The sequence below is a fragment of the Anas platyrhynchos genome, chromosome 1, assembly GCF_047663525.1.
Source record: "Anas platyrhynchos isolate ZD024472 breed Pekin duck chromosome 1, IASCAAS_PekinDuck_T2T, whole genome shotgun sequence".
Classification (NCBI taxonomy): domain Eukaryota; kingdom Metazoa; phylum Chordata; class Aves; order Anseriformes; family Anatidae; genus Anas; species Anas platyrhynchos.
The window spans coordinates 195,877,166-195,983,137 of record NC_092587.1 but is presented as its reverse complement, the minus strand read 5'-3'; the positions used below and the strand labels follow the sequence as shown (position 1 = coordinate 195,983,137).

Sequence of the window (105,972 nt, the reverse complement as noted above, 5' to 3'; positions counted from 1 at the left end):
TCATGCTGAGATAACACAATTACTGCACTGCTGTGCTGTACTGCGCTGCTTCTTAATATCTGCTACACGTGCTGGTGTAGCAGTTTTAAGGCTGCCACAAAAACAGAGGCAAATAAACAAGGGAATCAAACAGATTTCATCAGTTCAGATGAAACAGCTCCTTTATTGTAAAGCTTTAACCTGAGAATGAAGAAGACGATTGTAAATCAGTTATCTAAAATTGCACAAATATCTGGCAGCTTTAGTACCTGCTACGTGGTTATCCCAGTGATTGCAGCGTTGCTTCCCGCTGGAAGCTTAAATCTGAGCCTTGCAGCTCCAAGACGTAGCTGCTGAGAGCCCATCTGCTAAGGCAGGGCTCACTTGGCAGAACACAAGTGAGGGGGGCAACAAATTTCCTAACTACCCTGTGACTGCCCCTTTCTTTAGACATGTGGAGGCTGGATGGCAAGTCCATCTCCAGCAAGGTGGAGTTCATTGCCTTCAGTGCTTGCAGGCTTGTTTTTCTGCTCTCCAAGAGAAGCCACAAACCCTAACTAATGTTTATTTATCTATAGGTTGTAATGTGTCATATGGATGCATATATTGATTCCCTGTGGCTTACCTGCTGGCTTTAATTTGAAGTTTGCTACGGAAGAGCAGCACGTGTATCATTGCTACATATTATGAATGGGCAATTTTGCTGCAAGATGCTTCAGCATCAGCAGTCAAAGCAGACTGATACACCATCCAGACTTGGACCACTAAGTTTCACTTTATATTGAAATTAAGGCTAATTGGCACATCTGTAGGAACCTGTATTTGTTTCAAGAAGTCAGCGTGCAGAAACTGGCTTTTACTGGCACACCAGCTTTCCCCATTTGAGCTGAAAAAGTGCCTGTGTAAGGCCCCTGGTGGATTAGTGCTGTAGTGGGGGCAAGCGGGAGGGGCACTGAATTAGGGGGGACACCAAACAGTGGGGAATGTGATGGGGCAGGCAGCATTTGGGAGGTGTGAGCTGGGTCAGGCATGGGGCTGGCACCTGCTCTGAGGGCCTCTGAAGCTCTGCTGCCTTCACCAAGGTATTCGCAGGGAGAACGAAGTCCTCCGCTGCATTTGCAGTCTAGGTATACCTCGGCACATGGAAATGATAAAGAAATATGGCCTGGATGATTGACAGGTCAGTAATAGCACAAGGAGTGTCTGAGTGGTTGTCAGGAGCCTGAATCTGGCCCCAAACCTAATTGCAGGGGGACGGTGGCTTTGTTCTCACCGAGGGGTCTGAGGCATTGTCCCTCCTGGACTCATCTCATTTCTCCTGGTGCTCTCAGTATATTAAAGCCTTCTGTATCGATCTCTCTAAAATGCGACAGCTGGATGAAAGTAAAAGCACGCATTAGTCTCAGCAGCATCTCACCCGCCTGGTTTAACTGGAGCGGGATAAAAAACGCCAGCGAGGCAATCGGCTCTGCCGTGGGGATATTGAATTTCCAGGGCTGTCACTCAGCCGATTTCACAGGTACTGCTCCTCTCTGCTGAGAGAAAATAAGTTCAGTTATATCTCAGGTTACTCGGCGTTTTAGCTTTAAGCTAAAGGAATTTATGGCTTCAGTGAAAATGTCACAGCAACTTCTCTCGGCTCCAGCCTCCACGAGGTCGGCACAAAACACGAGAAGGATGTCTGAGGAGGTTCAATGTCCGTGTCCAGCCTCGGCATCTCTCCCAGCGGACAGAGCCATTGCACTTCAATGCTTAGGGCCCTATTGTAGGCATTTGATCTTCTCCTCAAGCAGCAACTTATGCTTGTTTTTGGCAGTAAGAGGAATTCAGTCTCTGAGCCAGGAGGGTATGTGGCCAGGCTGTCCACACGCAGCCGGTGCGGTGTCGGAAGGGGACAGCAGCTTCTGGAATCAATTTCATTTGCTCCTTGGGTTTATTCCAGCTGGTGGAGTGGAAGCAGCTTATCTGTGTCCCCTGCCTTTCTGATAAATGTCTCAAAGTACTCTCTGCAATTCATATAGGCAGTTTTTTTTTGTCCCTTTTTCCTGGAACTAGGGCTTTGTCCAAGTGTCCCCATGTTCTGGGACACAAATCTACCACCCCTTGTATGAGAAATGCCTCATCATCATCCAGTTACTGAGATATCATTCTTCTCCCAGGCCAGACTGAGACATTGTGAGATATTTCTCCATTAATAGAGTTCTGTAGGATCTACAAAGAAAAATCTACTGTGGTAGTGCAAAGTAACTGATGCTGGAGACGACGTGAGTGTGTGGCAGCCCGAAGAAAGCAGAAGGAAAAAAGAAAGCTGCTGTACTAACACTGCTGGGGACCATGGGCTCTGCTGGGACCAGCCATGGGCATCTTTGCTGAGCTAATGCCCTCACAGGAGTTCTCATTTCTCCCTGGCAGCACAGCTGAAACCCCTGGGCTTTGTCCTCCTGAGGATCTTTGCAGCACAGTGATGCTGATCTCAGCCTCTGCTGGAGACGGGGATTTCTCCTTTGTGCCAGCACTCCCGGTCAGTTTGACCTGGGGCGTCAAAGCCATCTCACAAAAACACACGGAAAACCCCTGCAGAGAAAGGTTGGGGTGTCACCTGAAGGCTAGGTGACACGGCCACAGCAGAAATGATCTCGGGACAGGGCGCTGCTGCAGCGCCAACCCTCGCTGACGTGGTGTTTGCTCCGAAAGCAGCAGAAGGCGAAATAAGGTCAGACTGTTCCTGCCACGAGCAGTGTTTACATTGCTTTAATTTAGGAATAGGTGTACATATTGCCGGTGCTTTACATCCCTTTGTTCCTTGTAATCACGCAAATTGCAGCACAAACAGAGCAGGGGCTGCAGGAAACAACGCTCCGTTGTGTTCCTGTGTTTGCAGTGAGCATAACCTCACGGATTTCATTTCTCCTGGACCTAAATGCATGAACCTTGGCTGTGTCAAGAATAGAAATACTGGGGAATAAAAATACCAAGCTCACTAGCTCTGCTTTGCCCCTGTTTTCAGGTGGAGTTTCCTATAAAGTGCATGTGATGTGGTATTTCTGACCAGTTTTGAATCAGATGGCAAGTTTAGTCCAAGTATGTAACACCACAAAGCGTGCGGTGGAGTTCTGGGCCTGACATGAGCTTTGTCCTGGCTTTGAACAGCAGCCCTGCTGCAATGCCTTGAGCTGACTCTTAGCAGGAGCAATATACATCAGCACAGGCTTTTAGCAAAAAATTTAGGATGTTTTCTCTCAAGCTAATGAAGCAAAGAAGCTCAGAGCTTCAGAGAAGCCCACGGCCCCAAGGCAGAACACAAGGAGGTGGCAATGGGGACTGTGCTTGTGCCTGCATGCAGCAAAGCACATCCCGTGGCAGGGATGTGGACAGGAGCAGAACGGGGGCTGCAGCCCCTAGAGCAGGCAGGGAGGCATTGAGCTGCTCAGTGCTGGTGCCAGCCATCACCACCTGTCCTTGGCCAAGCTACTACCTAGGTTTTGGGTAAAAAGAAGTGATTTTTTTCATTATTTTTTTTTCTTTCTCTCTGAAGATGGTGCCCTTTATTCTCTTTGAAGCTTAATAGGGCATTAATTTGCTCTCTCATGCGTGGGTGTCCGGAGTAAAACCTCACAATAATGGGCTGAAGCAAAGAGAACACTTGACCTGCACAGCAAAGAACAACTTGCCCTAATCCTCCACCCAGCTTTTATATGCCACGGAGAGAAAAACCTCCTGAAGAGCAACACGTGTAGTAGCTAATGAAAGTCCTTCTGAATAGGAAGGGCAGGCTTCTAGCTCAGAGGTTGTTATCGATTTTAAATAAGACAGCACGTAACAAGAGTCACACGGGCTCTTTGGTTGCACATCACACACGTGGCAGCCGAGTCAGGCACAGGGGTGTAATTGTCACCCCTCCTTCTTGGTCCTTTCCAAAAATTAGGTCCTTTATCTCAGGACTTTCCGCACTGCATCACTGCCAGAGGGCTGACATCCAAGGCCAGGGCTCATCTGAATGGCAAACCCTTTGTTCCGTGCCCTTCCTCAGGTCAGGTGAGATGCGATAATCACATCTCTGCTCAGTTTTCCTTAGCAGGTATTACAGAATGTGCCCACAGAGACTGAGATCAAAAGCTCTGATGACTGCTTTTTTGCCAAATCTTCATCTAGCCTCCAATATTTCTGGTGTAATTAAAGTGCTGAGCTTCTGTTTGGGACAACCATGAGCACAGGTAACTGCATTAGCATTTCACTTCATACAGAAAGTATGCCCATGAACACACAGAAATACTGATTATACTGATTTTCTCTGTTTGGAGAACATTTAATTTTGTTTGTGGACTAGCAGGGGAATTGCCTGTCCTCTCGTTGTCACATCACGTGCAACAGCTGGAACGGGCATGCTCTTGAAAGCTGAATGGTTCCCATTAAAAGCCAAAAAATTTGGCTCATTTTCTCTATGGGTATTTACTCACCTTCCAGTTCTCCAACAATATAGCTGATATCTTGTGTTCTGCTGTCCTTTATGTTTTTGTATTGTGCGCTAAGAATTATAAAATTAACAAAGGGCTTGTCCAGGGTTGCCTGTGTCCCACCTCTGTTAGTGACATGGTGGTTGAAGGTACCAAAAAGAAGCTATTCATACTTCCTGAAACCTAAAATAAGAAAGAAAATGTCGTATTAACAGCAGCCTTCCAGCACCGAGCTCAGCTTGTTCCCTGCTCCTTCAGATCCCAAGAGCAGAGATGAGCACGGTAGCAGACGATGGATGTTATTAGGTCTGAGTCATTTCTGTTTCAGGAGGTGAGGAACTGACTTTTAGCATAAATTGAGCATAAAATCGACCCTGGCAGCCCAGCCAGAGCTGCTGTGGAAGCACCATCCCTGCAGTAACTGTATCAAGATGGCTCAGAAATCTCAGATTTCAGGGATTTAGGATTCAGCAGAAAACAACCCATAGTCAGCGCTGTCCAACGCACCATTAGCAGGAGTCCAGGATCAGGGGGGTTGTGCAGGGTTGATGATGCTACACATTCCCATGGTCCAGCCCCATGGCTTGTGTGCTTGTCCTGTCCCTGCACCCCTGCCACAGAGTCCCTCCCCAGCTGTCCTGCAGCCCCCTTTAGGTACTGGCAGGCTGCTGTAAGGTCTCCCCGGAGCCTTCTCCTCCCCAGGCTGAAGAAAGGCAGGGAAGAGGTTAAAGCTTCTACCCTCTGTTGGTTTTCTCTCTGTAAGCTTGCTGTTTTAGCTGAAGCGTTACGTATTGAATATCTGTTCTGTCACTTCTTTCATGTCACTGCTTCTACACTGTGTTGGCTTTAGGGCATTAAAGCTTTTAGTGAAGAGTAAGGTAGAGACGTGCTCTGGTGCTCTTGTGCATCATTTCTTTAATGTTTTCAGTCTGTTGACGGACTATGCAAGTCTGGACGGGAGGACCAGGCTGATGCTGATGTATATTGGCAGGTGGTAAGAGCAGAGCCAGCCCCAGCTCCCTGCTTGTGCAGTCCCTGCTACAGTGGAAGCCAGACCCAGACAAATAAATATGGTTAATGACAGTGATAAGACATGAAAATGGCAGTCCTGAATCACTGTCTTGTATTAGTCACGGGCCCTGTGAAAAGGTCCACTCCACATTCCTCCAACTGAAAAAAAAAAAAAAAAGAAAATAGCTCTGTTAATTTGGGGGTGAGTTGTTTTTCTTGTAACTCTTGAAAGATATTACTGTACTGAATGCACAATGGCTGCTGTGTTTTATCTGTGCTGCACAAAAATACAAGAGGAATGGATATTTATCAGCCTTCAGCATAATTTACCCATGCCTCTCCAAACAGCTCTTTTTAGGAAAAATTGAATTATATCCGATATCTTCCCAGAGGCTAGAGAAGGAGCCTAAAGTCACCATCTCCGAGGCAGGTGTCTTTTGTAACCTTTTTGTAAGAAAAAAAATAAAAATAAAATAAAAATAAAAATAAAATAAAAATAAAAATAAAATAAAAATAAAACACCACTTTTGTTGTCTGTTTATAAAATAATTTATCATTGACATTATCGGAAAAGGGAATTAATAGATTATACTAGTCATTAAGCCGACTGGGACAAGTTTAGTAAGATTAATTTTGCCTCCTGATCCTGTGTGCTCTGCTGGCCAGATGAAAAGCAGTGAACTGCAGTGAACCTCCAGATTTGCTATTCATTTTGCAAACCCAGGGAAACCAGAAGACGGTAACACCAGCTGCGTCTAAACTTCACCGGTCCCATGGGACCCAGTAAAAATGACCAATTTTATGCTTTTCTCTGTATTTCCATCCCCCCCCCACACACCTTTTTCCACACTGCAGGAGAGGATGCAGCAATGCAAAGCCACGTTTTTGTTCACGGGATGCTGTTGTGTGTCAGCTGTCCCCTTATGCCTGGGGATAACTGGAAAATGAGTGCAGGGTGGGCTGTGTGGCAATAAGCATTTTACAGGCACCTGCCTCCAGTGACAGCGATTGTCAGGGCTCTTTGCATGTGCTTTCAGCACAGTTGTGGAGGGGGTCCCCAAGCTTTTGGCTCTGAGTCTTGTTTTATAGCCCTTCATAAAACCCCAAAAAGGTTAGCTTAATGCCCGTTTTCCCATGTCTACTTGTTGCTTTACAATTAGCTTTTTCTATTCCACCACTTAATTTTGCTGTCAACTTCATAATGTGTATTCCCATAAGGTAACAGATGTTGATGGCAGAAAATCCAGAAAATCACTTTTTTTTTTTCTTTTTTTTTTTTTTTTTTCCCACTTGAGGCTGCTTACATCTTCTTATGCTTCACCAAAGAAGACGGCAACAGCACACATTAATAGAAATTAAGATATTAGCATTAAAAATGTTCCCCTCTTTTTTTTTTTTTTTTTCCATTTAAAACAGACTCCTGTAGGTACCAGTGGAATTGCAGGAACATGGACACGAGACTCAGTAGCTGAGGCTTGCTGAATCTTCCCTCCTTATCAGTGCCATGCCATGCCTGACTCCAAGTCGGATTCAAGGTGCCTGCTGCTTGCTTCGCTTTACAGCCTTGAGGGTTTGCATGGCAAGGCTGAAGCATTTGATGGAGCAACCCCGCAGTTGCAAAAGCCAGAAAACCACATGAAACTTAACACCGCCAAGGCAGATAAATTGGCGTGCAGTTTTGCATGCTTGGTTTGCATGAAAAAGTAACAAATGAAGCCTTAATTTTGTTTAACTACTCTGTGCAGCTTTCGGAGCTGAGCTACACACTGATGCTTAATGCATTGCCATCAGCCTGGCCAGTGGTTTTGCCATTTCCAATACCTTTTGATGCGATATGTGGTAAATCTTCTCCTGTGGGGTATGTGGTAAGGTTGTAAAAAACCTCTCCTAATTGGAGAGAAGTTCTAAAGTCCTTCGAAGCTGGTGGCAAATCTGGGTCTGTTTCCTTTTTTAAAAAAATATTATTTTATTTTCCCTCTCTAGATCTTGTTGTCCTGGAATTGGATAATTAAAAAAAAAAAAAAAACAAACTTGAGAGTTTTAAAAGACTTTTCTATTTATTTATTTATTTATTTATTTTACTGCAAATCATTTTTATTTCAGCATTTTGTTTGTAAGCAGAACTCCTACCACCCCACCAAACCCAGCATTGTTACGGTGCTTCGGATACTCCAGATTCCTGACAGAAATTCTTGCTCCCATGAGCAGTACCTCTAACGGGAGGGAAAGAAACGTAAGGAAGAAAAAGGTAGCGCCGATGTTTTACGGGTAAGAAACAGGACATTTGAATTTTGCTTATATGCTGTTTTCTGGATATCACAACGTAAAAACCACCATGTTTTTGACATAGATTTGTCTCACTTTTTTCCTAAAGTCCCCTAAGTAAGGGTGGTTTCACTGACACTCCACTCAACCCACCTTACTTTTGGAAAGTTCTCCTCAGGGCAGGATGCAGCTCGGAGTTAGGGTGCTTAAATGAAGTGCTTAAATGTGAGATGGGAGTCCAGGAACCTGTGGTGGTTTTACCCAGCTGGGCCACCAATCTCCACCACAGCTGGTCTCTCACTCCCCCTCCCCAAAGGGAAAGGGGGAGAAAATACGATGGAAAGGGCTCAAGGGTTGAGATAAGGATGGGGATATTGCTCAACAATTATTGTCACGGGCGAAACAGACTCAGCATAGGGAGATTAATGTAATTTATTACCTATTACTAACAGGCTAGAGCAGTGAGAAACTAAAAGCAAACTACAAACACCTTCCCTCCATCCACCCTCTTCTACCTCCTCTCCTGAGCAGCGCAGGGGAACAGGGAATGGGGACTCTATGGTTTATGATTTATTTGGGTTTGATGAATTTTTAGTTTTGTTGAGGAGATGGTGAACAGAGCTTTTGCTTCTGTCACATGAACAAATCACCTGCAAATACAGGGGAAGCATGGACCAGCGTCCTGTAACACACTGGTGGAGAAGACAGCTCACAGTCCCAGTGCCTGGAAATGAGCTGATTCCCATCCTCTGCAGCTAGGAATTGTTAACAGGAATTGTTAAGTAACTGTTGCAAATCACTGGCGTTTTCCAAGGAAGCCCAACCTTGTTTTTAATGAAGCCGTGTGATATATAGAAAAGAGAAATGTATTATTTGCTAACTTTGGCTTGCTTTTGACAGCTGCTGGATGGTGGCTGCCAACAGCGACAACGCCTGCCAAGCCTGCAGAAATTGTGGCTGATAACAACACGGGAAACCCCATGGCTGGCACACGGCGAAATGGCATCGCGCTGCTTTTGACAGGCAGGAGTTAATTTTTATTTAACCTGAACCTTCAGGCAGCACCTGTGTCGATGCTGTCCTGGCTCTGTGCTCGTGGGGAAACAGAAGGTGGCACTCCATGGCTGTACATGTGCACACAGCGCGTTTCCAAAACAAGCACGCTCGTTGCCATAAGCCACCACAAACATAAGGCAGGGAACCCTGTGAGCATCTGGATCTGTTTGGGCTTATCCCCCTGAGTGCTAAGAGGTTTATGTGTTTCTACAAACATATAAAAAGTGTCGGAAAAAGAAGTAGCCATGGCTGTAGATTACATGGCAGTGTCCTCCTGAGGGTGCGAGTGCTTTGGCCTAAGCCAAGGCGTTGGAGCCAGAGCATGAAATGATTGCTTTGTGTTATTCAAGCAGTCTAAAGAGAGGTCTCTTCTGGCTTAAAATCTATAAAAAGGGTGGACTTCAGCCTGCAGTCGCTATGAAATGGTGCCTTCCTCTCCATGCCGTCCGATGTGGCCGTGCAAGGGGACGCATGTAGGGCAGGGCACCCCCAAAACAAGGCCCCAGTTCCATCAGAACAAGACCATCGGGAACCCAAAGGGTGATGGTCTTACCCCAGTGACCCACTGCGGAGAGGGAAAGGGCTGTCCCCCTTCCCCAACACCCTACATCCCCCTTACAGGTGGGCATGGGGCAGCGCTGGGGTCTGTTACCCCATGGCAAGGCCACTTCTGTGGGGCTGTCCCCATGCCACCGCTGGAGCTTGCCTGGTCCCTGGCTGTGTGAGGACAACAAAACCTGGGATACTCATGGGCAGAACCCCTTTAGGTGACTCCAGGTGCTTTCTGAAAAAAATGGAGTCTTCCCTTTTACAATATCTCATGCGAGAGGGAGACGTGGTGCTGGGTGAGGCCAGGCTGGAGCTGCTGGCAGTGCTGTGACATGGGTGATGTCCAGGGGCAGCGGGGTCTAAACACCGAGTGAGACTTGCCACATTACCTCTCTGCACCAATTTATTCTTTGGCTTGGATAAGTGTGACGGAACCCATGTTTTTGTGCTTAAAACACTGAGTTTTAAGCACAAAAACATGTTTTCTGAGATACTCAGATTAAGATGCTGTCAGATACTCTGATTTAGATATTCTGCCTCATGGCAGAGTAGAATCGTGTCCTTCCTGTCAAACAAAAATGTGTGTTTAGGATGTGGATGTCCTTCCTTTCAAATAAACAAGTATTTAAGCTAGAAAGTGTATGAGATTATATATATATATTTCCTAAACAGCCACCTCACTGCTTTTTGTTGTTTCGGCATTTATGGCCACAACGTCAGGCACCCACAGGTGCACCCAAGCGAAGCTACCTTCAGTTGCTATTTCCTGCTGTAAATCACAAAGAATTCAGCTGAAGCCAACGCCATCATGCCAGAGAGAGATCAAAGCCACGCCGTGATAGCTAAAAAATGCAAATTTCTGCGTGGGTACCGAATAGCTGTATAAATGAAAATGTTTTTCCGTTTGATGTGTTTCTGGAGTCATTTTCTCTCGGCTGAAATTCAAAGGGTGCTCGGTGCAGGGCAGGTGGGCCCTGCTGTTTGCTCAGCTTCCCTGCTGCCACACAGTCCCTCAAACCTCAATGACCAGGGGCAGCCGTGGTTTATGCTAGTGAGCGGTGGGCTCTTATCTTAGGGATTCAGAAAGCACAAATTACTTCTTAAACTCTCCTTGCAGGAAATGGAATGGAGCTGTTACCTGCTGTCTATATAAAAACTATCTTTTTTTTTTTTTTTTCTTTTTAACTTAGAGGTGGCACTGAAAAGTCTGAAATTAGACAGGCAAGCAGCTTTGCTAATGTGTTGTGCTTAGGAGGCAGTGGTTGTATATACTCAGCCTTTCACCCTTCTTTTACTTTCCAAAGTGTCTTTATTTTCCCAAATGTCTTTTTTTCCTCTGTTGTGAAAGGCACTGGCCTCACTGTTTTTGTCTCTCTGCCAGCTCCAGGGAAGGAGCAATCAGCAGGGCAGACATGATACCTACCAGACTCACAGAAGATAGAATTAGGGATCATAAAATCGTCTAGGTTACAAAAGCTCTTCAAGATCATCATGTTCGGCCAGCAACCCACCCTACCAAGTCCTACCACTAAACCAAGTCTCTTTGTGCCATGTCCACACATCTCTTTAATACCTCCGGGGATGAGGACCCCACCATTTCCCTTGGCAGCCTGACCACTGGCCAAAGGTTGGCAGCACCGTACAGCTCACGTCGAGCTTCTCATCCACCACCACCCCCAGGTCCTTCTCCTCAGGGCTGCTCTTGATCCATTCTCTGCCCAGCCTGTGTTTGTGCTTGGGATTGCCCTGACCCAGGTGCAGGACCTTGCACTTGGCCTTGTTGAGCCTCAAGAGGTTCGCACAGGCCCACCTCTCAAAAAACTGGCAGTTTCTGGCCAGGGAAGGATGGGGCTCCTGCTTCCCGGGTGAGCTGAGGAGCTTCCTCTCCCACAGTGTAGGCATTAAGGAAGAGCTCACCAGGAAAAAAGTAACAAAAGCCAAAGGAATTTCTGTTTTGACCAGTCTGTGGGAAATTGTACAAGAGTTCCCTGCTGTTACATTCTCTGTGAATCTGCAATATAATGTCTTTTTTTGTCTGTTCCTTGAGAAGGACCTAAAAAGAAGGACATCGTGGTGGAGCTGGGGCTCTGCAGTAGCTCTGGGCTCATCAGTCTCGTTATTTGGAAAGTGCTGGCTCCTACCAGCTTCCTAATTGAGACCTCAGCAGTGCCCCAGCAGTCACATCACAGCCCAACGAGTGCTGACATGTTCATGTCACTGAAGGATGACAATAAATGACATGAGCATTTTTTTCAGAAACAGTGAGATTCAGAGTGCCTGTGCATCATACGGACAGAGGATTTGCTCTGTCTGCAAAGCACTCAGGAAGGTTTGCAATGGAAGGAACTGATGGGCGATGCTCTCTGCTCCTCCGTGCTAAGCCTGATGTGAACAGAAGGAGTCGAGCATTCATTTTCCAAAGCCAGGCTTCATTTTATTTCTTCATGTTGTAGAAAATGATTCTGTGTTCATGGGTTTACAAGCTCTTTAAAATCATCTTTGTTCCAATTGTATTTAACCAGCCTAATCCCTCTTAAAGTGCTTGATCTTGTGTAGCACATCCTCAGGTCTAAATATAATCAGTACTTACTGCTGGCAACAGGCAGGGAAAATGACTACTAGAGTAGCAACATACGTGCTAAAATGGGATGAAAGCTGAAAAAAAGGGCGAGAGAGAGGTAGTGCAGGTAAAAATAGGAGAGTTTAAGAGCTGTGTGACAAATCATCAGTACGGAAAAGGCAGGGAAAGTGGGCACCTGGGGCTCGGAGCAATGTAATTTTCTATAAAAAGCAGTGCCCTTCTCACCCAGCACTGGTCTCCCACATCCCTCTCGGGAGGTGACCGAGTCCCCTCGGAGGTGTTACAGCACCACGAGGCTCAGCACCTGCTGGTGCTTCTTCTGCACACGCAGGGGACCAGCAGACAGCACAGGCAAACCATAACGATGTCTTGTCTTGCAACCCAGTCTAGTCTGCTGGTATTTTTTTTTCTTGCATTATAAAGGTGGAAATGAAATGCAACCTTTGGAAACTCAGGTTTGCTCATTTGAGAGCTGTTTCTTTTAGGATTTTGTTGGTGTACTTAAATTCTCGTCTTTTATATCAAATAAAACGCTCTGCAGAAACAAAGAAGCTCATTTATATCGGGGATCTGGCCATGCAGCTCGTCTGCCAGATTTCCTTGACTGAACAAACTCTCCCGGCTGAGCAATCTTAATGGAAGAGCAGAGGGTGAGCTTACAAACCTAATTTTCATCTTAAATTGCATATTTCTGTGTCTGTCCACATGCTATGACTTCCTGCTAGCTGTTCTTTGAGGCAACTCAAAGGCCAGCGATGTCCTTACTTACACGACCAAAGGAAATAAGCTCCCGAGCCCTTGACATCTCTGAGAAGCCTGGGTACCTGTCAGCCCCTCACTCCTCTCTCCAGGCACGCAGGCAGGGTGATCCAGATGTGCAGGGGGTGCTTTTCAAGGACAGGCAGTGAAAGGGGCTCACGGGGATGTGGCTGCAGCCAGCCCCAGGAGGCACAGCTGCAGATGCTCTGGCTGCACAGCCCTGCTTCTCCTGCCTGGGCAGGTGTGGGTCTGTGAGAAATACCAGGATTTCCCAGTTTGGGGATTTTGGATCAAATATCCCAAACCGTGAGGTTCCTCAGAGGTGCCTGGGTTGCCTTAGCATTTTTTTTCTTCTTTTTCCATTTTCAGTGCCTTATTGCAGTGAAGGGCAATAGTAAGCACTCACATTCCTGTGCCCATTTCATCCAGCAGCATGTAGAGACCTTTCACATGCTTTTAAAATCCAAAAAGGCCACAGTGAATGGCACAAGAATGTAGTAGCATCTCTCAGCCTGCATACCTCTCAAGTGCTGTGTTGGCTCTCAGAGTGTTCCCCCTCTGAGAGAGAAGCAGTCCCAGTCCAAACTGGTGATAAAAAAGGGACAGTCTTCTCCACATCCTGTCTCAGAAGATGCTTCAGAGCTGGGAGAGGAGATGGAGCACGTCCTGGCAGCGAGATCCAAGCCTGCTGGGCTGGACACGGGGCTTGGTGTTTGCACAGGTCCTACACCAGCATTTCTCTGCTTTGCTGAGCATCTTTCTTAGGTTCAGCTAGAGCTAGTCTTATGCTGGGTGGTTAATTGCTTTTGACTGTGTTTGAAGAAGGTGTGTGTGCCTGCACAGATTCAGTTTCCAGGGCCAGAGTGGCCAAAGAAGAGACTGCTGCCTCAGCAGCTGCCATGAACAGATATTACTGCAGCTTGCTTTACATACTCACTCTGGAAACAAGTTATTCCTTTTAAGAACTGGTTACCCCAAAAGACAAGGTTTTAACAAAATAAACCCACTAACCTGGGAGGGTTTAGAGCATGCATGCACTGCATGGATGTTTGTTCGGGCTGCAGGTGCAGGTGGTGTTCCCCGGGGCAGTGCAGCAGCGGGGAGTTCAGACCCACGGCCAGGCTGTTCTGCCTTTCATTCACATGGGCACCGGTTTGTGCAACTTTTGGAAAAAATGCAGCCTGACTTCTGGCCCTCAGGGAGGGGAGATGGAGAAGGAATAAAGCCTGCCTTTATGACAGCTCAGAGGCTGGAAACCTTAAAGCAGAAAAGCTGCCTACTGGTACCAGCATCACTGCAGGGGGACTGAGTTGTGCCCTGCAGCTCTGAAATTTGTGCTCTTGGGGCAAGGCTGTGATCAGAACTGGGACCATCTGGTTAAAGCTATATGAGGTATTTTTTTTGTGCAAGGTGCAGTCATTTTTTATTTTTTAGGGTAGGCACGAAGAGGATGTGGAGGCACTGGGGCCGCAGAGAGCACTGGGTCCCACTGAACACATCTCCTATAGAAACGTTTGCTTTTCTTCCCCAGAATGGGACTCAATTAGGTGTTCTGCATTTGCTCCCCCTGCCTGGCAGTGTTACCATCACAGAGGGCTCACCCTCCAGTGCTTCAGCTCCTTTCCTCCCAGCAGGATTTGGCCCAAAACTGAGTCACTGACTTGTTCATCACAGGGCATGTAGGCAGAGACCTTCAGCCCTGTTATCATTCTCCAGCTTCTCCATCAGGTATGGAGAAGTAAGTCTATAAGGACACGTGGAAATGCGAACGTTTCTCATTAACAGAACAAGAAATTAAAGGCTTCAGTGAAATTCAGATGTGAAGCTTTATGTCTCACAAGGACATGCACATGAATTCTGGTGCCTGCTTTGGTACTTTTATTCATTTCTGTCACTGATATTGAAGGCATCTGAAGCTACCAGTGCCGAGGGGAACACATTTTAGGAATACATGGGTGCCTGGGGGTAAAGCAAAAAGCAGGGAGCATCCCCCAGGCTTAGCAGAAAGCTCTGCAGGGACATTGCTCTTCTCAAGGAGACAGGCTGAGAACCAAACAGGGAAAACCTCTTCCTCTGCAAATGAGCACTGGCAACATGTCAGCTTTTCCTTCACATAGGTTCTGGAGGCCTGGTGGCCTGCCAAGTGATGTCGGAGGTTTTGTCAGGCAGACTTGAACCCGGCACAGCACCGTAAGCACGGTGTTAGCTGCCCATCCTTGGCTAGGCTCGCCTTGCTGCAAAGCTAAGCTTTATAAGCAAGACAAACCTGCCGAAGTTACTCAGTATTTCCTCTTTGCTCTATCTGGGCTGGAAACTAAACTAATAACCTGTGCCTTACAAAAGTGCAATGAGCCTCAGACCTCAGCAAGCACTGATGTAGGGTTTAATGATGGTGTTGCCTTTGAAATGCTTGGCCACTTGGGAGTGGATCACCCATACAGTGAAATATTGCTCAGTCTTCAAAAATGAGCAGGTGCTTAGTTACTTGGATAATGTACATTTTCTCAATGTAATAGTAATAGGAAAAGTTTGTCTCTATGTTATTGATGCACCAACACTAAGTCTAGATTTCTTTACTGTTTTTTTTTTTTTTTTTTTCCATCTTTTTTACTAAAAAAAAGGTTCATCAGCAACTGTGCAAGTTCAAACAGTGTAACTGAGCCACACCACTTGGTTTGACATGACCCATCACATTATTGAAATCTACCCCTTAGTTTGACTTCTGTGCCCAGCTCCATCGTGGGCCAGGTGTAAAAATAAGCCTTGTCTTCAACCCTCCAACAGCCCACGGGCATTGTGCGGGGTGCAAGAAGCACCACCAAGCACAATAAAATAACATATAAAAGGTTTATAGTTCACCTGATATTCATCTTTCCATGTCCTCATTAGTGTTTGTTTCTGATGAACCACCAAAATCCAAGAGACAATGGGCTCTAACTGCTCCAAGCTGGTTGTAAACAGTTTTGTAGCCCTCTGTTTTCATCGTGTTTGTGCAAAGTGTCTGCCTTGACCTTGCCTTCCGTAACAAACACACACAACATTGAATATCTAAAATATATTTATACATTTTGGGCAGTTTTTTATGTGGGTAAAGAGGGAATAAAGAAAGAACTAAGAACAAAACATGGTGGGAAATCGCTGCTGGGCTGCAAGGCACTGTCTGCTGGTGGGCTGGTGGCGTGGCCTAGCAGGAGGGCCAAGCCCAGCAGAAGGCCAGGGCCTGGCAGAGTTTCCACACCAAGCCTAGGGTGGTGCTTTAGCAGATGTCAGAAGCAGTTTATCACTAAATCTTTCTGGATTTAAATTCCTTATTCCACGTCTCACATCGCTCACGGTGGTTGGTGTACAGACCCCCTCAGTGCAGAAGGCTCGTCAGCGGGGCTGGTGGCCCACCCTAATTCCTACGGGGTGAGGTAAGGCTTGTCTAACACTGACACTGTTATTGCTGTGCCTGCCCGCCTTGTTAGGGCAGGCTGAGGTTTCCTTCCCACCCTGACCGCCTCAGATGAATCAGACCATCGCTGGGCTGGAAAACCTGCAAAATCTACAAAAACTACAGTATCTGCAAAATCATAAATGATGAGACTTGTATCTGACCCAAATGTTAAGACATGGAGGAGGGAGGACAGGGCTGCAGGTGCAGAATTGCCCCCATCACCTCCATCCATAACCAGATGCTTGCAGGAGGTGGTGATGAGGACAGGACAGGACAGGACAAGGGGCAATGGTCGCAAAATGGAGCCCAGAAAGTTCCGCACCAACATGAGAAAGAATTTCTTCACGGTGAGGGTGACGGAGCACTGAGACAGGCTGCCTAGGGAGGCTGTGGGGTCTCCTTCTCTGGAGGTATTCAAGGCCCATCTGGATGCCTACCTGGCCAGCCTGCTCTAGGGAACCTGCTTTGGCAGGGGGGGTGGACCCAATGGTCTCTGGAGGCCCCTTCCAACCCCTACAGTTCTGCGATTCTGTGTGATGTATCTGATGAGCCTGGTTTGTGGGGCTTCTCTCCTGGGAGCACTGCCCTGAAGTGTGTCACTGCAAGGGGGCCATGGTGTCCCCAGGGGGGATGCCACCTCGGGGGTGTGAGGGAGGTCCAGGTCTCTATTTGGCCCCCCAGTTGAAAAGAGGCCTGGACGTACTGGGGAGATCCCAATACAGGGCCACCAGGACGATGAATCCCTGTAGCTGTTTGAGTAACAAATTTGGTGATGGATTTTCTGGTGTATTGGAAAAAGTTTCAGCGAACCCCAGTGGCTGAAAGTCAAAGCTAGATAGATTCAGGAGAGATGTAATTATTAATTTTTTGATTTTTGGAAAAAAAGTTACCATGGGCCATGATCAGTCATCCACTATGAGCCCTATTTTTCATGTGGGAGAACGTGACCCAGAGCTGCCCTCATCCTCTGGGCTGGGAACACCCAGTGAAGGCACACAAAGCTGCCTGGCATTAACTTTGTTTCTGATTTTCTGTGTAATTACTCAGACAGAGATTCAGTAAAACACTCCATTTTGCTGTGAGAGTGTCAACACTCCCGTCATATAGAAACAGACTGAATTACACATAGTTCCCTTGACCTGGTCAATTGGATGGTCAGCTCTTGGTGCTTCTCTTTCTACAGCTGTCAGATACAGACAGTGACTCACCAAAATGCAGTGCTTCATTACACAGCTCTGTAAAACAAAATCCAAAGCACTTTTGGTGAAAACCACATATGAACATTACCGTGTTGCAACCCATGGGCGGTCAAAGGTTTGATCTATATTTCAAATAATGCCAACTTAATGCATACTCTTGTATGTACAAACTTTGTCCTTTGCATATTCTTTGCCCTTTGTCTTTTTTTTTTTTTTTTTTTTTTTTTTGTCCTTTGAATATAACCTTTATGGCTTTGTTTGTTTGTTTTCTAGCAAAATAGATATACAAAAGCTTTAAAGTTTTAATATTTCTGATTTCCATAAGGAAGCTGGATTCAGAGAGGCACTGCCCAGTTTCATAGCACGGGATGCCTTTCACCTCCTAACAAAGCCTAACAAACTGCTTTGGCATGGAGGCTGTGTTCAAGGTGAATGGTGGCAGCGTCACACACCGAGCTCCTCTGCCTCTGCTGCTGGGTCAGTGCTCGCCTTGCCTGTCTCCAGACACACAGCTCAGGTACCACAGGAGCTGCCGTGGGCTCCACTGACACACGGAGAAGATGACCGGGCAGCTGCAGGAAGGAAACAAGATGACACAAGGACTGAGCCCATCTTTAGTTCACAGGGCTCACACATAAGGCCGGATCCTAGGACTGAGATGTTTCAGGTGCATCCTTAGGTGAGATGAATCTGAGCTTAAATTTTCTTATATTTAGGAAATATAACGTATGTAAGTACCTGGATATGTGTACTACTTCTTCTCCATTGTTTCAAAACCCAAAGCATCTTGGCAAAGAGGAAATCATCCCTGGCAAGGGGAAATTTGCATCGGGCTGAGCAAGTATCTGACATCTGTGTAGGACCCAGTAAAGAGGTAAGTAGTGTTGCCCACTGGGTATCTGCTCAGTGTTTTATGAGAGCATTTAATTCATATACCTGAAACGAACGAAGAAGGGTATGACTATTTCTTCAGCTAATAAAATCTGCCTCATCTCACTATTTTACAGAAATTCTCATATTTTTAAAATTACAAGTGTATATTAAAATTGCAGCACAGGACTTCCTGACAGAGTCATTAGTTGCATTGCAACGGGTGCATAACAATCCATGTTAACTTTTTATTGCTCTAGGATGATCATAGTTCATTAAAAATAAAAGACATGGCATCTAGACCAATTTCACCAGCGTAGCCTTAGATTTAAAAGATAATTCCTAATATGTGTCCCTCAGGGAGGAGAGAATTACAAGTGTAAGATTTCTCTGAAAGCAATTCACATCAGTCTCATCCCCCAGTTTCTTATAACAGTTCTGAGTTGCTGCCAATGTAATTTTAGAGCCATTACACTGGAGTGAAATATAGTAATAACCTTACTGGCCAAGAAACAATATTAAATATTAATCTCAACAGATAATATATATCCTTAAGAATTTATATGGAAGAAGTCTGCATTTGGATATTGTTTCATAATGTTTGAAAGCAGAATTGAGGATGCACTGGGTAGGAAAGGCTTTCCTAGACTATAAACAAGTGGGTTTGATGCTGACGTGCACAAAAAGCTCTTGCACCTCCTGGAGTGTGGTTGCAGCAGGTGCAAGGATCGATGCCTGCACAGAAGCTGCTTTTTGGTGCCCAACGGGATCACGGAGCCATGGAAGAGCTGAGCCTTGGGACCTGCAGCAGCTCATAACTCTAGCGTAGCTTGTCCCAAAGCAGACTTACAAATACTTCAATGAGCTTTGGGATGGGATTGTCCTTAGAGTGCAGCCCCCTTGGAAGACGGGATTCCTGCTGAATGGAAGGGCTCACCAGGGGGTGGGACAGGCAGCTGGAGCCCAGATCACACCTTGCCACCTGTATTAGGGACCAGACTAGACTTGTGCATGGGCTGGGTGCTTGGGGTCAGCCTCTGAACTGCTCTTTATACAGCAGTAAGGAGTCAGGGGACATGTGGTGCCAACTCGTGACTGCAGTCCCTGTATTTCAGGTTATGTAGTAAAATCTTAGAGATCCCAGTAGATATCCTCATTTTCTACTGGTGCAGTGCCAAATGTACCCTTCTGTCTCAAACAGCTACACAGCTACAGCACCTTTATACTGACAGCAGAGCATGGCTCCCTGCGGTGTGGAGATAAATATGTGCATTACTAAAATACACATTGCTTTAAGATCTGATTAGATGGAAGTTCTTGGTTATCCAAAATGAAATAGTGCAGTAGCTATTGACTGAGAACCATATTCAGAGGCATCAGAGAAAGTGGCCAGTAGAAATATTGAAGTTTTTAGAGGAAATTTTCAAGTAGAATCATGAAGAAATGTCTCAATAACTATTACCAGAGATGTTTCTAAGTTCTAAGGTGAAGACTAAGGTGTGGAAGGCTGTAAGGCAGAAGAAGAGAGGGCTAAGAAGGCAAGCTGACAAATCTAACAGGGAAGTTTGAGTTCACATGGTCTGTGCACTGCAGGGAGCAATCTCTCCCTTCTTGATGCTCCTAGCACGGTTTGTCCTACCTCTGGGCTGTGTCCTGTCACTGGACAGTGTGGGTGACCTGACTGGCACCAGGGTGTTCTGAGTGGGGTGAGAAAGGGCTCAAGGCGGAGGAGCAGCAGCCTCCGACAGCCTCCAATTGTTGTGATGGTGGGAGGAGGTATCCTGACAGCATTGTGCCTTCTCGTTAGCTGAGTTATAAGGAATTTTCTGCAGTTTAGTCCAAAAATGGGAAAAATGTCTTTTCTTCCACCAAGCATAGATATCACAACCCCAGAAATACAGGTTCATAGTGGAAGGGAGCCTCTGGCCAAACATGCAGAGCACAACCTTGGGCAGCCCATGCCCACTGGTGATGGGAAGAGCAATCTTATGACAATGCTGTGTACAGAAATGGCAGAAATGACCATTAAAATTTCCAACAAATATTTTTTCTTTCAGGTCTGGCCAACTTGTGAACATCCTATCCCTGTCCCCACAGATGTCCCCAGATGGAGCAGCCACGGGGGGCCAAGCCGGGGGCTGCCAACCAGCCTCTGGGTCTGGTGAAGGGAATAACTTCACTCCATAAATATGATTTTCAGAAATCTTGCTGGATTCTCACAACTGCCAATACAGTTCTGCTACAAATGTTCCTTACAGTAGAGAGGGGAAAATATTTGGTTTTGTATTTAAAATGATGAATAATCTGTTCTCTGCATTAGGCCATGCCTGGTGCAGCACAGCACCAGGAATTTTGCTGTTTAAATTCACATCTCTTGAGTCCAGGAGAAAAATTCTCTCTAACACTGTGAGATGTGGGGCATACAATTTGCCCACAAAGATTTTACCTACATAAATAGACCCCATTTTGCTCAGCAGGCACCCAGTTGCCATTTATCTTTTACATTCCTTTTCGGGGTCTCTTTTCTAGTTACTCTATTTTGATTGTCCATTTGCAAGAGATTTCAAATATGTTTTAAGAATTAAAGGACTATTTTTAACATATAACATGAATGTTGAATTACTAAGAATATATTATACGAGATTTTTTTTTTTCTGAGCTTATTATGTTTTTAGTCTTGATACCGAGGTGATATTGATGAAAAGGAAACAGTCGCTGGCTAGGATGGTTTGGAAAATGAGTGCTAACAGTGTCACAGTGCAGGGACAGAAGGATCCATGAAAACACATGGGCTGGAGCATTGCTCCTGTGGCAGTGCTCCAGGATGAGCTCTGTATAATATGCAATATAAAAATATATTATATGTATTAAAATATTATATGTATAATATGCAATAAAACAAACAAAAAAACAACAACCAACCAAACCCCACCATATCAATAGGACATGCCTTAATATCCAAAATTATTTGAATTCTTAGCATGTTGTCATACCCAGTGAGATCAGAAGTTCTTCATATCACTGTGATGGGGCTATTAAACAGATGTACTTGATGAAAAGGTAAGTAATTAACTTAAAATTAAAGTAACTTAATTGCAGCTGGATGCTTGCTTTTCAGATGCTTTTCAAAGTAGTTCATTTCAAAGATAGTAAATTCTTTTCAAAATAAATATGAGTGGGAGTTTTAATGGGAAATCACTGGGTTTGACTTGATGTTTTCACTCCCTGATAACACGTCAGTACGGTAATTTGTGGCTGAAGGAAAGGGGTGGGATCTTCAAGCATCAGTAAGTAACTTTACGTTTTTTGTTCAAAGAAACTATTTTACAGCAAGCAGAGGTGGTAAGGGCCTGGGGATGAACGTCACCATCAATATCTTACTTTGTGTTTATTTTAGCTGCAGCCTGAGCCCGTGGCCCTGCACTCTGCCCTGGCAGCTCCATCAGAAACCTGGATCGAGCATCAGCCCGGTACCCAGATCCTGCTCTGAGCAATACATCTATTAAAGCTGCGTGTGTGTCTTTCTCCACACAGGCTCTGCAGCAGCTCTGCTGTTGACAGCAGGTTTGCCCATGCAGCAAATTGCTTAATAACAGAAAATCTTCAAAGACTTTTTTTTTTTTTTTAACCGCACAGAATAAATAAAGCCAAAAACTAAATTTGAAGATGGTTTTACACAGGACAGCTTTGAATCCAGCATGCAATTTAGCCAACATACTTTGAATTATATAGAGAGTTAACATTTACTCTTCCAGAAAATTAAGGTTTCTTAAAAGGTCACGTTTCATTTTGTATTAGAGCATGCCATGTTGGCTTTCTGCTCAGGGATTTTTTTGCACGTACGAGCGCTTAAGGTAAAATGTTTTCTAGTTCCAAAAGCAGCAAGTTTCTAGACATTTAATACAAAAATGCTTCCTTCATGCCCATTTCTGGTCAGCAGGAATCTAAAACCTCTCTTTAAAGCAGCAGGGTAGAGGAATTCATTTTTTTTTCTTTTCTTTTTCTTTTTTTTTTTTTTTTTTTTTCCTTCTGAGGTTCTCCAGAGAGCAACAAATATCACAAAAATACAAAATTATCTTAACATGCATGCCCGAATCATTTGCCTGTCTAACCCATCAGGCTGATCTCAGCTGCCCACTTTGTTTTTATGAGTTCTGGGAAGTCAAAACACAAAACTATTTTGCTTTGGCAGTTGTGACTTCAACCAGATGAGAAGCGATGTGCTTGCAGGTCCTTGTGCCTTCTCCACCAGGTTCAGATGTTTGAGTAGTAGCACCTGCCTCCTACCTACCGGAGCAAGCCAGAACCGAGTGAGGCCAGTGATATTTGCTCTAAATTTTAGGAGTGGTCTGGTTTTGACTGTTAAATCCAGCACGGTTCCAGCTATCAAATGTTCTGATTTAAACTGAAAGATACCTGCCTGAACGTGCAGCATTGCACAGGTTTAATTAAACTGGCACAACCCTGGGCAGGCATGCTTCTGACAAGAGAGCCTGCCATGTAATTCGAGGGTCCATGCAGATTTTCAGTTCATTGGGATGTAAGTGGGTCAAATAGTTGAGCTTTGCAAACCTGAGGGGTTTTGGTTCACGTGGGCTGAGGGACGTCAGTGTGCAGGTCCCAGGCAGCAGCTGTGGGTGGCTGCTGCCCCTGTGTTTGAAGCATCCCTTAATGAAGCTCCAAAAGAAAGGCAAGAAAAAACAGTACAAACCCTGCAGCCCCAAAGAAAAAGTCAACTCTGAAGCTGAGGAACTGTGAAGCATTTCTGAACTGAAACCAAAATAATGGTGGAGAGATTTACACTGTAATGCCATGAAAATAATTGGGGAAGGAGGGCAAAATACATATGTGTGTGTGTGTAAGAGAGCAAAAAAGATGTGCTATAGAAGGAAATGTTGTCTCCCAGCTGTGGCTAACCTGAATTGGTCACCTCATTGCTGGTGTTGGTGAGCTGGTGTTGTCAGAGAGGAGCTGCTGAGGCTCATTTTGTGCCCCAGCATTCAGGTTAAAAGAGCAAAAATTCTCAGGACAGCTGCTCAGAAAATAATTTTCTCTACAGACATTGGTGGGAGGAGAAGCTGTGGTGCTGGGCCATGGGTATTTCATGTTTCCGGTTATTCCAGGCTGTGCGAATGCTTGTGCTCTCAAGGAATTTGTGTTGGTAAATAAATAAATAAAAAAGCAGTTTTACCTAAAGTAGTTATTTCTGTATTGAAAGTTTGTTAGCATGAGGCAATTTAGCTGCGTGTCCAGGTACTGTGCAGGTGAAGGTGCTTGGTTGCAGAATCACTTAATAAATAAATTGGTGTTAGCTGCATGCTAACCCGTGTGTAGTTAAAAATGGTGTATGCTCTACTTTTATGGACAATGTGGTGCTTACCTGGCTGACGTTTTCTTTGCTTTTTATTACTAAACTGAATGCAAAATTCATATACAGCAAGCAGAGGCAATAGGGAGCTGCAGGCCAAGTGATAAAGAACCGTCACTATTAAAGCTGTACGACCTTTGCTGCCCTCAGAGCCCATCCAGACGCCTGTGTTGATGGACAGACAGACAGACACATGGGCTGGTAAAGTGAGCAGGGCTGCGAGCTGAGCCCACACAGCTGGGGGGGCTGCCTGGTGGCCCCACGAGGCACATCCTTACCCCGTGCCAAGGGGATGCTCAGCCGAGAGAGGAGCTGGGGGCAGGGTTTGGGGCTGGGTTTTCTGTTACTCTTAATGCAAAGCAATTGTGGTAGCTCTACAGCTTTAGAACTGCTTGTAATGGTTTTTAACTCAAAGTAATTGTACTTATTTCTCGTAGAGCTCTTGAATTTCCTAACGAAAGAAGGCAAATTAAAGGAGATTTGTTTCTATTGACAGAAAATACCTATTATAATCCTTTTGAAAAGCAGCACAGCCTTTTAGATGCAGACAAGGCATAGATGCAGCTAATTGCACAGCAAATTTCCCTGCAAAGTTATGCTTCATTTATTTCTGAGTAGTCCCAGTAATTTTAATAGTCCTACATGTTAAAATAAAATTAAGCAGAGGAATTTTTGCATGTCAGAGCCTTAGGGGGCCAGTATACAGCAGCTGAAATGTCTAATACAGCTCAGTGCTGTATAAATGGGTTATGGCTGCTCTTTTAAAAATAGATTCCTGGGCTAGAAAATGGAGATGGGATTAAGCTATTTAAATTAAAGAGAACATAGGCTTAAGAAAAAATGAATGTAAACTGCCTGAGATTGTGTTTAGACTGGAAGAAAGCCTGTGACCATCAGAAGAGTGAGCTTTCAGAGCATCTTTCTGATAGGAAAAATGGAGATAGAGGCTGACACCAGCTGTGAGATACGCCTTGGTCAGCTTGGCACCATCTCGTGATGTGATTCCCCGTGGCAGGCAGCGATGGAGTGCGATGACCTGGGAGCTCTCTGCTCTTCTTCTGGTCCCAGTATGATGCAGTGAGGGCTCTTCACATAGGTAATCTCCATGGGCTTGTTCTTCACAACAAGTTCTTGGATCAGCTCTGATCACCCGCGGGCTCGTTACGTTCAAGCACTTCAGTATGAAAAATGAATCAGGCCCTCTTCTGCGGAGGTAATTGGGCTGGAGGAAATGATTGATGACCTTCAGTGATTGCAGCAGAGGTGGGAAGATGAAGGCACTTGAAATGTGTCCCCGAGCATGAGAGGCATTAATCAAGCAGGAACAAAAAGGGCAGGAGAACAACTGATGGGAGAACAACACTGCACCTTGGTCATACTGCACCTTGGTCATTAGCTGCAGAACCAAATTGCAACAAAGGTCCTTGGTGGTCACGGGCTGGGAAAACCTGGAGACTGATGCACAGTGAAAAGTGCAGCAGCTGAAGCTATGGGGACTATTTTCCCAGAGACAGAGAAATTTGGAAACGCCAACAGCAGACCTTCAACATATCCAATAAATTAAGATGTGAAGGAAAATTATGTATACTGAGACCTCGAAGAGCTTGACAACTGCCACATTAATGTACTCTTGGTCACCAGCAGCGTCAGAAACAAGAAGCAGGACATGGGGACCACCAACCTGCTTGGCTCTACCACCTTTTGGGTTTTGGGAACAAGTTCTAAGGAAGCAATTAGTGGTTATCTTGTTTCTCACCAGCTGGCTTGCAAATAGCTGCTTCCCATGGCTGCTGTGTCGCCGGCTGTGTGGTGGCTGCAGAGCTGAGCCTACAGGAATGAAGAGGGCTCTTTCTTCACACCCTGAATGCTCTGGTCTTCGTTATGCAGTGCCATTTGACTGCAGCAAAATACAGCAGTTACTTGAGCAAGGTGTACTCAGAAACAGAGGGCTGCTGCTGCTGGTTGTGCCAAAGGTGGAACCCTTTGGTGTCCGTAATGAAGATACATGAAAATTTGAGGGTATTGCCTCAGTGGTGCCTTGGGATGTTGTTCACATGATGAACAGAGAGGAATTTCCAGGAATCATCAAGGAATCAAGGAGAAATAAGTGTCCAAGAACGGAGACCATACACTGTACAAGCCATCTTCAGGGCTTCATCTGGGGATGCGATGGATTCAGGAGGCCAGGGGCTGGAAGCTGCTCCTCCTGAAGGTGAGAGCAGTGTAGCAATGCAGCTGATACAGGCACACTTGTCTTGTGTATCAGGTTGGAGGTGGTGGCAGGGAGCTGCGTCTCTCCTGCCAGCTTCCCTCTGGACCATTTTAGGACTGTGTTAATCCTAAATTTAACTGCTGATGTCAAAGGCTCGTGTTAGCTCCCTGCACTGAGCTCTGCCCCCACACACCCCGCCGGGAGCCAGGAATAACTCCCTGGACACGGAGGGCTGAATCCCAACCCAGGCCATGCCTCCTGGTGCCCATTCCCATAATACAACCCGGGGCAAACTCGCAGCAGGAGAGCTGGAGGCGGCCAGTGGGACAAGGAGGGACCTCTCGAGGTAGGCTGGGGGGCAGCACTGTTATTTATTGCTCCAGCAGTGCCTGGATGCGAGGGCAGCTGTGTTTGCTTTGGCTTCCGAACTGACACATTGGCAGGGGGAAGAAAACCCACTTTGGTCTGGATTTAAATGTATATTGATTTTTTTTTTTTTTTTTTTTTTTGGGGGGGGGGGGTTGTCATTAAAACTACACAGGGAAGAAGAGAAACGCTCCATTCAGAAGAAAACATTGGATGGGGATGGAGATGGCTTTTCACTTTGGGTGCCTGTAAGGAGAACAAGGGAAACAAATGGCTCATCTCACAAAAAGTATTTTAAAGAGTCCAGCCACCTCGGTCAGCCTCCCACCTGCTCCCTCCTTCCTTTCCTGCCCCCGGGAGGCAGCATACGGGATGGTTGAGGCATGGAGGACACGCTCCCACCAAACTCCGTGAGTTGCCACATGAGCTGTCACCCAGAAAGGTTTTTCTAGGAAAAAGGGTCTGGTTTGGGAATTTACTGACCCTAGTGGCATGTCTCCTCTCATCAGCTCTCTGTCCATTCATCCTGCTCTTTTGAGGGAGCTTGCAGCTGGACAGATGTTTACCAGAAGACAGACCCCGGTGTAAAGGGCTTTCCCCATCAGTTCAGAGGAAGTGGGAACCACAACAAGCTGTGAGGGATGGGAGTTTTGACTTGAAGGTATTTGGAAGAGATTTGCCATTTGTGGGAATGGATTTTTTTGGTGCTATCAGGGAAAGGTCGGTCACAGCCACATGTGGCATTTTACTGCATGGGGATGCATGAAGGCAGGACGGGATGTGGGTGGGCAGAAGGCTTGAGCCAAGGCAGCACAGGACAAACATCACCTCTGCATTTTGGTTTGGCTTCGGGTTGTTAAATTCCTGCTGTAGCTTGTAGCCCTTCACGTCTCCTGGAGCGCAGTCACGGTGTGGATGGTGGGATCTCAGCTTGGGGCATGCAGAGATCATGGGAAAAACATGGAGACCATTGCCTGGAAAGCAAACAGCCTGAGCTGTGGCTGGGGAGAAATGTTTCTTCGGTCTTATTTATTTATTTTTTTTCCTACTTTGCAGGAGGACTAAGCCTCATCTTTATATTTTCTGATTTATTGATATTGTTGGAACAAGACACAGAGCCCAAGATAATAACCAAGGGGTTAATGATGTGGGAAGCTTGGATCGGGGATGTTTATTTGAAACAGGCCATCTGAGGTCCGCTAGCTGCTGGCAGCTCCCAGGTGGCTTTTCCACACATCGACTAAAAATTCCAGCCTGAGAAACTTTTCCTGGCAGGGGTTTTGTTGAAAGTGGTATGTTCCCAAAAAGACGGTGAAAAAAAGAAGGATGAATCCATATTTTCCAGGGGAAAATATGCTTTATCAAGGCATTTCTGTCTGCTGTGGGCAATGGGTGCTGCAGGAGCTGCTGCTGACCTGCTTGTGTGCATACATCAGGTGGGCACGGCTCTTCCAAGGAAAGGGAGCAGCCCTGGGGCTTCCATGTGTCCTGACCGCTCCTGGCCCCTTGGAAATGTGAGGTGGTCTGTGTGTCTGGAAAAAATAAAAATAAAACAGAGTGGAAACTCCAGTGATGCAGCCCAAGCCACAGATGGTCAAGAATGGTCTGTAAGAGTTTGCTCATGGAGGTAGATGTCTCCTTCAGTTCATGCAGGGCGTGTATGTAATGATGTGTCCTTCTGGAAAAAAATCCCAGAGAAAAGCCTAACTGGCTTTTAGGATAACCCGAGATGCACATCCAGTAGGGTTCACTGTCCCCAGAATAGAGCAGAAGGTGGGTGTGCAGGGACCCTGCCTGCTCGGTGAGGAGAGACAGGACTGAGATGTGGGGAACCAAGGAGCACCAGCAGGTTTCTTCCAGCTGTAGTGATGGGGAGCTTGGGCTAAGCGGTTACTGGAAGGAGAGAAAGGGAAAGGCAGCCTCTGTTGCACCATCGTTTTGGGAAGAGTCATCAGATTGCTCCATGCCCTAGAAGGTGCCTCCAATTTGCTCAGATGTGCTTCCAGTGCGGGGGTCACAGCAAGAACAGAAACAGGCTTGAAAGAGAGAACTACAGGGACCAAAGTGGGTAGGACTGACTGCTGCAGTGAGCAGCCTGGTAAAGCCACAGGAAAATTGTTTAGATTATTGGCTTTTTTTTTTCCAGCCTTTCTAGTGTTAAAGCAGGTGTCTTTTTAGCTATTATGAAGTGCAGGTGAATTGCTGTGTATCATAGAGTAAAAAGATAAAGCTAAGCCCCATACACTCACTTTGTTGTGCCTGGGGTCTGGTCAAGTCATTGACCTGGAGCTGCTCCATCCCTGCCCTACACCTGGAGCAGTTTCCATTAGAGGAGTTGTTACCCACTGATGTTGGATTACTGTTAATTTTTTCCGTAATGCACACAAGTAATAATCAGCTGCGTATTACCTCATGGAACGATTAAATCACCCAGCTCCTCAGTTTCAACGATACATCTGGACACGTCCTGCTAGACACTGCCCTCCCTTAATGAACCTGAGTAGACTTTATGGTCATTCCTCACCGATAGCTCATAGCGGTTACACAGCATCGCCGTGCTTGTCGGTCTCCTGTGAATCACCAGACCATGGGAGGGATAATTGTTACTTTGGTTCCCTGCTGAGGGTTTAAATAACGTGCTCAAATCAACAGCCCCTGATTGCCATGAAGTGCAAGTCTAAAGGGCAGTCAACCCTTTGAAATGAGAAAGGAGAAATGGAGCTGGTATGCTTCGCATTTTAGCTGGAAAAAATATCAGTGCCATGCAGATGCTTTTCTGGTGAAGATAGCTTTGTTTTCTTAAGCAGCAAGTGGAGCTGGCTGGAAAATGGCATTTCTCTTTTATGAGGTATTTAGAAACTTCAGTGTTTGGTTTTGTTCTGATGTGAACCAAAGCCAAGGCATCCACTTCTTGAGAACCGAAGAGAGTGAGGCCTGGGCTCAGTGACAGGGGCTCACCCCCACCAGGCCGCATCTGAGACACGTGGCCAGCCCCTTGTCAGTAGTGGTGGGGCTCTCAGGTGTGCCCTCCTCATCTCCAAAGAGTGCCAAGCCAGACCATTTGCCCTGTATCATAAAATTATAGGTTGGAAAAGCCCTCCAAGATCATCTGGTCCAACCTTCACCCTACCACCAGTGTCACCCAGTGAACCGTGTCCCCAAGCACCACGTCCAAACTCTCCTTGAACACCCCCAGGGACGGTGACTCCACCACCTTCCTGGGCAACCCGTCCCAATGCCTGACTGCTCTTTCTGAGCAGAAATGTCTCCTCATTTCCAACCTGAACCTCCCCTGGCACAACTTGAGGCCATTCCCTCTGGTCCTATCACTGGTTACCTGTGAGAAGAGGCCGACCCCCAGCTCCCCACGGCTTCCTTTCAGACAGTTGCAGACAGCAATGAGGTCTGCCCTGAGCCTCCTCTTCCCCAGACCAAACCCCACCAGTTCCCTCAGCTCCTCACAGGCCTTGTGCTCCAGGCCCTTCACCAGCTTCGTAGCCCTGGACATGCTCTGGACACACTCCAGGGCCTCGATGTCCTTGTGCACGAATACATGATGCCTGTGGAAGGGTTGGAGGACAAATATGACAGCCTTTCCCCACACAATACCCACACAGACCTTCTTGTGTAGCCTCTGCCCAGGTCCTTGCTCCCTGAGCCCGGCTGCTCAAATACCCCAGGCATGGCACGAGGTCTTCTTTTGGGCCTTCAGGTGGAACCATGAAAGTCCTTTTGTGCTGGGACACTGGTGATGGTGCCAGGCTGAATGAAGTTGTGGCTGAAATGAAGACTGCTCCCCAGGAGTGGCTGGTGGCTGCGTTTCTTTGGCCCCAACAGCAAGACATGAAGTCGCTGTGCCACAATGGACTGTTTCTGTTTTTCCTTCTCTCCTCGCAGGGGGCAGAGATCATACCCACATGCATCAGCAACATGCATTTCTCTTAGCGAAAAGAGAAGGGAGCTTTGTCTCTCTTCTCCACATCATCACAGCGGGGGCTTTCACACTCCCTTTTGCACGGTGGACACGAGCAAGCCTGCCTTTCACTGCCGTGATGAGGTCCCACTCGCTCTGCCCTTCAAATACCCGTGGGGTTAAATACCTAAACCCACGCGTGACCCATGCGAGACCATCAACCAGCAGTCACTTGTGCCTCTGTCAGACATTTCTCCAGGCAGGGGCTCGCACCGTGTGCAGGGTGAGGAGAGCCCCCAGCACCGGCACCTCTCAGGCACCAGCACCATGCGGAGGAGCCTGGGGAGCGGCGCGGTGCTGGGCGTGTTTGGCAGAAGGAGCTGGGGCTCTGGGAGGCCCCGGGGAGAGGCACGGCGGCTGCAAGCACTGGCGTGTCCTGGGCTGGTGAAACGTGGCACCGGGGAAGGTCAGAGCTGCGCAGGAGGAGCCGGAGGGAGCTGGGTGAACCTTGAATATAGGAGGATGGATTAGGAGCCAGACCAGGTGCAGGGTCACACACCCTGTGTATGCAGCCAGGTGAGGGTGGAAGGACAAGCACCCTTCACATGGACCAGCAAGCAGGGGTCTGTTTTTGACACAATTCCTCCCAGAGTCACCAAAGCATCACCGCTTTAATAACCCATTTCTGGCTCCTTTCAGATCCCAGAGAAACCACTCAGAGTCATGCTGTTTGGATTCCCTTTTTATTTCTCCATGCAGAGCTCTGGATTTTTTTATAGTATTTTATTATTTTTATTTTTAGCACAGTGACATCCCCCAAAGAAGCTTCCTCTGGAGGCAGCGCTGTTACAGGTTTACTTCTAACTCAGTTCTCTGAAAAACAATGCAACTTAAACAAAAAGCTCTAGCACTTCCCATCTGACAGCAGAGACCCCGCCTGAGACACACTGCAGTTACGTCGAAGGGTTCACTTTAGGTTTTGGGGTAGAGGAGCTTCCTCAGTCTGCTCTTGTGCTTCACCAGGGAGTTATTTGTGATTAAGAGGCAGAAGTCTTGAGAAGGAGACCTCATTAATTAATACACAAAGGGTACCTCACACACCTCTGTCTGTGCAGGGAATACTTACAGACCGAGGGCAGGCGGAGGCATGAGGTGGGGACCTCAGCATTGTTGATGCCGAATGGATTAACTCAGCCAAGGCTCAGGAGAAGAGGCTGGAGAAGGAGCATAAAGGCTGGTGACACCCAGAGTGAATCCGTTCTCCAACATGGGCTGGGAGGAGGGCAGAGCCGCTCCTTCGTGGGCAATCCCAGCTCTGCAGGCACAATGCCGTGCAGGGACAGCTCCTCAACACCTCTCCCCTTCCCACCAGGAAGAGCTGGATTTGGGCTGCGGGTGCTTGCTTCGTTTGCCTGCAAGGCAGATTGGTGCAGCCTGCTGTAAACCTACAGGAGAACTAGTGACTCACTGTGCCTCTGTAATTACAAGTCTGCTATGTAGGATTTCAATTCTTTTTTTTTCTTTTTTTTTTTTTTTTAAAAAAAAAAAACAAAAACAAAAAACAAAAAACAAAAAACAAGCATAATCCAAAACTTCTGCTGTGAATACTGAGCTTCTGATGGCTCGCTTGTGCCCAAGCAGTGAGGTTTCTCCCAGTGTCTCCCAGTACAGAGTCAGCACATTGGGGCTTCCCCATCCTCAGCGCAGGTTCTGGGTCACCAGCACCCTGGGGATCAGTGGGGGAGCTTCAGCACTGTATGGGTGAGCCTGGACATCCTCAGGATATCCCAGCACCAGGGCTCTTGACTCACAAAGGCTCAGAGCCTGTGCAGCACATTTCTCTATGTCTTCACCCCACATGGGTGCTTGGAGCACCGTAGGAGAGGGAGCTGTTGGCTTCCCAAGTCTGAGATTTTCTGTTTAACCTGGTGGCTGGAAGTGCCTCATGGCTGAGTTCATAACTTTGAAATCACCTCCATACACTGCCAAAGAAAATGATGGATGGGCTTGGTCTTCTGGGAGATGGACCAAAACCTAAGATCTATCCACAACTGTCTCAGGTACGTGGGCTTGCTCAAGAGAGCTGGCTGTTTTCCTGAGTGAATTGGAGTGATCTGGAGCTTCACTGCTGAGATGTCTTCATTACTAAACATCTGGGAAAAATTGCAGATTTGCTTCATTGTTGCCATGTGTCAGCATCTGCTGGAGCTATGTGCTCCATGGTAAGCCCATATTCTTCCCTGCAAAAAGATGGTGTAATCAAGGACCCCTTCACTCTTTGCTCACCATTTTCTCATGCTTGGCACAAGGGCCTTTTCTGGGAAGCTCACCTCTGTGGTACCTTGTTCTCTCATGGTATCTATTCCTCTTCTGGGACTGCCTGAGGTGGCATTTGATCATAGCACAAATTCCTTTGCTGCTGTCACCTTTCCCCAGGTGCTTTTGACTCAACAGAAAATGCAGGAAGCCACCCACCACCCATATCAAGATGGAACTAGCCCAGACACCGATGTCTCAGATCATTTTTTCAGTTCATATCACTGATGACTCAGTCTCCATTCCCCATCAGTCATCCGGGAATCATCCCACTACATTTCCCCTTGGCCAGAGGCCATGCTGTAACCTGTGCAATCCACCAAGCTTCACGCCAGCTCCCCTAGCACCCTGTCTGCTTTCAAGAAGGTGCTGCTGCTTCTCCTTGGCACCTCTAGTATGGGGAAAGGCAGGCGTGGAAGCAAACAGCCCCACACCTCTGTTAGATCCATGTTTGTTGCATAGGAATGAGCAAAGTCTCCTTCATGCCATTGTCACCTTTTGGAGGTGATCTTCTTGCTGGGTCGCTGCTGACCTTCGAGGAATTCAAGTGGCCAGTCCGTGTTTTTCCCCTCCGTTGCACTTCCGTGGCTTTACTTTCCCCAAGATAATTACATGACTCAGGAAGACAAATGCATACTTCACATAGTTGCGGGAACCATAATGCCGATAGGTGGGTTAGAGTATTTTGAAGCTCTTTGAACACACAAGAGCAGCTGAATTCCCGTGACTTACCCACACAACCCGAAGCAAGTCCAGGCAATGGCTGCATAGTTTTTGTGGAGCCCTTTCCTAACGAAGGACAAACACCTCCCTGAGAAAGAAAGCTTAGTCTTGCAGCACCGAGGCACGGGCTCTTTTTGTTGCTGGAGAAATCACGGACATTTTGCGAGGTAAGATTTACCATTTGCATTTTACTGTTTCTTGAGAGATCGTGCACAAACTGAGACTGGAGCAGGTAGGTGAAATCTGGATGCAAAAAAAACAAACAGCATGGAGAAATTATCATCTCTTAACTAGATAAGTGATTGTTACAGGTAAAACAACCTGGCAGCTAATCCCCGGTGAAGATAAGTGGCAAAAAATAAGGTGTGGTGGTGCTTGGTAGCATTGTTTTAGCACAGGCAGGTCTGTGGAAGACACAAAAGGAGACACTGTCTTTGAGTTAAGTGGTTTAACATCTGAATCACTGCACTACAGTTTAATCTGCTGAATTTGGAAGAAAACAGAAAAGTAAAAGAAATGTTATTATTCCCTGCAGTAACTCGGAGGACCTTAAAACCACCCAAAACCTGGGTTGACCAGAACCCCAGATGGGTTTTACTGAAGGGGCAGTCAGTGCTGGGAGAGGCTGCGGGCATCCCCATGGGTTCTTTGGGGCCATTCCTGGGGGGTCCTTGCTCAGGAGGGGGAGTAAGAGCTTGGCTGACCTTAAAGACAAGATCTTTAAAGCTTTGCAAGCTATTGTTACCGAATATCTATGTAGATGCGTGTACCCAGATAGGGATGGGCTATTCCATTGAAATCATGGCATGTAAATAGCCGTGTAGTTACTGATTTGTTTTCCACATTTACTCCATACCCAAAGGGACATAGCAGATCTTTGAGCTTCTGTCCCCATCAGTGCAGGTGACTTGAGACCTGTGAATACCTCCTCTGATACCAACCTGGGCCAGGTCCTCCAAGAGCATCATGCACCAGAGACAACCCAATGTCCCCTTGTGATGCTGGGAGCCCACCTGCTTGCTTCCATGGTGGTTGCTCTTTTGGGAAAGGATTCTTTTGGAGGAGATGTGTTTCATGGCTTCTGGTGGTTTTGTTTTCGTCTTCTTCTTCTTTTTTTTTTTTTTTTTTCCTTTTCATTTCTTTCTTTTGTTGAGGCAAGGGGAGCGATACAACTTGTGGAGGAGCTTGTCCTGACGTGTCTGCTGTATGTAAACCCTCAGCTTTAATGAAAAGGGCTTCTGTCCTGGGGACTGGGGAGCCTGCAAGTGCTTCTTGGCTCTGGGGTTCTCCTGTAGCTGTCGTAAGATCAGATTAATGATGTATTAGTTTGAGATAACTACCATGAGGTCATGTAATTAACTTGCGATCACGCTCTGTGCCAGTTGGCTGAAACACACCACTTTAAAAAAAAAACTCATTAAGACCAGCTACAAATAGAGCTTTTTGAATGATGGCATTAACAAACAGCTCATTAGTCACCTTTTGGACTACTTAAAGGAGAGTGTTCAGGGCAGTAAGGTGGTGCAGTGGGAGGTGAAATGCAGCAACCTGCCCAAGCTCTCTCCCTCTTCTCCAGCCAGACCGAGTGCCTTTCTTCAGCCCCTGCTGCTCGCCTCAGTCCTGCCTTGGCTGCCCACCTCATCCCCTTGCCATGGCCAATGTCCATCCCAAATCCTACATACTGCAAGGCTAGGATTGGTGCTCTTTCTTGCTGGAAAAGTGCACTAGAAATGTCCAGCCCCTGCTGGGGGGGTTGCAACATGAGCAGAAATTGAGATTTCTCTCCCATGTTCCACTCTCCCAAGTTGCTTTGGCTTGGCCCTTGCCATGGTCCATGAAGATGATGAAGGGCCTGGAGCACCTCTGCTTTGAGGAGAGGCTGAGAGAGCTGGGGCTGCTCAGGATGGAGAAGAGGAGGCTCAGGGGGATCTCAGCAGTGTCTGTAAACACCTGAAGGGAGGGAACACAGAGGATGGGGCCAGGCTCTTGTCAGTGGTGCCCAGTGCCAGGACAGGAGGCCATGGGCACAAACTGGAGCACAGGAGGCTCCCTCTGACCACTGGGCACCACTTCTGTACTGGGTGGGTGATGGAGCCCTGGCACAGACTGCCCAGAGAGGTTGTGGAGTCTCCTCCTTGGGATCTTCAAATCCACCTGGACATGGTGCTGGGCAGCCTGCTCTGGCTGTCCCTGCTTGAGCAGATGGACCCAGAGGTCTTTTCTAACCTCAACCATTCTGGGATTCTGTGATACGGCCCCCCATAGGGGCCAAGGCAGTATCAGCTTGATACTCCTTGTGGAAGAAAGAAGGACCAGAAATACTTAGCTTGACCATGGAAACCACCTCCAGTCTGTGGCTCCTGGAAGATGTCACTGTTTTTTCCCCTCCTATCAAGTAGGTGGTTGCAGCTGCAGCCTGTTCAACAGCTCTGGAGTTGAACTGTGAGCAAGGAGATAGAGTAGCTCTGAGAAACGGGAGATCCTTCATGCAACAGCTCATGTCCAGTCAGTACATGCTGTTTTGATGAGCTGTGAGGATGAAGCACGTTTCACGGGCAGTGCTTGGGTGAGAGCTGCCAGCTTCGTCTTGTCGTCCATCTTCAGCCCTGCTTGCTGGAGTGTTTAGGGTTTGACACTGTAATCAGTTGTCTATCTGGGTTAGTCTCAAGTCATTAACTTTTATATTCCTCCTGGTCTGGCAATGTGAACTCTGCTGTTCATGATACTGAAAAAAAATTTCCCAGCGCAGCTGCTGGGTGCCCAGAGGTGCTGTGTGGCAGATTGTTTTAAACCAGAAATGTTCCCAATGAGGAGCCTGAACAAGGCTTGTCCTCTGCCAGCCATTTCTTACAGATCAGAGAGGTGGTAAAATATTGCTGAAATCAGTATTCCAGTGTTATGCTATTTTATTCTGCAGTGTGGAAGAGCTTTATAGGTCAAGATGAAAAGGGAGAGTGCTTTGTGATCTGTGTGGGTGTTAGCTGAAGCATAATGAAGGCTGTGAAGTAAATGGGGTCTTAACTTACCCTGCCTTCCATTATTTTTTATATTGTATTAAGGTATCATGTATCATAGCAGGAATGCCGTGTCTTTGCTCATCTTGTGTTTTTAGAGGACTGGTGGAAGCTGTGGGTGTGTAACATGAGCTTCTCCTGGTCTAAACGGAGACCGAGCACAGGAGTGGAGGCACTCTGGAAATCTGACATTTGATTGTCTTTTTCTTAAAAGATGGAGGTAATACGTGCTGGCTATTGACTGCAATAAGCCCAAACACTTTGAGCAGCCAGAGTGTAAATCACAAGTCAGCAGGCAGAGCAGCGATGCCTCTTTCTTTTCCTTTGTATTTTAGCAAGTCCTCTGCACAAACATTGCTTACAGCTGGTGGGCTCTGCTCCGTGTCCGTCCCTTTCCATGCCAACCTACTTTTCCTTTCTCCTGTACTGACTAGATTTTATGCATCAGTAAAGTCAGAAGTTGTAAATTTGCAATTAATTTTCTCTTTGATGGAACTCAGGGCTTGTGTCTGAATTGTTTCATGTCCATGTGACTCTGAACAGAGATGGACAGCAGGCAAAGGGCTGGGGTCTGGAAGCTGGCTTTTTTCTTCTGTTAAAGAAACAAGTGAATATGGAAAAGCCATTTTATCTTCTCTGCAGTGTTGATAAATTGCCCTTTAGTTCTTTCTCTCTCATACTTTTACTGAACTTGCAAGCAAGCCTGTCCCTTGGCAGGTGGAAAGAATAAATTGCCAGCAGTATGCGTTTACGAGATGCCTTTCAGTAGTGGATCTGTGCAAATAATAGGTTTTTCATTTCAGTTGCTGAACTGAAAAATAGAAAATACTTTTTGTTTTGGGTCACCCCCTAAAGGAGAATGTTTCTTTTCTTCTCTTGCATTTTTTTATTCCTTTCATTGCATGAGATGTTCTGGTTAGGATTATTCAGTGCTTTTCATATCTTAAAAAAAGAAAAAAAAAAAGAAAAGAAAATGCAAACTAGGTCAATCTCAGACAGAAAACATCATTTGAAAGAACAACAAAAAATATTTCATTATTAAAATGTCAAAATGGAGTCTTGCAGCTTCTCTCTGAATGTTTTCTCTTCTCTTTCAGCTAAAACTAATTACATATTCAACCCAAACTCTCTGAGAGTTTCAGTACCTCGTAATTGTGCTTCGGGTGAATTTGCAACATCAAAAAAACCCATCACACTGCACGCAGCAGTGACCTGTTCTGTGTGCTGCTCAGCAAAGACACCCGCACAAGGATTTAATTCCACTTAATGAAGGTGTTGGGCAAGGGAGCGGGTGCAGTGACCTCCCACAGGCCTGTCCAGCCAGGGAAGCACTGGTGCAGCCATGATTCACCCCAACAGGGACATGGCTGGCTTGTTGGGCTGACATGGCATTGTAGGGCTGCCACATCTTCCCATGGCATCTCCTTGTGGTGGGGTGGTGGCCGGGATTCACTCATGTACAGGAGATGTGGTGGTGGGGCTGGGCCATGGAGACAGGGCCTGTACATGTGGTGCTAGGCCATGGAGATGGAGCCCATGCATGTAGTGGGGCTGGGCCACGGAGACAGGGCCCATATATGTGGTGCTAGGCTATGGAGACAGGGCCCATCCTTCTCTTTCTGTGCCTGGTTTCCCAAAGAAATGGTGCTGTTGTGATGCTGTCCCTCCATCGTTACCTGCTCCTCCCGTGAGCACCCTGAATTCAGGCCCATGATGGAATCAAATTCCAACACATTCCTATAAATTGTGATGGTAAAAGGGGCTTATAAGAAAGACAGACTTTTTAATAGGGTCTCTAACAACAGGGGAAGGGGTAATAGTTTTATACTCCAATAGCATAGATTTAGATCGGATATAAGGAGGGTGGTGAGGCCCTGGCCCAGGCTGCCCAGAGAAGCTGTGGCTGCCCCATCCCTGGAGGTGCTCAAGGCCAGGCTGGATGGGGCTTTGGGCAACCTGGTCTGGTGGGAGGTGTCCCTGCCCATGGCAGGGGGGTGGAAATAGATGGGCTTTAAAGTCGTTTCCAAGCCAAACCATTCTATAATTCTATAACCCTGCTTTAGGGAAAGGAAGATGGATGAAATGTCCCCAGTGCACGGGTGCACAGGTCCAAGGGGTCTGGGAGGGAAAATGTGAGCTGCTGTCTTCTTGTGCTGTGAACCCCAGCCATGACTAATGCCCTCGCAGTACATCATCCTGTTCAGAAATAAAACTCCATCCCCAGAAATATTGCGAGGGCTGAGGAACTTCTTGGCTTTAACAGAAATTGGAGAAGGTCCAAGTATCACTGGCCTTTTGACCCAGCCAACAAACTTGTCAATATGATAAGTTGAGGCTTGGCAGAAACCCCGTGGTCCGATAATTCCCCCTTGAATCGTGAAATTTTTAATCTTTTCCTTTCTGCCTGAAACATTGACAAGACATTTTCCTCTGCTGAGAGAAGCTCCTCAGCAGGTGCCAGTGTTAACACTCAGTGTTATCTTCTGGTTATTCCCCAGAGAGAGCTGCAGGAGGCATCACAAGCAGAGCTTTGATGCTGCACATCAGAGATGGACCTTGGTGAAAACTGGAAGCTGGATGAAACCAACTGGTTGTCTCGTGCTGGGATCCATCCCTTTGCCAGTGTGAAAGGAGGTAGGACATCACTGCAGCTTTTAATCTGCCTGGTGACCATGCTGGGAGCCTTCCCGATGTGCTGCTGCCCATCACTGTGCTATGTGGCTATATCCAGCCCAAGTAGTGCTCAGTGTAAAGGTGGGAAAGGTCTGATCCAAACTGCAGACACTGGCAGATTGACCAACACGCTTGATCTGTTGCTTGATTTCATTCCTTCGAATAGCCCTTTGCCAAATAAATAAAAATAAAAATAAAAAAATAAGTTTTGGTAAGTTAGGACACCTCTTATGGTAAGTGTCACCACCCTAACTGTCCACAGTGACCATGGTTAAGGAGTGAGGAAGAGAGCTGGTAAAAGATTTTATTCTCTCTTCAATCATATTTGTGTGGAAACATTTAGGATGGGTCCCCAGGGACACTTTCCTAGCAGTGACAGGAGGGATTAGTGCTGAATTTTGGAAACCTAAGGTTTCATCCCAAATCAGCATGTCACCAGACCTCCCAGCCCAAGTGCATGACTCTCCAGAAATTGCCAGGAAAGTACTTGGGGAAGATGCAATGGGAAATAGCCAACAGACCAATTTCCTGCATCAATTAATCTCTACTTAATTTCCAGCCAGCTGCTGGGATTTGCTTTTTATTTCCCATTCAAACATTCAGCGGATGCAACCCCGTGTGCTCATGTCCAGCCCCATCACCCCACGCCAGCACCAGCTGTCCCTTGCTGAGGACAGCATCACCTCCTCCATCACCCCTAGCAGCAGTCCACAGTTTCCAGACTAAAAGGTTTTTTTTATTATTATTATTATTTTTTATTTAGTCTGGAACAGATATTGAGCAAGTGTTTTAAACCTGAAATAGAATATAATAATAATAATAATAATAATAATAATAATAATAATAATAATAATAATAATAATAATAATAATAATAAACACTCTGCATTTTTTTTTCTTTTTGAAAATTGCATTGAGTTTCTGGACTTCAGCAGCACTGTGTTACTGAATGAAATGTTGGAAAATAAATAAACCTCCACCATTTCCAAAGCAGTCATCTCTCAGTCCTGCCCGTATTGAGCTGTGCAGCTCACATCCCCTGTCCTCGCTGCAGTGCCATAGGCTTGTAGGGTGATGGAGGGGACCTGGGGGGTCTGACCTGGCTGCTCAGGGCCATATCCTGTTGGTCTCAACAACCTGCAAGGTCAGAGATAGCACAGCCCCTGGGCAGCCCGTGCCATCACCTGTCTGTCCCCAAGGGGGACGTCATGTGCAGGGTGAGCTTAAAGCAGGCATTTTCACCCAAGCTCTCTGCACCTACCTCTTGAGCTGACCTTTCTGAGCATTTCTTCTTCTTCTCTCAGACAATGACATTTCTGAAGGTGCACCAGCCCTGTTTGCTCGGGATCAGCTGGGTAAGTCCATATACAACACGTTTTCCTCTTTTTTTTTTTTTCCCTCTGTACCCAGCTGAGTGATTAGGAGATGACTGAGTTAAACCCAGGGCAGATGCTGAATGTTTCCCACTGCTTAAATTCATCACTACCAGTGCTTTTTTTCTGTGTGTTGTTTTTGAATGCTGCCCACCAGAGGGATGGATGCTGGAGGCATTTAGCACCTTTCTGTGTGAAATTTGTGCAGAATTTCTTCCCTGGGAGCTGAGCTGCCACCTTCCCAGTGCTTGGGTGCTGCTGGGTTGGAAGTCCAACCCGTGGCTGGCACTTCTGTGACTTTCTGAAGCCTTGCAACAGGATGAGTTTTTGTTTGCTTGTTTGGCTTTGGGTTTTGTTGTTTCGTTTTCAGTCCTGGAAGACAAAAGTAGGGGTGTGGAAAGCCACTCCCCTTAATCCCATGGTAGTAATCAAGAAAGATGCATTTCTCAGGATGAATTAGAGGAAAGGGTGAGGAGATGAGGTGCAGGGTGGGGAGCTTCTGCAGGAGGTTCCCCAGCCTCTGGCCCTGCAGGTCTGGCACTCAGGGGGGCACCAGCCCCTCCTGAGGACGTGGGGGAGGGCTAGAGATGGAGCAGATGATGGTGGCTGGGGATGGTGCTAGGCCAGCCCCATTCCATGGGACCATGGTTCCCATCACCAAATGGCAGAGCACCAGCCCTTCTTCCTCATGGGAAGGAGCCCTCCTCTTCCCTTGACAGGTGATCGTTTCCCCACTGCTCTTGAAACCCTCCTCGTCCCCAGTAAAGATGCTCGGTGTGCATGTGTTGGGCTGCTCAATACATGAGAAGCTGGTAGAAACTCGGGGTAAGATGGTAAAAGTGCAGGAGTCCCAGATGGTGATTTTTATCATCTGCATCCACCTCTTCTGTAAACCACTGCTGTTAAGACCCAGGATCTTGAAAAAAAATCCTATAAACCCAGAGATGCCCATGAGCTGCATGATGCCTCGCTGGCTCTAGAAGGGCTGGCTGGGCCAGCAGCTGTCCTCACTGGCAGTCTGATACATTTGATTGTGTTTTAAAGGAGTTCTTGTGAGCTCTCTCCACTTGGTGTCAGGATAGAGACTGCTTTGACACGCGCTTGGCCAGACGGGTGTCTAACAGGGATGGGAATAAAGCCAGCAACCTCCCCCAGGCTGCCTCAGTCACTGCCCAGCTGATTTAAACCGAATGAAGTTACTTTAAAACACATTTTCTTTGACACAGCTTCCTCCAGCTCCTTTTCTTCTCGATCTTCTGCATCTCTTCAGTTTTCCCCTGACTGGTGCCTTCCTACAGGGACATGTGCCTGTTTCCCTGAGCCTTGGCCAAACCTCCAAGTCTGAGCAAACAGTGACAAAAACAAGCTCCATCTCTGACATAACGAGACTTGGTTGGTTTTAGTTTAGAAGCAGATCTTTAAGATGTGCAAAATTAGGTTTCTTGATGACTTCCCCTGGTTTCTTGATGACTTCGGTCAAAGGGCAGGACTCTGGATGGGGCAAGGATCAGGGATGGAGCACGGGGAAGCCTGGTTCCTGGCATCTCCCCCGTGTTATCAGAGCAGTGTGTGGCATCCAGAGCGAGCTGCTTCCTACTGGGGCACTTTGCTGTGCTGCTCAGCATCTCCCAGGGCCTCTGCTCAACCCTGCTCCCAGCTGAGGGGCAGCAGAAGCTCCTCGGCCACCACTTCCCTCTGCCCGGAGCTATCAGACATCGCTCAGTCTGGAAAAGATGATTGAAAGCAGTGCTCGTCTCACCTTACGTTTCCACTCCGCCTTCCAAGCACAGCACAAGACGTGATTGCTCCATCTGAGGTAGACGCAGCAGACAAAAGCGTGTGAGATAGCAGGAGGAGGAATGGAAAACCGAGCCCTCTCCTTGCCTCCCTCCTGGCTGGTGGATTTTCAGCTGGATCAGCCTCCCGACCTGAGTCATGCACAGCTGCACGAGCTCCTCTGCCAGGCCAGCGGGGTGGTAAGAGCAGCCATGGGGTGCAGGGGGAGCGGAGGAGAGCATCCCTCAGACGTTTGCTGCTGGTGGAACAAGAGCTTGGCAGCATCAGGTCGGTGCTTGTGAAAAGAGCCGCCTGGTAGAGGAGCAAAGAAGAAAGCAGCATGGCAATAATAACATCCTGAGACAAAATGTCAGTGCGGTAACAAAGCTTCAGTATCCCCAAAGTCACAGGAAGGCAGGTCTGAGCGGGACTTCAGGAGGTCAGCTATGCCTCCCTTCTGCCCGAGGGCAAGGCTCACAGACAAAACCACCGAGGCGTGGTGGAGCAACCTGTCTCGGGAACTTCCAGCAGCCTTCCCAGGGAGCCTGCTCCAGCACCACGCTGCCTCAAACGCTGCAGGTTTTCTTGATATCTAATTAAATGTCTGTAATTTAAGCCAGTGACGCGTTGTGCCGCCAAAATCAAGCACAAAGAGTTTACTCGTTTTCTCTTTACGTTGCTTTGTGCATTCTGTGCTTGAAGGTTGTTCTTCCTTTAATACAGCCTTCCACTGGCAGCATTAAATAACCCAGATCCCTTCTCCCACAGGATGTTTTTCTAGACCTGTAGTGGTTTCCCCTGCTCTCCTTTGTCTCTAAATGGTTCTCATCTTTCCCGAGCTGGAAGAGGCCCTCTGGCTGAGGCTGACAGAGGCCAGGAGGACTGGAGCAAGCCCCTCTGTGGGCCAGGGCAGTGCCAACCCCTCTTTGCAAGGCCTGCCTTTCTCACAAGAGCATGCTCCTGGCTCTTGCTTGGCAAAGGATCTGCAGGTCACACACAACTGCCACTTCAGCTGATGTTTCTCCTCTTCCGGGCACTACCCAGCTGCAGATCACCGTCCCGCATCCTTTTTTCCCTGCTTGTCAAGCCTGCCTTGAACTCCAGTCCTGTGTCCAGCTTGCTGGCAGTCCGTCCCAGCCTGATGTCAACTGCAACCATAAAAAGCTGTGCTTGGGTTCTGAGTCATTCCTGGAAATGCTGATCAGTACCAGATTTAGGAGAGGTTTTTGTGTAGCCTCATGGCATTAGTAACTAAGAGCTGAGAAGGGTTTTGACCAGTCATGGTGCCATGTATTAATTCTTCATGTATTAATTCTAGCCCAGGTTCCTCTCTTTCTCTTGCTTAGGGTGATACCATATGATGCAGCACTAAAATCCTTACATATATGCCCATATAAATGATATCTGCAGTTCCCCCCTCATTCTACAAGGTTTATCACCTCATCACAGAAGATGAAATTAGTCTGACCAGCTCTGTTCTTGCTGAGTCTGCGCTGGCTGTTACTCACATCCTCCTTTCCTGCACATTTGCAAAGCCCTTGATCATTCCGATGTTTCCAAGAATGGAATGAACAATGGCTGGAAAATCCCTTCCTAACACTTCTTTCTCTCTGCCTCTTAAGGACTGGGGCTCTGCTTGCCATGCCCAACCTTTGGAAACCCCTCCCTGCTCCGCTGTTGAGTAACCAGGGCATGGCTCAACAGTACCTTGAGCTGCAAGCCCATTTCTGGGCTTCTCTGGAGAAGAGAAGGCTCCGGGGAGACCTTACAGAAGCCTGCCACTACCTAAAGGGGGCTACAGGAAAGCTGGGGAGGGACTCCTTGTGAGGGGGTGCAGTGACAGGACAAGGGAGAATGGTTTTAAAGTAAAAGAGGGGAGGTTTAGGTTGGATGTTAGGAGGAAATTCTTCACTTAGAGGGCGGTGAGGCCCTGTCCCAGGCTGCCCAGAGAAGCTGTGGATGCCCCATCCCTGGAGGTGCTCAAGGCCATGCTGGATGGGGCTTTGGGCAACCTGGGCTGGTGGGAGGTGTCCCTGCCCATGGCAGAGGATGGAATTAGATGGGCTTTAAGGTCCCTTCCAACCCAAACCATTCTGTGATTTTGTGGTTCCAAGCAGAGGGAAAGGGAGGCAACGGTGACCAAGGGACAGGGCAGCTTCCATGAAAGCAGACACTGGGTGAACCACAGCTCGCCGAGGTGGAAAGAGGTGCTTGAAGGAAGATACAGTAGACACATGGGAGTTATGAATGCCCTGGGAGTAAATAAGGAAAGCCCTTGCACAACCCAGAGGAAGTTTGTCTTCACACAGCACACAATCACATTGTGCGACTCATTGCCACAGGATGTCCAGCTTGCCAAAAGCATGAATGGGCTCAAAAAGTGATGAGAAAACATCATGGAAGAAAGGGCCGCGAAGGGCTCTCAAACCCCGCAGTGTGGCTGCAGCCCCCGGCTCAGGAAGTTCCCAGAGATCAGGAACTGCAGCAGAATGGGTCCGTGTGCTGGAGGAAACTGCGGCCTGTTTGTCCTCTGCCTCGTATTTTCCCCACAGTCGCCCCCTTTGTGGCCATGTCAGAGAGAAGGCCCCAGGTTAGCACAAACCAAGGTGGTCCTTCGTGTGCCTGCGGTGCTTAACCATGAGTAACAACCCCCAGCAGCCCTCGGCTCCTCTCCTTTTCCTTTCTGTGCCTCTCCTCTCCCGCGGCCTGGCTGCTGGGCTGCAGCAGATATGAATCAGGCCGTGGCTCTTGCGTCCCTTTTGTTCTGCAAACGAGGAAACCAGAACATTTCACACCCGCGCCGCGGCCCTGCATTGTCTCCTTGGCAAGGCCTGAGCTGGAATTTCTGGCCTTGGAGAAAGTGAGGTCAGGGAGGGAGAAGCTTTCCCCGCGGAGGAACACGTGCAGATGGCTGCTCTGTCTCTCCCCCTTGCTTGCTCCCTTCTCTCCTCCCTCCTCTTCCATTCCCTCATCCCTCCCTTCTTTTCCATGTCCTCCCTTCTCCTCTGGAAATGTTTCTGCTCGCTGTTTTTAGATTTTCCCTGAATGGCAGGGAAAAAAAAAAAAGAAAAAAAATGTGATTGAAAAGGGAAATTTGGAAATTTTTCCATTTGGAAATGGAATTTCCAAATTCCAAAAAAATTTTCCAGTTGGAAAAATAGAGCGGGAGGGCAAGGTGCGAAAGCCACCCAGGGAAATCAGGATCAAACTGCTCGTGTGGACGAGTGGCAAGCCCGAGGAGCCGCGCTGGATGAGCAGCACAGCAGTGGCTGTCCCCATGTGCTCCGTGCACCTGCAGCACGGCCTGCAGCAGGAGGCTCCCCCAGGGCCAGGAACGAAATCCCACTGGGTAAACCAAAAGGGAAGGAAGGGAAAAAAAGTCTCCAGGCCCTGCTGTGTTTGTTCCCGGTGCCGAGCAGCCACCCAGCTGTTTCTTTTTCCTTGCTGCCCTGACCTCATCCCATGCTGGAGGGAGTCCAGGGAGCAGCGCTGCGCCTGCCAGGAGCCAGCCAGGTCAGGCTCGTGGGGGAAAATGAAGGGATCTTTGGCAGAACGGGAAAAACAGATGTGCGGAGCGCTTTCTGCTGCCTCCAGATACAGCACTTACCCGAAGGGACCTGATAAATAGGAAAGTTGGGGCTGTTTCCATCCGGCGGGGCAGGCGGTAGGATGATTTGTTTGCTCGTGGCATTGGGAATCTGAGTGCTTTGCACACGTGGGGGGGTGGAAATGGTACGAGCACCCACTCCTGGGGCACTTGGGGTTTGGGATGTCCTGCCCCAGGTCTGGGGGGGACAGCAGCACAAATATCTCCAGCTCTGGGTTTATTGAATCAAAATGGAATTGAAAAAGTCACTTAGAAACATGCTCCAGAAAACTGGGGTACTAAAGACCCGTGCATCCATTGATCAGGGTGCCTAATTACCTATTGTCAGGGTTTCCCTTGATTTCACAGAGGATTTAGTCATCAAAAAGCTTGAATTTGGACCTAAATTACCTGCTGTGGGGTACTCAGGGCATGCGCAGCAGGTGAGGGATCTGAGCATCCCTCTCTCATCCAAGCCTGCTCCCCAAAGTCTGTTTATTTTTCCCCGAGGAAGGTAAACGTGCAGCAAGGCTGCGATGCTTTTCCTGCCTCCCCCTTGGCCAGCAGAAGGGATTTGCAGTTCCCTGCTCTGCTCAAGCACAGACCCAAGCTGTACCAGCTGCCACGGAGCTGGCCCCATAAATTCTGGGGTCGGCGTGAAGCACCCTGCATGCGTGAATCTGGGCGATGCAGCTGGTGAGCAGCAAGGGGAAGGGGCTGAGTTTGTGGCACCCTGCTCGGGGCTTCGAGGTGAAGCTGGAGGATGCCCTGGGGGTGGGGAGGATGTTTTAGAAGACGGGGGGGGGGGGGGGGGGGGGGGGGGGGGGGGATGTCTCAGGGGATGGGGCTCTAGGGGATGGGGAGATGGGGAGGATGTCTTAGGGGATGAGGAAGATGTCTTATGGATGGGGAGGATGCCTTAGTGCCTTAAGTGATGGAGGGGTGTCCTAGGGGATGGGGAGGATGCCCTAGGGATGGGGAGAATGTCTTAGGGGTTGGGGCTCTAGGGGATGGGGCTCTAAGGGATGGGGAGGATGCCCCTAGGGGATGGGGATGATATCCTATGGATGGGGAGGATATCGTAGGAGATGGAGAGGATGCCCTAGGGGATGAGGCCCTATGGGATGGGGAGGATGTCCTAGGGGATGAAGGGGTGTTCTAGGGGATGGGGACAATGCCCTAGAAGTGGGAAGAATGTCTTAGGGGATGGGGTGGATGTCTTAGGGGGTGGGGCCCTAGGAGATGGGGAGGATGCCCTAGGGGATGGGAAGGATGTCCTGAGGAGATGTGGGGGATGCCCTAGGGATGGGGAGGATATTTTAGGGGATGGGGATGATACCCTATGAACGGGGAGGATGTCTTAGGGGATGGGGCTGTAGGGGATGTGGAGGATGCCCTAGGGGATGGGGACTCAGGAGCTGGGCATGATGATAGGGGATGTGCAGGGTGCCTTAGGACGTGGCCAGGCTGCCCTAGGGCCTAAGGGACGCTGCCTCGTCCCAACACGCACCCCACAGACCCCAGGGGGGAGCTCCCAGCCCCGACCCCTCCCCCCGCAGCCTCCCAGGCCCCGCCCCCTGCCCTTAGCCCCGCCCCCAGCCCCATAACCCCGCCCACTCGCACAAGCCACGCCCACCACCCACCCCCGCCCACTACTCCCGGCACCACCCAGAGGCTTAAGCCCCGCCCACCGGGCTAAGCCACGCCCACTGGGTTAGGCCACGCCCCCCGCGTTAAGCCCCGCCCCCTGGTTAAGCCCCGCCCCGCCCCGCGGCCCCGCGCTGCTGGCGGCGGGGAGCGGCGGGGCGCGGATGGCCGCGGGGCTGCCGGGGGCGGCGGGGCGCGGAGCCGGAGGTGAGAGCCAAGGGGGGGGGGCTCCGGCCGTGTGTCCGCGTCCGTCTGTCTGTCTGTCTGTGGGTCCGACCCTAGCCGTGTGTCCGTCCCCCAGCAGCGGGGGGGGCTGCCCGCGGCCACGTGTGCGCCCGGGGATGTTCCCGGGGGGAGCCCGGGGAAGCCGCCGTGACCGTGGGGACCCCCCCCCGGTGGTCACAGGAATCCCTTCGGTGGTCGTGGGACCCCCCCCGTGACCGTGGGGACGCCCTCGTGACTATGGGACCCCCCCTTCGGTGATCGTGGGAACCCCCCCGGTGACCGTGGGGACCCCCTCGGTGGTCGCGGGGACCCCCCCGTGATCATGGGGACCCCACCCGTGATCCTGGGAACCTCTTAATGACTATGGGACCCCCCCCTTGGTGGTCGTGGAAACCCACCCGTGACCGTGGGGACCACACCCGGTGGTCGCGGAGACCCCCCCGTTACTGTGGGGACCCCTCCGTGATCGTGGGGACCCCACCCGCGATCGTGGGACCCCCCCCGTGACCGTGGGAACCTCCTCATAACTATGGGACCCCCCCTCGGTGATCGTGGGGACCCCACCCGCGATCGTGGGGACCCGCTGGTGGCCGTGGGGATGCCCCCCGTGACCGTAGGGACCCCTCCGGTGGGTTTGGGGCCGTGTCCCCCCCGCACCTTCCCCGGGCACCCCGGGGGAGTTTTCCCCACTCGGCACCGAAAACCGGGAGAGGAGCAGGGAGAGGGAACAGGGGCGGCCCCAAAAAGTGATGTTTTGGGGGAATTTGGTGGGATTTGGGGCTTTGCTGCAGATGGGACCTGGGGCCTGCCACTGCTTCTTCTAGTGGTGCGGGGGGGGGTGAGCTTTCACCCCGCTACCCCTGCAGGGAGAGCAAAGAGAAACTCATGTCCGAGCCCAAAATGCATCGAAAGAGGAGTTCAACCCCCTAAAAAACCCCAAACCCCACTCCAAGTCCCCCCCCGCATCGCAGTCCTCCTGGCAGGTTTTGTGCTCCGTGGTTTTTCATCCAGGAAGGTCGCCGCTCGCTCCTTTTCCTCTGCCCATGGAAAAAAAAAAAAAGTGGTGTGCGGTGTTTTTTTGTGTGTTTTTCATTTTTTTTTTCCTTTTCCCGGTGCCGTGTGGGGCTGCCACGCGCCTGCGGGGACCCAGAGCTGCTCTTGGGGTATCTGTGGGGTCTCGGGCTGCGTGCAGCCAGCTCCGGGCTTTCTGCTTTGGTATTTGTGTAGGGATCTGTGTGTTTTTCCCCTTCCAAAATAAGCTCAAGTGGCTTTCTGAGAGGCTCTGAAGTCGGGGTGTCCCCTTGTTTTTCCAGGGTGCCCTTCCCATAGGTGTATGGCCGTGGGTGTGTGTGCGTACCTCTCGTTAGGAAATGACTCCAAATGAGTTTTTGGTCTAAAATCTCTGAAAGGGATCCAGCCCTCGGGGCTGGCAAGGGGGTGTTTCGGACAAAAAGAGCATCCTGTCCCCATCCTGCCGGGGAGCGAGGCTGTGAAGGGGAGAAAGGGCAGAAGGAGGTGATGTCGGGGTGATGCTGGTCATTGGGGTGGCAAATAACGAGGGAGGGATGCGCCCCGGGCTTGGCTTTCCCCTGGGGAAGCGCTGAGAGAGGGCAGCTTCAGCTGGCAGGATTTGGGGTGGCTCTCACTTATTCCTCCTTTATACCCACAAATAACCACCGAGGTGCTGTGGAGGAGCTCGGGGCCGTGCCCTGCCTCTCCACCAGGTCCGTGGCAGCTGGAGCAAAGCGGTGTGAAACCGGATCGAAGCACAGGTTTCCTTTGCAGAAGCTTTGGCTGCTTTGCTCCATCCCCGTGCTTCCAAATTTGCTCGTTTCAAACCATTTCTTCCCTCGCTGCCGGTCAGACAAATCCAACCCAATTTCGGGAAGCTGCGGGGATTCGGCCTCACCGGGGAGGGCTCTGGTGATCCGATCGCCCAGGAGGAGCCGTGGGCACTTAGGGACGATGCTGAAGGTGTTTCCAGCGGCTGGCTGGCTTTAGGGGCAGCGTTCCTTGGGGTGAGGAGGGGCAGCGTGCCTTTCGTGGCCCCCCAGGACCTGAAACCACGAAGAGGAGGGCTGAGCGCTCCTCACCCCGCGGCTGGCCGAGGGGTCCCAGTGGAAACTGTGGTGCTGGGGAATATTGGGTGGGTTTGGGAAAACCCCGGGAGGATTTGTGCTTTCCTACAGCAGTTTCTTTTTTGGCAGCTTTGGGGTGGATGTCATCTGGTTCCCATTTATGCCCCGAGTTTTAAAATAGAACGGCCTTCATTCATCAGGAGTAGAAATACAAAATAATGCTAATAACGGGAACATCATCACCTTTTTCTATAAAAAAAAATCATTAGGGAAACTGTTTCTATTGAAACTTCAGGCGTTTAGAAAGCATATCTCTTTTTGGGGTGTTTTATGGGGCTTTTTCAGTGGGTGGGCTCCAGCACTGAATTTTTGGGGCATAAAGCTGCGGCGTAAAGCAGCACGAAGTCCCTCCGGAGGCATCCTGGAGCAGCAGCAGTGGGAGGCTGCCTTTCAGGAAAGCAGAGCCTGGGATTAAACAACGGAGCAGTTCTCGGGACTAGAATTTCTAGATGTAAATGTGTTTCGGTTTGGTTTATTTAGGGGAAATCCCTGCTGGATCTGGGGACCCCACTGGGGCTCCACGAGGTGGCTGAAGGCACCGGGGCGCACTGCTCGGGGTGGGCAGCGGGTCCTGGGGCCAAGCAGGGCATTTGGGTGTCCCGTAGTGGGTTCGTGTTCCCCTGCCTGCATCACCTGTCAATTTGGGGCCGTTTCTGAACCTTTTTGGAGCCGCAGGCTGCTCGCTGTGGGCCGTTGGAGCGATTTTCCCCGCTGCAAATCTGAGCTCAGCTGTTCGGGAGCCGGAGCGGGAGGCAATTACCTCGTTAGCGCTTCTGCCTCTCGAAAGCGGCCGCATATAAATTGCGTGTAATGATTTAATAACGGGAGGCTCATCGTTTCAATATACATTCGGGCGGGAGGCAGGCTTGGTGTCTTTTTTTCCCCCGAGACGTGCCGTTTGAGGTCGGCAGAGCCCTTGCGTTGCGCTCGGGGCCGGGTTACCGCGAGCGGCTCTCACCGTGGCTCAAACGAGGTGGCTGGAGTGGGGCGCGCTGGCTGCGTTTAAAAAAGGAAAAGCTCGAGAAATATGAAGATGCTTCAGATAGAGCTCAATGGCTGCGTTTTCCGCTCAAGAGCACTGTACGGGCTTTGTACTATTTTTGTTCTGCCCGGCTCCCAGGCTCCTTTGTACGCTCGCAAGTTTGTGGGAATGACTCAGGGAGAAAGCTATTTAACCTAAAGGACGGCGCTGGCGCAAAAATCCGTGGGTAGAGAGCCATGGCGGGGAAACGAGAAGGGTTTCTGTGTGTGTCAGAGGAACAGGACCCTAAACAGCCTCCAAAGGGGAGGAACGGGGCAAAAACTAAAAATTTCTGCTTTTTAAGGTGCCGTTGAAGCAGAGCGCGAGGGGAGTTTATAACGCGGTTGCTTGAAGTACGGAGGAACCAGACCTAATGACCCGCAGTGTCTGTGCCCTCCTAGGTCCCGTTTCACTCCTGTTTAATTAATGGAAGGGCTTAAATATCCCGTGAAAGCGGGCCAGGGCCTGTCTGCAGCGCCGTCGTGTCTTTAAGTACAGCACAGCTGACCCTGGCTTCAACTCGGGCTCTGCTGATGCTCTGTCGATGCGTTGTGGCTGGCCGAAGCCTGATTATATTATTTCCTGCTTAAAAAAAAGGCGTTTTCATTCCCTAAGAATTTGCATGATGACTCCTCTGGCGGATGAAAGGCTTTCTTCATGCCTTGGGAAGGGGAATTGACAGGGCGGTGAAATGCCTCCGGTCCGGGCGCTGCTCCGATGCCCCAGCCTTTGTGCTCCGCTCCTCGACGCCGTGCAATTCCTGCTTTGCTTCCCCGGGCCCTCGTTACAAACCCAGGCGGTTTTGCAGATCGCTGCCGTAGCCTTAGAGGCGAATTCGCAGCTCGTAATAAATGGAGGCAATTATTTTCCTGCAAACCTGTGCCCAGGCCACATGAAAGCGCGTCTCCTCGCCCCGCCTGGCGGTGCAGGTGCGATAACATCCCGCTGCTGGTAACCCCCCCCCGTGCATCCCGCTCCTCCACAGCAGGCGAGCCTGGGAAGATGGGGAAGAGGAGAAAAAAAAACAACAAAAAAACAACCCGTGAGTGATTAAAATTTCATACAACTCCTATCGCTGCGAGATGAAAGCTCTGCCGCCGCCCGTGTGCCCCTGCACGCCCATGCACCTGATCTGTGGGCATCCAGGCGGGGAGGCTTGGCCCCGCTCTTCCCGCATCCATCTGATCCCCTGCCAGCTCCGGGAGCTGCTTTCCAAGGTTGGCTGCTCTGCTCCATGCCGAGCTCGGCAGTGGGTTGCTTTGTTTTTTTTTTGTTTTTTTTTTGTTTTTTTCTGAATGGAAACGTGCTTGGGAATCGGCGCATCGGGTTGAAGCGAAACAGACAGCGTTCCGCCTTAGCTGCCCTTAAATTTGGGTATTTTCGCCCGATTCCTCAGCAGCGATGGGGTTTGGACACCCCCATCTCCTTTTGTTAGGCTTTGTGGTTCAGTGCTTGCTTGTTTGATGCAGTTTTTGGAGATGGAAATGATGGTACCCATGCTGGAGGGGCTCATAGAGCTCTTTTGGGGCTGGAGAGCCTTTGAGTGATCCTCTTCCTTTCTCGCTGACCTGGGAAACTTCCACGGAGGAAGCATTTTGAAGGTGGAATGAGGCATTTCTACTCCCTGCTGGCTCGGCTGCGAGGCAGGAGGACAGATGTGGGCTCTAAAACGCTGCCAGTTCTGGGCTGAAGATGTAGAGGTGGGCTGGAGGACCACCACCCGCTCCAGATACGGTGTGAGGAGGACACGTGCTGCTGGGAGATGCTGGCGTTGCCCTACAGACGTGGCTTTCCCGTAACGTCGCGGCCCCGTGTTTCCTTTGGGGTTTTGGTTCAGCTCCCACTCAAACCCAGACCGAAACCACATCATACACGGGAAGTATTCAAGCATCGCTCCTCCATCTGCGGGTCCTCGCCGAGTCCCTGGCGTTAATCTGAGCGAGTGATTCACTGAAATAGTCGGGAATCTTCGAATGGATTGCACGGCTGCTGGAAGGGTGATGTCTGTGCATCCTCCGGGCTAAAACCCTTCCCTGGGGATGTGAACTGGGAGGGGTGGTGGTCCCTTGGTGCTCGGTGATGTGGCAGCGTGTGCCATGGACTTGCAGCTGTGTTTTTTACTTTTTTCCTAAAGTTTTACACTTGTGGATGGTGAGCGTTCAGGTTTTTGGGGAGCGGAGCTGCTTTGTGGGAAGGTTTTGACTGGCTGAATGAATGGGTTTCCATAAAACTGCGCCTTTCAGTGATGCAACGCGGCTCCCTCGGTTTTATCTTTGATTTATGGTGTCATTTTACAACATTTTAGGTGAACCTGATGGCAGTGCAATTGGCCGGGCTGAGGTCTCGTGGGGAGGAGAGGCTCGGAGCAGTGCCTCAGAGCAGCATGAGCTGTGCTGGGAAGGAATTTGGTCCAAAACATGCAATTTTTGGGCAGTGCCTGACACCAGGGTCTTAGCTGGGGAGCTTCTCCTCCCTGTTTGGAGGGCTCAGACCTGCCCTGAGGATGAAGCTCTCTCTTATGACTGAAGGAGCCTGTGCAAGGTGTCCCAGCAAGCGTCTGGTGTTGCTCAGTCTCTCAATCCTCCACCTGAGTCCTTTGCCACGGGTACAACCCCCAAAGGCAAGCGGCCAGGTGAGGATTTCTGCTGCCACGTCAGAAAACCAGGTCTTTATTCGCTTTTATTGCACATAGAAAAACTTCAAGACGCAACCCGAGGGTGTCTGCTGGCTCAAAATGCAGGAGGCAAATGAAAGGAAGCAAAATTTTGGTAGCAGTTTTTCTTTTAGGCTTTGCTTGGTGAGTGGTGAAGCCTGGCTGGTGGTTTAGGCTGCCTGTAATGCTCGGGACCGTTTTTCTTCCTTGTATGTGCAGGTTTTGTTTTATCCCAGTCCAGCTTTTATTCGTAAACCAAGCCCGGACCCGTAACTCCTCTGTTTCGGGCAGAGCCCCCACTTCCAGGGCAGGGCCGTGTGTGCAGGAGCAGAGCAGGGTGGCTGTGGGGATGGTCTGTGCCAGATCATGGGGGTAGTGTTGGAAACTGGGTCCTGAGATTTTTATCAGCGTCAGCATTTGTGCCGGAGCTGTCTCCCGTGCTAATTTTGACGCACAGATTTGCCTCGTATCTGCTCAAGTGAGCACTCTTCCCTCCTTGCTCCCTAAATATAGCAAACCGCCACGCGGATCCGTGCATAATGTGGATGGTGAAGTGCTGGATTCATCAACATCTCACAGAAATGCCTGGTTCCTCTCCTCAGCACTCGGAGGAAAATAATTTCTGTGCCTTGGTGGCTGTAAATACCCATGGGCTAGATCCTGCCTCCTCCTGCTGCCCTGCTCCGGGCAGGGGTGTGGGATCAGCCATGATTTGGATGTAAAAATGTGTGAGCTGCTTCTGCAAGCTGGTCCCCGTGCTTGTGGGCTCCCTACCCTGCCAGGAGGGACAGATGCCCTGCTGGTGCCACCACAAAGCCTTTGCCTCCTGCCCGAGCACGTCCCTCGGCAGTGCTGGAGGCTGATGGCCGTCTCTTGGCCCCAAATGTTTGGGAACATTGTGGAGAGGGATTTGGCTGTGTCCCTGCTGAGGGATGAGATGCTCAGCTCCAAGGTTTGGCCTCAACGAGCCTCCTCTTTGGGAAGACGAGGCAGCACCAGAGAAAGGGGTTGGGAGGGGAAGATGCCAACCCCACCTCCCCTGTCTGATGACTTGCTGGCTGCCACTCATTCCTCAGAGCTGATGTGGTGGTGAGGACAGCAGAGATGGTGACCCCAGCAGGGCTTCTCAAGCACCTAACAAGGCTCAACATTACTTTTTTTGGTCTTCTGTCGTTAATCGTGGCTTTATATTTTGTCATGCGCGTGGTTTATTTCCTGACAACCCATCTTTCTTCCTCGCAGGCTCCACAGCTGTTTGCTACAAGCCTACCACCCCGGGCCAGCTCCTGGAAGACGCCGGCTTTCTTTACCAGGACCACCAGCTGTTTGCGGGCAGGCATGAAGTTCCTCCACTAACAGCTGAAGCCGTCAGCACTAAAGAAAAAGCTGGTAAGTGGCTGGCCACTCCTCCACAGGAACCCATCGCAGGCTTTTCCCTGAGCATAAACCAAACAGCTTGGATCCTTTCCAAGCAGTATTTACAGAGCTGAAGGCCAGCTCCTCATCCTCACACAGCCAAAGGAGAGCTGCCTTTGACATGAGTGTCACAACCCACCATCGTTTGTCACCTGTGCTTGTGGAGGATGCAACATTTCCTCTCGTCCTTCTGGTCGTGGCTGCTCTTCTCTGAACAGCTGGACCAAGGTCCGTAGCTTTTTTGCCACCAAGTCCTTCTGGACCTGAAAAATAGGCTCCTAAAGTGCATCTTCCAAGGATGCCAACGGGTGACTAGCACAGGAGAGAAAATCCTTGTGGTGTGTGATAAAGAGCTCTCTGGAGTGCGTGGCATTGGCTTTATCCACTTCCCTCACTCCTAGCCTAATAACCAGACTGCGAGCTTTCTCGCACGTAAGGGAGGTTTTTATTGCAAGTCTGCAAAAACGTCCATTACGGCAAGACTTCTGTGCGCTGTGATAATGCAAATACAGCAGGAGGAGTTTGCTGTAGCTGCGGACACATAAAATGTAGGTGGATGCTTGGCTGGTGTGCAGACAGGTGGCTGTGCACCTACCTGCTTCTTGTTGGCTCCAGCACTAGCCTGGGGAGCTGGCAGACCCTCAGAAACCTGGTGGCCAGGCTGCCACCCCAGCCAGGCTGACAGATAATACTGTCCCAGGGAAAGCAGAGAAATCTATTTTGCAGAGCAGGCGTGGAGTGGAACAGCCTGGGAATCTTCTCTCTCTCTCAAGCCCTACAATCATGTTTAAGCTTTTGCCACAAAAAAAAAAAAATGTTAGTGGAAATGACCTATTCTCACAGTTCAGAGTCAAAGGCTTCTCTTCCCCTCTGGCATCCGGATTGTATAGAAGTTATCCCACAGCATGTGCAATAACTGATGAAACCTCAGGGAAATACCAGACCTCAGGAGAAAGTTTTGCTTTTTAACTACTTTCGAATGCCAAAAAAACAAATGCAAGCACTGCTGCAGAACTCCTTTGAGAATTGGAAACAGCAGGATAGAGAAAAAGAGTTGCCAAGAATGACCTCAAAAACTGAACTCACAACAGCACCTCCTTCTTGCCTAGGAAATCGGGAGGACCATGAGCAGAGCTGAGGGCTTATTTTTGCTTTTACCTACATGAGAGTCTTTCAGGAGCACCCCTCTGGGTGCAGGCAGCCCTCCTGCAGGTCTTTACTCCTCCTTGTGCTCCTGGAAGGAAGGGTTATGCCATTAGATGCTTTGCTCCAGGCAAACTTCACTGCACATTTCACTTTCTGTGGCTTGTGATGCCCGTGCTGCTACACACAACAAGCAGGGGTGAGCTGGAAAAGGGAGCTGGAGCCTGCTCCGGTATTTGCCACCAACTCCCCAGCTGTGCAGCTTTGGTACAGCATCGGTAACACCTTACCCCATGCAAATGCAGCTTGGGAGAAAAAATCACACCATTGCCTCTGCTTTACTTCAGTAGTCTCTGCTGTGGTGGTTTGATCTGTGATGTTTAAAACGCTGATATCACAGCCGTGACCTTAACGTCGTCGTCGTACTCCCCCAGCAAAATTACAAAAGCTGGTATTGACTCACATAGGAATAGCGTTGTTGGCCAGAGGGGAAGTTGCAGTTTTAAGACAAGATGCCAGAGCACAGATTCCTTTTTAATTACACTCTCTGAGCCCTTTTCTTTTCAGCATAATTTTAGAGTTTTTATGTGACGCGTTCTGTGTTAGATTGTATTGTGGCGAGCAGTGCACTTGTGAGGGGATTCGTCTCATCAAACCTCAGCTGTCAAAAATGCATCATCTGATTTGGCATTGCCACGGAGACCGCCTCTAATCTGTGCAAGGCATCTCCAGGGAGGGATTTACCCAATTCATGTCCTAGAAAAGATCACGTTTCCCTGTCCCTCCGTTGACTGGGGTCAGCGTGGGGCACAGGGAGGGTGTTGAGGGGACGAGTGTGTGTTTCTTGGGGGTCACTGCGCACAGAATGAGGGATGAGCTGGGGTGGGGGATGAGGATGACAACCATGGGACTTCGGAGGGGCAGAGGGGTGCCAGGCCTCCCTGTGAAGAGCATGGTGCTGGTTCCAGGCACCTCGATCTTTGAGCAAAGCCCCGGGTTGGTGAGCACTAACCGCTGCCTCTCTCTCCCCACCTAGCCGAGGAAGCCCTCTGCACCTTGCACCCTCCAAACTTCCTCCGGAGCTCAGAGGTGGAGATGCGAGGCTCGGAGGAGGTGGCAGCCGGCACGGTCCTGCAGCGCCTGATCCAGGAGCAGCTGAGGTATGGCAACCCCAGCGAGAACATGAACCTGCTGGCCATACAGCACCAAGCCACGGGCAGCGCCGGCCCCTCCAACAGCACTGCCAGCACTCTCTCTTCCACAGAAAACCTCGCGCCAGAGGACCCACAAATGGTCCAGCCGTCGGCGCGGCAGGAACCGCAGGGGCAGGAGCACCAGGGGGACGGTGCTGCGATGGAGAAGCAGCCCCGGGCCGCGCAGCCCCCGCACAGCAGCGAAGAGCTCCCCACCTACGAGGAAGCCAAAGCCCAGTCCCAATTTTTCCGGGGCCAGCCGCCGACGGGGCCGGGGTTTTATGTCGCCGGCGCCTCCGGCCAGAAATCCAGGACGGAGGGGAGGCCGACGGTGAGCCGGGCCGGCAGCGGGCAGGCGCATAAGGACGAGGCGCTGAAGGAGCTGAAGCAGGGCCACGTGCGCTCGCTGAGCGAGAGGATCATGCAGCTCTCGCTGGAGAGGAACGGGGCCAAGCAGCACCCACCGGCCCCAGCGGGCAGCAAGGGGCTGAAGGCGACCCCGGCGCCCAGCAAGGGCATGGACCCGCGGGGCCCGCCGCCTGAATACCCCTACAAAGCCAAGGCGGCGGCGGTGGCGGCATCCCCCGGCAGCAAGGTGCCCGAGCACGGGCTCTTCTACGGTGAGCAGCACCCAGCGGGAGCGCAGGACGTCCTCAAGGCTTCCTATGTGGCCCCCCAGCCCGCCCGGACAGAGGTGGCTGTTGTCCGATACCAGCCGCCCCCCGAGTATGGGGTGACCAGGTAGGGGCTTGGGGGCACTGCGCCGCCTTGTTTGGGATGTGACAGGCAGTGGGAGCGGGGCTCTGGCTTGTGGCTGTGGGTGTTTTGGGCCAAGTTGCCTTGGGGGCTTCCCTGTTCATGGCCTGCTTGTTGTTCTTCTTCACCCAAAAAGCTGTGAGAGCCCACCTGGAGCGCTGTGTTCAGCTCTGGGGCCCCAGCATGAGGACGTGGAGCTGTTGGAGCCACAGGGCTGATTAAGGGGCTGGAGCACCTCTCCTACAAAAACAGGCTGAGGGAGCTGGGGTTGTTCAGCCTGGAGGAGAGAAGGCTCCGGGGAGACCTTACAGCAGCCTGCCAGTACCTAAAGGGGGCTACAGGAAAGCTGGGGAGGGGGAATGGCAAGGTGGAATGGTTTTAAACTAAAAGAGGGGAGGTTTAGGTTGGATGTTAGGAGGAAATTCTTCACTCAGAGGGTGGTGAGGCCCTGGCACAGGCTGCCCAGAGAAACTGTGGGTGCCCCATCCCTGGAGGTGCTCAAGGCCAGGCCGGATGGGGCTTTGGGCAACTGGGCTGGTGGGAGGTGTCCCTGCCCATGGCAGGAGGTGGAATTAGATGGGCTTTAAGAGTCTTGCCCTGCCCAAACCATTCTTTGACTCCGTGATAAAAAAAATCAGCTCTATCCAGCTGATGTGGTGTCTGGCTCTTGCTGTAACACTCAATTTTAGTGAGGAAATGCAAGGCCATGTTGTACCTCGGCAGCAGTTGGGGTTTTGTGCTTTGTGATTCACGTGGAAGAGCAGAAGGTTGGAGATGAGGTTTGGCCTGTATTTGAGTGCAAGTGAAAAAGACTTGCTTTCTAAAAATGTGAGCCCAGTATCCCTGAGATCTTTGAAACCCCAAATTGAAAAATCTGTGGAAAAATCAGCATAAGGCTGATTTCTGAGACAGAGGCCTCTCTGTTTCAGACCTTTCTCATCACTCGATGATGCTTCCACCAGCGGGGTGAAATTCTTCCCCTTACGAAGAGGGCCAGATAAAGTGTATACATCACTTATGCCCTACTTAAATCCTCCAAACAAAGCTTACATGAGACTTTTATGGTCCTTGGCCCCTCGTGCTGGGCCTCTGCGTGAGGGTGGTTTTATTCCAAGCGCATTAAAAATAATCCCGAGTGTTTATTTCCTGTGAGCTGATTGCTGAGAGCCGCGCGGCTCCTGCCAGCACCGCACCGCCCGGGTGCTTTCACTTGCCCGGGGCTGCAAACAGAGGGCAGGCCCGTGGGGTTATATGGCTTCTGCCTGGTTATATGGCTTCTTCTGTCCCCGGCACCGCCACGTTAACCTGCTTTTCTCGCTCTCCCTAAATGCAGATGTCCCTCTGTGCCACCCCACCCGCTCTTTGACCTGTTGGGCAGCGTTTTGCCGGCCACACTGGATTTGGACAGCTGGAGGTGTCTCGTGTGAACGTGGTTTTCATTCAGGGAGTTGCTTAATTAGGTCTTCATTGACCCCAAAATGCCCCCAGGTTTTGACTGGGTGTGTAACTTGGTGCGTGCACTTGTTTAGCTGTGGGAAAATGATGGTGCAGCTCCCCCTCTGCTCCCTTTATGAAGATCTTAGGGCATAAAACCAGGGAGAGGATGCTCAAACTGGCAGCGTTTGGAGAAGTTTTCCTTTTGCTTCAGAACAGGGATGAATTCGGAGCGTGGCTTTGGTAAATGCTGCAAGTTGTGACAAGGACAGGGCCCTCGCTGTCCCTCCGAGCAGAGAGTGCTGCTGGCCTAGCCCCAGTGAGATGTGTTTTGCTTCCCAGCCTTCCCTGTGCGGAGTCCCTGTAATTTTTCAGAGCAAAATGATATTTTAAAGAGCTAAGCGAAAATCTCTGTTTATGCAAAGAAACAGCTACATGAACTCGAGCGCAGCGGGGTCAAGTTGAGGCTGTGCTCTCAGGAAGCCCGAGCAGGGCTCCAGCAGCTGTTGGTTGTGCTAACAAACATCTCCAGCACCGCCTTCACCCACACATGAAAGGAGCTGGTCGGAGTTTATCGCTTGTGGGAGATGCTGATTCAGTCCCCAGTCCTGCTGAGTTCCCGGTAAGGCAGCACAGTTTGACCCCCAAATCACCCCACAGAGGGGATTCTGCCACCCCTGTGTGCTCCGTTTCACCTCCAGCACATGGTCGGTCTCTTTGGGGTTGCTCCGTGTCCTGGTACGCACCCAAGGTCTTTGCACCTCTCCTAATTTTGGAGTTTTTGGTTTGGTTTCTTGTCTCCCCTGCTGTATACCAGCTCCTATCTGCCCCCCTGGGCTGCGGGGTCTCCTTACAGCCCTGGTCTCAGGAATGTTTGGGTGACAAAAGGGGTAGGGTCTGGAGATGCTGGTTTTTCTGTTAGGGGAACTGAGGTGAGAAATTCCAGCTTTCATCTCTGTGGGAGGGCCTGGGAAGGAACCTAATGGAAATGGAGCTTTGCCTGTGGGAATCTCACTGTGCCCAGCATCTCATCTCTGTCCTGGCCGGTGCCTGTTCCCCTGCCCATCCATCCTGGCACCCTCTGGGGAGGAGGGACTGCGCAAAAGGCTTCTGCATTCCAGAAAAGAGAGGATTGAAGCACAAAGCTGCATCGGTCTGGAGGGAATACCCACAGATATCAGGGGTGCAAAAGGCCTGTAGGGTTACTGCTTCCTCTTTCCCTCCTCCAGTCCTTGTGCAATGAGGGAACTGCGACTGGAAACCCACAGATGTTGGCAGGTAGCTGTTGAAGGAGATGGAATAACTGCAGCTGCTGCTGAACTTTTTTTTTTTTTCTTTCCAATGTGGCTGGTTTTAAAAAGGAAGACTGCCTTTGATAATCATGGTTGTAAAATCTCACATCCTTCCTGTAAATACCAGTTCAGGTAGGATTTGATACTACAAATAACAGTGGTGCAGTTGGACTAGATGATCTTTGAATATCCATTCCAAATGAACTATCCTGTATCAAAATATTTGGTATTATCCTGGACACCTCTTACAGTTATATGATACTGCACTAATCAGTGTATTTACATAAATTAGGCTCAGTGATCTCTACCTCATGGACATCACGATTGTAGAGCAGAGCTTGAAACCTGAAGCTTAAAAATCCAAAAAGACAGAAGGCAAATAAAAATGAAGCAATTTTTATTCTTGTTGTAAAATGTGCGTATTTTTCAGTCAGCTGCGTGGTGCCTCGGGCCCTGACTCACAACTCGTGAATGCTTGAAGCTGGCCAGGTGTAATAATCTTTAAAAAAAAACAAAATAAAACAACTTTTCCTTTCCTAGATGCTAGCTTCTAGAGCGCAGCTATTCCTTAACGATGCCTGCTAACATTCCTGAGGTGCATGTTCAGAGACCCGGAGCCTGTCAGATAAAAGGGCTTTGAAATAACCTGGTTTGGTGGCAGGACACTGAATTAACTGCAGTTTGCACAACATTCAGTCCTGATGGTTCAGTCTCCAGCTGGAGAATCCATCACAGCCTTTACAGGCTTGTTCCACTCGCTCGCTGCCATCTCTGGCACAGATTTGCATCTCGCTTTCAGCCTGTTTTTTCTAGTTACCAGTTTGGATTTTGCAATATCTCCCTCAGATACAGCGAGCAGCCCCATGCTGTCAGTTCTTTAATGCATTAAACAGACGGAGCTGGGAGCCCTTTCATTATTTCACTGTTGAGAGGGGGAAGAAAAAAGAACTTTTTTCCTTGTGGAAAGCTGAACTAAACGCAAGGCGGATCAGATGTAACATCACCTCTGCAATGCAACTGCGTGGTCCTTGTTTATGGACCTCATAAACACTTTCCATGTCAGACATCGGCACCCTGGGAGCTTGCCTTCCACCTCGTTACCTGTTCACATGTGTGAGGGTAGTCCCAGGACAGGGATTCCCACCTCTTGCTGTAGCCTGCTGTATTTATTCCTTGGGGGAAGGACTGTTCGAGCTGCTCAAGTACATACTGTTTCTCTGTGCCCTGTTTAAGCAGCGATCCAGATCAAAGTGAGCAGTGACTCCTTCCCGTTGCTCACTGTGTCCCTGGTCAGATCCTGCTGTCCTTTATCCAGAATGATTAATTAATAAATATTTATTAAATAAATAAGTAATGTAATAAATGTATAATTTAATAATAAAAAATGTGCATGATGTGAAGGAGGCCTTGAGCTGCAAACACCACTGCTTGGCGAGGGGCGACGTGCAGAAGTCTTCCGTGTGGCCACCTTTTAATTCTGATTTAATCCGTGTGGTTAAAAGATGGCACGAAACCACAGGGTGGATTTAGGCTGTTTTAAAGCCAGGCCAGTTTTTTATGTGCCTCAGAAAATTCCCCCCAGCCTGGATCTGCAAGCCTATATTTAACTGCTAGCACAGTCTGTGGCTTCTCTGGTTATTTGTGCCTTAACCCCCCCACGCCGCTGCTGTTTTCAGACAACCTGTCTGTATTTACTCATTCAACCACACGTCTGCAGCCACCTGGGGGGCTACAAGGAGGTCCTTTTTCTCCTGGAGACACCCCAGGAAGGCTGATGGATGTCCCTGGGGTGGGCATCGTTGTCAGGCACCCATGCTGACGTGTGCTGATGCTTCTCGGCCAGGTAGTGCCGCCAGCTGACGTGGATGCTGGAGGCTGTAAGGAAGGCTGGAGCATTGCATCACGTCCCCGAGGCCGATGGAGGTTGTGGCACCAGCCACTGCAGAAGGAGTTTGTATCATCTCCCGGCCCGGTCTGGCTTTCATTAAAATGAACAAAAGAAAAATGAAGCTGTTCCGGCAGCGTCAGTGGTGCCAGTGTCACTTCTCCTTCTGTATTATTGTCCCAGGTGGTTCTTCTAGGACACCTTTTCCTCTGCTGAATATCAGCTGGCCTTATAAAGAATATTCTCTGTGTGGCTTCCTGGGAAGGAATGTGTCCCCTCCCTTTCTTAACTATGGAGATACGTTGAATACAGTGTGTCTTCTCAGATAATTTCCCCCTGCAAATCGCAATGTAATCACCCACAAAGTAGTTGGACCAAGTCTGGCCAGCATTAATAAACATCACTAACAAAATGGTGAATTCTGGAGGGCTGAGTCCAGGTGTGCAAAAATGGGTTTGAAATGCACCTTTGTGTCTGCAAGGTGCTTAGGCTGTTGCTCTTCCCATAAAACAGGGAATACTGCAAGGGCTATGTCTTGGCTACTGAAAGGCTTCTCCCATTTCTGGCTGTATCGGCATTTAATAATGGGCATATAACTGTGTTTCCTTGCACCATGACCAGCAGACTGGGCTTACAGACCTCTCTGTAATCCTGCCCTTTTCCCACGTGTTAGGATCACAGATGCTTCCGTGTTACCCACAGATACAAAGAACCGCATTTAAAGGCTGCTTCATGCTGCAGAAATCATGCTGGAACTCAGGGGGACGCCTGGCTCTGAAATTAGCATCCAGGCTCGAGGTTCTCAGTCGCTGGGCAGAAACAAGCAGCTCTCTTGCACTTTCTACTCTCATCATAAGGCAGAAACTTCAGGCAGTTGCAAAGACCTTCACCCCAGTGATGCCGGTTTCTCTTCGCTGACTCAGGTACAGCATCCCCAGCAGACACGTGAAGCTGAGATGAAGTCCTCTGGGAGATAAAACAGGCCAAGGTGCCCCGGAGGCAGAGGAAGGCAAAGCATTCAGAGAAAGATAAGCTAAAGAGATTAGAGGAGGGCATTTTAATTATGAATGTAAATGTCGTGGTATGTTGCAACCAAAGTCCTTACTCAGCTGCCTGCTCTGTCCCTGCACAGAGAGCCGAGATGTTCCTGCACCAGTGCACAGGTGGACTTCCCAGAATATTTACAGGGATTTTAGTTTCATTGCTTCTTAATGCTGTCCTGCTTCATCGAGCAGGAGCTCTTCTGTAGTTACAATTTCCTGGTAGTCAATGGCAAGTGGGCTTCATCATTAATTGGTTTCTTACCCCTACATACAGCTGCAAATTGCCCTCAATATTCCTCAGTGTTGATCATTCTTTCTCCCAGGGGCTCCAGTCCAATAGGTGTATTGAGACCGTGCCTGAATTTAGGGTCGTGGATGGCCGTGCTGAATTCTGTGGGATTTCTTACAAAAGTGAGATCCATGGCCAAGTATTCTGCTGAAGACAGGGTATTGCAAGCTATCCGTGGCAAGTTGTATATACTGCAATCCATATATCACTTAGAGTGCAGAATAGTGAGCCTAGCGTGATAGCCCTTGAAAAGCTCTCTCTATATCTGTGTTTCTCTCTATTTCCTGCATTTTTTCATTTCTAGTATTGCGTTGCAGAAGTCTAGGGGAGCCCTATTTCTAGAATCATGTCAACAAAAATACACGTTTTTAGTACAAATGCTGCAGTAGTGTTGCAGAAATATTCAGAACTCACAATGTTCCACAGTTGCATGCTTTTAAGGACAATTTCTGATGAAAATATGGTGGGCTGGAAGGTTACCATATTTTCATCAGAAATGAAAATATGAAAAATTAACCTGCTCTAATGCAGAATAAGATCAATGTTTAAAATATGGTAGAAACATTTGGAGAATGTCATTCTTTACTGAGTCCAAAGGAGCTCAGGATAATCCTGATTGCTTTGTTCCTTTGGAGTTTTTCCACGAGAGCTCGGATGTGAACAAAGCCGATGTTTTAATTCTCCTGTTCCTACAGATGTTGATCTGTTAACGTGACTCGCTGTGTTGATTTGATGGGATATATACAGCCAGAGATTTTACAGTTGGCTAAGTCATAATTAAATTGGGACAGATTAAATGATTATTTTATCTCCATCCCCATGATAAGAAGGCGGGCAGGGAGGGCAGACAACCAGGCTGAGCAAGGACCTGCTGGTCAAACTGAGACACAAGAAGGAAATGCACAGGCAGTGGAAGCAGGGATATGTGGCCTGGGAAGAGCACAGGGACGCTGTTCAGGTGTGCAGGGATGGGATCAGGAAAGTCAAGGCATGGACGGAACAGAGCTTGGCAAGGGATAAGGAATAACAGGAAGGGATTCTGTGGGTACATTGGCCAGAAAAGAAAGGCTGAGGAGAGCGTGCCCCTTCTGATGGATGAGAAGGGAGAACTGGTAATGACAGACGTGGAGAAGGCTGAGGTACTCAGCGACTTCTTTGCCTCCATATTCACTGATAGTCAGGCTTCCCACACCTCTCAAATCTCTGAACCTGTAGATTAGGGCTGGGGGAGCAAAATCCTTCCCACTGATAAAACTGAACAGGTCCAGGTCTGTGAGGCCTGATGCCGTGCATCCCAGAGCCCTGAGGGAACTGGCTGATGGAGGTGCCAAGAGTCTTCATCATGTTTAAAAAGTCCTGGCAGTCAGGTGAAGTCCCTGGTGACTGGAAAAAAGGAAACATCCTGGTTTTAAAAAGATTAGAAGGATTTGGGGGTTCTGGTGGATGGAAAGCTTGGCATGAGCCAGGGAGATGTAGATTAAATATAAGGAGGAAATTCTTCAGTCAGAGGGCGGTGAGGCCCTGTCCCAGGCTGCCCAGAGAAGCTGTGGATGCCCCATCCCTGGAGGTGCTCAAGGCCAGGCTGGATGGGGCTTTGGGCAACCTGGGCTGGTGGGAGGTGTCCCTGCCCATGGCAGGGGGCTGGAGTTGGATGGGCTTTAAGGTCCCTTCCAACCCAAACCATGCTGTGGTCCTGTGAATGTCAGAAACAGTTAATGCCCACTGAACTGCTGTGCATCAAAAGGAGCAGTGGCATTTGTGCTGGAGTTGGAAATGCTTTGGAGAATCTCTCCTGTGGCCCCAGCTATAAGGATGCTGGTGCTCGGCTGCTGCTACAGTGTGTAAGTCTTTAATAGCTCGATGGACAATTCACAATTCAAAAAAAGGAGACCCTGGGCACCTCTCCTCCCTCTTTAGTATAACGCAAAACAGACTGAAACGTGAAAAGGTCAAACTGATGGGAGGATGAGATTTCCCAAAAGTACAGTGTCAAGAGTTCCTGCAAGCATTCGAAGGGTATATCTACAACAGGAGACTGCACTGCTTTATGTTGAAAATGAGAAAGTGCTTCATCTCCCCTGGTTTAGTTTCAGAGATCAGTTTAGAAATGTGTTATGTTGCTCAAAACTGTTCCCAGAAAGAAGTGAGAAAACCCGTACCTGTAGGAAATGCGTGTCTTTGGAGCAGCATAACTGTGTCCAGACAGCAGGGCTTTTACCTGCATAAAATATACCCGTGTCTTTTGTTTTATATTTATTTTAGGACGTTTAGCTGAGCTATTTGTGGTGGTACAACAGGTAAGTGCAGACTGGCTGCCAGCTGCACCGAGGAGATGCAGTGTGCTTGGCTGCCTCTGCACACATGTGGAGCACCTCTTGCATCACAAGTGACATCCACTGCAAGGGATTTTGCATTTTCAAGCAAAACAATATCCCGGTCCCTCGAGGAGTGCGGGATCCCCTGTGGGGTTTTAGGCACCAGAAAGAGAAAGGCACTCGGAGGGTGGTTTGACAGCTGTGCCTGCAGCAGGCTGTCATTTTTTATTTGCAGAGCAGCTCAGCACGGGGCTCTGGGAAGTGGTGCTGCCAGGGTTTGAACCTCTCTGACTTCTCGTAGGACATTTTCGCAATGGGGAGATGAATGCTTTGAGCTTCCCAGTTGCAAACCTGTGAATACAAAGGGGAGTGGAGCCAAGCAGTGGCACTGACACGGTCCTCATGGCTCCTGTGCTGGGCTGCGTCTTCCTGGTGGCCTCAGCGCTGTCTCAGCCTCCCGTGCTCTGAGCAGTCTGAGTTTGTGGGGAAAATGGATTAAAATGCTCCCAGCAATCGGCACCCGAATCAGATGCTGATCTGTTGCCCATCTGCGGGTCTGTTTCCACACGGGTACTTTGGCCACAAGCAATTGTTCTTCTGTCGATGCAGCTCCTTTGGAGGAGAAGTCTCTGCCTGTCTCTGGCAGGCCCTATCCCTGCGTTATGGTCCCCAGCAGCGATGACAGCACCAAAATCTGTGCCTTAGGGTGCCAGCACGTGCTGGGGACCACCCAGCTCTGCAGAAAAGGACCTGGGGAGCCTGGTAGACACCGAGCTGAACGTGAGCCATCAATGTGTCCTTGGCACTGAGAAGGCTGGTGGTCTTCTGGGCTGGGTTATGTGGTCCAAAGCATTGCCAGCAAGGTACAAAAAGGATGGAGTCAAAGGTGGGCGAGCAGGGACCAATATCTTAACCTAGCGCCAGTGCCCAGGAGCTCTGCAGCTGCCTCGGACCCCTCGCTTTGAGGACATTTCAGGGGAAGTTGGGGCTTGCTTCCTTTTGCAGCCGGGGCTTTGCCGAGCGCTGTCGGAAGGCCGCTGCATGCAGCTGCAGCAGCCAGGAAATCAGCGTGGGAAGGGCTCCGCACACTCCTTTCCTTTCTGGCACTGGGGCCGGTGACAAATGCAAGCACACAAGCCCACACGGTGCGCTCCCCCTGCCGTGTCCCCTCCAGGCTCAGGCAGCATCAAGCACGGCTGCAAAGCTCTGCAGTGGGTGCAGGGAAAAGAGCTGCTGGGGCGTCCTCTCCAATCGCTATGAGCTCGGCCCAGGTTTTCCCAATCTTTTAGGGCAGGTTTTTCAAAAGCCTGTTGGCTTTTCCTCTTGTTCTGCCACGACGGCAGGCAGTGACAGGTTGTTATTGTCGGCAGTAGAATTAGGCCAGCGCTGAGAGCCTTTGAAAACCCCACTTTGAGGAGCCGTGTAGACAAGCCATCATGTTTATTATGTATTTATTTAGCACAAAATTGTCTGCCTGAAAAACGGCATTCATGGATCTGCGAGGCCAAACGGCGTAAATGCATCCATTTGTCAGATCCCCTGCCTTGTGCGGGGGCTGCAGCAAGCCTGATGGCTGGCCGTTAAGCTAAAACGTACTTTTTGGAAAATGCTTGGTTGATGGACATCAGGTGGGGCCGAATTTGGCCGCTCAGCCCCTCGGCTCGGGTTTGGAAGGGTGAGTAACGTGTCCCTTGTGCTGCTGTCCCATCCATCAGTTTAAGCCGCTCGGCGGTGGGGTTTGCGGTGAGCTGGGGGCAGGGAGAGGCTGCCCGAGCTGAAATATTAGCTGTGCACCTAGGCCAAAATGCCGCTTTGCACTCAATGCTGCCTTTATCCCGCCGTGCCAGATGTATACATCACTGTCAGGAGCCGGCGGCGAGACAATTTCCCCATATTTAGGAGTGACCGAGGGCTGGAATCACACCCGTATGGCCACAACCTGCTGAATAAACCACGCAGAGGCCCCCGCGTGTGTTTTGAGGCCATGCAGCTCTGACACCTCCCCTGCCTGTGCTTCCCCGCAGCCGGCAATGCCAGCCGCCCTTCCCAGCGCCGCCGGCCCAGCAGCACAGCCCCATGTCCTCGCAGGCCTCCTCTGCCACCGGCCCCCTGCTCCCGGGCTCCTTGGGAGCTCCTGGCCAGCCGCCGGCGCCGCCGGGCCCGCAGCTGACGCCCGACGCCTTCGCCATCGTGGAGCGGGCGCAGCAGATGGTGGAGATGCTCTCTGAGGAGAACCACGTGCTGCGGCAGGAGCTGGAGGGGTACTACGAGAAGGCCGACAAGCTGCAGAAGGTACGTGGAGGGGTGGGGATGGGGTCTGGGCTCCGTGCTCCCCGGTGCATTCAGGTCCCTTGAGATGTTCGCAGTCATGTCTGCAATGACCATCGCCTCTCCGTGGTGGTCTCCCAAAAGTGTAATCCCGTGCCCCAAGGTCCCTCCACCTTTAATGGGGCAGCCCATCGAGTGTCCTTCAAATGGAAACTTTCCCCATCCACCCATCAGTGCCAGCTTCTCGTGAACATGCCCCAGAAGCCCTGTGCAGGCAGGGTCTGCTCCCAGGGCAGCCAAATCCTGCACAGACAGCAGGGCTGCATGTGAGGAGCAGCTGAAGAGCTTGGCCACTTCTGTCCTGAGCTGTCTTACTCAACACAATCCTCTGTCATGTCTCTGTGGAACCATAAAGGCTGGCAATAGGGTTGACGTGATTTGAACAACGGGGTTGAACAACCAAAATGATGAGGTTTGGACAACACGGTTGTCACAGAGGTCTTCAGTGACTGCTCTGAGTTTCTAAAAGGGGATCTTAGACACATATGTTTGGACATCTTGGTTCAAAAAGCACTGCCCCCATAGCCGAATGAACTATGTGGTAAAGATTTTACTCAAAAACATGTTTGCAGAGAGATCCTGCACCCCTTTTTCTGTATGCACACTGCATATTTTCACTGGAGAAGCATGATGCCTCATTCATGGCCTGGATTGACAAGGAAAGAGAAGGGGAAATTAAACAAGGGAGATGCTGGGAGCTCACTGAAGTCAGTGCAGATGTTCCCCAGGTCTGCAGGCTTTGAGTCCCAAGGGCCCAGGCTGTGTGAGTTATTTATATAAACTGGAAATACAACACGTAAGCTACTGCAAGAAGTCTGGGGAAGTCCTAGAGCACGTTGAAGGTAATTTCTGTCACAACTTAGTGAGCCAACGAGGAAAGGTGCCCTCCTGGACATGCTGGTTGGGAATAGAGAAGACCCTGTGGGAGATGTGACAGCAGGTGGCTGTTTTGCCACAGCAATCACAAAATAGTTGAGTCCAAAATGTTTGATGTAATTAGAAAAAAGGTCAGTGAAGTTAGCACCCTGGATTTTAGGAGAGCAAACTTCAAGCTTCTCAGGGAGCTAGTGAGCAGTGTCCCCTGGGAATCTGCTGTAGAAGGTTTAGGGGTCCATGCCTGGAAAGCTTTTCAGAAGTTCCTGGTCGCTTTTTGAGAGCCACCTTTTAAAAGCCCAGGAGCAGGCGATCCCTCTCTGCCTCAAGTCAAGCAAGAGGGGCAGAAGGCTGGCTTGGCTGAACAGGGAACTTCTCCTGGACCTTGGTAAGTGAAAGAAAGTATATGAACTCTGGAAGCAAGGTCAGGCTTCACACAGAGAGTACAGAGCTGCAGTTCACATTTGTAGGGAGATAACATAAAAGCCAAAGCTCAGGTTGAGTTGACACTGGCCACTGTGGTGTCCGACAACAAAAAGGCTTTTTCAAGTATGTCAACAGCAAGAAGAGGCCTAAGGAGAACATTGGACAGATACTTGATGAAGATGGTCACCTAAGAAGTAAGGGTGAGGAAAAGGTGGAGAAATTTCTTTTTTTTGCCTCAGTTTTTAATATTGATGATAGATCTTGGGTTGCCTTGCTCTCTGAGTTGGAGGATCGTGACTGGAGGAGCAGAGTCTACCCATGTGTGGTCACCAAAATAATCAGTTGTATCAGCTGAATGTTCATGAGTCCATGGGGCCGGATGGGATTCACCCCAGCCTACTGAAGGAGTTAGCAGACGTTGTAGCTGGACCTTTACCAAAGGTCTTGGGAGCCCAGGCAGGTCCCTGCTGACTGGAAGCTGGCCAATGTTGTAGGCATCTACAAAAGAGGTATAAGAGAAGACCCAGGAGACTACAGACCTGTTAGCTTAACCTCAGTGTGGAGAAGTTATGGAAACAGTTATCCTGGGTGCTGGTGGAAGGCAGTCAAAGAGCAAAGCAGTTATCAGGCATGGCAATATGGTCCTGCCTCATGGCCAGTCACTAGGGGTGTCCCCATGGCTCAATTCTCAGGCCAGTCCCCTTAATCAGTGATCTGGATGCAGGAGTGGAAGGCATCCTCAGCAAGTCATTTTATGACTTCCCACCGAAGTGGGCCTAGGCTTCAGGTCTTTTCTCTCTGAATTTAGGAGTCTCAAGAGCAGCTCAGTTTTCCTGTGCTGTGTTTTGTCAGGGTGTTGTTGGAGCCACCTTTCACAGGAGGAGAGGCAGCTCTGAGAGACCATGTCCCAGCCTCGGCTTTGGGAAAGTCTGTGAACAGAAGGTTCAAAAAGGTTAGAAAGAAGACCTGTTGTACTGTAGCTACCCTCATCTTTGCAGCCTCCAACTCTGTGTTGGATTCACAGAATCTCCTAAACTTAGCCAGGAAATTTCTGCAGCAGCATTATTGGGGAAGATGGCTGTAAGGATTTTAAGGCTGACTTCCCCGTGGCCTTTGTGGGCAAAAGTAAGGATTCCAGTTAATAATTCTACAAAAGCCATGTTGTTCAGTAAGAGGTACGATGCCCTAAAAATGTTCAGTTTTCCTTTCACACTCTTAGGAACGGCTCTCTCTTTATCTTGGATGCCCTGCGAGTCGATTGCATCAGACACCAACAGAAAGGTATTCAGGCACGGGGCTGAAGTCTCACTTCAGTCAACAGAGCGTGGACTCGAATCCCATTGACTTCAGGGGAATGTAAGCAGACTCTTAAAGCAAAACACATGCTCAAGTGCATTCTTGCTTCAGGAAAATTTCCTGAACCAAAATCTTAATGCACGTTATCATTTCTGCCCTGCTTTTTTTTTATGTTTGAACACATGGACGGGGCAGGTCCTCCTGTGTTCCCACCGCCTGAGCTGAATGCCACCCCTAAAAACCTAACAGTGAGTTAAATTCCATGCGCTGGGCGTGGAAACTCTTCCCTGCTGTTGGAAGTGGAAGGGTCATGAGAAGTACTCCTTTCTCATCTGCGTGTAACGAGGTTATTATAGGTAGGGCAACCCTCCCTGCTCTTCTGTATTCCCATAACAGAATTAGGAGAAGAAATTAGAGAGGGAAAATCAGCCTGACGCAGATTGCTCCCTTGGGCATTCCTCTGAACGGATCAGCCTGGAGGGCTGTCAAATTCTAAGTCAAGTCTGAACAGACATTGTGCAGAGAGGTACAAGGCAGCGATTAATCCCTGTGCTGTCTGATGTGTTGTCTGGTTTTCTTATCTAAAAAGAACTGGGAGGGAAGGGCCTGTTTTAATTTTTTTCTTTTTTTTTTTTGTGCTAAAGTAGAGCATTATGTTTTTTTGCCGTTGTATTTTTGTTGGGCAATGTTACCTTGCTGGAGTTTAATTGCTGGGCTGGGCTGGCTCTTTCCTGTGCTGTTTTGTGGGGGCTGTTTGAGTAGGTCAGCTCGAGATGCTACCAGGGAGAGAGGAGGCTGAATCGTTCTTTTCCACCAGCAGAAGAAGGGAAAGGAAATCCCAGAGCTCCTGAGAAGCATCAGCATAATTTTTTGCTGTTCTACCCTCCTTTAATTTTGTTCATCACTGATGGAGGTTCTTAACTTTCCTGCAGCATCTGCAGGCATCTCCTGCAGGAACAGCTCAGTGGGAGAAGGGAGACACAGGAGGGTGTTGGGACACCTGGCTGAGCATGATGTCCAGCCAGGATCCTGTACTTAAGAGCTCAGGAAAGTGCCTTAAAGATGATTTTTGCTGAGCCAAACCTTCCTTTCAAGGGGAGCTTTAGAGAAACTCAGTGTGTGTAAATGGTCAAGGAGCAAGGTAGCTTGAATACAGCCTCTGCTACTTACAGGAAGAGAACTTCTGCTAACAGAGGTCACGTTAAAGGAAAAAAAGAAAGAAAAAGCCATAAGAGGATCAAGTGACTGCAACCATGCTGTTAGTTGAGTAACTAATTGGTATGTTCTGATTCTGCAAAATTCACACTAAATGGGTTTTCTCATGAAATACGTCATACAATTTGGTGAGGCTTTGTATGAGCTTCTGTTGTTCTGTGTATGAGGAAAAATACACGTAACAGCACGGGAGAGGAACCGAGGAGGGGCTCGTTATCAGGGAGTGATAGAACAACAGGGAATGGCTTTAAACTAAAAGAGGGGAGGTTTAGATTAGATGTAAGGAGGAAATTCCTTACACAGGCTGCCCAGAGAAGCTGTGGATGCCCCATCCCTGGAGGTGCTCAAGGCCAGGCTGGATGGGGCTTTGGGCAACCTGGGCTGGTGGGAGGTGTCCCTGCCCATGGCAGGGGGGTGGAGCTGGGTGGGCTTTAAGGTCCCTTCCAACCCAAACCATTCTGTGGTTCTATGAAAAAGAAAACTTATTGTGTTTTTGAACAACAGTAATGTTCAGGATGAATTTTAAACCAAGATTCTCCAGTGCATGATATTTTTAATACTGATTTCCTGTTTGTGGGAAGTAAATTCATTGCCAAGCATTCTGAGTGCAGGGAAGTATAAAACAAATCTTTGCATACACTTGGCTGCGATGCAGTTAGGATTTATGCAGTGTTCCTCTGAACGTGCTGTCCCCATGGTGGGAACCCTCTTGGTGTCTGGCTGTGTCTCAGCAGGCTGAGGACCCACATTTCCAGGAGTGATTAGCTGAAATGTAACAGGGCTTCCTGTGGGTCCTGCTTTGAAAAAAAAAAAAAATTAAAAAAAAAAAAAAGGGAAAGTCAGAATAATCATTTGTAGTTCACCCAAGAAAGTGCCATAGCATGGGATACGGCTGGTTCAACATCCTTGTCTTGGAGCTGTGGGGAATTGTTAGCTGAAACAATTGTACGAATGGCAGAGGTGACTGCTCCAGCATCCCTGGTCCTGGAGCTGGTATTCTGCAAGCACTGCAGCTGGCAAATTAAACCTAAAGCTTCATGAGCCCCAGAGAGGGACCTGCCTCCACAACGAGTGGAGGTGGGCTCGCACCCCGGCTTCACAAATCACGAATCCGTCCCACCCGTGACTCAAGAGGCTCAGAAAGCACCAGATTTAGAAAGGTATGTGGGAGGCTATATATATCTCCTGGTTTTCCAGCCCATGCACATTATCGAGCTTTTCTCCACAAACACGAGAGCCAGGCATGCAGGAGCAGATTCCCACCTTGGTGCTGATCATTCCTTCAGCAGTGATTTAGCCAAGCTGTAACACCTGACGTGAAATCAGCTAATTAAGAGCTGGATCTGAATGACCTGAACAACAAAAGCCGGCCTGGGGCTGTCTTCCTGTCAGTCTTCTGGATTCAGGTTCTAAGTTGCAAGCTTGCCAGGTTTCAGGGAGATTATGTTAGGAAGATTGAACACCCCCCAAAATTGTTTTGGCCTGCCATAGAGAACTTGTTCTTGTGTACAGCAGTTTGCATCAAGGGAAGAAAGGAGTGAACTGCAATGGTTTAAAGCTGAAATGAGGTTAGAGTCAAGGCTATAACGTTCCTGGTGGTGTGCAGAACTTCTCATTTTAGAACCAGGTATGACACTGAGCACAGGCATTGCCCCAACACCTGTGCCCCATCGCAACGCTCTGTGTGAATGCCAGGTGGGACATTTCCCTGCTAGGCTTTCATGGGAGCTCTCTCTCCTTTCAGTTTGAAATAGAGATTCAGAGGATTTCAGAAGCTTATGAGGGCCTGGTCAAGACCACCACTAAAAGGGAGTCTCTGGACAAAGCGATGAGAAACAAACTGGAAGGAGAAATTAGGAGACTTCACGATTTCAACAGGGATCTCCGTGGTATGTTAAGTTTGCATGTTTCTTTGATTGTTTTCCACAGCTGACACGAGTTTCACTTTTCACAAGCTCCAGAGCAGCAGGCTTTGGAGGATTAATTTCACACGTTTTAGATAACCTTCTTGAGAAATCAGGCCCTGCTCACTGGCGTAAGACAAGGATGGAGGAATAATAAATAATGGAGGAGTAACTGTTGGCTGTCCAGGTGCCTGATGGGGCACGTTGCTACCTTTTCGTGCAGTGAGATGCTCTCTGCAAGCAGCCTCCTACTTTTAAGAGGAGGCAAGGGGGCTGGCTGCTCTTTTTGGTGATGGTGGGGGCACACCCAAAGGCAGGTGGCAGTGGGAAACTGCCCACAGTGTCCCTGCAGGCTGGTGGCAGGGGAGTCCCATCCCTCTGATAGCCGCCCTTCCCAGGGGAAATCATCCCTGGCTGCAGAAGCTGCTCCTTTCCCATGACTGTCCCAAGGATCAGTGACACCAGGGTGGAGGCTGCCTTGCCCCAGAGCATCTGGAAGCACCAGGGGCTGCACTCTGCCATGGGAAGGCATCCATCACCTTGCAGAGCTGGGTACAGGCAGACTGCAAGTGCATACGTTTCGGACAGCATGAGAAATGAACTGCTTGGGCACGTTAGCTGCAGATGGCAGAGGTTTTTCCTCCAGCTTCTGGAAATCTGAATGACACAGCTTCATGGAAGAGGTCAAAGGTCTCATCTTTTATGTATGTGTCAGCCTCCATTTAAACGCCCTCCTTCAGAGTCTATTTATACGGCGCTGCTGGCACACATCTTATTTTCTTGGTTGGCCTACAATTTTATATACATATATTTATACTTAAAGTATTTCCTGTTTTTTGCAGAACGACTGGAGACAGCCAACAGGCAGCTAGCCAGCAGAGACTTCGATGGGCACGAGGATAAGTCCACAGAGGGCCTTTATGTCACTCAGAGTGAGTTCTGTGTTAATCTGTTTCAAGGTGCCTATATATATATGCACACACACAGATATGGACTGGAGTAGAGGCGAATGCTTTGCTATTAATTTTTATTGTCCTTATGGCTTGGTCCTCCTTGGCTAATTCATAATACACTCTTATTTAAGCTGCAAACTGGGTTGTTTAGACTGTTCTTTTCTCTGAGCACCAGAAACAGGCAGTGGGAGTTAATGGTAACACAGCTTAGCTTATTTTTTTATAAATATTTGTCTGAAATTGCTAAGTGTTGCTTGCAGGGATCATCTCTCAAAATACATGTTTTTTAGAGAGGCCAAATTCTTCTCTTGGCTGGGAAAAGTCTAGAGCAGCCTCTGATGATTTGTCAGTGCCATGGGTTGATGAGCAAGAGGCAGAGAAGAGCTGGACCTTCGTTTTCACGGAGGACTGCTGAAACAAAAAAAGTACAGTTTCTACTGCTATGCAAAACACCCCTTCCCATCCAATTTTAGGCTCCCATAATGACTGAGCACAGCACTACAGCATTTCCCCACCATGTGCTGGTGGCTGCACGTGACCAGGCAAACCGAAACCCGAGCAGCTGGATGCTGTGTGACAGCCTCTTGTGTATCCCGAGCATCTTCAGTATGCTTCCAGAAGGGCTTTGACCACCCAGGAGCTGTGCACTACCTTGTGGGCTCAAATCCCACTGAAGCAAAACCCTGCATCCAGCTGATTTCTTCTGTTTTATTTATTGCACCGAGAGCTTTCTTGGAAGATGAGCTCCAACTGCAAGTGGTTAGCTGGAGGGCCATCCGTCTCCATTACCAGCACTCGTTGTGTCTTGCTGCCAGCCCTGCAACATCCCCCAGCTGCTCCAAACACAGGAGAGCCTTCTCCTAGCTCCCACCTTCGGCAATGATGCCAGCACAGCAACATTGCTGATGGTTTGGTGTGTATGTGCACAAACAAGAAGAAAATCTCCGTTATCTTTTCCTTGACTATGTTAGCTTGGCCATATTAGCAAGTGTAGGTACTGCTGTGAATCCAAATGGCTGCTCTGTTAAGAAAACAGCAGTGCTGTGTGAGTCTTGTCTTCCTTGGGAAGAGTTCAAACAGGGTAATCTGCACACAGCAAGCTGCAGACTGAGCTCTGCTGTCTTCATATAGAGGCAGCCTGGCGGTGTTCACATGCGACGGTAACTGCAAGGGTGAGGTAAATCCCCAGGATGGACAGAATTTAAGTTATTTTCCAGCACGTAAACACACTCTGTGCTTCTAATGTGAAACATCTAGCAGTAAAACTCCGTGCTGTGCACTCAGCATATTGCTGCTATCAATTCACAGCTAACGACCAAATATAAATATAGCCTTTCAGATCCTATCACATAAGACGGGCTGGATACTTGGAGTGTTTCCTGTCTAGCCCAGAGAGCTCAATGTTACCAATGTGAGGCAGAGTGCTTCCAAGAATAGAAAAGTGGGCACATGTAGAGCAGGTCCTCTTCAGTCGTGTTCTTTGGGCTGCTTTGGCACACACAGCAATGAGCTCGATATCAGGCTGTCAGCCTCAAACATTCCTCCGAGGGCTCAGAAAGTTTTTGGAAAACAACCTGAAAACATGACCCTTAACATCCCCAAAACAAACGGTACATAAAAAGACTCCAACATTAGCAGCTTCCTAAATGTTGCCACTTTTAAGCCAGTCTCATGGTGAGATGAAGGCAGAAAGACAAAACTTCTGAATTTTTTTAACACTTGCCCTTGATAATACTGCAAATACAGAATTAATACTGTGGTAAAACTCCAGTAACAGGATGAATGCCCTGAAAGAAGTCTTGCAAGATGGGCATGCAGGGATCACTTCTCAGTTCTTGGCAGCTCTCTCCATTAGCAGTGCAGCAGCACGGAGCAGTCGTGTGCTCTGAGATGGGGACAGAAGGTGACAAAAACTCTCATTCTTTGTAATAAGGACAGGCAAAGCCAGGCTGCATGCCTCGAAGTATTAAGTGCTAGGCATTTGTGTGGAATGAAAAATGCTGCTGTTGTGGCGGGTGCAGTTAGAGAACTCACAGCCTGTTAGTTCCTTGGTAATTACGTGATGTTTTGTCAGTGGAAAAGGTTCTTTAAAAAAAAAAGACATGAAACAGCAACTGAGGAAGGTGTGTGGGCCCATACAGGCAACAGAGGAGGCAGGAGGCAGAGATGCTGTGAAAAGGGAGAGGCAGGAAGACTGATGGTTTCAAAGACAGGCTGGAGAGAAAGGTTATAATACAGGGTGTCAGAGGAAACATTTGTTCTGGTGGAGTCTGAGAATTTTGTGTATTTTTCTGGGATTTCTGGACTTTGAGCCACTCTGTCAGAGCAGGGGTTCCTCCAAGGGACTGTTTTCTCAGGTGTCTGGGGCAGACTGGAGCCTGTACACATCCGGGTTAACTCCGCACGGCTCTGGACTCATTAGGGGGAATGTGCAGACAGTTTTTATAGTGTCTTAGTAGAGCCTCGTGCTTCATGGGAACGTGCAGCCGATATGCTGTGTAGTACTTGTGCATGTATCTCTGTCCCAAAAATCCCAGACAAAGAAATATTCCCATCGAATGAGCCCAGCCAAAGAAAACGCTCACAGCAAATGTTTCTGAGAGTGGTGTTTTGGGCAGACTGAGAGCCATTTGGTATTAAGAAAGAAATAATCAGTGCAGAGTCATAAGTTTCAGGGGCAAGTGAAAGGGAGGCCCTAGCTCTGTCGTGAGCTTCACATGTGGGAGATGGGAGAGCTGCAGCCCTCGTGCACCCAGAGCCAAGGTCAGGAGCCTGAAGAAACAGTTCTGTATTGAAAAATGCATCTGTTCTGCATGATTCCCCCCCACCCTACGAGAGGAAGGGTAGTGGGAAATCCAATTTCAGTTTTCAGCTTGTGAAGGTCAAATTCTCTCCTGGCTTGAACCTCATGCCATGCAACTGGCAATGCCCAAGCTGTAAATCAAAGCACATTTAAGCTGCCGGTGATACTTCTGTAGGGTGAGGAAAAGCACACGCAGATGGAGATGTGGTGACTTTCTCTGACAAAGGAGGAAAGAACTTCAAACCTTTCTGCATCCCTACGTAAGTCGGTGACCATAAATAAGCACATACTGAACCATTCGTTAAGTACATTAAAATTCATCATAATGATTAATTCCAGCACAAAATCCCCGTTAATCACCATGTGAGAAAACTAACCCAGGGACTTCAGCTCCTCAGAGCACAAAGTCCTGCAGCTTCTCAGCCTTTCCTTGGTCTTTGCATGGCCAAGACTTGAAAGAGCTGTCAGGAGCATGCCACTTGTGAGCAAAACTGCAGGAGGAGGAACTTGTAATGAGCTCTGCTGGCATTCGGACAGGATGCAGGGGTTAATGCAGCACTTTTGAAGTGCGGGGGGGTCCTGTGCTGTCTCATTTTCTGCAGTGAGGGAGCCCAGGCTGTATGAATGGAGCTGCATTCCTGGTGTGTGCACAAGGGCCAGGGCTCAGCCTGCTTGGTGGGAAGGTGATCTTCACAGAAGTAATGGGGTGAACATACAGAGAGCCTTAATCCAAACCATTCTGGATGCAGGAATGAGCTAAAAAGAAATGGTGACCCACTGAGACTGCTGCTGCTTTTCAGAAAATGCTCTCCTGAGACGGAGCATTTGGTTATCCCTCCCATCCAGGGTAGGCTTCTTTCATGTACGTTGCCTGATAAATCTTGTGAGGCCATTGGTATCGCCATTTTTTTGTTCCGGGGGGAGAGAGGGTCATGGGGTTGGTTTATTTGTTCGTTTTTGCTGGGACCTGACAGTGAGGATGCAAAGAACTGCTTCATTTCCCAGTTCTGCTTCGCTGCCTCAGGCCTTCCTTGGGCCAGTCGTTACCAAACTGGAGCCTGACTGGACCTGGAGGAGCAGAAGGAGCAGCTCTGGTTCCCCAGCCCATCCTGGGGAATCACCCAGATCGGGGGGTCCGCCAGCAGCTGCTGGGACATAAAGCCGTGCCTGTGGGGGGCAGATGACAGAGCTCCTCCTCGCGCTTGCTGTGTCAGGAGCTGCAAGACTGATGGGAGGCTAAATACGTCCCACGGGTTTTACTTAAGAAAGGCCTGGTCACCAGAGAGCGCCTTTGGAGGTAGCAGCTGTGAACCAAGAGTGATCACGGAGAAATACAAACGTGCACACGAGAAATGGTTGGAAATGCCACAAGGAACGTGGTATAGGAGGGATTCTTGTGTTCAGCAAGTCTCCCACAGGAACATTCTGCTCTCGCTGCTGTCGTTTGATGTAATCTCTTCCACCGTAATGCAGGAACAAGGAGTGTGTTTGTCAGCTGTACCTCTTTGCAATATCACAGCAAGGAGAAAACAGCTTGGGATGTATTGAAATGGTCACATAGTTAGTCAAATAAGTTGATACTTAGATATAATGCAGTGTTTAGGTGTAGGTGGCTTTGAGGGCAAGCGTTCAACTGATGGGCTGAATCTCTCCTAATTCTGATTCTAATTCTAATTCTAATTCTAGTTTCTGCTTCAAAGCAGAAGTAGGCCTATTTTTGGTGGAACTACCCAGCTTGGCAACTCAAAATGCCTGTTTGTGAAGCACCCTAGCTTCACTCTTTGCTTTTTCTCTCCTTTTTTCTACTGAGCCCGAGCGTAGGTGTGACGTCTTCAGTATGCCACTCGGAGGCAGTGGGTGGAAAGCTGTGCTGCAAAACAGAGCAGAGAAGCCTTTTGGGAATTCCTTATTAATGGGATGTGGCAGCGGCCTGTCAGAAAATGGAAACAGTTCTTAGCTAGAGTCTGCTGGGTAAAAAACACATGCCAAAATAGAAGGGATATGCACAGTGTAATACAGTAAAACAGGATTTTTAGACTTTAGGGTACCTTGTATGTACTTGAAGAGAATTTAAGGTATGTTTGATGAAGTTCTTCTTTACTAAAAATTAATGGAGTGTAGGAAAGTGCTTATAAAGTATACCTCCAGGGAAAAGCTGACATGGAGAATTGTTTAGAGCTGTTAAGTAATTTTTTTCTTGCCAGCTTTCTAGTGGGTCCAGCAGTCATTTTGTGGACAGTGTGATCTTGTCCTTCTTTTAGGGGGCACTAGAAAACTTGCTGCAGCAGGGCGAGCCAAGTGTTTTGAGTTTCTTGGGTGAAACCTGAAAGTGAAGGTCCCAAATCCTGGTTTTGTACACACTGTCCTCATATAACATAGGTTTCAAGTCCAGAGCACAGCAAGAATGGTCCCAGCGTGAGACGACTGAATGCCACAGGACTGAAATAGCGTTCGTCTTCTGGCCTCCTCACCCTCTAACAAAATGAGCTGCTTGTTAATTTGCCTGGATTTACACTTTCATACAATAGAGATTGATGTTTCTGCTGGTGAATCGGATTGAAGTAAATGTGTTTGTGTCGAGGGAAGAGGCCTGCATGTCACATTTAGAATTCCTGGCCTGTGTGGGAAGATGAAGGCCGTGTCCTACTCATCTGGTCCTGGTGCCAGCTGGCGATGTGGAGCACACAGCAGTCACTGTGCTTCTTTCACAGGCTCCCCAGAGCCCAATGAGCTGGTGTTGCTGCCAGGGTCTGCTTTTGTGGGATGGTGTTCCTCCTTTTAGGACAAATGGAGAGATGCCCAGGTGGGTTTGGGGTGACCCGGGCCACTAGTGCCTTGATCCACATGGCTCAGCTCATATTCATCTCACTTTACTGCAGAGGAGTACCAGTAGGTTGTAAATTAATGCTGTTCTCATTCCACCTATAATTAAGGTTAAGAATATATATATTTTAAGAATAAAGCCCTTCTGGGGCAGTTCAGTTCCGAAATAGGCTTCATCCATGTGAGATGTCCTGTCCCTCCTCAGGGACTGCTGGGCCTCACAACTTGAGTGTTCACGCTCAGGTGGAGCTGAGGATAGATGTCAGGGGCAGATTTTCCACACTTGGATGATTTTGGAACAACTTTTTTGCTTCATTTAAAAAATAATAAATTCCGTAATGCTGTGTTTAAAAAATCAAAAATCAAAATAATGTTTAATTGGCGCCAAATTAATTTTTGGAGGAAGTTTTCCTTCCTGGAGGCTTTCCAAGTGTTCTATTTTTGCTGTGATCCAAAACGAAGGCCAGATTTTGAAATCTCAGATTTCACTGAATGAAACCTCCATCCCCTGCTTCCTCCCATCATTAACTGTTTGCAGCCTGGTGTTGGAGATCCAGCAACCAGCCTGTGATGTCTGTGTTCCCTGAAATGGTTCCTCAGCACTGTCAGGGCAGGAATGGATGGAGCTGAGCCTTTCAACGTGTAGCTTGCCGGTAAAGTTGATGGTGGGCCCAAGGTTCATTGATGAAGGAAAAACATGAGCAAAGCTGGCTGAATTTAGCCATTTTTTAAAGTGTTATTTTAAATCCTGTCCAAAAAGGGGATAATTTTTTGACATGAAGGTTATCTGCTGTATATCTTCTTGCAAAATGCTCTTGATGCATTAGGGTGCTTAACAGGAGAGCAGCAGTGAATGCTTAGATCATGCAGGCAGGACATGAAAATCGCCCAAGGTACCCTCAGGGCTGACATCTCAGCTCCCGTGGCTTCCTCTTTCCCTGCACAGACAGAAAAAGCCCATCTGGATGTCCCCTATCTTATCCTTCCTTACTGGTGCACGCATGTGACCGAGGTTTCTTGCCCTTTAGAGTAGGGCAGCAACATGCAAGCTGGCAGCTATAACCAGTCCTTGATACAGGCTGTCCTCAAGCAGGACCTGGGCATCGTGTGGGGTGAAGGGATCACTGGTGCAAGCCAAAATGTTGCTGGGGAAGATGCTAGGAGTTCAGCAGTAAGGACAAAAGTGAGGTTCAAGGGTTCACAAGCTCTGCTAGTGCAGCTGCAGCCCGAGCTGCCACTCATCTCTGTCTCTGGTGCTTGCATAAGGATGGGCAGCGAGAGGCTGAGCTCTGGCTGCAGAAATTCCTTGCCTCTTGTGCCTCAGCACATGTTGTAATGGATCCACTCGCTGCTGCTTCACATAGTTTTTACTTTTCTAGGAAGGCAGCAGCTTACCTCGGGCGTGTGGCCCAGGGCCTGTGAGCTGTTCTCATGGAGCTGCTTCTGTTCTTGGCTTTCTTCCAGACAAGGAGCACTTGAAGGAGAAGGAGAAGCTGGAGATGGAGCTGGCAGCCATGCGCTCCACCAACGAGGATCAGCGGAGGCACATCGAAATCCTCGACCAGGCCCTGAACAATGCTCAAGCCAAGGTCATCAAACTGGAAGAGGAGGTGAGGCATGGGCATCATTCCTCTGCTCACAGGCTGACAGTGCCTTGCAGTTAGGGCTTTCTACATCCATGTCCTACATCTGTTTTGGCCGTGGTGTGGCAGGTCTTCCTGCTCCCAAACAATGTCCCTCCCACAGGGAAAACAAACACATAGCTATACAACACCGAGCCAGACAAGCAAGCAAAGGATACCACAACCACAGATACTTCCAGAGCAAAGTCTTCAACATGTAACCAGGGCCATCATCAGACTGGACTGAGCTGGTGGCTGAGGCATTGGTAGGACTTAACAGAAATATCAGGCAAAAAGCTGACTACTCACTGATTCAGGGCTGTGATATAAACATGGTGTTGGTACATCCCATTTCTCCCCAGGGAATTCCAGGGGGCTTTTGAGGTGTTGTTCACACCAATGCAGGGCTTGGCAACTTCTCATGTCAGCGGTAGTCTTAGAAGAATAGGCTGATCTGGCTAGAGGCAAAACCTCCAGGATTTACAGCTATAAGATTTATGAGAGCTGAAAAAACTATTGTACAACGAAATCCAGGGAGTGCCAGCTATTCAAAACCTTCAAGATGTTTTTAGGCAATGTTCCTATAGGCCTGATAGAGAAAATCAGTATTCAGAAGGGAAGAGAAATCTCAAGAACAGAGGGCTCTTCAAACTGACAGACAGATACAGAACATCTAGTAGCTGGAAGCTGAAGCTAGACAAATTCAAAGTGGAAGTAATGCTCAGTTTTAGCTATAACCAAGAATGATGTTGTCAGTTCTTCGTTACTGGAGGTCTCTAAATCTGAATTCAGTGCATTCCTTAAGGACCTTCAATGATTAGCCGAAAGTCTATGCTCTCTGGCAGATAAGACGTGACTGTCATAACAGGACATTTTGGCCCTGAAATCTCTGTCCCTGTGACCAACAAAGAGGGAGGATGTTTTTATGGGGAATAAAATAGATGCAGTCTTTACTATCTGAGCAGGCAGACCACTGGTGAGGGGAAGGATGCTCACCTAGCAGGGTTAGGTAGAGGCTCATGCTCTGGCACAGGCTGGTGGCATGATCTTGGGCAGGTCTCTTCCCCTTGATGCCTCATTTCCCACCTGCACTCTCCCTTGGGCTGGCCTGGGGATGAATCCACAGGAGCCTGCAGTGTGCACAGGGGTCTTGTGCGGAGCAGGCAAGATCTTTTATCAAATGCATGCAATTAAAGAAGTGCAGTTCATTTTCTCTCTCTGTCTTGGAAAGGATGGATTGACCTCTGTGATATTTGAATGTTTTTTTTTATGAGGGTATCCAGCATGACAGACCCCCAGTTAGGCTAACTAATGGCTACTCGCAGTCTGGATGATTTAAAGTATTATATAAAGGTGGTTGCTATTTTGTCCCTGACCACTAGACCATTCTGAGTTCTAATTTGGAAACATTTTAAAAACCCCATTGCCTCTGGTAGATACACTCAGTGGCAAGAAGAGGATCACATTAAGTTTAAGTGCTCCTTTGTTAAGCTGAAGTGTGGTCATCGTCCCTGTGTATTTAGGGCAGTCCCTTTGGGGTAGCTGCAGGAGCTGGAGTAGCTTTAAAATTAAAGCTGTTAGTCTGTTATTCATTTGATACTCTTTGCCTTAAAGGCAACCAGAGGTTTTTGATTTGCGTTTTATTATAAAGTGGCTGAATAAAGGGACATTTTAGGCAGCAACACCTCCTCCTGCAATCACAGCATCCTGCAGGGGATGGGAAGAAGCGTGGTTAGCTGCTGGCTGCTCCACAGACTGGTGGTGTGACACTTTGCAACTGGTGAAGGCAGCAGAAGCATAAATGCAGATTTCCAGGCAGGTGGGATGAGAAACTACCCCAAACCTGCTGGGCTGTGGTAAACACATCGGCAACCTTAGGGCTCTGTGCCTAAAGGCTTTGTGGTTGCCAGTTCCTAGCTAGTCATCCAACAGAAATGTGCCCCTGCTGGATGGGGATCAGAAGTTAAACTGAGGAGAGGGCAAATGGTCCCCTCTAGAGACCTGGGAAACCCATGCACGGGACATGTTAGGTGTTACAGGGGTGGTAACCTCCTGCTTGAGGTGTTTTAGATGTTACAGAGGTGGTAACCTCCTGCCTGGGGCACGTTAGGTGCTATGGAGGTGGTAAACTCCATGCCCAGGGCATGTTAGACCTAAGGGTTGACACCATTCGGGGGTGATGTGACCGTATTTGCCAGAATTTGTCAGTGAGAGCCTCAGCCTCAGCAGACCCACCTGGTAGTGTTTAACTGATTAATCATTCTAGGGGGAGTTCAAGTGAATGCAACCACCTTTTTAACAGACCCCAGGTTTTGGAGCTCAATTTGACATATATGCAGCCAGATATTGCTGAAGTTTTGAACCTTCCTCTCAAACCAGGTGTTCTTACTATAATTTGTGATACAAGATCAAAAAATCTCTCAAACAAAAAATTATATTATTATAACGGAGTTCTACCTCATGCACTGGTTTGTAAATCCACACGGATTTCTTCTAGCATCAGAATAATGAAGTTTAAAAGCTTTTTAAATCAGGTCTTGAGAAACAAGCAGCAGTTACTGAGTCAAATTAACATAAAATAGCAAACTATGTAAATCTACATCATCCTGAGTGTCTGCTAGTAGAAAGATTTAATTCAAAAATATGTAGGTGGTATTACCACCACATGTCATTTAGGAGACTGCTGCTGGAATCGTGTGTCTGGGTGATGCTTCAGAGAGAAGACTGAATAATTGGAGCAGGTTCAGGAAACAGCTGTAGGAGTTATTTGAGGCCCAGAAGATGTTCTTTGCTGTGAACAATTAGAGTTAAGGGATGGCTGAGCCCCAGTCCATATGCATGAACATTAAGAAGAGATTGCTGTCAGCCAGATTAAACATGGCTTTTTAACATCAGAACAAATAATGAGATGCAGTGTTTGGGAGCTGAATCTAAGCAAATCAGGCCCAAAGTAAAGAGTCAGAGTAATTAACATGGAAACAACCTACTTAGGGAGATAGTGGATTCTCCATCTCTTACAATCTTTAACCCATAGATTTTTTCCAGTTGCTGTTCTGTAACTCAAACTGGAGTTATGTTCACAGTGATATTTTTCCATGAGACCCACTGGTCTCTGCTCAAACTTACTTGCTTGATCAAGACCAGGTTTGGATCAGCCCCTTTTTGGCCTTAGCTCTTCTTAATCTTTTTTTATTTTTATTTTTTTTTCCTAATTACTGGGATGAGGACAATGTTCAGGCAAGTTGCTGATCTTGTGAACGTGTGAATTGTTTCATTAAATGCTTCTTGCTCCAGCAGATCACAATTTGGAAACAGAACAAGAAGTAATTTGCGTAAATTGCATAAGAGAAAGACAGATTAAACATTAGGGTAGAAGTTTTCAGGCAGTAAAGGAAAATACACTGTGAAGTAGTTTGCAGGGGGAGGATGTGGAGTCCCTACCCCCGCAGGGTTTGCAAACAGATTAGGCAGGCATCCAACAGGTTTTAGGAAGAGCTGAGGCTGCCTGGCAGCAGAAGAGTGGACTGGTACCTCCCGACGTGCCTTCCAGACGTTTCTTTCTTTGAGTGCATCTCTGCGAGGTAGCAGAGCTTACAGTCATGTGTTTCTGATTGCAGTTTCCCTCCCTCACAGATGCGCACTCAATTGGCAGGCCCATTAATTTCAATGACAACATGTTACACTTTGATTTTTAAATGTACGTGGGTGAAATATTTGCTTACAGATCTTAAGGCAGGATAAAAAAAAAAGGCAAAATTGGCTCAAGAACCTTCCTGTAAATTTATGAATGTGGGAACTGTCTTGTTGCATATCTCCAACTGAATTGATTACTGGGGCAGTAAATGTGTGCATGGCCTCACCCCCATACACGGAGGGACGCTTACACATAAATTTGTGAACCCTGGGCTTTGAAGGGCTGCTGCAAGGCCCAGTTCTGGCTGCCATGGTACTGCTGGGCTCTCCAGCACTGAGCAGGACACAGGGGATGAGGTCTGCTGCCGAGGAGGGACTGGGGGAGCCCACTTCAGCTCTCAGATCTGTGCTCACACAGCTGGCAGGTGATGCAGGCACCTTCCTATTTGCAAAATAGCACGTTCACTAAGAAATCACTGCAGTGTCTGTCTCGCAAAGCTGGGAGCTCCCGAGGAATGTAATCTCCCTGCTGCTGCCAGAGGCCAGTGGGGATTATAATCTCATTAATTTTCGTGGTGATCCCCAGGAGCTGTGAGCATTAGCCTGGATTACAGCGGGGCTAAGGAGGTCACGCTGCAGGTTGTTGGCTCTCGCTGGGGAGCCAGAGGTTTGCTTTGACCGAGCTTTTCTTCTTCTGTGAATGATTTCACTTCATCTAGGACATGGGTGGATTTAGGATGGTGGGAGAGTTTTAAGAAAATTTAAGTACTTAAAAAAGAGGTCGGCACCAGAATATCTTCTTGGCTCTGGCCTAGCCAGCTTCTAGTTCGTGTCTAGCATTTGATATTTCAAGTGGGTCTCCAGCACTGATGAGGGTTAATGCATTTTTCTGCCTCCTGTTTTGCTTCTGTAAAGCCTCAGGTCTCAAACAGGTGCTCAAATAAATGAGAAAAAGGAGACCAGAAGCCCTAAAGAGCATCATGGTGATCACTGCAATGACCTTGAGCACCCTTATTATCCCCCAGACTTTAGATAGGGTCTGACTGGAGGTGCCAATGCTCATCTGATGCAGCATTCAAACAAATTCACCCTCCCTCTCCAAGTTAGGGGTTTAAGCCAAGCCTCAAGCCCAAAGCTCTAAAACCTCAAAACTTTCAGTCTCAGTGTCAAAATTCATGATTCAGAATTCCAAAGGTTGGAGGAGAAGGCACGAACCTGCATTTCCCAAGGCTGGGACCCCAGCCCATGGGGTGAGCAGACTGACCCCACTGCTCCTGCTGCCAGATTTTGGCTTGGTTTCGGGACGGGCTTTGACACCTCATGAGGTCCTTAAGGTCCCTTCCAACCCAAACCATCCTGCGATGCCTCCTAGCTGGGGTGACCCGTGTGCTTTCCCAAAACACGTCCCACACGGTGCCTCTTGCTCCGAAACACTCGGGGGGCTGCTCGTGGGCAAACGCACGGGGTCCTGGCTGCGGGACGGGGGTTGCCCCATCCCCTGGAGCTGCTGACCCGCTGTCCCCGCAGCTGCGCAGGAAGCAGGCCTACGTGGAGAAGGTGGAGAAGCTCCAGCAGGCGCTGACGCAGCTGCAGGCGGCCTGCGAGAAGAGGGAGCAGATGGAGCGGCGGCTGCGCACACGCCTGGAGCGGGAGCTGGACTCACTGCGGATGCAGCAGGTGAGGATGGGGAGCTGGCAGCCCTGCCGGGACTCGCCTTGACCTAGGCTTCAGGTTATTGGGCAGTTCACCAAACTTCTCCCTTTTAACCCCAGGTTTTCAGTGGTTGGTTTGTTAACGCTGCTGCGGGGCTGCTGGATGTGGCCAAGTCCTGCCGGCTTGGCCAAATCCCTGCCCACCTTTTGTCCCCACTCCCCCTGCCTGCTGGGGGATGATGTCCTCAGAGGTTTCTCTCCAGAAATTGCAGGTTGTGCAACATCAGGTCCGCACTGAAGGAGGAGAGGAAAGTTGTGATACCTCCAGGCAGGAGATCTAGCCCATGGTCTTTGGGAAATCTATTGAAAAAGCAAAGTGGGATGAAGTGGGGTTAGGTGGGAGCAACTCTGTGGTTCCAGAGACCTCTGTCCACAGCAGATCTGGAGACAAATGGTGCCATCATCAACAATAAATTAATTAGATCTGAGTCTAGTCCAGAATGGGCTAGAAATGCAGGTTTGTGTTTCTTTTTATGTCCCCTTGTTGTTTTTTATTTTGACAGCCTGTGACCTCAGAGGTATAGGGTTAGAGGTATTTATAGGAGTTATAGGTTAGAGAGGCATTAAGCTTGTATTTTATGCAGGTATCCCTTTGGGTGGGCACCTCAGTCTCTTACACTCTCCCCCATCCCCAAGCCCCAAGTCCAGCCAGCTGTGTCAAGGCGTGGGGAGGGGAAGCACCAGGAGGTCACGGGGAGGATTTCCAGGTTACGGCCAGCCCCACATGCCAAATCCACGAGTACTGGCTGCAGCAGAGATGTGAGCAGATGCACTACATATATCAAACCAACGCCTGGGGAAAAGCAGCAACACAAGCAAGGCACGATGCTGCCGTAACTCCTGAAGGGCTCACTCCTGTCTCTGTCAAGAAAAGTATCTGCCGCAGGCACCTTGCCTTATTTATGAGCTATGAGTGAAGAGCGAGGCAGCTGTTACAGAGAGCTCACGGTGCCAGAAAGCAGAGGGGCTGACCCTGCCAGCAGGACGCAGCTGGGAATAGCTCCGTGGGCAGACAGGCAGCGATCTGCAGAGTCAGGGTGCCTGGACCTGAAACCCTCCCCTTCGCAACCGGCATCCCCGGGGCAGGGCAGCCCCAGCACCCCTCGCTTTAATCCACAGCAAGGCCCTCGCTGGGAACACTTCCCTGCATCCTGGCTCTCCCTTGCTGCCGTGTCAGTGCTCTGCATCTTTCTCATCCTCTCCAGCCTCCTCGCCTGCTCTTCTCCTTTTTAGAAAAGAATTCACGTGTGGGTATAATGTGCTGACACTGGTGTAAAGATCATTTGAGAAAATACGTCTAAAATTCAAGTGAGAGTAAAACTAGAACTAGAAAAGGCTTTGCTTTCTGGGCTGGAACAGAAGGACAAATTGATAGATTAATTGGGATGGACTCTCACCTAAGTCTTTGCCATGGGAATTCAGGCTATGTCTGCTTATTTTTGCCTCCCAAAAATTCTCTAACTTACCGATTCCTTCATAGTTTTTTAAAAAAACTGCAATTAGCAACTGCATTTTAGGTTGCCATAGTTCCCAAACGCCTGCACCCATCCCCTTTAGGAAGTTTTAAGAAGAAAGGTTCTTTGATTTCACCTCTCACATCAGCGTCGAGGGGGAGGCATTGGGGCATTTTTTACTTTTATGTTTTATACTTTTTGCTTTATGAGACACAACACTGCAACAAACCACGTTGCTTCAAAACACCCCAACTTTTTAGTTCAGAGCTGTCTGCTCTGAGCTGTCAGAGTTATATCCGCTGCAGCCCCTGCTCTGCTGGGACGGCGTGTGCCAGGGACCTGCTTCACCAGTGGAAAATCCTGGTGGGGCACAGCTGCAAAGCTGCTGCTCCTGAGACACAGTTTCCCCTCTAGCACAGTATTGTGCACCATGGAGAGTGTAGATGTGCAGGGTTGGTGAGCTGCATTCAGCATCCCCCGGGAGCCACCTCGCAGCCTCTGGGGATCTCCTGCCCAGCCGGGTGGGAAGTCACCTGCTGCCCACACAGAGCATCTCCTGAGGGCACCTTAGAGTCGAAATGTGCCAGAAGAGACAGGCATGAATCCGCGCCGGGGTCATTTTCCCAGCTGCTGTTGTAACTCGCGTTCTCTGTTGTGCTGTAGCTAGGTTACACGCCACCTTTTTCTGTTATATTTTCACACCTAAACCCTCTGGTAATAACTGCCTCCCTGTGCCGAGCACCACCCAGCCCTGTGATGAAGCCCCAGCGAGAAGAATATCCTCTAAAGCTTTATTGCTTCTTTTATTGCTTCTTTTTCCTACCTTTTCCCTTGGCCTGGGGCATCCCACAAGACCTACGTGTATGCAGGGGGCAGCCAAGCCCCTGCAGCTGGCACCTGAGAGGTGGGTGCTGGTGTTTGCACACCAGGTCAGGCTCCGATACCAACCCTGGGGCTTAGTCTGGGATTCCCCCGACCCTTTTAGCACAGCTGAGCCCAGTTTGACACCACAGCTCTTAGGGGCATGACCCCTCGTGTAGCACCAGCCTATTTTGAGGGGACGGCTGGGGTGTCCCGGTGCCAGGAACTCCAGATGGGGCCATTTACACCTCCGTGGTTGCAACCCTTTGTCTCCGAAATTTGCAGTGGGACGGGGAGCCCTCTGTAAGTCTTGGGCTGTGTGCTGTGGGAAAAAAGGGTCTGATACCTCCTGTACTCATCAGGGTGAGTATCCGTGGCTGTTTTTCCCGGCAGAGGCAGGGAAGCTACCAGGCAAACAGCCTCCCGGAGCACAACGCCCCGGCGCTGATGGAGCTGGTGCGGGAGAAGGAGGAGCGGATCCTGGCTCTGGAAGCCGACATGACCAAGTGGGAGCAGAAGTACCTGGAGGAGAGCACCATCAGGCACTTCGCCATGAACACCGCAGCCACGGCTGCCACGGAGAGGTGAGATGTCCTTAACGGGAACGGGCAGTTCTCTGTTTGCAGCAGAAAACAAGGGAGGGGTGTTTTCTCCAAGCTGGGTTTTGCTTTGCCTTCCCCTGAGAGGCTCTGGCAAGGTGAATGTATCCGTCCCTGGCAGTACGCCTGTGAAATGCAGCAGGATTTACCCTTCTGGCCATATCCAAAAGTTTATCATTAAGCTTCAAATGAAAGAGGTTCTCCTAATATCGAAACTAAACCTCTTGGCTGCAGATTACGCCGATTTATTCTTGTCCTCCTCAGGTGTACATGATGAACAACAGATCACTGGCGACCTCGTAACAGCCTCGTACATAGTGCAAGACACATATCCCCCGTGTGTCTTCCCTGGCCTGAGCTAAGCTCCCTTCCTTTAGCCATGTAGTAAACCCCTTCCCTTTCCCAGTGCTTTCGTCTGGGTTGTCTCCAGGTTGTCTGTCTGCATGCACAGTGTCCCAAAGCACACAGCATATTGCAGCAAGGCCTCCAGCAATGAGGGGATCGGGATAATTAACCTCTCGCCGAGTTTCTTCAGAGCCAAATCCCCTGAATACATCCCAGGAAGTGACTTGCCTTTCTAAATGTGATTGAGTGCATGTCCCGGTATGATAGTTCCTCTTGCTCTCCAGTCTAGACAGCAATTCCTGTGCTATTTTTCACCTTCCTACCATTTTGCTTCTCATTTGCGATGCAGTCTTGGAGACTTGGGACCATTTCCCCAGTGAGTGAGTCCCCTTGATCCCAATTATGAATGGCATTAATGACCTCAGCCAAGAGTAGACCGCGGCAAGACAACCAGGCAGCCATCCGGTTTGATAACCAACCCTTACTAGCTCGCTCTTCAAACATGGGATTGGGGTTTTTTTCTTTGCAAGCACCAAGCTGCCTTGCAGAAGCCGCCCTCGTGGCTGCAGGGCCCGACCCCGTGGTCCTCCCCCCTCACTGTGTCTCACCACTTTGCCAGGGACGCCTCGGCCCCGAGCCACTCGCGCAATGGCAGCTACGGCGAGAGCGCGCTGGAGGTGCGGGGCTGGCAGGAGGAGGAGGAGATCGTGCAGGCCAACCGGCGGTGCCAGGACATGGAGTACACGTAAGGGGCTGTGCCGTGGGGTTGGGGACGGGGTCACCCCGCCTGGCTGCAGCTGGGGGTTGAGGAAATAGGGCAGGATGCTCTCGGGTTCCTGTATGCACCCCCGGGAAGGATGGGCTTAGCTCCGCTATGATTCAGGCTCCTCAGCATAAAGGCAGTGATTAAATAGTTGCTGTCCTTAGATATTTCCCCCCTGACTGCAGTTAAGCCTTCTTTGTGCCAAAAATGACCTTCTTGACAAACGGAGGCAGTTCCCATATTAAAATATGTTGGCCTGGGAGGAAGCTAAATGCTTGCTTAATCTCGTCAAAAATCCCCCTCTGGAAACGAGCGGGTCTGGTTGTAAAAGCTGAAGTTGTAATCCCACTCCTACATAATCAGCAACACAAGCATCTGCATTTTCCTTCCTCTTCACTCCTTCGGAAGTCGCCTGCTTGTTTCTCGATGCTCTGTTTCACACATTCGAGCAGGGGGATGTTCACACTGGCATTTAGGAACAAGCCTGCAGGATTTAGCACCCAAAGCACTGCTAAAAAAGCTGTTTTCCAGTAGTAGAAGGTATCAAGTAAACTTTTTGGGATACAGGCAATCAGCAAGAGTAACATTCCTTGGCACAGACACTTCCCCATTTTCAGCACGCAAATAGGAATGTGGCTACATACTCAGCACCATTTATAATTCCTTGCTTTTGTTTTTTTTTCTGGTGAAAAGTGGCCTTTTGATCAGTAAAAATCCCTTGGGAATGGCTGTGCATTTCCCTGGGTTTTTTAATGAAAAATTACTTAAAATCTGTTCTTCATTTTTGGCTTTGCCGCAGAATGACAAGTCTGCAGACGATTTTATAAAGCAGAATATTTGTTGCTTGTGGAAAATGTAAATGATTGTTTTTACTGGGTTTATTTTATGTTTTCCACTCACACATGCAAGCTAATCCTGCTTCCAGTGAAGCAATGGAATTTTGCCATTGGCTTCATTAAAGATAGATTAGGATCTGGTGTTTTCATTGCAAATTAGACATCTGATTGTGAAAGCTAAAGCCAACGTTAAGTTGCTGTCTATCTCCCTTTATGTATATGCTTTCCAGACATGGCATTTTACCTTTCACTGCTTCACAAAATGGAGCTGCGTTTGCTTTCGCAGTAAAGATACAGTCCTTTGACTATCATATTTTATACGTACAAGTTTTTTGTTTTGTTTTTAATGTAGTTTCAGGCCCTTCCAGTATGATTTGGTGTTAATAACGCCCGGAGAAAAGTCTCAGATAATCATTTTCGTGTGTTTTGAGAGTCTTTAGGTCTGTATTAGAAAAGCACAGGGAGCTTTGCTCGGCTCTGCACACCGCAGGCAGATGGTTTCTGCAGAGTTTAGTGGAAAGAAGGAGCCCAGCCCAGCTGTTACAGGCACCAAAGGGAACTTTTTCAGTCGCTTCGGCAGCAGCAGAGCTTTACTGCAGCTGCCAACAGGCCCGAATTATGAGGTTAACTCAGGATTTTAATTCAGATAATACTTACTCAGGCAAACCCCTCCCTGTGGCAGCCCGCCAAGCACGGGATTCCAGATTTGACAGCAATGGGGGAATGTTGCTTGTGTTTTTGTATTATGTCAGTGGAGGTAGCAATCCACAGAGCAGTCGGGATATTGCTCTCATTGCTGCTGCTGTGGTAAAGCCACAGCAATAGGTGAGTTCGTTTAACCCATCATTAGCCCTCGGAGGACCTGGTGGGAGCTGCCTTGTCCAAGTCACTCACTGAGTGACTTGGAGATGGCAGAGCAGCAGGGCACATCCCTACAGACTGGTTCTGCTCCCTTAGGGTGCCAACTACTGCCTGTATTATCTCATTGTCCATCCCTGTAAGCAGAGCATTCATATTTTGGCAGAATAAAGAATCTCCATGCAAAAATAATCGAGAAGGATGCCATGATCAAGGTCCTTCAGCAGCGCTCACGGAAGGATCCTGGAAAAGTCGACAGCGCCAGCCTGCGACCTGCTCGGTCTGTGCCCTCCATCGCTGCTGCCACGGGCACACATTCACGCCAGACCTCGCTCACCAGCAACCAGATAGCTGAGGAGAAGAAGGAGGAGAAGATCTGGAAGGGAAGCATAGGTGAGTGTCGTTTTGGGTAAGCTTTGGCTCATTCATCGCTTCGTGGTAATCCTGAGCTTCGCAGGAGTGCCCATGGCTGTGGCGCTGTCCTTGTGCCAAAGTCGAAACCTAGTCCATTTTTAACCTTGCTTCATATCTTAACTGTATTTTTAATCATATTAAGCTGTTCTGCACTGATTATAGAAAGTCGTGGTCTGGGGAAAGACTCCTAGACACAAGCAGATGATGTCTGAAACTTTCTGGAAGACCAGAAAAAAAGTTTTGATTAAAGCCAAACAAGGGGGTGAGCATCCCTTTGGGTGGGAGTTCATGATGGGATGTGGCAGCTGAGTGGGGAAACAAGTGCAGTGGTTTGGGGCCACATGGGATGGGGGTGCAGAGGGATGCCTGTGCTGGGGGAACAGCTGGGCCTGCTGTGCAGAAGGGGATGTAGGGATGCACTGCTCCCCAAAGGCTGTGATTGCAGAAAAAGCACGTCTGGCCTGGGAAAGTACTGTGTGGGTGTCAGGAAAAAAGAGTATCATGCAGTGTCCAAGGGAAAAAATAAGCAGAGAGGGCTGGAGGCATGTCCAGACCAGCACCTTGTAGCTGTGGGGGGGGACGTGGGGACAGCACTTAAATCTGGGCCGGGATGTGACTGAGCTGGGTGTGTTTTCAGGGCTGCTCCTGGGGAAGGAGCACCACGACCACCCGCCGGGCCCCTCGCTGCCTCCTCCGCTGCCCTCCTTGTCGTGCACACCGGTGCCAGCAGCCTCCCACGCGAAGACAGGCAGCAAAGACAACAGCACCCAGACCGACAAAAGCGCCGAGCTCTTCTGGCCCGCCACCGCCTCCTTCCCTGGCCGGGGCCGACTGGGCACCACCCCGACACACAGCCCTGCTCCGCGGCCCCCGGGGACACGGCCAGCGGGCGAGAAACTGGGTGAGTGCTGCTGGACCCCCCGCGGGGCTGCAGGGATGTGCACATTCCCCAAGACACCCCAGTGTTGATGGAGGAAAAACTAAAGGGAGGGGAGTTTCCAGCGCTGCCCAGTCTGGCGTGGCAGAGTTCGATCCCTGGCAGCTTTTATAAGGTTCTGCTCATCTGTGGCAGGCAGAGGTTCTGACAAATGTAGTTAATTACGCATGCTGCCGGAGATGAAAATCAATCATGGACGAGCTCACAGGGTTTCATACCTGAAAACACTCCGTACCTGTTCATGCAGTCAGCCCCGTTTCGTTTTTCAGCTTCAGCCATTGTTCGTGAGAGCACCACCGAGGTTTTGAAGGAAGCCTGGGGGGAAAATGCAAGGAGAAAACAGAGAATGTCTTGTTGTTTGGTTGGTTTTGGTGAAGAAATATGATTTTAATTATTTTTGAAAAATGGAAACTGCTGGTTTGCGACCACAGCAAGGGGAAACATTTATTTTACAAATGCTGTTTTGAACAAGCCATTTTCCTACATATTTATATGTTCTCAAAAACATGTCTCCCCCCCTAGGAACTACACATATATCACTGGTAGAGCTAAATACCTCTAATTACTTGAAACTCTGGATTAGTGTGTTTCATACCATTCAGACTGGAGTTTGTTCACAGGAAGCCATAAATTAGCCTTTTCTCTGTTTTAAGAAATGAGAGTCCTTCTTGCTGAAGCTGACAATGCCGTGAACTGTGATGATAAAAATAAATAGCTGAGAAAATGTATCATAGATTATAATTGGCCATATATGTGTACTTAGCCTGTTTCACTGGTAAAATAATATATTTTAGATTAAAACACCCACCTGATTATTTGTGTACTGCCTTCATGTTGTTTCAAACTCCCGAATTTTGTACCTGAAGCGGAACAGGAATGCAGACGTGCAGAGTTAGCACGGATCAGGTAATAAGTAATAAGCTGCTGAAGTGATGCAGACTCTCCACAGATGCCTGCTTCTCTCTAGGGACATACATAAACACTTTCTAAAGGGTGCTTTTGTCTGTTTCTCTTAAATGCCAGTTTTATGCCTACCTTGGGGTCTGTGCACACCGACAAACCTGCTGTTATCAGTGATACTCCACCACTGTGCAGGGAATTCAGGATTACATATTCTGGGCCTCCTGAGCAAATTTGGCTTTCAGTCTTTAGGACATACAGTTGTGCCCCAAGCTTTTCACCCCATTGTTCCCCCAGGAATGGTTTTCTGTTTGCTTCAAACAATTTGCTGTTGAATTTGAGCTGAGGACTGACCCTGTTTCCCTTGTTTCCACTGCAGAGAACTCCAGCCATGGGAAGCCGCCCGACAGCAAAGGCAGGGTGAGCAGCTTGCTCCACAAGCCTGAGTTTCCGGACACAGACATGATGGAAGTCCTCATCTGAGCAGAGGGTGGCGTCTCTGGGGTGTCATGGGCATACCTCCAGGCCCGAGGATGTTGTCGGTGTGCCAACCTTACAAATGAACTGGGAGAATTTGAAGAAGGACGGAGAAAGTTTGTGCCTGAAGTGAAGCTTGGGTCTGCTACGTTGAGACTTGGGACTGGGTGAGAAGTAAAGAGCACCGAGGAGGAGAGATGAAATGAATGTCTGGGACTTTCTGAGCAGAAAGGGACATGGAAAACTGCAGGTGGCTTGAGAAGGTGATCATCGAGGAAAGAGGAAACTGCATTTTCTGGTGTAAAGAGAAGGGAGCTAAGTTACAGACTGGGTGCACGGGGCCGTTCTGGTTTACTGCCTCTGCAGCCAGGACAGGAGCAAAATCTTTGCTCTTCTGGGGCCATACGAGTTTCTGAAAATAACAGGAGAAACTTGCATCTGCCTCAGTATTGGTTCATTTCTTAAAAGTATTCACTGCTGCGTTTTAGTGAAGCGTTGGTCTGTAGATGTACATGGCAGGTTCTTGTAAGTATTCGTTTGAAGTGGTGTGGTGTGGTTTTCCTGGACATGCAGGTCAGGTGCCTCGCTCCTGGCTGGACAAATGTTACTCTTGGAGCTGGATTGCAGTGCAAATATTCGGGTCTTGCAAACTCAGAGCTTGCTAAGGCTTCTTTTTTTGGTAGGAGCAGTTGTTTGCTGGAATTTCCATGGAGGATGAAGGTGGGGGAGGACAGGAGCTCCTTCAGCAGGGGCTGAAGCAATCCCCTCTGTAACAGCGGGAAGCATCACCCGTTCTGTGTGCTGAGCTGCAGTCTCTTTCACCTTGTTTCTCCCAGGACAATTGCTCCTTTTCAGCTCAGTCCCTGATTTCTGTAAGAGATGGCAACTGTCTGTAAGACTGCCCGCTCATTGGCAGTGTTACTCATGACACGTTTTGCTTCCTATATTACAAATGCCGACAGGGAAATGTTCCTCTTTGAGGTATTTTGATGTTGCTTTTTCTCTTCCTAAATCTTCCAATGACATTAGGAAGAATTTGGGAAAAGGGTGATGGGATTTGGTGTGAAGCTGCCTGAAGTGGAGAAGCGATGGGTGCTCATGTGGCTGGAAGTGGCCGTGTGCTCAGGACCGGCTCGAGGTCGTCCCTTCCTGTAGGCATCAAAACGGAGTGAACAGACTCCTGTGAACACACCAGGCACTTTAAACGCTGCTTTTGCTGAAAACTGAAGCCCTTGCAAGCTCAAAGCCGGCAGGTGCTAGAGCCCTGCGCTCAATGCTGCGTGGCTGAGAGAGACCATTATTTAAAAACAAAATCTCTGTGCTAAAGCTATGCACTTACTCGTGTGTGTACCTAGAGTTAGACGTCCGTCGGTGTCGCTGAGTTTTGCACTTGTTTAGCTGCAGTAGCGCTAAGTAGGCTGTGTAAAGAGAATCGTGTGTTCCGAGTATTACCAGCTCTGCAAAACCAAATGTGTAAAACCCTTTGAAGATGTTACGCTGCTTAATATATGCCTTGTAAAATAATTTTATTTTTTTTTCCTCTGAAGTTAATTTAAATGTTGTAAACGTTTGCATAAAAGCCGGGTCTGTGTGTGGCTGTGGCTGGCTGCAGGCTCCAGCACCCCCCAACCCACCGCGGTCACCCTCCCGCAAGGGAGCTGGGCAGGAGGGTGACAGAGCAAAGGAACAGGAGTTAAACAGTAGTGAGTATTTCCCCATCTTTCTCCGAGAAAGGAGGATGCCCAGCTGCTTTGGAAGTCCCTCAGCGTTGTATGACTGGCTGTATTATTTCTTTTGATGATGCTATTTAATGATTCCTGTCCAGGCAGACAGCTGGGGGTCTGGCAGGAGCAGTGTGCGTGATGTGTTTCGTAGCGGTGCAGCTCTGCTTCTCAAAGTCAGCTAGAACATCACACTCCTCCTCCTCCTCGTGGAGACAACAGGCCCTCCAGTTCTGGGTGTCCAAAGGTGCGTTTCCAACTGGTGCTGCTCCCACATACGTGTTCGCATAGGGGAAACCATCTATTACAAGCACAATGCGGGCAAATTTTTCAGATTCACAGCTCAGATAAACATATAGGTTCCTTCTCCTCAACTTAACTGACCTCAGGAGATTTCAGCTTTTCTGGAGGGAAGGTCTGAAGGCGCAGGGGTCCCCCCCGCAGCCTGAGCACTGGCAGGACGTGCATGGAGCACGGCTGCCACGAACCAGCCCCTCTCAGCAGAGCAGTGCAGCTCTGTCTGTACTGGTTCTCCCAGCTCCTTGACCTGTGTGGTGTTTTGAGAAACCGTGCTGTAGCCATTCCAGGTGACGTCGGTGACTAGTTGTAAAATACTGTCGTTTTTTATTGTTGGTTGTATAGAGAAGTTGGTGTACAGCGTTGTACAGCTGGAGGGTTATTTGTACATAGGTGGGTAAGCGAAGAACGTTATGTGTCACCCACAGCAAATATTGATATTGTTGGTCAGCCAAAGATTTCTTATTCTTTGCTGTTGAAACTTGTGCCTTAATATTGTATATAATAAATGTATAAACACGTTTCTTTCCTCGCTTCTCCAGTGTGAGTATGTTCAGTCCCTAGGAGGATTCTTTAAACAATTTTCTGAGCTTTTCACACCCCGTGCTAAGATGAAGAAGTCATCCTTCATTGACCTTAGGCTGTATCTCCTGTGTTTTTCACAGCTGCTAATGAAAGGCCCCACGGTAGGTGCCATCAGTTAGTGGGTGTGGGCATGAAATCAGTGAGTCTGTAAAGCAGAGAGCTTTGCCAAGCTGCAAGAGCAGGATTTTAGCAAGATCATCTTTATCTGAAGGAAATCAGGCTGAAAAGCTAACAAGACACTTTGGTGAGCATCACAAGTTACTTTATCCCTATATGCCATTAAGCATAGCACTCCCATTGATATATATATGAACATATTTATCCTTGTGGGTCTGAGACTTCTTTATTTGGCAGTGTTGGCTCAAAGTGACTGAGATACCTGAATACCATGTGGCTATCAGTATTCTTGAATTACTAGGAGGTCCTCAGTAAGGAGTAAAGATCATGTCCCATTTCAAGCTGTTGTATGGACAAGGGGAACGCTCAGACCTTGTGGAAATTTTGCACCCATGTTTGCTTATGGAACTGAAAGATGAGTGAGTGAGATCTGCTCAGCACGCTCTCACATGCTCTTGACACTGTCTGTCAGAAAATTCCTGAATCGGGTCCCACCGCGCTGCCGGCACGACAGGCACGAATGCCACTGAGGGCATCGCTCCCCTCTGGGCTCTGCCTGCCCCAGCTCCCTCCCCAAAACCCTGCACGAAAGCAAAGCAACCTGCCCCAAGCAGGAGTGTGTCGGCAAGGCCCAGGGGGTTTGCAGGAGCTCAAGCAGCAGCGTGCTCACCCACGTGGCAGCACCTCGTGTTCCCCGTGCAAGCACAGGTTGGTCTGACCCCTCTGATCACTCCCTCAACAGGACACAGCAGCCCTCAGTATTGGGAGTGCCCTGGCTGCTTACCACCAGGAATAAAAATTTGGTGATTGATTGCTTCGACTGGGGCTTTTCAGCTTGCTTTGAGTCAGGATTTAACACTAGGATTGGGGGTTTAGCTTGTGGTTCCAAGCTTGCTTTTCTTTTCTTTGTTTTCTTATTGGAGAAAAGAAACCAGCAGAGGCAAAAACTGTGTGAAGGTGGGAAAAGCCTCGTCACTGCGTTAAGATATATGGCAAGGAGGGGTTTTATCCCATCTTTGGGTTGTGCCTTCACGAATCCTTTGGCCAAAAACTGAGAACATCACTGTAACACTGTCTGCAGGTTAAGTACATTTTCCGTGTTACTCTCTGGAAAAAAATAGTGCAAAAAGCAAACTTCCAGAAACGATTTGTTTAAATGTTAAAATCCCTGATTACTGCATGTTCCCGAAAGTAAGCATTGGACAGTGTCCTCGCTGCTTTATTGCACACAGGGAGAGTGCTCAGAAGAGCTGAAGATGTTGACAAAATTGCTGTTTAGAAGCATTCAAAAATCATGAGTCAACCCCGCCCAAAATTAGGCGACCTTGTTAGGATTCACTTGGATTTGGTGCACAGCTGTGACGTCTTTCTGTCCTGGGTTGTTACTGAAAGCAGGGCTTTCTGCTCCCTGTGTTGTAATGGAACAACCACAGCCGCTGGTGAGATGCATTCTCGAGGAAAAGCTGTGATTTCTTATGTCATTAAATGACTCTGGGAGCTGGACTTCAAGGAGCACATCTCACCGAGCCTTGGGATAGCACAGCCACTGCTATCACAGAAAATGCACGGCACCACCATGGATCAGCGATGGGAGGAGAGACCCCTTGCGCCTGGACCCTGAAGCCCATCTTCTTGCAGGTTTGTAGCTCTTAGGACAGGGATCTCAGTCATTTGGGAAGCACCCATCCGTGCCCACATGCTCCAAGAGTGCTGAGCAAAGTGTGCCCTGCAGGGACTGCCCTGTTCAAACCCCTGGCACGACCTGTACCAAAACTGGCAGTCCCACAAGCACAGAGCTGACAACCCCCAGACCAAAGCAAAGGCAGCGATGTCTTTAAAAGATGTTTAGATGTAGAGCTTAGGGATATGGTTTAGTGGGGACTGTTAGCGTTAGGTCAGAGGTTGGACTCGATGATCTTGAGGTCTCTTCCAACCTAGAAATTCTGTGATTCTGTGATTCTGTCTCAAACCAGCGGGACGAGCAGGGCACAGCCTGCACAAGTCCGGTGCCCGTCTGAAAGCTCAGCAGAACAAGAGCAGCTGTCATCGTCCCCGCCGTGATTAATAGTTATCCAGACCTTAAGCTGCGGCTTCGCGGCCTTGTAAAACCGACAGAGAGCACCCGGCATTCCTGAGCTATAAAAGGACCAGGAATTCATTGACTCGAGGTATGAAGCCCCACGGGGTATTTTCTTTCATACCAGCCACTTCAGCTTCAGATGAATAAAATATCAGCGTGCATATTTTCCAGAGTAACCCTGCGTGGCCCTGCCGCGGTGCGATGCTTGGTCCTTCGCCAGCGTTGCTTTGAAGCAGGGCAGCGAGTCCCTGCTGCTGGGGGGCAGAGGAAAAGTCTGTGCAGGTCTGTCTGAAAACCTACGCCTGCTTTCGGTCTCTTTCTAAGCAGGCAGGGAGCATCCTCTGGTTTGGCTAAAAAGACGGGTAAAAAGCAGGAGCTGAGACTGAGGACCTGACACCACAGCCTGCTGAAGCAAACGAGAGAGATGCTGAGCTGAAATATGAATCAAATCACAAATATTTTGCAGTTCGGAGCACCGGTCCCAGCACGAGCCCCCAGAGGTGCAGGGCTGTGGGTGTCCAGGAGCAGAAACCCCTCCTCATGGAGCACGGCCAGCAGCACCTCCATCCTCACCCTGCTGCGACCCCATTTATTCTGCGGTGGCAGCGGGCCGGCGTGGCCAGGCTCCAGCCCAGCCGAGTCCCCATCTAGGGCTGAAATATCCATTACCTGGAGGCTCGGCAGAAGCAGCGAGGGCAGCTGCTGACCCTGCGGGAATGCAAAACTTCCTGTGGGACAGCTGGGCTCGGGCCGGGGCCGGGGGCACGGTGGCAGCCGGGCTCTCCGTGGGGTCGCTAATTGGGGGTTTTAATCAACCAACACTGGCAAAATCCCCCTGGGATAAAGCAGTGGAATAGAGGAGGGTGGGTGAGGAAAATGAGGTGTGCTCCCTTGGCCGGTTAATTCTGAGAACTTTTAAGATGATGATGATGATGATGATAATAAATTTATTTTTCATTATCTATTTTATTTTTATCTTTATTTATTTATTTTATTATTATTTTATATTTATTGGCTGCTCCAGAAATGAGTAGGCAAAGCGGATGAGCAAGGTGAACATCCTCATCCCCACCCCACTCCCCTGCGCTGCTGCTGCATCCTTGCAGCTCTCCTCCCAACCTGCCCCCATACATCCCTCTCACCCTGCTGCTTCCCATATATTTTTTCTGATTAAACCCACCCAGAAGAGGCAGGGGAAGCCCACGCTGTCAGATTTCACCGCACCACTCCTCCATTTCCCCTATTTAATATTAAGATTGCACACCTGAGCCAAAATCCAGCAGAGGGGTACGGGCCCTGTCACTTAGGTGTTAAGTAATGCCCCTCCGTGCCACCATGGGGCTTTTTTCAGCTGGGTGAGCCTCTATTTTTGGCCACCCTGAGCTTCTTATCATGTTACCCAGATGATGATCTCTGCAATGGCTCTTCTCCTGCATGGGGCCCCACAGCCTTGCCCGACCCCACTGGCCTCCCTCATTCCCATCCTCAATAAATAGCAACGTCAGAGAAATAATAAAAATAAGAAGGAAGAAGAGGGAAGAAAGGCAAAGGAGAAGGAAAATTCAAAACAAAACAAAACAAACAAACAAACAAAAACAGGAAGAGGAAGGAGAAAAGGAAGGGGGAAGGAGAAAAGGAAGGGAATGGGGAAGGGGAGGATGAGGGAAGGAAGAAGGGCAAGGGAAAGAGGAAGAGGAAGAAGGAGAAGGGCAAGGGGAAGAATACAAATAAGAAATTCAGTCCATCACAGGTGGCAAAAGAAAGGCTCAAAGATGAAGAATTTGATTTGGGCTGGCGCTGCCAGCTCCATTCAGGCCCTCCCAGGTGAAACATCCAGGCCTGAGCACTGAACTTGGATTCTGCATGCAGAGGCCAGGATGTTGTGTTCACAGGAATTGCCCAATATTTTAAAACTTTTTATTTTATTACATAGCTTCTGGGCACTGAAGTCCTCCGTGCCTCATCATCCACTTGACTGGTTAGAACTGAAAATGCTCCAGAAGACCAGAATAATTTCGGTTTCAGACAGGAATGTCATACACCTTAAAGCAAACATTTTTTAGCAGTTGGCAGTATTGACCCGAAACACGTCAGCTGCCCCTTTGGACACTTCACTGGTGGCAAGATTTTTTCCCATGTGAAAAATGCACTCGAAGGCCTACCCGGGGGAGATGTTTGGGACGTGCCAGCTCCACCCCAGCTCTCTGGCTGGGAACAAGGGGCATGGGTAGGGGAGCGCCATCCCATGAGACAGCAGCAATTGCTATCTCAAAGGGCCAAAAATCAGGTATTTTTTGTCACCCTTCCTTTTCACAGCATTTTTTTGAAAGCCTGTTGTCAGAGGGTAAGGAGGAGTGAGTATATTTGGTCAGACAAAGCTGGCCACGGGAGGAACTTCTGCTGGTAAAACGTTCCTCTTGGAGCCCTGCTCTCCATGATGAAAGCTCAATGCAGTTTGCCATGCTTCACCTTAAATTTAAGGTCTGGATCAAGTGGTAGTGAAACCCTAACCTGGAAGAAACACGTTTAGAAACACTCAGCTCTGCTCCGGCCTGCCACAGCCAGACGAGGTGCTGGACAGCCTGGCCTGCCCTGTTCACTTCATCTTTGCCTCATCGCAGCTGTGTTTGTACCTGGGTGCCAAGAAGGATGAATTTAGTCCTCCAAGAGCCTTGAGTCTCAAAATCCCCTCACGCCCACTGCTGCAGATATAGGGAGTTAGGAAACTTAACGGATTGGGAGCAATGGAGAGGCAAAGGAGGAGGCCAGCAGGCAAAGGGAGAGAGTAAAAATGGATCGGCCTCATCCTTGGCGTCGGGGTTGGAGATGGGGCCCAGATACCAAGCAAGAACCTACAGGTGCTTCAAAGTGACACCTTAGTTAGGGGCCTCAGGTAAATGGTGATCGAAGGAGCGTAGGTTTGACTGAGAATCGTGGTGGAGGAAAGGGAAAGCTGATCGTGTAATTCTCAAAGGGATTGGTTGTACCGAGCAAACCAGGTGCTTCTAATGGCAACTTCCAGGGTGAGTTTGCAGAAGATTGGGCAAAAAGTGTGGGTCAGGCTGGGGAATCGTGTGGGAAATGGTGAAAGGGACACAAACGCAGCATCAGGGATGGAGAATTAAGTGGGCCTTGTCGTGGCTATGCAGAAACACAGCCCCACGAGAGCACGGGTCCGGGTGAGAGGAGCCACGGCCTGCAATGCTGTGCCTGGGAAGTGTCCTGGGGGTGCCAGCAGTGACGGGAAGGAAATGGGAGCATCAAAAGCCTGCACAAGGGTGGGGTGGCAGTTTCCTCTAGGTCATTAGGTTCAGCTGTGGATAAGGACAGGGATTTCTGTGCTGTTGTCATACAGCTGATGCCACCAAGTGTGGGATTAGTGTCCCTAACGAAGCCCTTCACCTCCCGTCCTGTTGCTGGTGGCCACGAGGTGCAGCCACTCCTGGACACAACGGGCTGGTTTCCTCACTGAAGTGCCCTCAAACCAGCAAAAGGGGAGACTTTCTTGCTTGGCTTTGATAAGGTGTAAGGACATTAGAGAGGAATTTGTCATAGAAAATATCTTGGCTCAAGTGCCCTCGAGGCATCTCAGTGCCTTAAATCATAAAGAAGTTAGCTTGACACTAACTTTTTCAGAGGGGGAATTTAGAGAAATTAAGGGAATTAGTCATAGAAATCAAATGAGCTGACAACAATCTGGATCATATATCCCAGGCAAGAGAGGAGAACTCTCAGGGGAAGGGCCAAAGCCTTAATTGGATGAAGAATTACCACAAAGAGAAAATTAGGAATAACCACAAGACTGCAGTGAATGGAAAAAGGGATTAACCAGCAAAGAGAGTTTTATGTTAAAGGTCAGGAAGTGTAACATGAGAATCGCCAAAGTCAAGCTGTGTTAGATCTTGCAAAGGAAATTAAAACAACTAGTAAAATGTTCGTGAGTCATAAATGAGAAAAGAACAAAGAAATGTGGCTTCTGCTTGCCCAGGATGTGGTGGAGCTTAAAGATACTAAAACTACATCCCGCAAATGAGGTGGCTGCTCTGTGTCAGGCTTTGGGAAGAAAGAGGATGCTGAATCCCAGGACAAAATGAAGATGGATGAGGGACATCAGGATATGGAAATGACCACATCTAAACGGAAAGAAAATCTCAAAGAGCTGAGTGCGTGCAAATTGGAGGAGCTGGACCAGCTCCATCCCAGAGCCAGGGAAGAAAGGGCCATCAAACTGCAAGTCCAACAGCAAGTGATTGAAATTAATCTGTGGTGTTTCAGAACTGGTGCTGGAAAAAAGTAATTTAAGAAAGGCAAGAAAGATGCCTTGGGCAACTACAGCTCTGCTTGTCTACAGTAAGTCTGCCAAATGAAATTCTTGCCCGAGAACTCTGTGAGCTTTCCTGAGTAATTGATTTTCTAGACAAAAGAGAGGCATTCAGTCAAACCTCTCTGGACTTTTGGTACATTTTTTTAAGGCATCCCACGTGAATTTGTTAGCTAAAATTGGGAAGACAATCTCTTTTAGTGAGAGGAAACTGTGAGATAAGTAGCAAATGGACTAAGGGATCAGTGTTTCAGAAAAGTTTTTCCCAGGCTGCAAGGAGCTGCCTACTGGAGATCCTCAAAGATGGGTCTTGGGTTACACTTCGTATTTCTGGCAATGCCATTGGCACAATGAGTTACCTGCTAGTGGAATTTGTGGTATCATAAAGTGGAATAATAGACATAGGATGAAATTTAATGGGATAAAAAGCCTGAGTTTGTGTAAAATGGTAATGTTCACTAAAACACAGGCTATATATATTTTTTTTTTCAAATGCTGGAGAGAGGTGATGGTGATGATCCATCAGCATGATGGAGAACCGAGGTACCCTCACAGGAGCATCAAGCACCTGTTTGCCTCCTGCCATGGAAGAGGGGGAACCACTGGGCTCATCCACATCCAAGGGAAAACAAACCTAAACTGGGACAGTGAAGCTGAGCCAAGCCACGCAGTCCGTGCCCACAGAGAGGAGAAAAGCAGTGGCTTGGTGTTTGTAGCTTGCAGGACAGGGGCTGAGCAGGGATGGGCTTGTCTCCTATCAAAACATGCCTGGAGGAGGGTGGACATCAACCAGGACAGGAGGAGCCAGGAGGTCTGCTTAGAGAAAACCCCACAAGAGTGCATTTTTCCTACTGTGTTTCTGTTTGCAGATACCCCAGCTCCCATCCAGGA

General features: G+C 49.0%; 1 protein-coding gene across 4 annotated transcripts; it reads left to right on the top strand.

The window, feature by feature from the left end:
• The first annotated feature begins 25,945 nt into the window (after window positions 1-25,945).
• AMOTL1 (angiomotin like 1) lies at window positions 25,946-98,507 on the top strand. 4 transcript variants are annotated; one of them, XM_038176479.2, is made up of 15 exons: window positions 25,946-26,085; window positions 38,570-38,705; window positions 40,048-40,098; window positions 54,405-54,551; window positions 56,758-57,655; window positions 67,953-68,220; window positions 73,811-73,955; window positions 74,813-74,902; window positions 82,014-82,159; window positions 87,332-87,481; window positions 90,225-90,415; window positions 91,395-91,520; window positions 93,399-93,625; window positions 94,284-94,547; window positions 95,863-98,507. In XM_038176479.2, exons 2-15 carry the CDS (start codon window positions 38,621-38,623, stop codon window positions 95,964-95,966), a joined length of 2,892 nt encoding a protein of 963 aa, XP_038032407.2. In that variant the 5' UTR covers window positions 25,946-26,085; window positions 38,570-38,620; the 3' UTR covers window positions 95,967-98,507. The 4 variants fall into 4 exon arrangements, with proteins under 4 accessions (XP_038032407.2, XP_071888872.1, XP_071888873.1 ...); XM_072032771.1 differs by lacking the exon at window positions 25,946-26,085 and adding an exon at window positions 33,072-33,224; XM_072032772.1 differs by lacking the exons at window positions 25,946-26,085; window positions 38,570-38,705; window positions 40,048-40,098 and adding an exon at window positions 47,180-47,332.
• The last annotated feature ends 7,465 nt before the right edge of the window (window positions 98,508-105,972 follow it).

Bases quoted from the DNA above. Each gene is read 5' to 3' on its own strand.
- AMOTL1 (XM_038176479.2), top strand. From the start codon at position 38,621: ATGGACCTTGGTGAAAACTGGAAGCTGGATGAAACCAACTGGTTGTCT. The intron at 57,656-67,952 runs GTAGGGGCTTGG...GCTTCCCCGCAG, and splicing joins CCCGAGTATGGGGTGACCAG to CCGGCAATGCCAGCCGCCCT. The intron at 73,956-74,812 runs GTATGTTAAGTT...TGTTTTTTGCAG, and splicing joins TTTCAACAGGGATCTCCGTG to AACGACTGGAGACAGCCAAC.